The sequence below is a fragment of the Lathamus discolor genome, chromosome 6 (genome assembly GCF_037157495.1).
Source record: "Lathamus discolor isolate bLatDis1 chromosome 6, bLatDis1.hap1, whole genome shotgun sequence".
NCBI classification, from domain to species: domain Eukaryota; kingdom Metazoa; phylum Chordata; class Aves; order Psittaciformes; family Psittacidae; genus Lathamus; species Lathamus discolor.
The window spans coordinates 77,656,952-77,778,847 of record NC_088889.1 but is presented as its reverse complement, the minus strand read 5'-3'; the positions used below and the strand labels follow the sequence as shown (position 1 = coordinate 77,778,847).

Genomic DNA, 121,896 nt, shown 5'->3' with positions numbered 1-121,896 from the left:
TACCACAAAAACTCTACTACAAGCTTTACAAACTAACTAGTAAAATAAGTTCTTCCATTTGTCTTATTTGTACATGGCTCCTCCCTGGAAAACCTCTTATTGATTAAGCTCAAATTTGACTAGTTAGGAGGTACAAAACAAAAGCAAAATAAAAAAACCCCTCCAAACCCAAACCAATGAAACAAAATCCCACAAATCTTCCCCAAAACAAACAACACAAGGGTTACACCATTCTTAACATTTAAGAAAACAAAACACCACACCTTTAGCAAAACCTCACAAATGAAAAAGTTCCCAAAACTCTATTTCCAAGGAGAGGAAAAATCTTCTTCAACATCCATGTCATCACTCACCGAAAAAAATTTTATAGAAAATTTTATTCAACATACAACATTTTCCAGCAAAAAAAGGCAATATACAGGAAGAGTTGTTGTACACTGCGGCTACAGAAACAAAATAAAATACTGGAAAAGAATGTAAAATTAAGTGTGAATTGCTGATTCTATCTTTACTGCACTCAAAACTAGACACGCGGCTGGCATTAGCTCCAAAGGAAAAGGAAGCAGTCTGGGGACTGAAATAAAACTACACACAATGAATATCAACATCAGTGAAATTCACTTGCAGACTCACCCAATAAAATTAACCTCCAAGTGTTAAATTGTACATGTTCAGTCATTAAATATACAATTTCATCTTTTTTTTTTTCTTTATTCCTCCTTTTTTATACAAAGTCAACAGCTTACTAAACACTAGTGAGCATGCCCTCTGTGCTAAAAGGCTAGTTCCTGTGTTTTCCCCATCTCTTCCCATGGTAACTAAATTAATGGTATTTATAGTCTTTTCACTTGCTTTTGCCAACTTTTGAGTGTCATTCTATTTGCCAGAAGATGGCATGACAAATCGCAACAGTGTTTATCAATGGCTGAAAATTTAATAAAAAGACCCAAATATCTTTCTTTTTATGACTCAGGGCATCCACTTGGCAAAACGGGACGCAAAGTAGTGACTAAATTAAACGAAAACTAGTTTATTAAAAAAGATTCTATGCAGCTGGAGGAGACAAAAATCCCGAATAAGTGCCAACAATGTACACAATGAAGTAGAGATTGCTATTTATTGATGATGTGAGTTTTTTTGCATTTACAAATGCACAAAAATGTCATTTAAAGTATAACTGAAGGAAATAAATCTGATGTGAGTCTAAACATAAGACTTACTAGCTGCAGTGATGGTGAACACCATACTGGGATGGGCAGCCAGCCAGCTTATGCCATCTATAAACGTACTACAGACAAATATTTTGCCAATGTCAACTGTTCTACTAAACTCTTCCCTCATTATGCTGACAATTGCCTTGCATTATGTTTACCATAAAATAACTCTCATTGGCATCCAAGCTTTATAAAAACACCTTCATTTTGCTCAAAAAGGGCAGTCAATAGATACAGAGAAGCCAAACTGAACAGCCTCAACAAAATAAAATTAACATCAGCAGCAAATCCTCTTGCTGAAGACTTCAGATATAGTGCACGTGTACCAAAGTTCTACAGTTGTTAAAAAGGTGCACACACACACTTATTTTTGTCCCTTGCCTTGACAATCTGGTTAAGTAAGTCAGTTATGGATTTTAATAGCTTTTTCAAGGTAAGTGTAGCGACTTCTCTTTGGAGCTTTATTGAAATGGTCAAGCCCTAGCCATGGCCTTGGATGAGACATGTTGCCTAGAAAAGAAAAGAGAGAGAAAAAAAAAGTAAGCTTTAAGACTGAATTGGAAAGTTTCCTTTACACAAGCTACTGCTGTGTGCCCTGTTCACAGTTTGCAAGGAATCCCAATGTATATAGAAGAAGACGAGAATAACCCTATAGTCCACAGCCAACAGGGCGGCATTCCTGATCACTGCTTTTCTTCTGGTAACACATTTGACAGCCGCTTCTGGATCAGGTAGCTGACTTCTCTCCTCTTCAATCAGTTACAGGAGCTTACAGCAGTGAAGTGGGCACTAAGGAGAACTACTGTTATAATTTATGGCCACAGGCACATCAAAGTACCAGCTTCCACTGAAGTGCTGAGCCTCTGAAACAGGAAGGCATCCAGCATCCAAATATGACAACATACAATCTTTGCCATACTAGAAGTTCTATCCGCTATATTAATCACCTAGTTTAAATGGGAATATTTGCTAAATTCATGTAAAATGCAAATAATCCATTAAAAAGTCATGTAACTGACCTCCTCTTTATCTTCTGAGGAAAAAAAAATAGTCATATTTAGGCTGTACAGAAAGCATACAGATATTTTTCTCTTATTCAACCCAATAGGGTTTTATCTACAACCATTTTTCATGAAAATCCACAGTCCACATACTTCTTGCAAATGGGAAAAATTCTCTTTTAAGATGTCTTCAACACAGAGCATCAAATGTGCTTTGAAGTGAAATGATAAAGGCAGAAACTAAATAGCCCCCCAGCAAGAAAAGCACACTCCTACATTCAAAGCCATCAACTGCAACCACTAAAGCATAAAACACTTGACCTTTCTGGTTGCCTGCATCTGTATTTTTGGGTATGTTTTCTTCAGTCAAAAGTATTTGTCATTTTGTTTGACATAACAGTCAATGCCAAACATAAACTAGAACTGCCAATCTTGCTGAGATCACCTGAATGTCTTTTAAAGAAAGAAATTAAGTCCTACACTTAGTGCCAGCACAATTGTTGCTAGAGTGCATCTTTGTAAAAGCAGATGGAAACTATTGACATCAGCTACATCAATCAAATTAAAGAATGCCAAAGCTTTGGTTTAATCAGTCCAGCATGTGTTCAAATATGGTATCTGAAGAAACATGTGAGCCCCACTCCTTGAAATACTACTTAGATTAAAAGGCATTAGAGCATCATATCACCCCATACAGTAATTCCAGGGGTGGCGGGATGCATTCTATCAAAGGGGCAACTTCCCATGAGCTCTTAAATTAAAGCCCTTTAATATCTCCTTCCCTACAACTCCTACAAACAGTTAAAGCTTTCCCTTTTCCAATTTCTGCCATGTTCTGTATGCTTGACCTAGTTACCTGGTTAGTCTTTCATACTGTTTTGGCAATACTGGCTCTACATTGTTCAGAATGTCCAACAGCTTCAGACTATTGCCTTGCCCTATGGAAGATGACTCACAGAATAAAATCAAGACTCTGCCTGCTCTGAGCACACAAGAGAGAGTTTACGTGCCCATGGAGAACTGTCCGCCCCTGAGTTCATAATCCAGAGACTGCTCATAGCTAGTGCAGAAAAAGAGATCTCTCTAGTGACACATGCCTCTGCTCACAGATGACTTGTGCAGACAGATGCAAGCATTCAAAGCTTTGGCAAGTCCTCTTGTATTCACAGCCATAAACCTGGCTGTGTAACATACCACAACCAGAGAATGTTTTGCTAGGTTCCTGCAAAGTATAATAGTATAGGTCTCGCTCTCTGTGGGTTTTGAAATAAAGGGACAGTTACATGATTTCTTTACAACTGTTACATAAATCCAGAACACATCTTGAAAAAAAACCGAGTGAAAGTTTGGTCCTAGCATAACCTGCCAACAAAAATCAGAGCTCGTAACTGTCAGGAAAAAACAGAACTGCAGAGCAAGTGTCCTCAATCTCATTTCTACCAGACAGAGCAGCTCACAAAAAGGAACACTCGGCTAAACTAGGTGGGGAAATAACCCAATGAATTCATGGCTTTCAACAGAGCCCTGACTGCAGATTCAATGGTGCCATTCCCAATTGAAACTCTCAAAGTCCACTGTGGTGGAATTTTTGAATTATTAACCTAGTTTGTCCCATGTGTAAATCCCTCCAAGAATACAGCTTTAAACATCGGCCAAGTAAGCAAGATGGGAGACCATCCACAGACAAATTCAGAACATACCTGCATTTGTAGCTTGGTAGATCAGCTCTTAGGAAAATAATCTAAACAGCACCCTATTCACATTCACAATATTCTTGTTAGATTCTCCAGATTCACTGAAGATATCAAGAACAAAGAAGTATCTTCAGTGAATATGAGAGTTCAAATACCTCTTTGCAGCACATTCAAAATAAGGATCTTATGATAAGGCACCTTAATGCAATAAAATGAGTGTATACTTCAGTAATAATGTGAGAATCAAACATACAAGGGAGCAGATGGACAGTACAGATAAGATACAACTGATGTTACTCTCTTCTGTAAAGTATGTTGATACTGACCCATTTAGTCACTCAAATGCAAACTTTCAATTATGAAGGAAACAGACTTAGTTATTTGTATGCCCATAAAATACAAATTCTCGGACTAACATATACACTTAAGTGTGTGCACAAGTGTATATAAATACTTGCTTATTCACTACATATATTTTATATACAAAGAACAAACTATTTCTGCATCCTGAGTTAAGGATAATCACATTATAACAACTGGCAGAGCAACTTCAGCAGGTCAAAAGAATAGTGAGGTTATCTAACAACTTACCAGGTTGGGGCTCAAAGTCTTTCAAGTTCACTTCATACTCATCTTCATTGAGATACTGGTGTCGGCCCATCATTACAATTGCAAATTTAAACTATGAAAAGGGAAAAAAAAAAGCCAGCTGGTAAGATACCACATTAAAACAAAGCCTTCAGGGAAAAAGAGATGGCAACAAACTGCAGAAAGTCCAGCAAGCAGCTAGGGGCTGGAACATACAAGAAGTTAAGGGAAAATGGATCTGTTCAGCCCAGGGAAAGGGCTAACATGAGCATCCAGTCTTCCACCAACTGTGGGATGTTACACAGAAACAGACTTTTCTTAAAGAGCTCTACAGCAAAAAGACAACAGGCAACCATCACAAGAAGTTGCAAAATGAAAAATTCTGATTACATATAAGGAAAACCAAAGTCTTCACAATGACTTTGGTAATGCTGTAACATACAGTGTCCAGAACATGACACAATTCCCATCCCTGGCAGTTTTCAAATTGCAATGAGCTAAGACCCTGAGTAACCTCAGTTAACTTTAAGCTAGTTCTGCTTCAAGCAGGAGCCTGAAGTAAGTGGCTTCTAGGGGTCCTGCACCATCTAAACTTTCGTAGGTTACTTTAATGTTTTGCTAGGTACTTCTTTTGATGCAGGACAGAAATACTTCTATACATCCTACCTAATAATTCTCAGAAAAAAGCACTAAGTCAAACAACTGTTCAATTGATCAAAATTTACACTTATCCCAATTCTGTGGTGTTTCAACTTCTTAAACTCTTTTAGGGTCTATAATCAGCCATTAAACTCTCACAACTTGCCATTACCTTTTCAAATTCTTTTTCTTGTATGTCCAGCATTGTCTGAATCCGCTTCATAACCTCTCTGAAGTGTTCACCCTAAAAACACCAACAAAATTTTCAGTATCAGAAAAATACAGGGATATTGTTAGTATTTCCTGCTTCAACCTTCATTGAAATATACTGCCTTAATCTCAGTTATTTACAAAACCACACAAGTGTCAACATCATCCTCTAAAATATGGAATAACAACATAAAACTTGCTGTAAACTCATCCGCTTTACGTCTTTGCATAATCATGAATCAGTAACTGCCCCATAGATCAACCAAGCACTGCTAATGACATGTGCAAGTCAGGTTAAAGTTAAGAAACAAAGTTAGAACATTAGCAGCAAAATCAGAATTTGGAAAAATAAAATTTACATATCCTTTCTAACCACATCACTTTTTTAGAAACCTCTACACCTGTGATGCTCCCACTCAATCAATAACCTTTTGTTGCGCGTTTCTGCATGCTGTGTATGTAAGCTGCCAAAAAAAGTGATGGATACCATCAACTTAAAGATCACATATTATATACGTAATACATATATATACACATACTGTTGTAGAAGCACTGCAAATGGTTTCCACCAAAAATCAACATGCAGGTTTTACTTCATATAGATAAAAAAAATAGAAATACAGTAAAATTCTATAAGATGGAGAGATGTGAACATACTTCTCATTCCCAAACTTTTAGGAAAAGTAGGTAATTTTCATACGAACTAATTAAAGTTAGATTAGAAGCAAATTGCTAACTTCCCCAGAAATACACACTCTTGATATTCAAAGAATCTCTGTGACATTAAGCTGGAGCAGCACCACATAAAAAACCTTAAGAATTTAAATAAAGCTTTCAAAATGAGCTTTCACGCTTGTATTCGCTTCTACCCTAGAAGATAAAGCATATCAAATCATAGAAGCTAGGAAATGCAAAGTCATCTTAGAAAATGTTGAAGGAAGCAAACTCATTTTTCATCATCACGTGTCTCAGTAAGAAACCAAGCAACCACTGCCTAGCTACTTTTCCCAACAAGTTTGCACCACGGTTATTAAAGTGCTACTAGAAACATAGGATTCTGTTTTGTTGGAGAGGGGAAGGAAGGTTCCGAGGGGCATCAAGGGTAGTATTGTTTTAATAGCAATTCAAGTCCTTGGCCAATGCAATGAATAGTTTCTAGATATTGCACATGCTCACTGAAACACGAAATAGTCTGTATATGTAAAAGAGAACTGAGATGGTAAACGATTTAAGTGTAAAAAGGCATATATGGAGCAGAACCTTTTATACTAGAGCAATATTTTTCTATACACTTGTTATACAGTCCTTTAAGAAAACATCATCAGTATAGTCCCATGGGAGGAAAAAGGAAGGCATACTGTACCTGGTGTATCCTCAACAAGAATGGAATTCCAAATGTCCCAAAAACCTCTTTGTGGAAATGTGCCACTGTGATTAGCATCTCATTTTCTTTATCTATATCTACCTGGTCCAGAGGAATTTCCTAGATCCAGACATAAAGTTATAACTGCAATCAGCTAAAGCTTCCCTATAAAGTAACTTATCAAATAACTAACAGCATAACTCACACACTGTTACTGATATAAACAAGTCTATTTGAAAGCAATCAAAAGAATCATAGAATCATAGAACAGTTAGGGTTGGAAAGGACCTCAAGATCATCTAGTTCAAACCCCCCTGCCATGGACAGGGAACCATGCTGTCTGACAGAGTCTTTTTACAGGAGTCGCTCACCCCTGGCAGGACAGCATTTCAGCTTCCCTTACTCAGTAAATATTCTCCTGGCATTCCCAATTGGCATTTTGGACATACCATCATCTGTCAGCTGTAGTAGTAGCTGATAGCAGTATCTCAAGCCCTCTTGTCATCTCCTCATTAAGTTTACATTGGAAACTTTTTTGGTTTTTTAAAGTTTCTAATCTTTGAGGCAAGTTAACAGATTTGAATGAATGATGAAATGTTTAAAAGAAAAAAAGTAAATCACATTGTAAGGCTCAAATTTGGCTCCAAAAGCTCAAACTTCACAGAAAAGGAAACGAAGTATTCTTAAACACTTAACTTCAGAGTATGAAAGCAGGTTCTAAGCATAAACATTTATATTGTAAGTCCTCAAACTGGAATTACTGGTAAGGCAGCAAATGTCCTATGAACAGGCCCTTGCTAAGTCTTCATACAATAATAAACATACATAAAAAAATTCAAGAATGAAATCATTATAGGGAAGCAGATGGAACAAAGGAAAATTTTTAGAAATTGTTATCTTTAAAAACACATCCATATTATAACATAATCTAGCTTGCTGCATGTATCACACTATTTGAAAATCAGAATCCAGCAAAGGAGAATTACCACTTCAGAGAGTTTCTTCTCTCAGAGTGAAGTTTTCAAGTTTCTGTAAGAAAGTAGTATTTACCTCTATTCGAAACGTTCGACTTGTTGCAGGTGACAAACACTCTAACAGCTCATCTTCCTGATGGACACCAATTATTTTGTAACTTACAATTTCTAGCAGCCTTAAAAATGAACAAAGAGAAAACGCATTAAAGCAGAAGAAAAAATCAAATTAAAATAAAACCCCCAATCAATGCAACATTTCTTTCTCAGACATCGAGGATTACAGAAGTCAGAATGTAAAAAGATGCTACAACCATATTTGTAAAACTTTAAATTCAGTCTTTTGTAAAAATTAAGCTGTAAAGTTAAAGGAAGTTAAAGGAATTACTGGCTCATGATGAGACAAAGACCCAGTGTGCGCAACTACAAAACAAAGGGTTTTTTAAATTTAGATTATTTTTAAAACTCTCTTTAAATGACCCCACTTTTAACATCTGAAAAGTGAACAACAGCATAAAATGCTGGAATTGGAAACAACTATTACATTGCAAGGTAACAAATGCAACTGACCAAATTATGCATCTCAAGGATGTAACTTTATGAAATACAAAACAATGATATAAAATTTATATTCTTAGTTAATAAGAACTCCCTTAACAAGGTGAACCCGGAAGCTTTTTAACACAGTATCAGACTACTATTTGCTAATAATGTTCTCTACAATATTTTAAATTCTATGGATACTTTTCTGTGTAAAATCCACATGATCACATAAAACAAATCACAATCTTCCATCTTTACCTTAATTTCCCTGAACCTTTTTCAGAGAGTTCTACAACTTTTTTACATTCTTCTAACAGGTCCCGCACACACCCATGCTTATCTGGATATACTGTTATTTCCTAGAGAATTTGAAACAGGAAAGTCGTTAGTAAATCTGGAAACACAAACAGCCATGTTAAGGCATAGAATACAGAAGATTCTTCATCAAAAATTCATCTTCAAAATATAATAATTATTAAAGTGAACACCTGTGTTATCTTAATTTTTAGGAACTGACCTGACTTTTAAACAGTTATTTGTTATTGGGTTTTGGTTGTGGGAGATTTTTTTGTTGTTGGGCTTTTTTTCCCCCTTACATAAGCTACAACTTTGTTCTAATTTTGGGTTGTTGAGGGACAACAGTGTGTAAACCATAATCACAGCCATACCAGCTTTGACACAGAAACGACAGCACATGTATAACAACCAGCCTCACTCACCTCTTCCCTAAACTGGCTATTTAGCCATATGCATTTAAAACTTCTTCTGTTTTCAAAATCTGTTATTTTCATTTTGAGCTTAAGGAAGAAAAGAAACACACTTTAGGCATACTTTATACAGGGTAGAATTATCTTTTTTTTTAATTCACACCAATAAAAACAGAAGACTCTTACCTGCTGATAGTAAAGTTTCTTAGGTTGCCTAGGCTTGAAGAACTGCAGAAGATCTCTTAAAGTACCTTCATAATTATGTCTAAGAGGATTACCAGGGCCATCCCTATAACTACAGAAGGAAAAAGAAAAACACTAGTATCTCTTTACAGTCCATCAGTGCTCAGCAAATCAAGCACATTTTTTTTTCCTGGCTTCCAGTTTCACATAATTGCAAGCACAGCCTAAGCAGCATTCTATTCAGTGCTTTAGTAATTTCTAAACAGGTGAGCATATGGGAACAGAAATACAACTTACTGTGCATGTTAACCCTCTTGGGCATTTACAAGCTCACTTTTAATGCTGCAGGGTGGCAGACCTGCATTTCTCCGAAACTACTAGTACAGCAGCACATGCTTTAGCCTGTGAAAGGTTAATTTGTAGAGCCATATGACCCAGCAAATTCCAGAGTGACCACAGCACTGTCAACTATAAAGAGCTATTCAAATGATGACAGACTCACTGGTGATAAAAATACCTACAGCTTAATAGAGAGCAATCTACACGAATACAAAAAGATTATGTCATTTTTGTGTGTGCATTATTCCTGCAGCATATACATGTAACAATAAATAAGACTGTTTTCTGCAATAATTTTATGCAGACTCAAATCCAATTTTACACAACTGTGCCTGACACTTTAACCAGAAATGTGCCTTTAAGCAGCTGTGAACTCTTTAGATTATCGTTGTTTTCATAAAACCTCATCTGCAGACATTGGGGGAGGAGGGTAAATAATCAGTAACTTCTGTATTTAAACCTGTAAAATCAGCAAAAAACCTGCTTTTATGTGCACTGCTCTCCCCCACTCTGGAAATCTGCATTCACTGAAACAGCAAGTACATTAATTTAATAACTGGTCTCATACAGTAGGGTTTTGAAGCAATTAATGATTTCATAAATTTAAACAATTAGTCCAGCTTTTTTCAGTTACACTTAGATCTCTTCTAAAACATGCAATTCTTTGAGGGTCTAAAGCCATTCACTACAGCACTTAAAATTGTGCAACTTGCTGTGTATGCATGCCAGAACACTAACACTTCACTGGTCAAGAGTTAGTTAACTACCTGGAAAAGCTACAAAGTAACTGCCACCTATCTATAAAATACTATAATAAGCATTTTAAAAGAATAGTTTAGACACAGAAAATTCATCTTACCCTTGGGACTTGAAAAACTGTAATAGCATGGGATCCGTATTAAGCCTTTGTGCAACTGTCTTTGCAACCTGCAAATAAAGTTTTTGGTACATTCTGAATTACTACAGGCAGTTGTGATATTGCTCTACAAACACAGAGTCATTCATTACACACCAATATATTATGCTGCTGAAATAACCTGACAAGAGCAGACTGGCCTATCAAGAAATAATACTATCATCAAATAAGTAATTATTAATAAAACTAGGAGGTTCTGGAGCATTTTCTTCTCACAAGCATTAGTGGCTTCCTTCAATTTTTCATTACCACAATCCAAAAAAACTAGTGTACAAGAACAGATCTATTCTTTTCTAAAGTATACATAATGCAATGCACTTGTGAACTAGTGCAAAAGTTACTTTCAGAACACAGAAACAAAAGCAGAGAAACAAGCAGGACACATGCCTGAAAGTAATTCATCCTATTGGATAAAGTAACAACAAAGCCTGGGTCATTTGGGATGGTTTTATCACAGAAAATGACATCCACACGATGATAGAGGTCTCGGAAGTATTCTTTAGCTGTTGGTAGTTCACTGTTATCATTTTCTGGGTCATCCCTACAAGAGCAAACAAACAATAATACCATTACGTATCACACTGTTACATATAGAAGCAGTTAGGGCTTTTTAAAACATGTCCTATGGTAAGTCAGCAACAGTTGAGATACACAGAAATAAAGTTCAGAAACCTCTGTAAAGAGCCACCACTTGTACACAGTAGGACTAATACAGAATCACAGAATCCCAAGGGTTGGAAGGGACCTAAAAAGATCATCTAGTCCAACCCCCCCACAAGAGCAGGGTAACCTACAGTACATCACACAGGAACTTGTCCAGGCGGGCCTTGAATATCTCCAGTGTAGGAGACTCCACAACCCCCCTGGGCAACCTGTTCCAGTGCTCTGTCACTCTTACAGTAAAGAAGTTCTCCCTGATGTTAACGTGGAACTTCCTATGCTCCAGTTTACACCCATTGCCCCTTGTCCTATCACTGGATATCACTGAAAAAAGCCTAGCTCCATCATCCTGACACCCACCCTTTACATATTTGTAAACATTGATGAGGTCACCCCTCAGTCTCCTCTTCTCCAAGCTAAAGAGACCCAGCTCCCTCAGCCTCTCCTCATAAGGGAGATGTTCCACTCCCTTAATCATCTTTGTGGCTCTGCGCTGGACTCCTTCAAGCAATTCCCTGTCCTTCTTGAACAGAGGGGCCCAGAACTGGACGCAATATTCCAGATGCGGCCTCACCAAGGCTGAGTAGAGGGGGAGGAGAACCTCTCTTGACCTACTAACCACTCCCTTTCTAATGCACCCTAAGATGCCATTTGCCTTCTTGGCCACAAGAGCACATTGCTGGCTCATGGTCATCCTCCTATCCACCAGGACCCCCAGGTCCCTTTCCCCTTCACTACTTTCCAGCAGGTCAACCCCCAACCTGTACTGGTACATGGGGTTGTTCTTCCCCAGATGCAAGACTCTACACTTGCCCTTGTTAAATTTCATCAAGTTTCTCCCCGCCCAACTCTCCAGCCTGTCCAGGTCTCGTTGAATGGCAGCACAGTCCTCTGGTGTGTCAGCCACTCCTCCCAGTTTTGTGTCATCAGCAAACTTGCTGAGGGTGCACTCAGTTCCCTCATCCAGGTCATTGATGAAAATATTAAACAGCACCGGTCCCAGCACCGACCCCTGAGGGACTCCACTAGTCACAGACCTCCAGCTAGATTCTGCGCCATTGACCACAACTCTCTGCCTTCTTCCTTTCAACCAGTTCTCGATCCACCTCACTACTTGATCGTCAAGCCCACACTTCCTTAGCTTATCTATGAGGATGCTGTGGGAGACAGTATCAAATGCCTTACTGAAATCAAGAAAAACTACATCTACCGCTCTACCATCATCCCTCCACCTAGTCACTTCCTCATAGAAGGCTATAAGGTTGGTCATACATGACTTCCCCCTCATAAAACCATGTTGGCTGTTCTTAATGACCCCCTCATCCTTGATATGCCTAGAGATGGAGTCAAGAATAAGTTGTTCCATCACCTTTCCAGGGATGGAGGCAAGGCTGACCGGTCTATAATTACCCGGGTCCTCCTTCTTGCCCTTCTTATAGATTGGTGTGACCTTTGCCATCCGCCAATCCTCAGGCACCTCGCCCGTTTCCCACGACTTACCAAAGATGATGGAGAGTGGCCTAGCAATGACCTCCGCCAGCTCCCTCAGCACCCGTGGGTGCATTCCATCCGGACCCATCGATTTACAGATGTCCAGATTGCATAGCTGATCCCTAACCCAATCCTCATCTACCAAAGCAAACTCCTCCTTTGTCCTGACTCCTTCTGGGGCTATAGAAATCCGGGGCCCTCGGGGAGAGTCTGCAGGAGTAAAGACAGAGGCAAAGAAGGCATTCAGCACCTCTGCCTTCTTTATATCCTCTGTCTCCAGGGCACCCACTTCGTTCAGCAGTGGGCCTATATTACCTCTTGTGTTAGTTTTATTTGCTATGTATTTGAAGAAGCCCTTTCTATTACAGTCAGTAGTGACCCACACCCCTGAGTAGTTCTGTGCGGTGCAAGGCCAAACACACTTGCACACTGTGCTCACTTGTTGGGCAATCTGGCAACACCCTGGATGCAGTCATTTTGCAGCAGCATTCTAGCAGCTATAGTCCCTCCCTCCCACCCTGGCACATCACTGCGAATCTGTACTAACGCTGCCACAGATTTCCAGGTACTCCTGTATTAAGGTACTACTGCATTAATTGCTTTGCACAGAGGCCAGATGTACAATAGCACTCCTTGAACCACAGAAGCAAGAAGTTGACACAGACACTGGTTTGGGTCACTACTGACTGGTACCCCTATCTTCTCAGCAGAGAAATAGCACCAGGGTACAAGCTGTGCACTTACCCAGGAGTCAGCAGCCAGCCAAAGGTGCATAACACCAACTGGGTCAACAGGGAATGCGAGTTCCAAGGCATGACATGAGAAATACATTCATCTCACATAATCTGGGGTAAGAGTGCTGAAGATAGACTAGCTGGCTTCCACCCACTGTCAGCCCATGGAGAGAAACAGAGCAACACAGTTGGGTGTGACCATCAGGAGTGAGAGCATAGAAATGCTGATTTATAGCCCTGACAAGCTTATGAAAGATCCCTTTAACGGATACAAGACGTAGGAGTTCTCCTTTTGCCTTGGAGGAAGCTCCAGTTGAAGCACCAGTACAACTGTGCATATGCTCAGGCAAACTGGGAGCATTTCATCACCGCAGACTAAGGACCTTACTGTGAGCATGAGTAAAAGGAAAAAAAGGGAAAGCAGTTTAGTTTAGTTCTAGGCTGAAATGAGCTCCAAGCCAAGAGCCTTGTATAATGGCAGTGGTAGTGAGCCTGAGAGCTGAAATGCTGGTAGGCTCTTCATTCAGGGTCTGAATTACAGTGGCTCCCAGTAAAAAGCTGCTGAACTCAGACACACTGCTGAACCACACTCTTTGGTAATATTAAGACCTATTTATACAGTTGCTAGTTTTCTGAACTGGGACAAAACCTTACTTTGCTTAAATAATGTGGCATGTGATAAAAAATTTTACCAATATTTTAATTATTTTTGTTTCCCCTTTGAATAAACAAACAAGAACTGCTGAGAACATGTCTACTGTTGGAAAACTACTTTGCTATTGTAAAGAAAGCTAAGTTAAAGAAGTTCTGCTTTCAAAGTGAACCAGGTGATTCAACTGCAACGATAAGCCAGCCCCTTAAAATACATACTTCTGAAACACTATGATGTCACCATCCATGAGTTCATCAAGAGCTTTATCAAGAGATACATCATAGTCTTGAATCCTTTCTGTTAAATTGGGTTTAACTTCCTGCAATAAAGAGCAAAAAATTGTTGATCCCAGAATAAAAATAAAGCACACAAGTAAAGGTCACAATAGTGAAGAAATCATTAAAGTAACTGTATCTTCTTTCAATTGAAACAAACACACACACATAAAATCAAATGTAATCTTAGCTAAGGTCCAGATACATCTAATTGTTACTGATAAAGCTGGCTGCTCATTTTTACTTTCAGAGTCTCCCTCAATTTACTGCAATTTTCAGAAGTATTTTATCATCCAGCATTATCTTGTTAGCACTAAAAACTTTCCAAAATTCAGAGATTCATTTCTACTGATGCAGCTTCCAGGAAGCTAGAGAACACTGATTATGCTCACTTATTTTAATAGTGCAGTACTTCTATATAGAAAATAACTTGCCTTTTTTAATAAAAAAAAAAAAAAAAAAAAAAGACAAGAAATCAAAACAAAGCCACATTAAAAATGTGTATACTATAAAAAAACCTATATTCGTATTACATACTTATACTTGTAAGTTGACCTCCTGGGATAAAAACACCTGTCTAAACAAACCGGAGTCAGTCTACAGCCCTGACTGGCACACAGTAGAGTACTTGACAGTTCTGCTTTTTAGGATGGAAGCGTATGTGCTGCGCTGGAACCAGAGAGGGTAGTGTAACTACTAACAAAACTCACAGTTAAAACCACACAACAATTGCTTGTTTTTACTATAACAAGGACTTTGCCTTAGCAAGATCTGCATTTTCAGCATTCATTAAATACATCAGTTATAAAGTTATTTCTGTAGTTGGGCAGAAACACACTAGCAGACTAAGTACTTTGTTTGCCAACTTCTGACTTGGGGAAGGAAAGAGAGAATGCAACATCTTCTCATGCCCACTGCCTAAGAGGGGCACTGAAAATACGATGGCCACCAATGTTAGCAGTATCAGTTTGTCTAACTCTGCGACTCAGATTCAGCGCAAAGCTGCTCATGCAAGACTTCATGTAGAAGTCACAGCTACATGTTACAGAGAGTGCTTATGATTTATAAATTACCACTGTTATGAGCAATCTTTTTTTTTAACAGATAAAGCTTTTACCCCCTCTAGTTATACCATGTAAAAGACAAAAATGTTACAAAAAAAAAAAAAAAATCTATCAGTCCAAACCTCATAGAGGATAAGGTTAGTTTCTTGTGGAAATCCTGCCCTCTCACACATAACTGGAAGCAAGTCACCTATAGGAAAAGAAAAGGAACATGAAATGTGTTGCACTTTAACTGCTACTGAGACCTCCAGTAAAAAGGAGAGAACCTATTTTTCTACCCTGGATAAATAGTTTAAAAATGCCTGAGAGTCTTCTAGGTTAAAGCTTCCCTTATTGACATTCAACCTAAAGACAGACTTTAAGTTTTCCTTCCACTTAATCCAAACAACAACAACAACAGCAACAACAAAAAATACATGCAAGGCCATCCAAGATCAAAGAGATGAAAACAGTGCTGCGCCTTCTCCAGAGAAAATATTTAATCTCTTATGAGCACGTTAAAATACAAAATTCAGAAAGCATGTACAACTCAGCAAAATGAGACATTCAAAATGACAAATAGAAGTATTTTTACTCTGTGGACATTTGCTGAATTCTTTACATGGACCCATATAAAAATCAAGGCTCACACCAATTCAGCCTGAGCAGCTGCTCTCAGGAGACCATAGTGAAAAGTTGTGGAAGAGTTATTTTAAAAGCTATGGCAGGAAGAAATTCCACAACCAAAACCACTTGAAATAGAAAAAAACCTGGACAGAGATATTAAAACTAATAAAATTCAAACAAATGTGAAAAAAATCCTAAAAAAGATATGCAATCCATTGTCTTTAAAAAGTTTCAATTGTAGCCATGAAATTGAATTTTAGCACTCACGTATTTTACAGGATATAGGTGTGTAGATATGTCCACAATAATTCAAACTCCGAGTCTTCGGATCATACATCTTCAGAAACAACATTACATCATCTACAAATTAAGAAACAAGACTTAAAATTAAGTAAGGCTTATTTGGAGAGTGAAGGTGGGGATATGACCTCAGTATTTTTCTTTGAACAGTAAGAAAGATATGCCTGATTTATTAATTTTATCAGCATCCTTAAGAATACTCTTAAATGCTGATTTTTTTTTATAAGCCAACTTTAGTTTTTTTAGTGATTCTAAAAACATGCGAATTTTCTGAGATATTAACAACATGAAAGTATTTTGTATTTACTCAAGTGTCAGCATATATGCTTACGATCTTTATCAAACTTGGGTAATGTTGCTCCAGTAGCAGCCATCTCTGGATCTACTGTTTCCAAAAATATTGTCCATGGATTTTCATTGTCACTGAGCTCAATCATCTATACAGAAAGATATAGAAGAAGAAGAAAAAAGTCTCTGGAGAATATACTACATAACCGGATATCTGCATTTTCAGATACTTTCTGACATTCTATGAGTGGGAGATTTATTTTTTTTAGTTGCATTAATGACAGGAGTTCTATGAAGTTTATTAAGAGAAATGATGACAGAGATACAAACACCAAAAAAGTTTCAATGAAGCACAAATTATAGGTTTTATTTAAAACTGACCTATTTCTTTTGTCATTTAAATAATACACCTACAGTTGTTTTTATTATGGCAAGAAAATTACTTCTGAGAAGTAACACGACAGTGAAACCAATCAGTTTGCTGTGATACTTTGACACAGTGTTTTACAATTTAAGCAACACATTTCATTAATCCAGAGGTCATTGCCCAAATAATGGAGGACTCAAAAAGACACTTTTGTTTGAAATCGGATGGAAACATTCATGATCTTTTTTTTTTTTTTCTTCATGGAAGATTAATCACAGACCACATTCCTGCCTTCCATCCAAGTCAATCCACTAAATCTCAGGTCATCTTAAATATAAAGCTTTACCAGATACAGGTTAAATTAAATCCCTGAAAATGCTGATGCCCCAAATGTACACATTCTTAGGGGACTAAAAATCATGGGTCATTTACAGAAATAATGTCCTCAATCAGTGAATATTTACCGTTTTACTGCCATCTGCTTCATTATCTAACATCGCAGGTCTTTTTGTTCCATTACTTCTAGCTTGCATTGGCCATAATCTGATTTGATCCTGGGGAAATCCCTAAAATAAATAGAAATTGTGACAGGAAACAAACAAACAGACAGACAATGATACTTTTATTAAACCCAAACAGTTCTATGTTAAAAGGTCTGTATTATTATTGCTGCCAATACTTAGAGAAGATAAAGACCATGAAGCAATCCTAAGGTAATAAAACAGACATAGATATTCAGCTACAGAAAACTTACCATTGTTTGAGAGAGATTTTGAACAAATTCTGTGAGTGTGGAGTTTTTTAGTACTTTGAAAACAGTGTATTTTACTTTTTCTTCATCATACATGTCATTGCCTTGGTGACCACAGAACTGATCCTCTGCCACTATCTGGAAAATTACATTTAAAGGTTACTATTCACATTAACTGCACAATGTAGTAGCTTATGATGCTTTACTATGCAACACCATTGGCTCTCTGTGTAGTGGCACAGTGCTAACAATATTTATACTCTCATTAAGAAAATCTGCAAGTATACATACTCTAATGAATTATTTTAAATTGTGATTGATAGTCAAATCAGTGTAAGTAATTAAAATACAGTAAATCTTACAAATCCCACACAATTAAAACCAGTTGTGCTTAGATCTCAATCTTGAAAACATGTGCTCTAACAGTCCTGGCACTTAAAAAAGGCTACATAATTATTCCACTCTTGTTAGGCAAGGAGGCTGGCCTAAAACGTCTCCTAGATACTCTACAGCTCCCATGCATTCTTGGTCAACAGAAAGACAAACTGTGAAACTCTGCCAGTCTCTCCACTGAAAACAGCTCTAGTGTAACTGCAGTGTAGAACAAGTAAAGCTTCACTGATATGTGTACTTATGAGCACCAGAAAGAAGATGGAAGGAAACATGGAGGCAAATGGAAAAGGGGTTCTATTTTCTTGTGCCAGGTGGGCTCTGGAAAGAGCCATAAACAGGATTCCTTAAGGCAATTCATAACAATCTAGTCCATCTGGCTTTTCCAAAAAGGTAATTGCAAATATAAGCACTCTCTCCTTCTGCTTCTACTTGATGAGCTCAGGTTGGCAGTAGTCCAGGCCTGCAGCCTATGGGCAGATACATTCTAATTTTAGAAAATAACTCCTGAAGGAGATAAAACTGCAGTGGCAGGGAGCCATTTAAAATAACCTGGTCCTCCTCCTCTCACCTGAACTTACCACTTCTACTTGCAACCACTTAACTTCTAGAGGAATCAGACATGTCTATAACATAGAGTACTGTTTGTTTCATTAGGATTAATTGCATATGTAAATATACTTACAAGCACTAAAATCATAATTTCATTTCAAACACTACTTCCAAACACAAATGAAAAAAATTAAAATCAAGGTTTGTCTCTGGTGGCTCAACACTCTGAATTTTAATAGTAAGATAGTTGCAACTTGATCTGTTTCAAAAGCTGACCTGCACTTGCATGTAGAGGTGAGCTTCCTGCCTCTCCTTCCTCTTCTGTGCTTCTATTCTTTTCTCTTCTTGTAGCCTTTCTACAAGTTGTTGAGGAATATCATGGTCCGTGACAGGCTGCAAAACTTCACCTACAAAGCAGATTTTAAGATGTCATCTCAAGATTTATATCAAACAGGGTTTTCTTCAGACACACTTGACTTTCCTCTGATTTGAAGTCAAAACCAGCTTTTTTCATCTTTTATTTAAAAACATGGTTTGATATCACCATGTTTTGGCAAAAGAAGCCTTTTCTATTCCAAGCCAAAATGTTGTACTTCCATGAAGTATCTTTCACAGACTTCTGAATTAAATATTCATTTTGGGGTTTAAAAAAATACTTACTGACACTCAATTTCTTTTTTTGTTTTTTGTTTTACATATTTGTAATTAATTTGATCCAGTTTCCATCACTGAAGGTAGCTCACTAATTTTTCCATCCTATAAAACAAACAAGGCTGGGCACTCTGCAGATACACAATCTTGCCTTACTGTGCTAAGACAAGACGTCTAGATTAGCACATACTTGTCAAAAGCCAGAAAGGCCAGTTGATCCCATGGAATATAAAAATTCTAACTGCAACTAATGAAGACTTTTTGTATAGGAAGAATGTTAAGATTTCATATCTAAAATATAGCCCTACATCCCGGTATGTAAAAGCTAACTTGGAACACATGCAGAATATACATACTTAATTTGGATTCCCTGATGTAAACCAACATGTAGGCATTCGTACAGTGCCGTACAGATAAGTCATCGTCATGACCTCCATAGTTGTGTTCAGTCGCTTCTTCCTTTGTACATCGTGATACAACATCATCGTCAAATTTACACCACTAGAGAAAAAAATTTATATAAATATAATTTTACACACCACACAAACCCATGTTCTTGAATGGTAAATTATTCCTACTTCTGACATGTCTCCTTGGAGTAACTAAAACAGCTCTTCAAGCAGCATGAGTTTAAAAAAAAACCTAGTTCAGTATAATTTGTGCTACCTGCTACTGGTGCTCAGCATAAGGCAGGCTGTAAATACCAAATCTTTACTGAAATAGTTGAACATCTGACACTGAATATCAAAACCTCCATCATTATTCAACGAATTTTATCTTAAAACAGCTATTCAGATACCAAACATTTCCATATGAATTAGAAAATTGATCTTATTTGTTGTAAAATAATATATAAAGCAGTGATGCACATGATAATCTAGTAATTATTTGTACACTGAAAGTAATTTACAGCAAATTTTTGATTAAAACAGTAAAGCCAATTAAGAAACAGACAAACAGTAAGAAATTCACAGCAAAATCTGACTTTTAGTGTGGACAGTCACATACACACAAACACAGTCAACTTAAGGGAAGAGGCATCTGAGCTATAAACAGATACAATTAATTCACCTAAACTTGTTAACAGTGGGGCATGCAAAGATACTGAACTTCTGAGTCATGGCAACATCTGAAATATTCATATTTGCTTCAGCATGAAGTCAGCCTAAGAAAGAAAGCTGGATAAAATGTAATTGCAGCACAACTTCAATGCATATACGCACACAACTGAAGGGATTCTCTTACTTAAAAGTTTTGCCAAAAACCTGTAAGAGTAAAGATGAAGCTGCTCCTCTTAAGAAGGCAACTGACTGTTTTACTGCCTTCAAATGCAGGCTCCTCCCTGAAGAGCAAAAACTAGACAAGTCGGCTGTTGTTGGCTTTTCTTTTTTGTAAATAAGAAGGAAGTTTTCCAAATACATTTGAACAGGCACCAAATGAAAGAGTACCAAGCTAAAAACTAAACGAAGTCAACCCCTTGTGTCATGAGGTGAGTGTGTCAGCACACTCTCCTTTTAGGGAACAAATATTCAAAGAACAAAGATTTGCCCATTACAAAACCTGCAAGTATTCACAAAGCACAAATATGTTCAGGCACTTCTCAATACTCACTTTGCCATCCCCCTTTGGATTTAAGTAAACAACATAATGTCCACCATGGTTATCTCCACTGTGTACCAGAACTGCATGGAGAATGTAATTTGCAGGATCCTTGGGATCTGTTTTTTGCAAAAATTCATCTAGTGGCAACTGTTCAGGAAACTCAAACCTAGTTTTAAAAAGAATTAAGATGGTTATATTCATAGTTAAGACAGATACATGTTATTATGTAGGACATTAGTAGTTACTCCTAAAGCATGCTACAAGACCTGAACAAGTTACTGGTACAATACCATTTCTATCCAGGATATACTGCTTACAGTGGCAGATTTTATACTGGTTTAATATGGAAAAAGAATAACCTTCATAAGCACCTCTGAAAAGTATGCCCTCAGTTACAAGGGTAAGAGCACTTGAACTGAAATAGCACTAGTTTAGACTCACTGTGTCAAAGGAACAAGCTCAGAACCTGTTATTTTCTAGTACATAAATACAGCTTTTCTAGCACAGGTAACACTGGACTGGAACCTGATTTTGAGATGTCTTTCAGCTGCTGCAGTCAACCTTTCTTGCTGAGACTGAAACTGTTGCAATACAGATTTAGTTTACAACCAACAACGCACCTCCTTGAGAAATTATCAGCCTCTACTTACAGTGAGCAGGCATGGAAATAAGATAGGAAAAGCAGAGGACTACCTATTCATCCTATTTACCCTTGTGACAGCCAATGGGAATGTAGCAACTTCCCACACGTGCCACAAACAACGTTCCACGAAGTGTCAAAAGATGCATTCACTTGTTTCATATTCAAAACAACAGCTACAAATAACTGTTTAAGTACCGAATTTGTTATTCAGAACCTGAACATACAATCAGTGCAGTTTCTGGGGATCTCTACCATATGTGACTACATGCACCTTCCTCACAGTTGAATCCAAACCAGGATTTTGGCAGAGTGTTTTTTGGTAAAACATATTCACAGGCCCAAATGCTACAGTGAACACACCCACCACCCCAAAGCACAACAAACACCACCAAAAGTTACCTGTCATTTATCTTGATGTTTTGGTCAGTCTGAGGATCATACATAAATCTCATAAGCTGTAGGTGCAATACTGGTGGCAATGTTAGGAATTTCACACCTTTCTCTGCCTCCTAGACATTTTAAAGGAAACAGATGTTTGAAACTGCAACATTTTTAGCAACTCTCAATACTTGTTTGCTACAGACACTTTCCTTACGGGCTTTTATTTTATAGGCTTGACAACACCATGTGCAAAGAATGGTTCAAACCCTGGGGGGAAGTTAACTATCATAACATGGCACCAACCTTCCCAAGAGCTATTCCAATAACACCTAGAACTCATTTAAATTTAGGCCATTCATACAAGGATATGTGAACACCCCACTGCAATAAGGGTGAGTTATCTGTACAAATAAAAGAGAATACAAAGGTAAAAACTCTGTTTTGATCAATTCAAATTTTCATATTCATTGTATCCTGCAAACAAGTATCTGGCTACCATGATGCACCTTCCTAAGAACAGCTGAAGAATACATACTGTATTACTGACAAAGCCTCGTATATGGAAGCTGGAGAAATAAGCCTTAGTAAAACATATTTTTACAAGGGACTTCAGCTTCCTGCAGTGGGTGCAGCAAAGTGCAGCTGAAAAGCTCAGAAACATGTACACATAAATGTGTGACATTCCAGGGGTTCATTCGGTGTTCTTGTTGAGGATACAGAAATGACCTCCCTAACATTACTTCAAGAGATTTGCCACTCTTTTACAAGATACACAGAAGAACAGACTTCTCTTAGAGGAAGAACTTCTCAGGCCTGACATCAGCAGAGAAGTTCAGCATTCTAGTCACTACAACACATGCATAAGAATAAAACTCACTGCTAATCAGATTGTTTTAAAATCCAAGCTCCATTTTAAGAAATCTAACAGATATTGAGAGGAGCTATATAGAAGGTTGTCTAAGGAGAAGCATCACCAAAATCAGTTGGTACAGCCTAGAATGAGTTTTGCAACATTTTTTGGCTACCATAGCTTTCTTATTTTATCAAGGACGGAGAAATAAAATTTTAAAAACACTTCAAAAAATACCTGCAAGCCATGTTCTCCTGCATCATACTTGTTATCACCATCCAACTGCTCCACTGCAACGTAGTCAATGAAGGACTCAAAAACTGAAAGAACATAAGATGAGGGAATTGTAGGGAATCAGGAAGAAAAATGTAAGTGTACTCTAAGCCTGTGGGCTCCACAATGTATTAATCAAATAACATTAAAACATGAGTTCATGTTTGAGTATTTGTCCTTACTTAAAGAATTTATATTGCTTAATAATGTCACAAAATGCATCAAACTGTAGGAACTCTCACTGCAAATGAGAATACCAACAGATTTTAAAATCACACAGTTACATCTGTCTGCCAAATCTCCTGTTCTCACTTTGCAACTGTTAAGTACCAAGGCTAGATGATTCCATTTGCTAGACTCTTACTTAGCCTTTTTCATGTCTTGTTTGCCAAGTACTTGGTAAAGTGATGATAGGGATCACTGTTATGCTGCTCCAATTAGTTCATTCTTTTTATTTGCTCATTGGTCAGGTCTAAAGGAGAATCTATTACCTCCAAGTTCAACTTCATATATAAATGATAACCTATTGTGACACTGCAGTTACCACTATGGCACAGTAAGCACCAGGAAAACTCCTAGAATTCATAGTTTTATGAAAACAGGTGAGAGAATTAGAGAGGAAGGGAAATGGGAGAAGGGAAAAAAAGGTAATGTAAGCAAACACCACTTTCTGCAGAAAATGTTTCCAATGAAGTGTCTTAAAACAATGATATTTCAAAGTGCTGAGCACCAGGAAAGCCATTTGAAATCAACAGCTGCTAAAGATGTCCAAGACATTGAAATATTCGACTGATGCATATCACTTACTATTTTTCTTTCCCTTTATACTTAGCTGGATGTCATAATAATCTTCTATTCGTTCAGATCGATAGTCTACATGTTTGCATTGGATGTAAGACTGTAAATAAAAAGAGAAACATATAGTTTACATAGTATAGTATAGTATACAAGTAACCGCTAATTTAAATTATTTAAATAAAAAAACCCTAAATGGTTAAATACATACCACCATCTTCCCTCTGAACAATTTAGGAATAGTGCCTTCTACACATGTGCCTTTCATTTTATTTTCCACGTTGTCAAGCAGCTGAAAGAAAAATTAGCTTTTACATACGATAAACTTGCAGGTTTTGGTGACTACTTCACTGATTACGTCATCTGCATAAAAATGAAACATTAGTCTACTCTTACTGGCATCTCCTTTATAATCCTTCAAATCCCTGTCTTCCCCCTAAAAACTACATTGCTACATTCCTTTGAGTCTGGAAAAACTCACAAATGTAACGATGTATTTGTGTCTTCAAAACTGCATTTCGCTCCATGGCTATACAAGGATCACAAGCACACAATCCTTTTATTTTCAGCCTTCTCTATCCTTTATGAATTCCTCACCCACAAAAAGCCACAATCAATCCAATTCTTAAAAAAGAGAAATAAACCAAAGCAAAACCTCTGTGTCTTGGAGACTTAGCTTAAATTAATCAGTACATGACAGTACTACTAGGACTTTTACTACATTATATTATGTATACACAATATCAAGAGACAAATTTATGCATCACAGTTTAGTAAGAAATAGTAAAAACATACCACTCGACATAATTCCTGGACATCGTGTTGCATGAAGCTGTCTAAAGTTTCCCACCTTTGTAAGGCAAATTAATACAAAATTAGTATATTATGCAGAAAACTTAAAGCTCAAAAGACCTTTTCATGATTTCTTGGCAGATCAAGAATTTAATACTCAGCAAGATGTAAAGACTCTGAGATTTAGTAACGACTGACACACAGTTTTTTTAGTCGTGTAGCATTTACTCAGCAGGAAGAAGGGCAGTGAACTTGTAGGACATTCTGGCAGCAAGTCATGCCCTCTTTGCCTTCCCTCTCTGTGGATCTGGGGCCAGCCACTGGGAAGGCAGCCGAAGCCACCAGAGGCAGGCTGCTGCTAGCAGAATTCTTCTTCCCGTCCACAACCTAGTCTCAGTTCATGTCAGAAACCTCTGAAGAAAAGGTCTGGGACCAATTCAAGGCTGTCAGAACAGATTCCACAGCAGTTTGCTTCTAGCTGCCTCTCTTCTGAGGGCCCTTCAGGTGCAGTCAAGTAGTGTTCAGGGATTATCGCAGCACATGAAAAGTAGTAAACGGATTTATAGGAAATACTAGCTCCTTTGTGCCCATCTAAACAGTTAATCCTGAACTCATAGCACCTCAAGGATCCAAGGAGACATCTGGCTTCCCAAACTGTCCGTATGCAAAAACAGTCAGGTCAAAGGAGGGGTGAGAGCAACAGCCTGGCACACTGCATCAAGGGGATTCAGCACTATTGCCTTGAATGAAAAAGGCAGCATAAAGTGGTTTTAGTTTCCACATGAAATACTTTACCCTATGAACTCTGTAACCTAAACTCAAGAATACTTTTTAAGTCTCTGACAATTAATTTTCAAGTCATCATTCCTAGCCATAAGAGATAACCTATGTTTACTGTAGGTTCTAGCTTAAGCATGAGGTTCAACCCCAGCCTTTGAAGCCACAATCACAGGGGTGATCAGGAGCAACACCAAATTTACCTTCCCCTCCCACTTTCTTCTCCCTGATTCACAGGGCAGTGTACTACTCCCAAAAGTGTGCCAGAACAACTGTGTAGTGGCCCACACTTAAACAAGCTGAAGGAAGGGACCTGTTGGATAATTAAGAATGAAGAATGGAAAATAATCCTCTGACTCCCTAGGCTTTAAATACTAGCCAGCTTAAAGGTTGCATCCTGTTAGGATAAAATGGGGTTCCTTCAGACAATGGGTTTGCTTTCTACTCAAAGCAGCCAAACTTACTTAAAAACTCTCAATGCCCAGCATGTAGATAGATCTCGCAAGGCCAGAAACCCCCCTCTGATTTAATATGGTGAGAAAGACCAAATCTTCAAGCATAATCTAAACGTCCTTCCCAAGAATGAAGGCAGCCAGGAACACACCTTTAAAACCTTGCCCTCGGATACAAAATTGAGCATCTGCAACACCCCTGGAAAAAGCCTTTTCATGCTACTAAAGATGGCACAGTTGGGATCTTAACTCAAGATGAAATACTTACAGCATCAACAAGTCCTTCTAGTGTAACAGGACAGCAAAAATAAACTAAATAAACTAAATATACAGTGTGCTAGTAGGAAGAGGGTATGACCAGATAAACATACAACAACGAGGTGGCTGAGGTGGCCTCATTTTAAAATTCTCCAAAAGGTGAAAAGTAAAGGTTATAAAGATGCAAGGTTATAAAGAGTCTTATCAGAACAGAGCACTACTACAAGCTTTAGCAAAAGATGCAGGATGGACACTATGTGAAAAAGACAATACAAACCTCCTACCTTGTTTTTAAATGAAAAATGCTTGTCAATATTAACACAAAAGTCTACAAATACTGGGCAAAGTAATGAAAATATTATCTTTTAGAACAGTTTTTGACAAAATCCTACTCCTTGTTACACAACATGCAAAAAGAAGGCTTGCAGAGGTTATGCTAATCTTAATCTTCTGTTCTAACTTGCGCTCAGCTTAAACATCAAGCTAGTAAAGAAAAAAAAGTCAACATACTCAATGCAGCTATATTGTGCAATTCTAGAATTCTATGTCTAGATGTTCGAGATGTAAAATTACACCCTGTAATTTTAAAATTACACCATCTCACAATGAGTATCACAAGAAGTGCCACCAGACTGGAAAATATACCAGCCAGTGAACTGGATACTAGGCAAAAATTAAAATATAATGCAAGCCTTTTTGTATTGTTTTAGGAAGGAAAAGAGGGTGTTAGAATGAGGAAAATGTGAAGAATTACTTCTGTGTGTGTGCTCAAACACCTTTACTTCATGCAACAGATACTCCTCTTAAGCTTTAAATCACAAAGCAGAATACAGCACTAAACGCAGAAATTGCGCACAGGCAAAAATACATGCATCTTGGATGTGCTATAAGAAAATGTTACAACTGTCATCAATGCAGAACAATAGAGGAATGCAAATTCCTGCCATTTCTCTGATTGATTTAAATTATAAAACCCCAAACAATGGTTCAACAACGTATTTTGTCCTGAATTTTACATAAGTCAAATGTCTAATGCAATTTTCAGGTAGCAGGTAAGTTATAACCCTACTACTACCACCTATGCTCATGTACCTTTCCCTTTCCCCCCAAAAAAATTCTGACTTTTAGATCAGCTGTCTTTGCTACTAACTATAAATACAAAGCTATTTAAGCAAACTAAGGAAAGTAAGCCATTAACATATTAACACTTCTCTGCACCTCTCTAAAACCAGCCTGTTTTAAATAAAACCCTTTAAACAAAAAGCTTCATGAAGTCTGTAACAGCCCAATAAATAGTCCAAATTTCTGCAACTTACCCAAAAGATTTTGTTAACTTTTTCGTTCCAACTGGTTTGTCACTATGTTGCAGCTCATAAAACACTCTTTGCAATGCTAAAGGAACACTTTTGGATGAATCATCTCCTTCTGTGGGCATCATGTACACAGCCTGAAAAAGTATTTAGTTCCATTAGTATCTAAGGAAAAGTTTAATGCTCATACTGTTTAATATATTCTTTCCTCTTCAGTGACTTCCTTCATATCACTCCATTTAATCATCGCTCCAAGAGACTACAAAAAATCTCATCCTGTAGTGTAAAAATATTAATTGTCTGGAATGACTTTTCTTAGCACACAGTGGTTAGACAGATGCAAAGAACAGATTCCATCCATGGTTATTTTATCTAAACAGTTCTCTTATTCCATCCTAGAAAAGTAAATGCACAAAAGCACTAACACCTTCAAACAACGTATCACTCTTGGCATGCCTACACAATCATCACAGTAGAAACCAGATATACGGATCAATACTATAGGCTTTTGAAAACAGCCAAGCTACAGCACAAAGCTGAGGCTATCTGTGAATACTGTTGCCTATAGGACACATGGGGGAAAAAAACCAGAAAAACACCTGAAACAATAAAGGGCAGCAAGCAACTGAAAACAGAAGTGATCCAGACAGAGGAGAAGGATGTCAGAGGAAGCTTCTGAGATTCCCCGATACATTCATTTCTACTTAATGTCATCACTGTCCAGCAAATAAACAGCTTAACAATTCACTTCTCTGATTATTCTGATCTGGGAGGGATTGAGAACAAAGAAATTACACAAACAGACCCAACGGGGATTAGGAAAGTTCAACAGGCACTGAAATGAGATTTACTTTTAAGTGTACACCAATATATCTAGGGAAAAGTAGCAGCAAAGAAAAGGTATTTACAGGGAAATGCTCATTTTAAAAGCTTAAGTGTAAAAAGGAAACTGACAACTCTGGAAGGAGATTAGGTAACAACACATGAAAAAATAAGGACTCAGATATTAAGTAGCATATGAGAAAATAAAGTGTTACGCAACAGAAAAACTGCCACCTGAGTTTTTGTCTGTGAAGTAACAGGGAATGATACATTTCTACAAGTGAAGAGCTTAACTGGATCTCAGTAGTTCTCACTCTGTTTCTGCACCAGCATAGATTTCAAGAGGTGTCCAGCACCTCTAACTTATCCTGCACTTCAGCTCGCTATATACAGAGCAAGGGTAATACTTCCAGTACATAGCTGAATTGTTGGGGAAGCATATGAAAGCTCCTTACAGAAGTGGTGCTAACCAGATGAGACAGCCGCAAGATAAAAGACAGAGCTGATGCAAAAAGAACACAAGGGAGTGACAAAAAAGGAAAGAAGAAAGAGAAAAGGCAAAGAAAGTTGTTGAGAAGTTGGCAGGCCAGTTTCCTATTCCAGTTCTGAATAACCACAAAAATTTTCAACAATACAGCAACATAAATACTTGGAATAATATAAAATATCAGGAGAATAGCTACAGTAATAAGTAAAACAATTTTACTATAATATCAAAAGGTTTCATAAAGAAATAAAATCCCTTATATTCAGACAGAAACCCACTGTTTAATTATGTAACTGTTAAGCAATATGGTAGTTCACAAGACTCATCTTTCAAGTTTTACATGCAACTCTCAAAATTTAACAGAGATGATCTAAAGCAGAATCGTGACCGAACACTAGTAACTTCCACATATTTTATTTCTACTTATTTGCAAGTACTTATGTACATAAGAGGGAAAACATAAATAGAAATTAGCTGAAAGTTATCATCAACTTTTCTTGAAGGATAGCCAACCTTACCTCCTTAAGATAATTTTAAGAACAGCATAGACCCATCTTTATGGCAACAAAAAAGGCTTCTTTTGCTCTGCTTTAATTTTGAGATTTGCTTAAACTGCTTTTTGAAATCTCATAAACTGAAGTAAATAGCATCTTGAATTTTACTACCAGCAACAAGTTGAACCGTTGAACTTCATGGCATTATTTTTGCCAACCTATCTGTCTAACTATCTGCCTAGTCTGGAAAAATTAAGAGAAAAAACAAATAGTATTTTTTTATGTAGCTGCATCAGCAATTTTTTGATGAGCCACGAACTGCTTTAAGAGTTTGTAGTTTGTAGTAGTTCAGTCTGGAAGAGAACTCTGTAGGTTTTGAACTCTGTTCTTGTGCACAGAGGTGCCAAGTTCAAAGCTGGGTCCAGTTGCTCAGGGTCATACCCAGTTCAGCTCTGAACACCTCCCAGAATGGAGATCCCACAAGCTCTCCACACAGCCTATTGTAAATTTTGGCCACCCATGTTACAAAAATTCCTTTCCTAAGATCAGAACATAAAACTAATAAAGAAAAATTCTTTTCAATTGCTTCTCTGTTTTTATCATCCAAATGCAGTTACAGTTAACCGTGCTGATCTGGGCAAACTCCAAATATGAATAGCTAAAATGATACCTTTGACTTTACAACCAAAAGTTATTTTTTGCTTTAAAATATGAACATCAAGTTGGCACCTTGCAGAGTGAATTTAACCTCTTGCTGTCCCTGGTTTATGAACCCTTTTATGAGCTGGTCTTTATTGGCTAAAGGTAGATACAGGAACTAGTTGAATGACCAAGCCTCAAATCTTCTGAATCTTTGTAATCAGCCTCTATTAATTGTTTTTGACATCTTACCAATGCTTTTTAAACCCCAAATATATAGTAAGTTACCTCCTATGTTTAAATGAAGAGAAGATACAAAAATCACATAATGAAAAAATACAAATACAGCCAGTACTGATGCGTTCTCATAACATAAATATTAAAATGCTAAATATTCTTCAAAACAAACCAAGATGATACTACAGCAAGCTCAAAGTCAACCTACTTGTTGACTCTTTTATCACAAAGATCTAAATGCAAGTTCAGACTACCTTGATAGTTACTCAAAATTAGATCTTTTGCATTTAGTTCCTATTTGCATTCTTCATATAATACCTGGACAATTAATTCCTTTCCTGTATCTCTCAAGAAATATTAAAAGTAATAATTTACAATTTACTTATAATAACTGCATTCCAGCTACCACTGAATAAAAACACCAGTTTTGTTTCTTCTGAAATCCTAAACATGTTACTACAAAATAAACATTTAAAACACAGCCCTTCTTTGGTACTTCATTCTATTTGTGTAGATAAACAGTATCAAAGCCCATTTCTCAAAGCTCAAGTGTTTCTCCAATCTAAACACTTTTCAAACACAACGCTCTACAAGCTTTTATTTTTATGCCTTACCATCCCAAACTCTGAACGCCTGACCTCAAGAACAAGGAGAGAGGATTGTGATCCATTTGAAAAAAGCAGAATGTCTAATTTAACACCTGAGAAGTTCCCTCAGGAAACAAACACAGAAGAGTGACAAGAACATGTAGAGGCAATGGCTATAAGCAAAAGGCACAGAGATATGAGAAAAATTCTAGATATTGATATGATAAAATACTGCTACTGATAAGCGTGAACATACTACTTAAAGTCAGGATGACTACTTGAAGAAGGGAAGAAAATACTATGCGTAAAATTCCAATATAAGTTAAAATACACTGGACAATTTGAGGAGAGCCACATCAGGGAGAAATGTACTAGACCAGTATTCATGATTTTAGTATAGCTATGCAAACATTCTGCAATGTTCTCATGAAATGTAAGGAATTTTTCAAAGAAACAGCAGAGAGTTTTAAGATGGACTGGAAGCAGCCACATGTACTGACTGGAGGCATCACTGACAGACATAGAAAGGCTTGTGTAAACATGGCCCATTATCAAACCAGGACCAATTTGGGAAGTTACGACTGTCCCTACCCTAGGGGACATTAAATTTAAGCATGCATTTATCAGTTACAGGCAGAAAAAGATACTCTCTGAAGAGAAATTTCTTTTGCTTTGCTCCCTACCACTGAAGCCATTTCAGCTGATGTCCAGTAACTTTTTCATAAAGGAAACTGCAGTTACCAGCTAGTAAAATCAAGCTTTCTCATATGTTCACTGTTCAGATATTAACACTCCCTAGAAGCTGATATTTATCTGGGGGCTGGAGGAGAAGTGCAGGGAAATGTCTGAAAAGATTAGTTCAGTTGAAACAAATCTGTATCACAAAAAGAATTTCTTCTTCACAGAACAAGATTATTTCATGGTTCATATTGATTTACTGACTACAAGACAGTCTTGAAAGGAACTACTCAATTGGATTAGATGTAGCTATTATAAGAACACATTTTTCTTTCAAGAGCCAAGTGAAGTTGTCCAAAAACATAAAATGCACAAACATTATGAGTGCTGAACAAAAGGAACAGGCATTATAATGAATGATAAGCTGAATGAGTATGTTACAGATCTTGCAAGGAAGAAACAGGTGCATCATGTGAAACAAGTGTTTATTCCTTGTGCACGGCATTGGTAAGATCTCAGTTACAGTCTACTGGAGCTTGATGTACTATTTTTTGCAATGCTTCAGAGTAAGCAGCACCTTGCAAAAGAGAAAAAAGAAATCCGAACTGGGACACTTACAGGCCACAGTGATCTAAATAATGATGATTCAAAATCCAAGACAGTGGAAAGTAGGCACATTTAAAAGGGAAATTTTGGAGAAAAAAGTGAAATGGAAATCTAATAATTAGTATACACAAGAAAAAAAAGTGTAAGTCAGAACAGCTCATTTTCACGGAAATACAATAAGCAAAGGAATGTGCAGAAGGTTGAATCAGGATAAATAGGACACTGATATGAACTATATGGTGCAATTAACATTTCTTCCCAAGCATATCCCCTCTTCCAGATAGTCACCTCCAGTATCAAGTCATCGTTTATGTTTTTATCCTATTAAGGCTACTGCACTACTCTAAAATGATACATTAGCTAGCATATTTCATCCTGGGTTTGAATGAGATACTCATTAGGCTGATATTTAAAGTTATTCCAGCAAAGAAATAACAGTAGGCAAAATACACATGAATGAAGCAAATACAAAATTATGTTTACTAAAATTATATGCCTTTCCATAACTAGAGATGCTAACCATAACAGCAGGAAATGCAACTGCATAATACAAATTAAAATGCAGAAAAAACACTTGCAAAGGTTGTACATGTTTATCTTTTCTATACACTCACTGGTCGCAGGCTAAGAAGTCATAATTGATTTCTCTATTTTAACTGTTTCAAGAGAAATTACTTGCATCTCTGACCTACATGATGTAGTCATCCTTCTCCATCCCCCAGCAATTTGTAGCAACATTAACTCATAATACAGTTTAAGAAACACTCCTGAAAGTCAGATCTTCACCAGGTACTCTGTTTGCTTTCACAAAACCCAAAAGTTTACATCCAACAAACTGCAGAAATTAAAAAAGGAGCTTCCTGTACTCAGGCTTAAGTAAAACATGTATCACCATTTAAGTCACTTCTCCAAAAGGATGAAGGAGGGAAAAGGAACTACAGTTCTGTTTTGAAGCATTTATACTGTATATTTCAATTAGCAACCTAATTTTCTTTCACATATTAATTACCTTTCGTAGCTGATTTGTGAAAAATAAAGTCTGTAACAAACTGTTCATGTAACAAGTTGCTCCCTGGTTCTTCAGGCCAACATATCCTGTGTGCTTCTTTGAATCCCACCTAGGAAATAGTTAGTTGTTAAAACAAGATAGTTCTTTATTAACTATAACAAAGAGTACTTGTTCTAAGGTAGTACTGCTGGTAGTTATCAGCTACTCTTCACTACTACTTCAGATTCCAATTAACTACACTTCACTCCTGCCTGCTGGTAACAACAGTCTTTGCAATCAAATGTTTTGCGATTTTGTTAGGTTTTCTTTTTAAAGATGTGCTATATAGAAAAAAAAAAAAAAAAAAGTCTAGTGAAAGTGCACTGGAACCCAGAGCTGTACTTTCAATGGCAAGTCTGCATTTCAGTACAACTACTGTTTACAAGTGACATTAAGTAGAACGACTCAGATGAGGCAGTTCTAAAGCAACTGTAAAGCAAGACAAGTTGGACAGAAGAGCCACACGTGTCTAAAACCCTTAACTGCTCTAACATCAGAAATGTTGAGGCTAGATTGACAGGTGTTACACTACAAATAAATTCATAGAGAAGTTAAAAGTTCCACAACGTTATGCTGACTAATGCAAGCTGAAGTTTAACCTATGCAAAAATCTGTGTGACTAATGAAAAATACTGACGTGAGAATTCAACAATTAAAGGAGATAAAGTGAAAATGCCTAATGAGAGCTACAAATGTTGATAACACAAAATACTTGAACAATTTTGAGCAACATAAAAATATTAGATTTAAGAATTTTATTTTTAAACAAAGATACTTACGCCACTCCATGTGGAGCATCTGCTTGAACATAGACTTCAAAAGTAACTTTGTCTTCTTCTATAAAGCCTTTTTCAGGATCAGTGACTTCCTGTAAAACCGGAAAAACACACAAACATGAAAACTGGAACTTGCAACTTGACTGTAGGGAAGCACCCAGTTAGACATCACTTTCTAATGTGCAGGCCTGAGCTATCAGAAATAGTAAAATGAAGAAGAAAAACTGAAGGGCAACAATAAAACTATTCTTCAGCTCAATATACTTTAATTCTTTTTTTTCGTGTCTCCAGTCAGGAATCTTGTTCCTGGCTTTTAATATTCTGTAGTACTATTTCAATTTTCTGTGGACAGTAAGAGTCAGTAATCAAAGGCTCTGCTGCTTCTCACTAGTATCTCAGACAGATGAAAATGCTTAATAAGCTGTCTCAATTAGAGATAAGCCTTGGTAGCATTTATTACTAGGGCATTAAATATCTGTACACATACACAAAAATACATGGAAATGCAAGAAAATCTATGTTGTTCCAGAATGACATTGACTATCACAGTGAAAACAAAAAAAAAAAAAAAGCACTGAGGCATGCAGGAAATAGTAATGAGGGAATATTTAAATCACAACATAAGTAAAAGACATCTACAACAATGAAGTACAGGAACTTATGAGAAACTGAAAAAGAATCTACAGCAATGACAGAAAAAAACACAGCTTGGAGAAAATCCTCTTCTCTAGGTATCTCAGTACCGACAAATGCAAATTCAAAACTGCTCCTATCTAGTAATAGGTTAATACATGTCCAATTACTTACACTCCAGGCCATGAAGTTGGAAAAGCCCCAGTCATTTTCCTTATGAAAAAACAAGTGACTAATACGACGACTGAATGATTTTTCATCATCCTTGTAGTTTATTATCTTGAGAACTGCTTGTGCATGACAAGACCATGACCTATAAATACAGAAGAAACATCTGAAACTCAGAAACAAGCTTTGCATAGTCATTGATTTTCTTTTTTTTTTTTTTTTTGTTAGGGATTATGGGACATTACTTTCACATACAGGATTTTTCTTTCCCCCTCCCTTATTAGTAGTTAAGATTTGGTTAATTGTTATCGAGGACATGAATCTCTGAGGCTTTCTGAAGGCACACTATGAATATGAATCCAGAATGGAGATTTTCTGAGGGCAACAATGTTGTGAAAATACTGTCAGGCAACTGCAGGTAACAGTGACTTAACCTAAATGCTGTCTGAGGTGAGCTAGTTCTGATCGACTGCAATACAGATGGATAGGCCTTCTCAGTAGTGTCACCAAGTAGTCTTGGTTTCTGTTTACAGAGTGTGGTTAACTCAGCCTCTCAATAAGGAAAGAAGGACGCGATTCTACCCTCCTTTCAAGATAAACTCACGAAACTGATTTTCTCAGAAGCACTCCTTTATGAGCATTCTTGTTCAAATTCATCCCACTTGTGCAAGACAGTCAGACTGAGTATCAGATCACACGTGGTCTTGTCACTGCCTGATGCAGGGGCATTACTGCTTGCTTAGCTCCTCCAGCTGCACCTTAGTTAATACATCTGAAGACCACATTAGCCTTGTGCTGTGACTACCTGCATGTGAACCACTTCTGTGACTAGTGGTTCACTAGTTGTGACACAACTTTCCTACCGCCTGCACCAAGCACTCACCTTTTAGATTACAAAACTGATGGAAAAGAGCAACTTACTATTCAGTGTGAACTACAAGTTGTGTGAAATTTGGCAATAGAAGGGAGCTACCCTATTGGAAAGGATACCTATGAGGGTTTTGCACTCTAGCTGGATAAGCTGCAGTAATGTCCCAGAAGTTTGCATTTATCTTTTAAATTTCTATATTATTTACACAGATAGCATGGAGGACTCCAAGAACATGAAAATACTCCGAGGGCTGGAGCACCTCTACTCTGGAGACAGGCTGAGAGAGCTGGGCTTGTTCAGCCTGGGAAAGAGAAGGTTCCAGGAAGAATTTAGAGCAGCTTCCAGTGCCTAAAGGGCTGACAAAAAAGCTGGAGAGGTGCTTTTGACAAGGGCCTGTAGTAACAGGAGAAGGGCGAATGGCTTTAAACTGACAGGGAAGATTAAGGTTAGATCTCAGGCAGAAGTTCTTCCCTGTGAGGGTGGTGAGGCCCTGGCACAGGTTGCCCAGAAACGCTGTGGCTTACCAATCCCTAGCAGTGTTCAAGGCCAGGTTGGACAGGGCTTGGAGCAACCTGTTCTAGGGGAAGGTGTCCCTGCCCATGCCAGGGGGGGTTGGAACTGCATGAGCTTTAAGTTCCCTTCCAACCCAAAACATTTTATTTACAATTCTAACATGCATACATTCACATCTTGCTTAATGGGCAATGGACTCCTTTAACAACAGATGACTACCTCATACACTGCTCTGCTTCAGTTGTAAGTAGTTACTTGCTCACACACTTTACAGGGCAGGATTTTAGCTCTGCGGGGTTAGAGAAGCTCCAGTACCACTTCCATTCTAAATAAACTCAGAACTTTTGCCATTCCAAGAAAAGTGTCAAAGACTTCTCCATGCTTCCAAAATATATCGAAATTCTACCACAAACTTAAGGCTACACAAGCTACTTTTAGCACCTAAAGAGAGGATTACTCTTATGCTTTGGGATTTAAAAAGGTCAGGGGGAAAAGGGGGAATCAAATCCCTGTGAGAATTCTTTTCCTCTTGCAGAGGTAAAATATTCTTTTTAGATGTCTGTATTTCTTGCAATGCAGATTAGCTAGTAGCACATGAGGACCCATACAGTAATTAAAAAGGGTCTTACGTGGAATCAGATTCAGCATTGCACTGAAGGAAGAATCCTACGCTTTTTTGGTGTGGTCTGTCCGGGTAGAGTCGCGGCATAACCATGATCTTCCATGGCAAATTCCGTACAAAGCAGGGAGGACTGAGAACTGACTCGCTCAATCTGTTGAAGCGTTCCACTGTAAACTGAAATGTTGCTTCTGATCGCCAACTTGTGTCTGGAACAAACACATGCATAATTATTTGAAAAGAAAAAACCACACCAAAAACCCAACACCAAAACCGAGGTGGCTCTTCACTCCAAAATGTCATTTTCAACAATCATGCAACACAAACATGTTTTATGTAGTGGGATACTGGAAGCAACCAAATAAAACCCCAAACCCTGACAGGCACAGAGCAACTGAAGTTTTGATTTTTTAATTCTGAAAAACACTGCAACATCCTTCAGGAAAACAGAGCACTGGAAGAACATTCCTTTTGTACACTATTTTCTTAAGTAATTCTTTAGCACTTAATACCACTCTAGTTTCTTCTAAAGCAGTGGGTACAGCCAAACACTTTATAATTCAAATCATAGCCCACTCTAACTCTTCTTGTTGTGTAGTATCTTCCCAGCCAAATTTAAGTTAGCTCTTTGCATGAACCAAGATGTGCAAAGGATTTTCACAATCTCTCCAACTGCCCTATTGATACCAAGGCATCATTTAGTTATTTCTTGCAATAGTATCTTTTCAAGTAGATGAACCCCAACTGTTGAGGGAGTTTTGTTTTTCTTTTTTCTTTTTAAATCTCATACCAGCCTGTTGCAGAATAGCTCAAGAGTAAGGTCTTCACTGTGGTAGGTGAGCATTTTAAAGATTTTTAGTGGTCTAAAACAAAGTTAAATGAGACACTTCTTTTTAAAATGGCTTAATTTGACACACACAAACTAATTTCGCCTTCTTTCCACATCCCCAGTTCTTCATATACTACAATCTGTTCTACTTCTGTTGTACACAGCTATAACAGGGTGCTGGAGACTGTGACAGCTTCAGGAAGGCACAAAGCTGGTCTCTATTTATTGTGACATGCCTTACTGACATACAGGGAAGAACCCCCCGCAACTTATCCCAAGAATTTTACAGGGCAGGGATAAACCAGAGTACACACAAGACACTTCCCCCTCTTCCATGGTTCCAGCTGCACACCCATGTAACACGGAAAGATTTGATACTGTGTGTACAGAGGTTCGAGTATCATATAGGGCAGCAAATAAGCACCGCTTACAAATAAGCACACGTCAGACCGCTATCCTTGTACTGCCCATGGGAGATGCAGAGCTCAAGCAGATAGATCACAGTGACATCTGAAATCAAAAGCACTGATGTATACCACCACCAAGATCCCAAAAATCAGATCACAAAAAGATGTGACAAGGCGCTCAGAGTCCAAACGTGCATTATTTCCCTACACTCAGAGCAGTCCCTCACTTGAAGCTTTGCATGGCACCAGACACTGTTGAGTGATTTTTATTAAAAAACAGGCAAGCCCTTACTTAAAAAAGTAAACTCTCTTGATTACCACATGCAACAGTGTAAAGACCATGCACTTCAATACAGAAAATTAACAAGTTTTGCCCACCGCTGCTGGGGAGCTTTGGCAGATTCTTCTCCCTTGCAAGCCAGAGCTGTTGTCCTACTTCTTATCTTGATCTTGGCAACACAGTTGACCTTATTTGTGTATGGCCTTGCAGCACTAAGCATTCCCACTTATCTCTTGAAAGTAATAGTACTACAGCAGAAACCAGCTTCCTCTCCTCTCTACACCTGCAATGACCTTTACATTACTGTGCATTACCAGCTTCCTCAGTAACAGAAGAGTTCAAAGGATTATTTTCTCCTCTTTTCCCCTGCATGTAAATGTAGCTAACCAGTAATTTATCATCTACTCAAAAACTGCTCCCTGCCCATTTTACCGACTCTGCCTGTTGACAGAGCAGACAGCTGGTATCCTACATCCAAGAGACAGACAGGTTGCACCCAAAGGAGCTGTACACTCTCATACTTGATTGGCAATAGTTAGAGATCAATCCTACATCTCTCGTATCCCAAACCAGCTCAAGAATGCCTCCCTGCTCACGATCAAGATCAGTACTTCTGGGCATAGTATAAGCTTCCGAAAAATGAGCCAACCAAGTTTGCTTTCTGCCTCCTTTGATGCAGCTTTCAGAGCACTTCAGTACAAGGATGCAGCAGCACTGCCATGGTGTCAGCTAAAAACAGCAGCCCACGCAGCATCTGCAGAGGCTTCAGAGAAAGTTTGCCTTATTTCTTTTCAGGAAAGCCTATGCATGAGAGCTCACCAGGAAAGGGTACTCTTCCCTGTAAAATATTTGAGCAGTGACTAGTAACCACGCCACAGAAATGCAGCCTCATAATGTAAGCCAACCCTAAAACTCAAGTTTCTTTAAAAATACAAAACACAATCCCCCAAAATAACAACCTCCCTTTCCTTCCAGAAAGCCCATATTTCAGCAAGTGTAATTGATTAAAACATTTGATGAGCACACTGAGCACATAAATAAAACGTTTTTCACTATTTTCACAAACATGTCCACCAGTTTTCATAAAAGACTGCAACTGGCAGCAGGATGATATAGTAGCAGTTGATAAATAAGGCTTCTATAAATCCCTGAACTACAAACATATTACATATGACATGTGGTCCTGAACACAAGGTAAAAAGAACAGACCCAAGTGATCACGACTGGGGAAGTTACATGCAATGGATTATATCTGCTATATGGGAAAGATTTTTTCACTGATGAGGTGAATGTCATGTTTAGCACTTTGATGTGACAAAGTTCCTTCAAATCAGAGATCCATCTACAGAACGTTATCCATTTTAAGACTGAAGTACACTACTTAAGCAGATTTCTTTATTCTCTTAGTAAATGTGGCTACCTTTAAAGTACACTGAAGTTATTAAAATATTCTGAACCTGAATTATTAATGGAGAAACTGGCTGAATATTCTATGAATATTTTAATAACGATCCACATACAGCATGCAATACTAGCAAATGGCTAAGACAGATGCTTCTGAAAGCCTCCTAGCCCCTGCAATCCTTCACAGAAATGAGACTTCAGTAGGTAATTGCAAAGCTGTGAGTTTATGTTTAGCTAGGGACCTTCTGTTTGAACTTTAACTTTTACGATAATTTATTCTATGTGCTGTTTTGAATACTGATGCACTTGCAAACAGAATTTTATTAGAACCTTGTTTTTATTATTTTTTACTTTACTTGCAGAAGCTGCTATTCCAGATCACAAAGCCTGGATCACTAAGTCATTCTTTGTACAAAGCATAACGCATTCCTTCAGCTGGTTTTTTTTAACTGGCAAGACATCATATGTAGCAACAACAGGTTCTAGTCAAACCCCTTGAGAGAACACAGCCTTATCTGAAGGTCCTGTTGGGTGGTCCACTGCTGCTCCCTTTACATGTTCTTCACAATGCCTGTTGTTAATGCCTAGCAAAGGGGGCGAGAGCTGCACTTCCCCCTTTCCCTGCATCTTACCAGTAATTTCTTTCCATGGTGAACAGAAAGAACAAAATAACCTCAGAAGTCTCTTGAACTCAGAAATTCACTAGAAAGCTGGTTTCTATGATCTAGTTGGAAGCTTCAACCTTTTATCTTACTCTTCACTTCTTTCACAGGAACCATTAAACTCATTAAGACTTTCACTGAAGAGGGACCTAAGTTCTCTTCATGCATTCTTTATCAGCTCAGATTGATCCCACTTGCTATGAATAACAGCAGTGGAAAACACAACATGTTTATCAAACGTCTCCCTCCATTTTTTCCTATCTTGAGAACCTTCAACCTGTCCACTACTTGTGTACACCATGCAGCAAACCAGGACAGCAAGAGAACAAATAGCAAGAGAGCAATTGCACTCGTGCAAATAATGCAACAGCAGGCAACTGATCTGATTTATAAGATTTGGAAAAGAGGCATCATCCACTCTCATGATGCAAGTCTTCAGGAATGTTTTTGCATTTATAACATTTTGCAATAACACTATTTTCCATGTGTCAATGCAAACTTTTAACAGAACCAAGATGTAGCCAGACACTCCTTATGCAAATATGATGAGGAACTACAAGGATTGCCTAATAAACACATTTTAACCGCAAAAGATATTCCACAGCAGAGTGCATCAAAGCACCTGACCCTACAGAAAGTCCACAAATATATGAGTACCAACACAGAATCTTCCACAAGCTTTTTGCTGACTACCTTCAGATACCCCCTTCTACCTACTGAGACTCCTTCATATCCAGTTCTCTGAGCTGAGTCAAGTATTTGATACATGACAGAAAACTGGCTGACAGTAGCTCTTTTGTTAAAAAGTCACTGTTACTCTGAATGAAGAGGGTACGTATGATTACATGCCACCCTGGACATGGCCTGGGTTTCATGGGCTGTTTCTGCAGCTTAAGTCCCTTTTGCTTCATTTATGCAAGTACATACAGACCAACGTCTGGACAAAATTTTTGTGCTAATTGGCAGGTGTATTATCTAGCTGTATTGCTAGCAAACACTTATCAGGCTTTCTACCTATAAGCATTACTGAGAATAGAGCTTCAACAGAAGTGTCCTTGCCAGTCACTGTCCACCCATGTGATCTTAGCTCCAAACACCATGGCCTGACAATGACATTTTGCTTCTTTTGTAACAGGTAATTTGATTCTGATAAAAACAGAATTCCCTATTTCAGCCTCAGCTAGTTACTCTGAGCAAGAAACCAAAGCCCTCTGAATGAGATCAGGCAATCAGACATGAAAAAATTCATAAATTCAGCAGACCTCATTTTTACTTTATTGTGAGAATATGATCATAGGAAACTTTCTCTTTGACAATGATATGGAGGAGATTCAACTACAAGATGCTTTTGTCCTGAATTTAAACCATATTCTCTTCATGGAACATTACTATTTTCTGTCAGTATTCTATTCTATGTTTCTTGAATACATGAAAGTAAGCACATTTTTTACCTTTAACCACAAACTCTGATTTTCCCTATCCAAAACTGATCAACATTTTGCACAAATCTAACTAAAAGTTTAAGCCTAGTCCTGAATCCTCTCACAAGACAGCAGAAATAAAGAATCAAAGGGGAAGAAATCCAACTCATACTATGTGTCTCCTTTCTCCAACTCAAATTTCATGTAATTCTTCAAAAAAAGCAGTCCCCCCATATCCTCTCCTATAAAAAGAAATATCATTGTACATTTTCCTCACTAAACAACACTTAAGTGAATTAAACTTATCATCCCTCTTTAAATAAGCCCAGACACATCCACTTCAAAATTATTTGATCTTCTGCAAAAGAAAAAAAACCCATACACCCCTGTTTTCATTGAACAGACCAACAAAAAAGTTTCACAAACACATCCCCATTTGTCAACTGGATATTAGTACATGCTTCTTCATTTGCATTTGCAAATAAAAGGACATCAGACCTGGGGCAGGGTTTGGTGGGTGGGGGGAATGTTCCTCAACAGAACAGTTATCACTGACTTACTATACCAAGACAAACATTGATCACAGCTGCCACCTGACAAGAAAGTGGGACAGATAAGGATTCTAAAATGTCCTGAAGGAACTGCATAACTGACACAATTACCATTCAGCCAAGCACCAGCTGCAGGCTGTTTAAAGGGACATTTATCACAAAATGTAACAATGGACAGTATCACTTTCAGCAATTCTAAAATTGCCTAGAAGAAGTAAGAGGAAAAATAATCCCAAGCCCTCAGATGCTTAATCCTATTGTATAGCTATGCTAAACGGATGCCTACACAGAAAACCAGCAGCCATAACTACAGAGGGTTTCATTTTTTTAATGACCTGCAGCTCAGACGACACATGTAACACTGGGACCATTTTATCCCCAAAAATCATAGAAATAAGCCAACAAACGGTAAGTTTTTAGCAAATATTTACTTACCATCTTCCATGTCTTCTTCAGTGTTGTTATGCCCATCAGCCATTGCTACATTCCCGTTAATGACAGGATTTTGAGTAATTCTTGGAGGATCATCTGTATCTCCAGCTAAAACAGAAGAAAACCCCAAAAAGTAACAATTAATCAGCTACACTAACATTTCTGTTTCAGGCAGTGCTTATCAGACATGCAAATGGCATATTTTAGTGCAAAACAGCACACACAAAACAGTGGTACTAATATCCATCTAACCATAAAATTCCTCGAATAGGTAAGTAATTACGGATGAAGCAAAAAGTCCACATTAATGTGGAATACACATACAAAGAACAGAAATCTATTCTGAAGTCTCCAAATTGTCTTACAGTCAGCATCTTATCATCAAGTCTCATTAAATAAAAACAAACTCTTAAATTACTTTTTCTGGAGTTCCACATTTTTATAGAGGTACAAATTTCAAATAGGAGACTTTCTAAATTGACTATTTATTTTAAGACATCTTTGGTGTTACTTTAAAAACAAACAAGCAACCTAAACATTTAATCAAATGTAACAATAAGATTTAAATTTTACTTGCGCAAAACTGTAAAGGAAATCCTTTACTATCAGGAACATTTCAGAGGTAACATTTTCCAGTTTCTAGCCATCACTACTATGAAGTTTTGCTCCAATAACTGTTTAAAATATATGTAAACACCACTGAAGAGATGGAAACAACTCCATGAAATAAGCCCCCATGATTTTAACGATACATTGCTTCAACTGAACAAGCATCTTCCTGATTTATCCAACAACGAAGAACACCACCTCCTATTGCTGTGCACCAAAAGCTGATGGCTCATTTCAGCATAACTGCGGGGAAATGGATATATTCTTGAATAAACTGTTTTTCATAATCAAATTGTAAAACCTATAATCTCTTGCAATCACCCAAAGGACAAGCACACGCTAAAATACATTCTCTGATAAGTTTCTCTTAAGTATACCAGTCCTGCTATTAACTTGCATATTCCGCTACACCACACCACACCAACCCCACCCCATGCCCAGCCACCGGTGTCTGTAACTAAGAACGATTTTATACACAAAAGCTACACACGAGTTACTGGCTGTGTGGGTCATCAGGGCCGCAGGTAACCTTCTCCTTCAGAAGTTAACTGTTCCAGAGGAAACACCAAGAGTTCTGCCAACAGAAGCCTGGTCACGATGCTGCCCCTGCCTGTCAGCACCCTGGACAGGGCCACCCCCCCACCCGTATCCATGCTCCTGCCTGCAGGCCATCGGTGACGGCAGCGATCCCTTTCCAAAGCTAAGGAACTAAGGCCAAAGCCATTGTAAGCCACACAAGAACCAAAGCAGGATCAGTTGCATTTGCTTCACAGACCACCCTCTCCTCACAGCCATGATGAGGTGTGTGCAACAAGCTCTTGCAGCCTCATTCCAATTCACAGCACACAAGATACTTTCACAACCAGCATTCCTATTCTAATTATTTACTTTTCGAGTAAAACCACAGAACTAATAACCACTGCCCTGAGCGTGAACAGAAACAGATCAGGTTAGAGATTTACTTCTGGATTAGAGCTACAAGAGATCACGCACTTAATGCTCAAACACAGCTTTTCAAAAGCTTCCCAGGATGCAGCAGATCCCACTAAGGCACCAGTGAAATGTCAATGCTGAAACACATTATGCAGCACCCGCAACAAATTGTGCGCCCTTCTTATTATGCGCACAAAAGTAAAACGAAGAATGCTTTGAAGTTTTGATTTTCTAATAAAAAGTTTTCCAGAAGATGAGCTCCTGAGCGATGCAGCTGCAGAAGCCACCCCCCCCCCCAGCAGCTCTCACAGCACCTGTAGAACAGCAACTTTAATAAACTTAAACCAAACATAACCGAATTACAACAAAATTAAGGGTGGGTGGAGGAACAGGTTTGAACTCCTGCAACTAAAGAACAGGAAAAGTGACAAGAGTATGAAGGAAAGATCCTTGTGGATCTCCACAGCTTGCCTTTTCCCTTGTTATCTTTGAACAGCAAGTTGACAGTCTAACAAGGAAGCTGTCCCCTGCGTCACTCCTGTCTGGGAGCATACAGCATGCCTACAGCAACCCAACAATTGCTTAGGCAAAACTAATACTAGGATTTTTTTTTTTTTTAATTAATTGCAAAGTTATCATCAATGCAACTCAGTATCTAGAAACAAAATGAAGCAAACACCTGAGGAATAGTCAGTTCTTCACTAAGACCTCATCCAAAATACTCCTTTTAACAGAGGATTTAAACACTGATACCATATTTTATGGGGAAAGCACTGTCCTTAACTAAGAAAATGAAGAGCTTTCTATGAGACACTGCTCTACATTCCCCAAAAGTACATGAATGGTGTTAGAAAGAGGAGGGGGAAAATGCCAAAGAGATCACAGCAGAAGCAATCAACTTACAAAACAAACAGAGGCAGCTTCTGAGAGATACTATTTAATGATAAGATAATCTTAATCATGATGTCAGAAAAATCAGCAGTGGCATACATGTGCTGACACATTTTGTAACAGCTTTCAGATACGGAACTCAGGCAACATTAGTGAGTACGGTGGCTTCTGTGAATAAGGAACATTTTTAACTTCTAATAGAATTCAACTATTACAGCAAATAATTTGCACGAGCAAAACAGTTCTTGTTTAACATTTTTTAGCAAGCAGGATGGCAAAGTTTATTTTCGACTTTAGCACTGACAACCAGCAATTTATGTTTTCTTCTCTGGTCCTTCACAGCTCATATGAAAGAACTGTCAAATCCTACCAAGAGTTAATTAAGAAACCTGTTTTCCTCTGCCTCAAGCAGAATGACGCCAAAGATTTATTCAAATTATACAATATAGGATTAAGAAAAACAAAACAAAACCCGTCCACATTGGCCAGAAAAACCTTCCTACCAAGCACAGCACTTCATACAGCACTGTCCTTAATGCAGCTTAAACCACCATGTGTCAACATCACCCCAGTCATGTCAGCCGTCAGTTCCAAGACCAGAATACCCAGTTTTAACCGTATCCCTGGTATAAAGATGCAGTGCATTAATCAAACAAAAGTTCACACAAATCACATAAATTAAGAAAGTATTACAACAAAGCATGAAGTGACCTTATGAATAAGGAATATTTTTAACTCTTTAAATACAGTACTGCAAAATATTAACTAAAAAATAGCTTTCAAATGCAGAATTTTAGACACTTGTCAGTGTTTGGTGAAGAGCACTGAAGTTGTTTTCTACCTCCCCAAAACGCAACACATACAACTTTGTAGATACTCTTCCATTACAAAAAGGAATCCAAGGCAACATGAAGTGATGACAATTTCCTCCAAAACGTTTAAGATTTATTGTTATATATAGTTTTCCATCCACCCCTTCCACTGAATTAAAAAACAAGCAATACAGCTTGAAGTGTTTAAAGGGGGTCTCTGCCATTTGGAGGTTAAGCCTTCCAAGAAGAGGCTTTAAGATATTAATGGTTTGAGCAAAGTGAGAGCATTCAGTTATTTACTGAAAGATCATGAATACTGAGATGAAATCTAGTCTAAAACTTAGCATGTATAATGGGAAAGAAAATAAGGCATGGCAATAGATTTGGGAAAGTTAGTAAGAAGTGTCAGTCACCTTACACAAAAGAAGCACTGGCTCACATATAAATAACTCTGCTAGTGCACACTTCACATCACTCATCAACTAAGTCTGTTGCCGAGGTGTTGAGATGAAAGCTTGAAAGCAAAATGGTTATTGCAACTGAAGCAAAGGGAGAAAGAAAAAAAAGACACGACAAAATTCTCTTGAACTACAATCTTGCCATGACCTTACAGAAAATACTAAAATAAAAATCTTGTTATGGACTATGACCTCAACATTATCATACTCAAATACACTGCTAAGTAATCAGAGCAAAACCAGCACCAATAATTGAAAGAGACTGTACTCAAAAAAAATCTGTTCAGATGGTTTAATAAGCTGGTTTAATAAGATGAACTCAATGTCACTGAAAGACCTACTGCTTTACTGTTCTACTGTTTACAGTAAGTTAAATGTACAGGGAAGGAATCTCAAAAAGTTAGCTATTTTTATTTTTCCTGTTAATGAGAAAGCAGAACAGATTTTTGTCAAGATCATGCGGCTTTTGACACAATGTGAGTGCTGTTACAAGAGAGGAGTACCACAGAATTTCATCTCTCCCCAAGTTACAGGCTACGCTGCTCAGCAGTACACACGCGCTTGCAGTCACATATGGACAAAAGCAACAGAATGACTTCACTATTGCAGCACTTAAATTACAGAACACTGCTACTACTTTAGCAATGATAACAGCAGCTCCTGACTTCACAGGTTTCAGTCATGCCTCATATCACACCAAGTATTCAAATTCTGAAACATAATGTTTGTCATTAGCTTTCGGATCTGGCAGCCACAGCGGAGAAACTGAAGCAGTCTCTCTAGTTGGTTATGAAACATCTCTCTTTCATTTTGAGGTTAAGGAGACCACAATGGAGGAGCAACAGTGATACCAAAACCCTGCTTACAATTATCATGTACAACTGCCTCACAATGGAAATCACTAGTCCTGAGGACTTTTTACATGTCACTACAGAGGGTTTGCACAGGCCTCTGTGCAGAGCTGCCACAGCAACCCCAGAAACAGTGAGGGAGTTGCACTAAAGATTAGCAGGCATTGTAAGGCTGAAGAGAAGTCAGTCATTCACTGCTGCCTGCAGCGTGAAGACTTTGATGAACCAAAGTTCATATCCAGGACTCTGCGTTTAGGGGAGGAAAGCTGAAAGCACACAAGTTTCTCCTCTGCTGCTGGGCTAAATGCACGTTCAAAATCAAAGCCTTTATAAAAGATAAAAAGGGCATTTTAATACTTTTTGTTTAAAAATAAATAGAACAGTATGTACAGATATGATAAATTGGAAGGTGTGAATTATGGTGGATAAGTGAAGCTACAGTGAACACTAAGAAAAGGGACCCACTGAGCAAAAATGTAAGATGGTACGAGATAAGAATGAAGTCTGGCAATGTAAATCTCACTGAAAAATGAGTAGTCAGTCTTGTAGCAGTCAAATTACATCAGCATCAAAGGATATCTATTGCACGCTTAACATATAGTCCAGGTCCAGCTTTGCACCTCAGTGTCAGAACCCACTGGACCACTTGAGAGCGGAGGAACCTGTAAGGATACACAGGCAGCCCCACTGAGCCGCTCATCTGCAGCTCTTTAACTGCCTAATTCCTCTTCAGCTATGAAACATACGATCACATCTTAAAGAGTTTAAAACTTAGGTATTTTTAAAAGCATCGGTATCTTAAATACATCAAACAAGCCTCTAAAAGTTTACAGTTTCTTAAAAAGAGTTTTCAACCTAGACATTTTTAAGTACATCAATATTTTAAATACATCAAATAAACATCTAGAAGTTTTACTACTTCAGTGCTGCACGTTTCAGAATATCAGTCTTGCATGGATAACACCACACAAGTGGAAAAAAAAAATAAACTCCAAAATTGCTGGAAATTATAATGAAAAATCATTCAGTAATTTCAAGCATTATATTAAATATAACCTCTTTTTCCACCAAATTGATCTTTGCTATTTCAACTACTGGGCAGCATATAAAAATATGTACTTGAAAAATTCCTGAAGTAGTAAATTCAGTGCTTTCTGAAGCAGCTACTGAACTGTGGTGGTGCAGATAGGACACTGATGAGACTTGTTCAGAATGCCTTAAAGCAATAATATTACTTCTTGAAAGCAAACAGAAAACTTAGAATAACATGAAGAAGGTGAAGAATAAATATCTGCGTTTAACCGGGAAAGGCAATGAGAACCGGTAACTTCACAACTCCCTGTAGCAGACTCCCCAGACCATGCCTGTAAGTGATCTACAGTTACTCTATTGAACCAGCAGCAGTGGTTTTTAGCAGCTCACAGGAAAACCTGTGGCCTCCAGGAACTTGCTTCTGCAGAAGTCTGGAAACCATTGCTAGAAAAGCCAGATAATAAGCATTACTCTCAGGAGACAGGTCTCCTGATAAAATAAATTAAATTTTAAAAAATAAAATAAAATAAATATTAATAATAATAAACCCCAATACAAAAACCCAAAAGAACCCAAAACCAAACAAAAAACACCCAACCCCAAACCAAAGCACTTCCACTTGCTCTGGAAGAACTTGGCCTTTCACAAGTAAGAGGAACTACTTGGCCTGTGATCCCTACCTGCAGTTACAGTACAAACACCACTTACGCACAAAGGGACTCAGGAGAAAAGGAATCAAATTAGAAGTGTTCTACACAGTTTCATTTTGCCAAGACAGTCCTAGGTTGCTGTAATGAAATTCTGAACTGATTTCTGTAGTGTGGCTGCCTTTCAAAAGGCATCCAAAAGTAAAGCAATCCATCTCAAAGATTTTTAAAGGATGAAACAGTAACAGAAACAGGGATTCATTTGGCCAGTAGGATGGGGGAAGGGGAAATGGAAGTACTGATGTCAAGGTGTAGGTAACCTCTGCCACACGTGTTTCCACGGCTTATAAAAAAATCATGTAATATACCTTTACAGCTAGAACTTAATCCTCAGATCAGCAAAAGGGTGGGTAATTCGCTTTTGTTTCATTTATTATTTTTCTTCCTTCACAGTTTATTATGCTTTCATTACTTGATCTGGTGTCAAAAGGTGTATCTCGCAATGTAAACCTCTAGACAAGAAAGCTACGAAGGACAATGACAAAGGCTTAAGGGGAAAAGGCTTCTACAGAAGTATCAGGAGGCAAAAGGCAAGTTTACAGATTAAGGGAGAAAGGTGTTATGAGCAGAAGAAGTGAGATGATTTGTAGCTAAGGAGACAAGATTTAAAAGTTTTCAATGCTTTCAAAGTTTTCCTTAGCAAATTTAGGAAGGAAGAAAAAAAAATATTGCAGAAATGACATTTATTTACTAGAGAGCAAGTATCCAATATCAGGTCTTAAAAAAAAAAGGAAAAAAAAAAGCAAAAGCCAGAAAAGAAATAGCATTATACAGAAGTCTTTTGCCCTCTAATTGCCACCTGAAAGAATTACTGCGTTCTTGACTGTGAACTGCAAATCCCCCCCAGGAGGAGATGATGCTACGCAAGACAGTAAATAAAGAAGGAAACATTGCTGGGATTGGACGGCTTCCTGCGAGCAGACTCATCATCTCTGCCATGTCTACAAAACATGTAGCAATGACTGGACACAGTAATGCTGCAGCCACCACTTATTATAGAGATCAATCATTATATTGCTGTTGCCTTGTGTTCCTATCATTATGTCTGCCTGTCCAAAGGCAACATGTCGACAAAACACAGGCTGGCCTCACTGGTTTCAAATTGTGCCTGCTTACCTAATGAGTAATTGAAAATAAAGTTATTAATAGGTTACATGACTGTTCTTGGATAAAACAAAGTTATTACTCTAATAAGCTCCTGAACACTGAACACCATGCACGAAAGATACCAGTCTGTAAGGCAAATCGTATCTGAAACATCATCCTACTGAGTTAATCTTTATGTGAAAAGGGAGGTACAATGTAACCTTGTTGATAGAAAACCAGCTGAGAACAAATAACCCACACAGAAGTAGATATTGCTCTACAAACTAGGTAATTTGCTGCAACAACTTATGTATCTGCTTATCTGTGTCTGATGGCACTTTACAAAACAAAATTTTAAGTCTTAAAAAAAGCAATTAACGTCTTATAGACATGCATAAAGCATTTAAAGTATTATCAGTGCGACTACTCAGTGGACCAAAAACTGCTATTTAAGAAGTCACCCTGAAGAATTTACTAAAACAAACAGTGACTACATTAATGCCTCCTTTCAGCAGTTTAACTCATTGCTTTATGAATAATTCAGTGTCAAATGAAAGACTGCATGAACCAGAGTTCAGTTTGGACACTAACAACACACCTACCATTATCCAGCGTATTTACAACTTCATGCTCTTGCTGAAGGAGTTTGTACAGCCTTTAAGAACTTTTTCATATACTTTTTAAGCTTCAGGTGTTTAATAACTTGGGCTAGACAGCAGCACCAGCATGAGCTTTTCTTCAGTACAGTGATGTTATTTACTAGAAAGACACCAACCTGCCTGCATCAGACACAAACCTGGCTTTACCCATTCTTCAGTGCCACAACCCCTCCTTTGCAGTCATCACGGTAAGAGGTCTGCTGAAAAACGTTTCATAGGTCCTTTTCTTAGACTGATGAGCTGTCTTAGCTTAGGTTGCAGTTCTAGAAAACTATAAGACCAGGAGGAAAGGAAGAAAGACTGCTTCTAGTTCCCATGTAATACCCAAAACCCAGTAACTAGAACAGCTGACAAGACAAATTATTTCCTTCCACAATAAGGAAAAGCTGAAACATCAGAAGTGTCAGGACCCATTATGGCAACAGCTACGGGACTTGCATTACCTTCTCTTTGCTGTATCTAGAGCAGCAAGGCTACAAAAGCAACTACCCAAACTCGTCACATCTTGTCTCCGTGCATTCCAGAGATGGTAGTTTGATTACATTTTTGCTGAAGAGAAGGCACTCGGTCCCAGCCTACTGAACACACCCTAAACAATGTGCTTTTCCAGTATCACACCCCTCTTTATATTTTACTGCTTTACTGAGTAATGGATTTATCTCTTGCAACAACAAACGCTAAGATCTTCGGCAATCATCACTAGAAAGGATGAAAAACTACTCAAATTAAAATGAACTTCTGACACAGGGAAGAAAAGGATATACTTGCAACGGGAGCCAGGGCATTCCAAGCATCACAGTGCATTTCCGTTTGTACATGATACTATACTCAGCATGCTATAGCACTTGGCATTTTTTTAAAAAGACAACTACATAGCAATTAAAATGAGTTTATTTGGATAGTAATATGAGCACCTTATGGCATCGATGATTATGCTCCTTTCCTTGTTAAAGTACAGAAAAGCAAACACCTTTCACCACCTGGACCAGCATAACTTTTAGGGGTCTGTCAGCTACATACACTTTCAGAACTACTTTCTGTATCACTGTGGATGAGTAAGTTAGACCATTGTGTCAGAAAGTTTTGGGGTATATCTCTTAAAGCAAATACAGTAACTGAATGCTTGTTACATACTTTGGCAGCACAAGGTTTTTCACCTTTGACAGCAATATAAAATGTTGCCTTACATGGTTTTGTATGATTACATATACCACTTGCCCAAACTAGCTATGAATGCAGACTGATTCTAAGTACTTTGTCATAAAGTTAAAATCTTATTTGCCTTTATTTCAGATTCTGAAATTCTGTTTGAGAATGGATTGATGCTAATGGCTCACTCCTAAACTCAGTCTAAACTCATGCTGAGCTCTGCTCACACTAGCAGCAGCACAGAAAGCTAGCAGGAACGCATTAAAATATTTTTTCCTAATTCTGATAGGATTTTTTTTTTACTGATGAAACACTGTTGATCTGTCCAAGTCAGAGTTTGAATGCAAAAATAATTTCCTAACAGAGAACAACAATGGATAATGATACGGATTTTGCACTGCAATAGATTTTAGACATGAGCAGGAAAAAAAACAAGCCAAAACATCTTTTAGCCTCATGCCTTAAATAGGACAGCTGGCATATGTAATTATACACACCTACATAAGGCAACATTTTATATTGCTGTCAAAGGTGTAAAATGTAACAAGCATTCAGTTACTGAGCTACAGAAACTGCAATGGGAACATCAGAGACCTCATACCTAACCTCTAACATCTTCAACATTTCTTCCTGTTATCTTCAATGTCCTCCTTTATCACTGGAGATTTGCTAACACTGATCTTGTTTTCCTTATGCTTTCTGCTGTGCAGAGAAATGGACAGATCCATAAAGCAGGTTCATAGGAATCTGACTTGGTGGTTACAGGTAGCTAGTAGTTCTAAGGCTAGGCTTTTGTGAGAAGAAAAAGCTATCACATCAGATTCAGGGCAGTAACTTCAAAAACTGTTACACCATTGTGATAAATCAAACAAGCAGAGTTAATGATATTTCCTTCTCATTTGACAATACAAACAAGCTTAAATCCAGGCTTCTCTGCTGAATAGTAAGAGTCCAAATATACTCACAAGAAATTATTCCTTTTAGGATAACTATGCAACTACAAAACCTGTTTTAAAGATGACTGTTATAGCAAAGCAGCATCAAAACACAAGCCAAATCATCAGCAAACTGGATCTGGTAGACCTAAGGCAAATCCACAGCAATGTAAAACTGGCTGTGGGTACACAGACAGTGGTGAACCGTGCCGTGCCATGCCATGCCACATGATGCACACACTGCTCAGCTGGGATGCACAGCTGGAAGACTGTGGCACTTCCAAAGCAGTGTCTGACCAAATTGTTCTTGAAGGAGTGCTTCTATAAAGAACTACTATGGGCTCTAACTAGCACAGCATGCTGGATAATTAACATGGAAGCAGAAACATACTATTTATAAAGGAGAACTGTCAATAAAGCCTGCCACATATGCTGGTTTGGCTTCATATAACACAGAAACAGGTTAAGAATGAGGACAGAGAAAACAGACCAGATATATTCACTTCTGAGAAAAGGTAACTAAAAGGGGTGGGGGTTACAGGATACACCAGACAAATATCCTGAATAACACGGAGGTGGGAGATGGGGAAAACAACCAATCAATAAAAACCACACCAGAGAACAACATTACTACTTCAAATACACAAGGCATTACATGAAATTGCCAGAATGTGAATTTAAAGGACACAAACTGCTTTTTCATGCTGCACCTGAAACTTCTGAAAGCTATGAAAACATTGTGTCTAAAGATGCTGTGCAGGCCAAGACACCTCCCCAGCTCCCTCTGGCTCAAAGGCAGCATCACTGGTGCTAAACAGGAGGTCCATCCACAAAGCACAGTATGCAGATCTGACACCAGCCAACAAAGGAAGAGCTGGCAGGCTGAAGTGAACAGGCACGGGGAGGGACACTGCTGCAGGGCACCCTCCCAGGTCCCCACCTCATGGCTTTAGGATTGCCTGATTCACGGATGGTGTCTCTGCATTTCAAAATGCCCCCACTTTTCAAACCACAAGACACCACTAGTATTTACAACATCCCAGCCAAGAGTGTCACAATAACTATGTTATACAAAATAACTCTTTGTTTTCAACCTGCCCTCTGATGTCACACTCCATATTCTCCACATTTTACATTGCTTCTGTTTCACTTTCTTCTGCCACTTGTGCTTTCCAGACTTCAGCACACCTTCCCTCCCTTATCCAGACGGACACCTCCTAGCCTATGTAGTCGTTACTCCTACAGTGCCTGTTTGATAACTTTTACAATCTTTATTTTCCTTGTTGTAACTTCTTCTCCTATACCTTTTTTTTTTTTAAATGGAGGAGGAAAGCAAGGCTGTTAGCCAGGCTGCACTCAGTGCTCAAGATGCAGAAGCACAGTCACACAATGAACTTACACAAAGCATGCATTATTCCCCATTTGCTTCTGAAGGCAAAGCAATGAATGAAAGAAGAATCCATCAGGAGCAGTGAAAAGGCAAGGAGGAAGCCTGGCCAGGCCCAGACACCCTTAGGGGGAGCAGAGCAGGGAGGGGAACTCACCATACCCCCCCTGCCCTAACATTTAACATAAGCATGTGCTATAGACAGACCTCAAGAGGCAACACACCAGGTTAAATGATTTTTGCTCAATCCAGGACGGCTAACCTCATGCAAATATACAGGGTTTTTCCATAAGCAGCTTTTTAACATTCACACTGGAAAACCTGTTACCAGCTAACTTTAAAAAGAAATTTAAAAAAATAAATAAAAATCCAAGATTCCTGATAACACAGTTTTGTGCTATAAACTTCACTGCAGAAACACTACACACTTACACAAAAACGTTTAGCACTTTGTATTTAAACCAAGAGTGCACCCAAGCCATGCTTCCCTTCGAGTTGAAGACAGACCCAGTTGGTGAAAAGCATGCAGGTGATGTGGGGCAGGGAGTGGGACCAGCCCCAGGCTCCCCTCCACCCCTACACCCACAGCACTAGCTCCAGCTTCACCTCCCAGCCCAGCAGCTGGTGCTCCTGACACTCTCCTCCATGCACGAGGAACGGCCACTGCATGGCACATCAGTGGCCGCAGTACTGCGGCGCAGAGCTGAACTAATCAGCATGGGTCTGCCCAGTACCGGCAAGTCCTAACCTCATTTCGGGGTAACTTCTACACGTTTAGATTAGCTCTGGGGAGAACTACAGCAACAATTAAACCAGAGACTGGTGGTTTGGGTTTTTTTTGTCAAGTCTAATGTGTACTAATGCACACATGCAGATCCTGGTAACATAGAACATTCACTGTTTCCTCCCAGCGATACCAGGAGCACTGTTGGCAAAATCATTCTTTTCTCCTGAAACTGAGTTTTCACTATGCTTATTAACACATACATTTCAAGTGCCATGGTAAACTATGATTTTAAGAGATTCCTAGTACAAAAAAAAACCCACCCAAAATTATACACTTTGGGTTAATTTTACTATTTGTTTTCACTGTAATTAACAAGAAGTAATACAGCTTTCATCTAAAATTAACAACTGTGGAATGAGCAAACCAAAACCATTCCTTTTTCAAATGGGATGTTTTACAATGAGCTGGACAAAAAAACCCTCCTTTTTCATTCTCTAAGACAGAGCTTTCCATTCTTCACAAGTTTCCCAAATTCCTGAAAAAACCTGTCCCTGGAGTTTTTGAGGTTGTTACTTCATAAGCTCAATTCTCCAGCCTCATCTGTTAGCATTGTTCCATGCTGCACGAAAACCTCACTGAGCTAAAGAGGACAAGCAGAGAAGGACTGTATCTGGGAGCAGTGCCTGGGCAAGACAGTGGGCTCTGTGATGATGCCCCAGGGAGCTGGGGCTGTGGGGTGATTTACCCCATCCTGCTCCCATTTGGCACAGGAAGCCCCTTCCCTACATCACAAGTGTCCCCATTTTGACCAGTCTCCACAGAGATTTTGGGGCTTGGACAATCCTGAGAAACCACAGCCATTACTGGCCAGCCTTAATCCCCTGAATCATCTGCCAGGTGGCTACTCTGCCTTCTACTTTGCAGCATAAGCACTACCAATCACTGACATTATTTACAAAGTCTTAACAGAGGAATGAACCAAGAGACTTCCTCAGCCTTTACAACAGAAACACTAGGTCCCAAAGCAGTTCGGGCTTTTTTCAGCCTTCACCTTCAGATCAGATTTAACTTTTATTTTCCCTTCCCATTCTGACAGCAACCTTTCTACCCCCAGATGCTAATGCAAGAAAGTAACAACTTGGGCTCTGAGGAAGAGCTTACTATTGTTGTAAAATGTTCTGAAGGTCAGCTTCTCTACTGCTTTGAAGACATAAGTTACTGTACTGCACTAAACTGTGCTAATTATTTAATACTGTCTACATGGAGAACAACTTTTTTCAAACATATAGCACAGCTGAAAAACGGTTTTATATAGAAAACACAGAATCTCAGGCTTTAGCTTCCATCATTTACTGAGGAAGTACTAAAACAATAGGGAATGGGAATTTTGTAATCCTCAGTTAAGCTCCACTGACAATTTTATCACTTTTTGGTCAGCAATTTTAAGTCACTTTTTTTTTTTCTTGAATGAAAACTTCTAAGAAGTGACAAAAAAAAAATAAAAACCCCACCAACCTCTTTCTGTTTAAGTATTATTCACTGTTAAATAGCCAGCCAGTCGTTCTGGTGCCAAAAAGGCTGCCATGGAACCATGAAGCCATCGAACCATACAGCCAAGTCCACATATTGGCTAAGAAAATGCAATCAGAAATGAATCACAGAATCAACCAGGTTGGAAAAGACCTTTAAAACCATCAAGTCCAACCATTACTCCAGCACTGCCAACTCCACCACTAAACCTCTTCTCCAGTCTAAACAACCCCAGTTCCCTCAGCCATTCTTCATCAGACTTGTGCTCCAGACCCTTCACCAAAGAAAACAATATACATCCAAAAAAGGGGCACAACCATACCCACACTTTGAGCTTAAATCCGAATACAAACGCACTGAAATCAATGAGGCAAAGCAATTACTGCATCCTCTTTCACATCAGTTGAGTACAGCTAAATTCAGATCTCCAAAATAAAGCTACTTGGAATACAAACAAGAATAATAAGAAAAAATACAACCTACTGATAAATACTGGAACACCTGTAAAGCAGCAATCATTTTTACAGCTGTTCTTTATCAGACAGAGCTTGAGCCACATACATCATATGGCAAGACGTGCAGCTGCAGACTTCAAAACTATGTGGTTTTATGCAAATCACACAAACAACTATTTTAGAAACATGAATTGAGACACATACTCAAGAAATAAGACCCTGCACGTATATAATTTAGATTTTGTCTTGCAGTGCAACCAGGTGGCTGAAGGGTGGAGCAATGATGCTCCCAATGAAGTTTATTTTAGATGCTGGGGCTCTCACATATTTCAGTACTTCTCATTAATGCCCTGATGTGTCACCACCCCAAGTAACCACCCAAATTACTTCTTCCATGAAAAGGGAGACCAAAGTTGTCCAAAATTCTTTCTTCTTCAGAAAGGCAGTCACCTCACACGTGGCAGCAGTTATAACTAGTATATTTCTGTGCAAACATACATTCTTAAGAGGAAAGTTGTACTTCACTACTCACATGTTTGTTGTGTATGGACTTGTACTTTCTTATTATGTATCACATTTTATTTTTGTGTTTCATAAGCCAAATCCTCAGACAGTATTTCAATAGCTTTTTGGTAGACTATCCTTAGAGGATAAAAGCAACAAACCAGACCTGAAAATGTGTTTTACAACAGCTGACTACTGTGTATCACTCAGTGAATTCCATCTTATGCTCTGCAGCAGACCCTCATTCTACAAATACATACCCAATCTTAATACCCTATTCTTTCTGGCAAATCTTCCCAGCTACTTCTATTTTCACTCCATTGCTAGCACCACTCATCTGAAGCAAATTTTGAGGACTTCCAAAATTAATACTGCCTTCCTGCTTTGCCTCTGGCTGGAAGCTGGTATAAACATAACCACCGAATTAAGCTGTATCTCTGATTCCTTACTCTATTGATGATGAATGATTCTTCCTTTGTCTCAGGAAAACTTTAAATCCATTAAGTTTTCTCCCCACCCTTTATTCTTCTCTTCAATAATGCAGCATTTGTTGACTGTGTCATCATCAGCCACTACACACACACACACACACAGCTGGGACAGAAACCCTTACTACTCAATACTTCTTTTGCTCTACTTAGCCCATTTACATGCTCTCAGTGTTTTGAGTATACCCCTGGAGCACATAAAAGCAGATTTTTTTTTTGTCAGTCCTCCCCACTACTGGATCCTCATCTCATTTCCTGTCTTTCTTCAACTACTTTTCCATGCTAACAGTTCTTGGAGGGGATGAGCATGAGACAGTGCACAGCAGTGGATCACAGAGAAGAGAGAAACATCCAAACATAGAGGTACACCACAAGCTGTCTTACTAGTATGCAATTCCTTTGTGCTTCCTCAGCTCCAGACCTATTCCACCAAAAATCTCACTAAGAAATAGAAGTATAAACAAAACAACCAAAAAAATAACTATAAGTATCTGCAACCAGAGTGCACTATTTGAAGGTTTCTCATCTAAAAGTCCCTGTTTTTTTAATACCTAAAACTGACAGAACTGAAGCAGAGCTCCAATTTAATTGTGATTACAGTCAGGTCTGACCCAATCCTGAAATGAACTCCAGATGTTAACTGGTCAAAGTCAGAATAAGACCAGAATTTAAGAATTACTACAGACAGTAATAACTTAACTGCAACTGTTACTTATGCAGGAATACCTTTCCCCTTCTGAAAGGGGAAAACTTTCTTTCAGAAAAGAAGGAAGAGACATGCCATACCTTTATAATAAAGAATAATAAGAGATACAAAAGCCAACAAACCCAAAGACAAAACAGATTGGGACTGAATAGCTATTTTGCTGATGGTTAGCAGATAGGAGAAGCTGCAGTCTGGGACACAGCACTCAGACTAGAAAAAGAACCGAACCAACCCTTTGATACAATATTCAGTTATTTCACCTACAAAACCCAGGTGCCTACAAGTAAATGGCAATGCGTTATGTTTATTGGGGTGGTAACACAACACTGGCATACTTTTAACAGCTAAGCTATACAAAAGGTAATTTATCTGTGCACATGTAACAAGAGAGCCTTTACCTGTTTAAGCTTGTTCACAGGCCCCATCAGACACAATACACTGTCTAGAGTTTTACCTAGCAGATATTCTATGTCTCCATTACATCCTTTGACCATAAAAATGTTAAAAGAAAGAAATAAACATACACACGGTTTGATTTGCTCTAATTCATATGGCCAAATCCAGGTATTTTAATGTCCCTGTGGATGTTTTACTCTTGATGCATTTTCAGCACACTTTTTAGGATCAAAGAAACCCCACAAGACCAAAGAGACCCAGAGAGAGAAGCAGTAGGGTGAGCAGATGTCTGTCTCACTTTGGCTTGGACAGTATGGGTAAACAAGAGACTCCACTAAACATCCAGATGATAATCTGTGGGATGCTAGAGATCTCTGGGATTTTATTTGAGAACTTCTATAAGGCTGTAGGATCTCCCCATACTCCCTTTCTCAAGGCAATGCCCTGGGATTTAACCCATGTGCATGACAAGAGAGAGGAAGCCCATCGCAGGGACCGAACTGCACACACAGCACAAGTATCACACCCTCTGCTACTGGGTTGCACAAACCAAGCCAAAACCCAAGTTCCTTCACTATACAAACCACTGCAAATGCTACCCTCTCTTCTTTGAAAATTAAAATATTTGCTTCAAAGTGTTGAGACAGAATAAATGATCCCAGAACAAAGAGAAACACCTCCAAATGTATCTTACAGGCACCCAGTTCTGACTTTTACTATGATTCTGCAATCATACTTGCCTAATTGATGCAGTGTTCACAAAGTTGGGGCGGGGGAGAGGAATTATTTCCATTATTTTCTGCAAATGCTATTAGCAACCAACTCCATCAATTCCACAAGCTAACAGAAAGGCTATAAATGTAAGAATTAATGCCAAGAGTGCTTATTCTTATCACTTAATATAATCCAGCATTCTTGATGTCTGAGCATGCTTCAAGTCTCTGCAACCTTCACTCTCTGGCACAGCAATTCTGAACTGTACAGGGAACATCCACTTGAATGCCAAGCTCCAGCTAGTGGGAAAAAGGAAGGGTTATTCCAGATCCACCAGTAAATGGACCCCCTTATCCATCTGCACACATGTAAACTAAAACTCAAGATACTGGTGCCCACAGTGCTCCATCAGGATTATGGCATCCCTCCACAGTCGAAGTTAAGAACCTGCACTAAATTACAAACTCCTGTTACATGATGGCATTGCCTGTGCTGCACTAATTACATGTTACAACTACTGCTCCTGAGACAGTTTTATAGTTTTGTATTTTATTTTGTTTATATTTTTAATATTTTTATTTATTTATATTTTCCCTATTTTTTAATGGACAAATATTAAATATTTTTTAGAAGAATGGCATTTTGAGCATTAAAAAGCCTGCTTGGCTGCACAGTGCACTGCTGCTCTAAACTTTTCACAGTGATAACATGCATTCCAATACAGCTCCAACAATTTAACTCTGATCCTTATATTTAATTATTGTTTCTTGAAAAACACATCTGAAAGAACTGGTGGAGCTCTGTGGAAAGGAGAAGGTATTTCTCACCACTATAGTTGGCACATCTAGAGATATTTGTATTTTCTCCTAAATCGTACAACACAGCAAGTAGTAAAACAGTCTGGGTAGGCCAAACCCCACATTATTCAGGCATGCTCAGGTATGGAACTACCATTAAAATATCATTATAAAATTGCTTTTGCTACTGATGAATATCACAAGGACAGTCCAAATTTCTCTGCAGACCCAGGAGGCAGCTGCATACATTCAATCATGACACAAGTTACAGAGTCCAGTGAGTGACTTTACATGGGAGAGAAATATGGTAGGGGGGTGAGGAAAGCATTCCAACTCTCAGAAAATTCATGCCGATCTCAATCAGCTATACAGCTATCTCTTGAATGTAAGCTGAACTTCTGAAGTTAACAGACACCAGTAGAAACCCTGTGTTATCCACCCGAGCGCTTGCCACCACTCCTTGCCTGGCAGGCAGTTAACATACCATCTTCTCCCTGGCTGCAAGGGAAAAGCAACAGATACCCCTCTCCAGCCGCTTCTTTGCTCAAGTCCAAAGGCAACCAAAGCCTTCTCAGCTGCCCACTTCTCCAGGTGCCCTACTGAACCAGACCAGTAGGTAGGGCAAAATTATTATTTTGGAAGCAGCAACCTATTTTCAAAGCTTATTCTCCCAAGGTGCTTCTCCCCCTACCTCTGGTGCACCCTCACCTAGAAAACACAGGGCCATACCAGCTAGCTTCTGCCATCTCCCCAAGTCACCCACTAGGAGGTTGCTCCCTAAGAAAGAGCGCTGCCAGCAACAAGACGAACCCCCACTGGAGAAGCAGGTTTCCATCTTGCTAAATTAATTAATAACCCCTCCCCAAATTTGAGAGCATGATGTAGAAATCAAAAATGCAACACTACCACTGAGAATGGGTTTATAATACTGAGAGTTTAATGAGCTTCTCATAGCATGCAGCTGTCCGTATTTAGGGTAGAAATGACCTATAAATCAGTCAAGAACTCCACTTACTTAAAAAGGAATTCTTCAGAAAACACAAATATCTCTATTTACAAAGTTGCGTCCTGCCAAAATTTCAAATACTTTTACTGTACACCTTTCCTTTGATTTAACAAAGCATGCATCTGAGGTGGTTTACTGTGCATGTCAAGGTATATTAAAAATGAAAGATCAAAAATTAACATTAGCCCAGTTAATCTCTGCCAGTATTCTCCTCCAGCTACAGTAACTAGATCCTGTCTAGCATTAAGCCAGTCAGTACTGAGCCAGTTTTATATTCTTCAGTCTCATCTGTGAACATGATGCTAACAGCAATACCCATACTTTACGTTGAATTTAAAATTACCAAAATTTCATGCATCATCTTCGGCAAATTTCCCAGATTAGGAGGCAGATTAACTCTGAAAATTCTTTTAACAGACCTGCTAAAACCTTGTATGATCCAACCACATTCCAGAAACCAGCAGCTCCTGTTAAATTAGGACCATGACACTGGCAAGAGAGCTTGGCTGACAGAACAGCTGCAGTAAGCACCAACTCCAGGTCTGAATGTGACCTGGAAATTTTTATCACTGTGCTGAAAATATCAGAAGAAAAGCTAGTTTGGACAGGAAGCTAAACCCCCCACAAACACATTTAATTATGATTTGAGGTAACAGAGATTTTAATAGGTACATAAATCAGAAAACAGTAACCCACTTATTGCAGGTGAGAAAGCAGGAAAGCTTCAGATATATCTCCAAGTTGGAAAATGCAAGAGACTACATTTTCAGCTATAAGGAATACCCTTGTGGTTAAAAAAAAAAAAAGCAACAGAAGTGAAGACATTCAGAAGCAGACCTGCAATGGGAACAAGTTCATCCCCAGAAGTGGTCTGCAGCTGAACAGCATTCAGTTTTTACAACAGTAAAACCTAGAGCTCTGTAAGCTTGGATAGCATCCTTGGAACTCTGCTATAGCCCTGTCCCCTAATGCAGCTCTTGGGGGAGACAGACCCAAGTGTCAAATAAAGGGTCTTGGGAAAGTTTAAAAAACATTAAGAAGTTAGAGAAGTTATTAATGGCTTCAGAGTTTCTTCTCCCTCCTGCCTCCTCAGCTAAGCTGACCCACTTGTTCGCAGGGCCAAACAATAAAGCAGACCAGTGAACTGAGCTGGGTTAAAAATAAACCCAAAATAAGGAAGTTACTTTAAATTCAGATATCTTCATTCATCTTGTTTACCATGTGCTCCCACACAACGGTGTCAGTGCAAGTGAGGAGGCAATTGGGAGGTGCAGAGGTCAAAAAACCCTGTTCTAGAAGATACCTCTTCTGGGTAGCAGCGTTAAGAGTCAGACACAAACTCTACTCCCCGCTCCCAGGAGCATATAAGAGTCATATGATATAATTAAGTCTGGTGTCCAGACCAAAATCCAGGACCTTCCCTGCAGCTCTGGCTCAACTTTGGGTTAGACTCCCTTCTCTGCAGGCACTATTCTCAGCTGATTGCTGCACAGCACAGCCACCTGGCACCACACCAGTCCAGAGACACTCCTTGGATGTGGGAGGCATTTGATGCCCCTTACTCCAGAGCTCTAGGATGCACCTTGCTAAATGCAAGTGGGCTTCCACTATACAAATTTAAGCAAAAAACGGGTAATAATAATATTATTCAATAAAATAGTCTGTGAAGATGTGCTCTGTGTTGTATTCAGTGCTACTAGTATAACTTCACTAGCAAAAGCATGTGTTCACACATTTGGACACATGAGGCATTAGGAAGGCTCTTACGCTCATGTTTCAGGCTTATAAAAGGTGGAAGCAAGGACAGGAGGCCTGGGAAGAATACAGGGATGCTGTCTGGGAAGCTAGGGACCAGATTAGGAAAACTAAGGCCCAGTTAGAATTAAACTTGGCTAGGGATGTGAAAGATAACAGGAAGGGATTCTATAGGTACACTGCAAACAAAAGACAGACTAGGGACAAGGTGGGCCCTCTCCAGAAGCCATCAGGAGAATTGGCTACCCTGGATTTGGAGAAGGCTGAGGTTCTTAATGACTTCTTTGCCTTGGTGTTCACTGGCAAAAGTTCCAACCACGACACCCGAGTCTTGGAATGCAGACACAGGGACTGTGAGGATGAAAACCTTAGGCCCACTGTAGGAGAGGACCTAGCTCAAGACCATGTTAAGAATCTGAGTGTGCACAAGTCCATGGGACCTGATGAAATCCATCCGTAGGTCCTGAAGGAGCTGGCAAATGAAGTTGCTAAGCCACTGGCCATCATATTTGAAAAATCATGGCAGTCAGGTGAAGTTCCCGACAACGGGGAAAAGGGAAATATAACCCCCATTTTCAAGAAGGGAAAACTGGAAGATCCAAGGAACTACAGACCAGTCAGTCTCACCTCTGTGCCTGGTAAAATCTTGGAGCAGATTCTTCTGAAAGGCAAGCTAAGGCACATGAAAAACAACAAGGTGCTTGGTGACAGCCAGCATGGCTTCACTAAGGGGAAATCCTGCCTGACCAAATTGGTAACTTTCTCTGATGGGGCTACGGAACTGATGGATAAGGGGCAAAGCAGCTGACATCATCTACCTGGACTTGTGCAAAGCGTTCAACACTGTCCCACACAATATCCTTGTCTCTAAATTGGAGAGACATCAATTTGATGGATGGACCACTCGGTGGGTAAAGAACTGGCTGGATGGCCACACACAGAGTTGTGGTCAATGGCTCAATGTCTGGCTGGAGACCAGTAACAAGTGGTGCCCCTCAAGGATCGGTCTGGGGACCGGTCTTGTTTAACATCTTCATCGCTGACATGGACAGTGGGATTGAGTGCGCCCTCAGCAAGTTTGCCGATGACACCAAGCTGTGTGGTTCGGTTGATATGCTGGAGGGAAGGGATGCCATCCAGAGGGACCTTGACATGCTTGTGAGGTGGGCTGATACCAACCTTATGAAGTTTAACCATGCCAAGTGCAAGGTCCTACACCTGGGTTGGAGCAATCCCAGCCACAGCTACAGGTTGGGCAGGGAAGAGATTCAGAGCAGCCCTGTGGAGAAGGACTTGGGGGTGTTGGTCAATGAGAAAATGAACATGAGCCGGCAGTGTGCACTCACAGCCCAGAAAGCCAACCGTATCCTGGGCTGCATCAGGAGCGTGACCAGCAGGTCGAAGGAGGTGATCCTGCCCCTCTACTCTGCTCTCATGAGACCTCTCTTGGAGTACTGTGTACAGTTCTGGTGCCCTCAACATAAAAAGGATATGGAGCTGCTGGAACAAGTCCAGAGGAGGGCAATGAGGATGATCAGGGGACTGGAGCACCTCCCGTATTAAGACAGGCTGAGGAAGTTGGGGCTGTTCAGCCTGGAGAAGGGAAGGCTGCATGGAGACCTCATAGCAGCCTTCCAGTATCTGAAGGGGACCTAAAAGGATGCTGGGGAGGGACTCCTCCTTAGGGACTGTAGTGTCAGGAAAGGGGTAACAGGTTAACACTTAAAGAGGGGAAGTTTAGATTTGATATAAGGAGGAAGTTCTTTACTGTAAGGGTGGTGAGGCACTGGAATGGGTTGCCCAAGAAGCTGTGAATGCTCCATCCCTGGTGGTGTTCAAGGCCAGGTTGGACAGAGACCTGGGTGACACGGTTTAGTGTCAGACATTACTGCCCATGGCAGGAAGGGGTGGAACTGGAGGATCTTAAGGTCCTTTCCAACCCTAACTATTCTATGATTCAGACCCTGACTATGCCGTATTTCAAGCAACCAAGAACTTTTCTTGGATTTGACTTCAGTTTTGTTCTTCTAAGGTGCCACAAAGTATCTAGATTTTGATTCATCCTTTATTATTAGTCTGCAGTATGAATTTATAAAAACACTTCTGCAGCATGCATAATTTTTAAGGCAGCTAACATAAACGTACTGAAGTGAGCCACCTGAGGCACTGGTCTCTCGCTGCATTAATGTTAACACCTCTCAGTTCATTATATTGAAGGCTGCTAAAAGGTCTTAAAGAATTAGTTGGAATGTTTTCTTAATCCAGCAAGGGAGGTCACCAGCCAATAAAGCTCAAGTGTTTTTATCCCAAGTTTAAAAGTCTGGAGACTGATACTGCAATTCCACACACATTTCTTCACGGCAATGCCAACACACCCAGTCCCCAGGCTCATTCACACCTCTAAAAACCTCCTCTTTGATAGAGCCAGCTCAGCTCTTTGTTCAGCTGCAGGGACTGGAGAACCCACTGGTTACACTACACAACTCCAGCAAAGCTGAGGAGACAGAACAAAGTCATGGCTGACCAGGCTGCTTATGAATGGGCAACTGGCACAGGTGAAATGAGATCCATTTTGTGCAACTTTCTGATTAGTCTTCCACTTAATCTGTGCTATTATCAAGAGCAAGAGAGTGCTTCCCCCACAGAGCTCCACTGGTAAGCAAAGCAGCTGCACAGCTTTCCCTCCTTTAGAGGGAAGCATCAAGGATCTTTTCCAGTAAGGTCCCTATCCCTTTCACACCAACCCTCTCTTAGTTTGGACCATACACTTCAGTTCACAGGCTTCAAGCCAAAGCATGAGCCTAAGGAACAAAATGGGTTAAAAAAAACCAAAACAAATCTGCTGAGAATATCTTAAAATCAGTATGGAACAGAGGTAATACACCTGAAGAAGCAATTATCAAATCGTGTGGTTAAACTTTTGGAGTAAACTACTTTAAAAATTATTAGCAAGTTTTGGTTTCTGGCACATTTTAGTTTGATTTTGCTGCTGCTTATTTTTAATTCCTCATCTGTAAGGACACTTTAAGAAGGAAAAACAAACCAACCCTGAACAACAGAACTGATGCTTATGGTTACTGGCTTCATGGCATGATGGAGATATTGCAAAGCATTACACTAGTTTTTAAGAAGACTGTTTTTCTGACACATGGCTGAAGTCCAAGAAGTATCTGAAACAGACTGAAACAGAGGAGATAAAAACCACAGAGGAAGAATACGAGAAGGGAAAGGAAAGCAGAACAAAATTGTGAAACATCACTACTGTTGTTGCTACTAACAAGGAGGGGTTTGCATGTGGTTTGTGACCCATTGTTTAATTCATACAATTTACAGACACACTTGTGTCCAAACTCCTGATAGTACCTACTGCTCTCCAGAAATCAGGTTCACCTCTCAATATTATTAAGCAACCAATGCATAACCAGGTGAAAAATTCTTTAGGTCAGTTCCCTGCTATTCCCAACGAAGACAATCTAACTATCCTTAACTTCACTTAATGAACAATAAAAGAGGGTTCACACAGCCTCTGCTTAAGCAGATTTCCTTTTTTAAACAAAAGTACACCTCACTGCCTTAGGACTTGAAGTCTGTAAACCCATGCAACAGCATCTGAGTGTCCAGTCAGCAGTAACATCTGTAACAGAAGCAAACCAACCATTTATCTAAATGGAATAGTTAAAACATACTGTGAAGGTAAACTTGCATCTAAAACTTGTACATCATTATGTTTACCAGAAATATTCTGGTGACACACAAGTTTGAAGTATTTCACAACTACTATAAAGCAACAGCAATGGGTTGGCCGCATCAGGAGAGCTGCCTGGCTTTACAAGCAGGAAGGGAGAATGGAAGTTCTTCCCCACCTTCAAATGAAGTGATCTCTGTTACTGAAAAAAAACCACCAAATATGATGCAGAAACCACCATGCTCCAGTACTAGGATTGGCAACTCCACTTTGATTGCCTAAAACAAAATGTATGGGGTGGGAGTGGGAAGGGGGAAGGCAAAACCTGAAACTGATTGCTCCCCAAACACCTTTTAATGTCTTCATTCTTTTCCAGTAGCCAGAGATTATCAAGATACAAAACAAAACAAAACAAACAAACAAAAAAAAAAGGCATATACAGTGCTAAATAAACACAATTCAACACAGACACTCCTCTAGTCATACAGGGGCTGGGGCAGCCTGGCAGGACCAGATCAGTAATAGTCCCATCACAGCTGATGGATAAAATGATGATGAATGAAAATACAGATCCCAGACACAGAGTGGCCATCCTTTCTGATCTTAAGACCCACAAACCAGAACGTTCGTATCGCCACAAGCCACAATCCCACTGCTGCTGCCACCACCATGTCTAGCACAGCAGAACCACAGAATATGTGGAAGTTTAAAACATCTACCCAAAAGTCCTCATCTACTGAGAGATAAGGGCTGATCTGCACAGTGAAACGACAGGAGGGGATGACATACCTGCCCCAACACATGCAGGGTGGCTTCTTCCTCAGCTGAGGGTTCCTAGCCTGCAGAGCATCCCCAAGCTGCTGCTGGGTCCCACTGCAGGCATGGGCAACCACACATGAGATGCTCCAGAGTGCATACCAGCACCACATGGCCCAGGCTTGAAACTGACATCCACAATTTATCCTGTATCTTCATGGCTCAGAAGCAAGTTATACACCAAACATTTCCTACCTAGTCACAGAATGTGTTCATCTTATACTGGGAAAATTTCTTAAAAATTCAATTTCACTTTCCTTAAATACTGTTTATATGAACTTATTTATTAACTTATTTACTGCAGATATAGTCTGTACATTCATAATTCACAGATTAGACATTTTATGAAAAAAGTTTACACCCTGATCTGTTTAACAGTAAGCATATTAACCCAAATGGATTTGGAATTTAAAACCTTTGCCAAGTTTTAATAGGTGTTTGCACCCTCATACTTTTATCAAAATCTCCATAAAAGTTCTGCCAAACAGTATCAGTGATGTTAGAAAATAACTCGCCAAAACATACAAAACATATGGGAGGGAAAAATCTCTATTGTGGAAACACACAATCATTCCCTTTTTTAAACACAGCTCAACAGAAATTCATCCAATGGTTGTACACCATCACATTTAGAGCCCTAAACCAGAATCTTCCTTAGATCTTAACAAAAAAAAAAAAAAAAAAAAAAACACATGCACAGCTGGAGATGCGGTAGCTTTTAAGAACATCCTTACAGTTGCACTATGTGAAAGCACCAAATGATCAAACTTAGAACTATGGTGAACACCAATGATACTCCTACACATCCTTTCCTACTCACACTAGGAAAAGAGAAATTATGAAAACCACTGTAAGAATTTTCACAGATTTCTGCTTTTAAACATAAAATTCTACTGGAGTGCATTCAATCCCTTGATACACAAAATATAAAGCTCCAAGTTCTGTTTTCCAGTACTTTTATGATGTTTCATATCAAAGAGGTGTGACTACTAAAAAACCATCACATACGCAAGAATAAGCAGAGGTACCCGTGTTTTCTCTTCTCCAATTTAAATAGGATGCTCCTGATACATCTTCTGAGTAGCATCACCCCAGAGGTTGCTTTACAGCTACAGCCAGGATGAACTCCAGGTTTGCAGGTACTGAACATCCTGTTCTCCCAAGATGTTTGATGCTACAAAGCACGATGGTTTTGTTTAAATCTTCGCTATTAAATGGGTCAGGAATTACTTATTTCGGTAATGTCTAAAACTGCAAATTAAAATACAAACCAAGATCTGCTATCTTGATTACATAATAGAAATTCAGTTATAGCAAAATTTACTATTTCGTTTTAATCTCCGTATTTTAAGATCTTTTGTTAAACAAATCTGCAAATGCTGCTACCCTGAATAATCAAGCTGTGGTATTCCAGATGCATAAATCCAACATAAAACAGTCTGCAAATATGGCTTTATATTCTGAAAGAGTCTCAAAGATTCCTAGGCACTACAGCGAAAAACTAACAGTGTCTTCCCTAAACTGCAAATACTCAGTACAGCTTCAGTATTTTCAAAAATCCATCTACTAATTTCCAGAAGCTTAATTACTTCTCATTGACAAAATAACAGCTTTCTAGGGAAACTACACAAATACAAGTCAGAATAAACCACTACTTCCAAGCTGACCATTCTTCATTTTGCTGGCAAGTCATTCAAACTCCATTCAGTTTCTAAATTTACAGAGCTTGTTTTACTACAAGCAGTAAGCCAGGCTGAAGAGAAAAAACTGTTTAGCAGAGATACTAAGATGTGTCAAGTCTAAGCCTGCAACAACATACACAGATACACTATGCTAGGTGCACTCTTTTTGCTAGTGTATCAAATGAAAACACTTGAACTATTGGAGCAAAATACATTCTATTTTAAGTGACCAACAAAAAAAGTTTCAGAAAACAGCGCTGCATATTTGATGACTTGACAGATAAGACAGCCAGTCTCCAGCCCCCACTCTACTTGCCAAGACACTTTGTAATAATTGCTAATATATGTATTTATATACATATGATTTGAGAGGGAAAAGCACACTTGCTATTACTAACGCTTTGTGTTGCAAACTACTCAATATTTTACTCCTTCACAGTCAACATTCTCCAGCTACAAAATACAAAGTTAAATTAAAGCAACTAATCTGAACACCTGAAAGCACAAACTAAATCAAACAATGCTCTATTTAAAATTTATTATCATCTAAGAAAAACTGGATGCTTCGCAAGCTTTATACCAGTTCATTTTCACCCTTACCCCAAATATCAAATGATGTCATGCAAGATGTACTGGTTAAACTGGTTTAACTGCTACAGACTGGATGCAGTGTTGAGATTTTCTTGTGATAAATTAATTCTGCAGCAATGAAACTGATTCAGCTAGTCTCAAACAACTATCTCCATCTGCTTTTTGAAAGTTTGGGCTTATATTTCTTTTACACACACACCCCTCGCTACTTACATAGTACAGCTACCCAGTAATGACAGGGAACAGTTTTAACTTCTCTTCTGAATACTGGAGTGGAGCAAGGAAATCCGTTTTGTATAGTTCATCCTCAATAGTGTGCCATCTAAATTTCCCTCTGAATTTTCCATTTCTCCTTCATAGAACATTTACTAAATCTGATAACCTATTGCACCCAGTTTATAAAGAACTCGCAGAAGAAACTCTGGACACCATTAGCACTCTTTAAAAGTCACCAATGCTGCTTTCTCAATTGGTGTGAAGCAGCTACATCAGAGTAATGCAATACAGATCTTTTCCCATGGCAAAACATGCTGTTTCCAGAAGTAGTAAACATGATCATTACCCAGGAATAAGAGGCCAGGCCTGGTCCTTCTCTTTAGGTATAAAATGAGAATTAACTTAATTTTGCTTGCTGTCTGCTGCCTCAGCATTTTTATCTCCCCTCACTTGAGCATCATCTATTTCATGGAAAAATGTCAAGGATGGAGAGGGGAAGGGGCAGGAAGAACATACAAACAAGCAGATACCCACAGTTGTGTAATGAATTTGTCTGCATATTCTCCTCTCAAACATATAGCCTCACTTTACCACTGCTTAGCTAGCAGCAACACAGAAGACAGCAAAGGAGCTCAGGGAAAAAAAGAGATACAGACCTTCAGAAAAGGCATGGAAGCAGGCAAAAAAAGAAATTAACACTGTTATATATGCAAATGATATTAAATTGCCAGGAATTGAGAATACTAATGAGGATGAAACATGAGAGGGAAGTAACCATTCAGAAGAGAGGCAAAAAAAAATAAAATAAATACTTCTGTACTTGAGACCAGCATCACACAGCGGGTCAGAAATCTAGTAAAATCTAGTAGTAAGCAAAACAGGAATGAAAAGCAAGCAACACAGACTTCCAATTACATGGGAACTGCAGAGAAGCGCAATTTTACACTCTTCACATACATGCACGCAAAGAGCCATGTCAATTACTTTTTTTTTTTTTTAATCGTTCTTTGTAAATACCTTGCATAATTTCACCTGACATTCAAACCTGAACCTTAAATAGCCCTAACTAGGATAAAACTTGGAAGACAGCATTGCCTGAGAGGCTCCAGAGGTAACACAAGGAGAACACAAGTGTGCAACCTGAACTACCAGTCACCACATATTCACGGACTGTGACAGTGTCTCAGTAAGCTTGCGCTGGCTACTTTGGAAAATAAACTTCCATAATGGGAAACACATGTACATACATAACTATGGGCAGAGGCTGGACCTACCAAAAAAGCAGATTCAAACCATAAACAAGGGAAACTTAAAGTTAGGAAGCACAAACGAGAGTTTCCATGAAAAATCTTTATGAAATATGTAACTGTAGGTTTGTAATAAACCAAGTTGTTTGAAGTTCACACACATTTGTGAAAACACGCTACAGAAGTGGCATATAAAAATATTGGGATTTGGATTAAATTACACTTTATAGAGCAACTCACTAGCAATTAAACAGACAAATTCTTTGTCTGATAAAGCAACCTATATACCTTACTTACAGTAGAGAAAAACTATTACCTCTTGTACTAAATTTATTTAGCATAAACTCCTCAAAATTTCTAGAGGATAATTTACTAATCACCACCACAAACTGTTAATTTATCTAAAACTCAGGCACCAGCGGCTCACCTGCACACTCCCACTCAGTGGTTTCAGTCCAAAGGCAGCAACAGCAGCCAAAATCACAAGTTTTTATATGACAGTGGATCAGGGCTGCACACAAAATCCATAACCAGTGACAGAATTTGGCCAAATAACTGCCAGCATCTGCACTGCCTCAAGCAGCCCTTCTTATTCCTTCCCACCCCAATGCCAAACCTTCACCACAACCGTACAACATTAAATGGGGCTGCAGGGTGAACCAAATTAAAACCCTAAACCCCACTTCTTGTTTTTAATCTTGAGGACTTCACCTTCACAGGGAGGTGCACCAACCCAGCAGCTGGCATGGCACATAAGATGAAAGTAAGCAGCAGCAAATGCTGTTTGCCCAACTGTATTAGGAAACACAACCTCCTTCGACACATCCCTTAGTTTCTCTGTCTACGTATCGCTGCTGCTTAGCCTCAGTAAGGCTACAGCTGATTACAAACAACATCCACAGGTAACAGAAGACTAAACACACACAGAGGTGATTTGCAACACCACTGCATTCTGAGCATTGTAAGGAGGTGAGCCTGCATCACACCTAGTCCCGCTGAGCGGGGACCTGCCCTTACCAAGGCTGTCATTGCTTCTTTCCTTCATGATGCAGAGATTAATTTTTCCTTCCAAAGGGAATCTCTTCCTCCCTTTTTAAGTCTTATGGCCCTGTCTGGTACTATTATTTATACACAGTGTCCATAATGTCATTAAGGAAGAGTGAATTAGTCATAAGGGAAAGCGAAGAGAGAAAAACAGGGACGTGAGAGCAGACACTCAAAATACCACATCTGATTTAATCCTACAGAGTTTAATTCCACACTTCTTTTACTACATCTGAAATGGTTATTTTGCTTATCAAAAATCGATCATCTGCTATAGCTGTACATAGAATAAGTGAACCTGCACCTAACACAAAATCAAGATGTGCAATTTTCCACTGCGCATTCTTCACATACCTCCTAAATCTAACGTGATTACTCACTGAAGAATGGCATCCAACACTGTTCTGTGCATGTTAAAATTAAGTTAACTACATGTTATTAAGGATTTTCCTCACTGCTTGAAAGCATCTCTCTCAAGAAAGCACACCCATAAATTAAAATTAACATTGTTTTACACACTAAATGAACATACACCCATGATGTCAACTTTTGTTAAAACTCGGCAATAATCTGATCTCAGTTATCGTGTAAATTTAACACATTTCTCAAGAAAAATCAAGAATTGCAGGAAAAAATCTCCAAAGACTAAACTTTCTTAGTTTTATTTTTGCATAAATGAAATTGACAGTTCTGTAAACTTTCACCAATTAGCCAGTTTGTAATATCACTGAGACTCAGCTGTGTGTGGCCTAATAGATCTCAACTAGATTTCCAAGATAATGCTGTATTTATTCTCGGTGTTGCTATGTTGATATATGCAGAGACTCTTTCCTCACCCCTCCAATGGAGGTGGTGACCTGTGTAAGACTTCCACAACCAAAGGGACTTCTGCCTGTATTTTGGACTCCTGTATCCCTAGTCACAGAGAAGATGCAATCCAGAAACATTCAGAAAACCTTTAAAAAGCATAAAAAAGTTTAGCATTTCACAGTGTGCCCAGCATCGTAGGGCATCAAGCCCACAAAAATCAAACTAAAAACAGTCAATATTCTAAAGGACTTGAAAAGGGTATTCAGAAAAAGCAGTTTGCTAAGGGCTATCAAACAATCTGCTGGAAAATATAACCCACGAGATGTTAATATTTGTATGCATACAAAGAAATATTAGGTATACTTAAAATCACCTCCTTTAACGCATTTGTCACACAGAATATAAATCCCAGTTTGGAGATTTCTTCCAAAACAAAAACAGAAACAGTCACTCTGACAGTAGATAAGTTTTAGCTATTATTTCATGAAATAGCAATTTATGCTCAAGAAAGCAAAGCTTTATGTAATGACCTTCTAATCTTGAAATGTAATCTCACAGTCACAGCGACAAACTTCCACTGAAACACCTTTGCTCCTCCTGACTTCAATGGCAATTATTTAGCAGAAAGATACATTTACTAAGTTGACTGCCATTGTTTCCAAGTAAAATATCTTGTGTTAGCAAATACTTATGTCACTGTTGATTAGAATGGTCGTAACAGAACTGGCATCTTCGCAGCCAGGCATTCTAAATGATATTTAGGTAGTTGGGCGTTTTTGACCTCCAAGTCAAATTCCACCGGTATGAGCAGCATGCTGTGGCTGCCCTTCCTTAGGGAACAAAATCCTGCCATACATTTGCCCAAAATAATTTTCACATCGCTGAATCCAGGCGGAAGGTATTGTTCAAAGGGGGGAGGGAGGGTACGTAAAAATAACAACACAATGCAAAATAAAATGCAAAAGGCACCAGCGGAGACCACACCGGACGGGAGAGGGAACAAGCCTGAAAATGTAGTGCCTCCTTTATGAAACCAACGCAACTGCATGACGGTGCAGGATCCGGGCCGAGGGCTATGCAGGCGCTACACATGGCCAGCGCTGCCCGCCGACCCCGCGCTAGGCCCGCCCGCAGCCGTTCCTGTAAATAACCCTCAGAGGAGGGTTAATTAAAAATGGCGAGCAGCGTGGCTGCCTGCATACAATGAGCGATCGGGCCGCGGCGCCCCGCACGGCCCCGGGCAGGGCAGGACTCAAGCCCACCGCCGGCAGGAGCGGGGACACCGGGCCGCGTCGGGCTAGGCCCCGCTGCCCACCGTTCCCCGCCCGGCAGCCCTCGGGACAGCCGCGCCCCCTTCCCCCGCAGAAGGCAAAACCCTCCCCAGAAATCACAACTACTTTGAGACGAGCCCCAAAACCCCCTCATCCCAGCCGTCGGGACCCCTCGGGGCGCGGCTGCCTGGCCCCACCATCCCCCTCCCGGGCTCACCTCCCGACGGGGAGGCTCGCAGCCCCGCCAGGCCGAAGGTCCGGGCTCGCGGCCGCACGCCTCGCCCCGGGGGCGCGGGGCTCCTTTTGTGGCAGCGCTTCCCCCGCATCCTCCCCCTCCCGCGATGCAAATTCCTGCGGAGCCCCCCCACCCCGCGCCGCGGCCCCCCACTGCTCCTCACCGCCGCAACTTTCCCCGGCCGAAGTGCCGCCGGGCAGAGCTCCCCGCGCCCCGGGAGGGGGGATCCCCGGCCAGCCGCGGGACGGTGAGGGGCGGCCAGTCCGCTCGCAAAGGAGGGAAGGGCTGGGCGCGTGTTTACCGCGGAGGGAAGACGGGAGCTCCCCGCGGGGGACGCGGCGCCGGGCGGGGGAGCCCCGGGAACCAGCAAGAGATGGGCGAGAGGGGGGAAACTCTCCTCAGAGTTGAGGGCGCGGGCCCTGCCCGGGCCGGGCTTTACCTTCCATCTCCATGTCCTCGGGCTCGCTCAGCTGCTGCTCCCCGGGCTTCTGGTGCTGCTGCTGCTGCTGCTGATGGTGGTTCATGTCGGGATGGGGCTCGGGATCAGCGGTGGCAGCGGCGGCCTGGGCCTTTCCCGCTGGGGGCTGCAGGCCTGTGTCGGGAAGGGAAGGGGCGGAGGAGCGGCGGGGCCTCGGCAGCGGCCGGTACTGAGCACCCACCTCAGGGGGCTGCGGCTGGGCTCCGGCGGACAGGGAGCGGGTAGCCGGCGGAGGCAGCGAGACGCGCACGTATTTGCTCGCTATTCGCCCAATCTCGGCGGCGGCACCCGGTCGGGGGAAAGGGGTGGGGAGGAGGGACCGGCCGGGGGTGGCGGCTTCCCCGGGGGGCCGGAGGGGAGGGGACCGGGAGGAGGGGAGGGGGGGACGGGAGACCAGGAGTCAGGGCCCGGCGGCGGCGCCCGCCGCTTCCCCCTCCCCCGGCGAGGTGTCCCCGGCGCTGCGAAGTCGGGGAGGCGCCGCGGGGACCCTCCTCTGCCCTCCCGCCCCCCCCAGCGCCCCGGCACAGCCGCTGGCCAACGCCTGGCTCACTGCTAACGGCCCGCGAGCCGCCCCCGTTGCCTGTGTCCCGGCTCGCTGGTGCCGCTCCGCCGCCGCCAGCGCTCTCTTGTCTCAAAATGGCGGCTGCGGTAAACGCCGTGAAATGTCACATCCGCATGAGGGGCAGCCCAGCGAGCCGGGGAGGGGGAGGCAGCGCCGCGGCCGCCCCGGGAACAGCAGCCGCCGCCGCCACAGGAGGCCGGAGGGGCGGGGCTACAGCGGCCGGGCCCGGCTCCTGGCGTCGCCGCGGCCCCCGAAGGCCGTTGGCGCTACCTGCGCGTATCCCGGGGAGGACGGCCGCCGCTGCCCGCCGCTGCCCGCCGGTCGAGGCGCCGGGACCCTCCCGCCCTCTGCAGCCGAGGCTCGTTTCTGCTGCCGGCCAGGAGCGGGGGCTTCGGCCCCACCTGAGAGAGGCCCGAGCCCCCGCCTCCGCCTCCACCGCGAGCCCTCTCACTGCGGAGGCGGCGGCCCCCGCCGGGGCTTGCCAGGGGCCGCGGGGCTTCTGTGACTTCTGTGGGCACGTTTCCGCCGTGTGCCCGGGCCCGCGTGTGTGCGGCTGGGTGCGCGGCTCACGGCGGGCCCTTCCCAGCCCACTGCCCCAGCCCTGAAGCCGGGGCACAGGCTCCAGCTGTGTCTGAAGTAAACCTGGCAGGGCACTTCACTGCCTCGCGGCCCTAGGCCACACGTGTAGAGCATGGGCAGGCGGAAAGGATGAGTTTGTGTGATGCGTGGGGAGAGGAAAAAGGAACGTGCTGTAAACAAGACTGGTTGTCACCTGGGTGTCTTGTGTGGAGGGCATAGTCCCTGAATTATAAACTTACCAACTGGTTTGGATTGGGAGGGACCTTAAAGATCATCTAGTTCCAACCCCCCGCTATGGGCAGGGACCTGTCTGTGCTGGAAGGAGAAAGGAGGGGTGCAGGTAAATAAATAACATCTGACTTGGTCCAGTTTTGGGTTAGAGTAACGCATGAAGCAGCTTCACTTAGGGAAGAAAGAGTATGTGGAAGGCAATGGAGAGCTCTGTGTAACAGTCCAGTATTTACTTCACAGGCCGGGGAAAAACGCAGCCTAATAGTTTGTGAAGGGAAGGGTTCAGGACATGCAAAATTTGGCCTCTTGAAGGGACTGAAAGGGTACCCAAAGCAGACAGTGCTGCTCTGACTGCAAGTGGGTAAGTGAACTGAAAGTTTATTTTTGTTTCTAGTTTATAAAATGAGCAAGTCAAAAGCAATCTGGGGGACAAGTCCAGCCTGTCTGGGCTCCAGCTGGCCCCTTCATGGAGTCTGCAGGGGTGGGCAGGAGAGGAAAAGAATTTCCAAATCTGAAGCTCTGCCTTAAGTGGTAAAACTCTAGAAAGAGGAAAAGTAAAGGAAGTTGAAGATATTAGTGGGAAGATAAGGTTTTAAAACCAGCAAATTTTGTATGTTGCCTTCCAAAAAGTACATTCTGACTTTTGTGTTTTGTGTTCCCCTGAATTTTCAAAAGCTGTTTAAAGAAAAATTATTTATAATCTGGAAATGGTTTGTTACTATTGATTGACCCAAGCAAAAACATAACAAATCTGCTAGACTTGTGTTTAAAATATCTTGACAAAAGAGGAGGATTAGGACAGAGGTTCAGACAGATATTGATGCACGTATCTTTAGTTTCTTGATGTCCTAAACTCTGAATTCCCTACTGCCAGTCTTCCCCTATAATTACCTTCCAGAACAATTGCTCTTTCCTAATGACTTCCATTCCAGCCTCCTAAATCATACACAGGTTTAAACTCATCCCTCTGTCCTCCCTCCACAAGCCATCCCCAATACAGGATGAACCGGTATGTCACAACAACAAGGTGGATACAGCTTATTACCCGATTCTTCAGCCATGGACACTGAGGCTGTGGGCAGAGAACAACTGAGGAAAACAATTTCACTGCTGCACAGAGTGAGTCCCTAATGTCAACTGTAAGCTGATGTTATTGTAAGCATTAAACACATTCCATTATATACAAAAACTTCTTTGAGCTTCAGTTCATTTTAAGGTAACTGATTTTCCAAAATTGATGACTTCCCATGCTGGTTTAGAGGAGTAGAAGTCATTCAAAATGTAACTGTACAAACCTTTTGCTGTGGGAAGACCAGTAAGGAAGAGAGGCAGGAATTTTCTTGTCAGTAACTGGATGCAGGAGCGATGCATCATCACTTTGTGAAGACGGCATATCACAGTCTAGCACTTGATTGTATATTCCTAATTTAACTGAACTTTTATCTTCTCAGAGTCCAGGTATAATCCAGACTAAATTACCTTATAATGTTTTGAAAAGACATGAAAATGTATCATTTATATTGTGTGAAAATAGCCATGAGTAAAAAGGAAAAAGTCTATAGAGAATTGATTCAGGTACTTATTTTAAGGGAATAAAGTTTAAGTATGTGTATATAATAATCTCAGATGCATCTATGAAAGAATGAATTAGTAGGCATTTTACACCATCAGCAATTGTAGCACTGTGATTGGATTGTTTCTAGACAGGAAATAGAAATCTTATTAATTGCCAAGCCTAAGGTGAAGTGCAGGTCTCAACATATTCTAATGTTTTACCCAAACTACATGAAAAATACTTATGCTGATTTTTTTTCTGGTCCACTGCCACTCCATCCTGAAACTATGTTGTTCACCTTTCTTCAGTACAAGACACACAAACTCTGTTCTTTGAAGGAAAGGACAGTCACCTTTTGTATAACAACCTGGACACACCGTTGCTGCCTGCATTTCACCCAGCCTCTACTCCAGCATTGATACCCAGTCACTTATTTCTCCAGCTGTTCCATAAATGCCTTTTATTTCCTTAATAAACGGGTTTCTGCACTGCACCCCCCCATCCTCAACAGCCACATCCCTCTGCAAATGATTCCTGTCTGCTGTAGTTCTGATGGCAAATTCCTTGTGCAGAGGAGTTGGGCAAATCTCTGGCAAGGGTTATTGATACTCAAAAAATAAAGATCATAAGTGGGAACATGATGAATACAACCTATGTATCCATTCCTATTGCTGTTATTCTTGTCCTTCCTTTTCCACTCTTTCCTTTTATTTCCTACACCCACTTACTGAATCTGGTCTAAATTTAGGCCTGTATCCTGTCAACTAATCCAGTCCCTCTTGGCCCCTGTGCCCACATGAAATGTTGGTGAAAGGTGCGCCTGAGCAGAGGATTTCATCCTCCAGGTGAGGTAGTAGATTAGTAGGCAAAGGAGATCCCTTAATGTGTGCTCTGGGGGTCAACAGGGCTGTGAGACTGGTTGCAGCCTCCCGGCATTCTCTCCACATTAGTCATTGTAATGAGAGATGAAGTTAAAGAGGTGCTATCATCTTTAAAATGCCATTGAAGAAATGAGCTTCATTTTGTGAGGCTGGCCTGCTCCCGAACCTCCCTGAAATATAAAAATAAATCTAGCTCAGGCTGTTTATTTTTAAAACACTCTCAAGCCTGTGTTCCTCTGTGTGTGTGGCAGCCTGAGCCTTCAGGAACCAGAGCGAGTCCTGGGTCTGTGCTGTGTTTCTGCCCTCAAGGTGAGAGATCCTGTCCATGTTGAAGCCGCGGAGGCTCACCCTGCCCTGTTGGTGGGATTCCCCTGTGTTCAGCAGGGCCTTATGGCTGCTGCAGGGAAAACTATAGGAGGGAACTACAGGAAACTGGGCTGAAGGAAAGGAGGAGGGTGTTTGTCCCACCCTCTGCCCCATGGCAGAGTCAGCTAGACCAGGAGTATTTCTGCCAGTCTGCTGCTCTCCTCCCTGCAACTCAGCTGCCTCAGAAAATCTTGCTTCTCTCTTGCCTCCATTTACTGCCCTGGCTTCAGCTTCAGAGATGTCCTCTCCTGGCCAGTCTCTACACTTACTTCCAGCACCACTTATGGTGCTCCATAATGTGTGCAGGTGGCTGTGTCTATAATTAAGAAAATTTATAGCCATTTAATGACAGAAGAGCAATTAAACCAGCACACGTAATATAGATACACTAAACCAGCAAAACTGGGGTTGCTGTTTGTGCAGCTTACTCTGCTGTGTTTCTGGAGGAATATACATTAATGCAAATGTGCCTCTGTGCCAGCACCGTCCTTCCTCAAGACATTGAGTTTGTACTCCTGGGACCATACCCACAGTTATACCAGGCTGCTTTCCCCACTCAGGCAGCCTCTTCTCATTTGTCACAGTTCTTCTCCTTCATTCCATATCCATGATCAGAGATGGTAGGTACTACAGGGATAAAAGTAGATAAAATATCCTCATTGTTGCCAGAAGCATTCTTTTCTCTTGTTTGTGGTCCTTCCAATGTTTTGCCCTATTACTAATGCTGCCTGGCTTGCTTTGTACCTGAAGAGTGAAAGGTGGATCCCAGGAGACCTTATTTAGGGAACCAAAGAATCAAATCCATTGTCCTGGACACTCTAGATGAATGCAATGGCAAATCAGAGACCTTCCAATTCAACCAAGTGATCAGTGGCTCTTGCAAACACCTTCAAGCTGAGTGTTGGCAAGAAAATAATCACAAGCTCCTGCAGCACATGAGGTAAAAGGCAGAGAATGTTGTTCAAGGTGTGAAATTGGATGGAAAAACTAGATTAATTTGTTTGGCTGCAATGTATGTAGCTGTAACAACTTGTTGCGCAGTTAGTGAGATGGATGAAGTTTCATGTCCTGTAAATGTATTTTCAGCATTTTCTGACCCTCAGCATCTGCAACAAACCCAGACCTTCATGGCTTTTCTTTCCACAAAGTGACAAATAACTCCAGATAACCCCAGTCTTTCTCTGAGCAGGGGCTGGACCCAATGACCTGTGAAAGTCACACCCAACTGAAATAATTCTCTGGTTCTTTAATGAGGCAGCAATTTCCACAAAGTTTACAGGCATATTAGTTCAGTCTTCTTTCAGTCTTCTCCCTTTACCATCTTATGTTGAGGGTGACAGGCAGGCAGACAGTGCAATACCTAAGCTCTGTTTCCTCAAGAAACTATGGTAAAATACATAATTACAAAATTTTCAGGTATGTTTTCAATTCAGAGATCTTTGGTTTGATGATTTCTCTTTAACTGAACAAACGTCTTTGAAGGAGAGACATAAATCATTATTCCTTAATAATCAAAGGTGGTAAATCCATTAGAACTTAATGCATTTGGTGATGCATTTACAGGTTTTAAAGTATATTTTTGAGCAGTTGTTCTATGCCACATCTTTCATACAACTTTCACAGAGTCAAGACATATGATTTCATTGCTGTTTAAGAGAAGAATTGTTGAACTTTCATTTTCTAATGAACTAAGCCCATTTTGCTAAAAAGTTGTATGTCTACATCTAAGCTGATAGGTGGTAACTCAGTCTCTGTTTACTACCTTTGAAAAGTCCAGTGATTCCTATTTCTCATAAAATTTTGTTGGATACAATAAACTATGAAGCCACATGTTACAGTGATATACATTCAAAGAAAAAAGGGAATGGAAGGTACTTTACTGGTCTATCTTTTTCTGTACAACTAAAGGTAGCTGTAAAAGTGGTGTCTCTAAGTAGAAGGCAGAAGGTGAAGCTGGAAAGTACCTATGCAATTAAGTACACTTGCAACAGCCCTTTTTAAAATACATGTGTTATTAATGGAAAATAGGTATTGACAATAAGAATGCCTCTCATGCTGCATGCATTGTTCTGCTGAAGCACTTGACCAGCAGAGGTTCTCAAAATGCTTGTCATGTGGTGAATTTGAATAATCTGTGCATCTCCACTGTAAGCGAGGGGAGGTGTTTAACATCAGTGTATTTACAACCGGGCAGCAAAAGATGAAGTAGCTTGTTGTACACTACAGGTCGTACAGTAGCTAACTCACTGTCAGTGCCAGAATGTGAGCTGTGTATGTGCTAGAGAAGTGAGTTGTGTGGTCTTTTTTAGAAAAAAATGGTGGTTTGTATGTTCTGGCCATCCCTCTATCACACATACAAGAAAAGGTGGCACAGAGTAGTGGAATGAAAATAAGGTGAATTCCTCAGACACAGCATAGCAATTGATCACCTTGTTGCAAAGGTGCTGTTGTTTAAGTCTCTTGACTTTTGACACCAAAAGCAACTATCATGTGTAATGGTATTTGGCCACTTGTCTATCCAGCTGTGAAGGATACCAAAGAATTTCTATTCCCTTTGCCAAGAGAGTTCTTGAAGACAAGAAGAAACTTTCCAGTTAAGCTACCAGGCTGAGATTTAGGAAATGGGACTTCAGTTCTTGGCTTTGTCACAGACCTTTTCTGTGACATCTCCTCTACAAAGCACCTGATTACTGATCTAGAAGAACACAACACATATTTGAATTGGGTCTTGCTAACTAGAGGAGGTAGTTGTGTATCCACAAATGTAGTTCTCTGCTTGTCTGGTCACAGGAAAGGGTCACAAAGATGGGCAGGTACTGTGTCTGCTAAATAAAGTGTTTCCTGATGTTGAGTAGGTCTGCCAACTGTTAGTGCTGCTAAGCAAACAAACCAGTATGCAAAATATTATGTTCTAGTGAAAATAAATATAGAATATAACATAGGAAATCTGAGTACTTCAAAATCTGAGCTGTTTCTCCTCCATGAAAGCACCTCCATTTGCCTGACCATGCATCACAACCCCACCTGAATGCTGAGTTTAGCTTTTGTGTACCAAGAAGCTAATGGCAGCACAGGCATCAGCCTGAGACCTACAGTGCCATCTACCCACTGCGGTTTCCTTATCACCTTCCTCTACCTTCTTCAGAAGCAAATCCTGCCTCCACAAATCCTTTGCTTCTTTAAAGGGTCCACACTGATGATTACCTCCTCTCTGCCACAGATTCCTCTTCACCCTGGTCTTCACTTTATCCTGACAGTTTAACAAACAAGGCAGACACAGCATAAGCATAGGTGATGCTATGGCTACATTGAATCTCTCTCTACCATATAAGGATAATCTGTGGTATATTAAGGGGTAGATTTGATTTCTTTTCCATGTGTTACTTACATCTGGCAGAGTTCAGTATAAATGTAGGAACTGATCCTACAATTTGATCAGCAAAGGTAAACCCAATGAAGTCAGTTGGTCAGATTCCAGTACTCAGGTTATTCTTTTAAGCTGTTTTACATGCGAACCTCACAAAACTTGTAGTCACAAAATGACCAAATAAAACAAGGGAACTGAGATCTGAAGTTAGCATTTTTACTTCAAATGAATGTTATGACATTGGCTGAATTAATCCATTTGGTTCAAGTGGCAAAGAAAAGATCTTAGGGAATAAATTAAACGAAGCTAAACTAATAACGGAAACTTTTTAAAGATAAACTTGGGAAGATACACCTTTTGCTTTGAAGTGAATAAACTAGGTCCTAGAAGACACAATTCTCTTTATATCGCTTTCAAATGAGAGCCCTGATCATGCAGGGAGCTATGTGCAGGCAGATCCAGGAACCAATGCAGTGTCCTTCAGTGCCTTGAGTTTTGATTTCTGAAGGTCCCAGTAAAATGCACAAAAATATTTTGCCCTCTGTGTGTGTATGAAAGGAGTATCAGACTTACGAAGCTTCATTTTTCCTACAAGAAACTGCTGAAGTGAAAGCCCTTTGACTTTTGATAAAGATGGAACTACTGATTTTTTCCCAGAGTAAGTTGTCTCCTAAGTATTATTAGGAATTTGAGTTCAGTAGGAGAAAGAAGTATTTTGATTAGAAACCCTTGCTCTATGATTGTTCAGATGTCGGCCCCATTGTCATTGTCATCCTCCTGGTTTTCCTATGCTATCTGCCAGCTAGTAAAGCTGGAGAGGTCAAAGTGCAAGGAGGCCAAAAACCCAGGACAGAATTAAGAAAGATACCTTCAGCCTCTTGTCATAAAAGCCTTAAGAAACAAATGAGATGGGGTTTTGTTTATTTTCCCCCTCCTCTTTAAGATATTTTTCAAAGGCATATATGAACAGGAATGATTGCTACAGACATTTAAGCAGAGACTGAGAATTAAATGCTAGAAAACTGCTCCTATATGTGGGGTTTGAGGAGGTGGAGTTTCTCACCACAGCAATGTGAGAATTGTGCAGAATGTTGCAGAGAGGAGGAAAATACCAATTAGAGTAATAGAAAGAGCAGGGCTGGGAGCACAGAGATAAACATCTGGCAGGCTCCCTGGGGCAATTGCATTTGAAGACTTAAAAATAGGAAGGGTGAATTTAACCAGGATCCTGAAATGGAACTGAAACTGGTAAAGTTGTTTGGTGGAATCACATAATTGCACTTTTTCCTATTATTAGTTTACATTCAGAGGTAGTTTACATTCAGAGGAGTTCAGGAAGCTGGACTTTTAAGGAGCATAGAAGAACTAACAATAGAGTGTGGGAGGCAAGATGAGAGCATGAATTAACATTTCTGCAATGGTGAAGTCAAAGCAAAATGTGGCATCTCTCTACCTTTATTTGTTATCGATATTTAGTAATGAATATTAATTATACTTAGTACAAGCTGTCTTGTTATTTGAATAGAAAACTTACTTAAACATTCAGTTGGTGCTAACATCACAGCTCAAAGCAGGCTGTCATTATTTCAGCATGCCTTGCTTTCTAGGCAACCCCTCCTATGTCCACTGTAGTGGAAGTGAAGTGGCCTTTCATTCAGGGTACATTTTGGCTGAGCTTGGTTTTTAGTAAAAATAAACCATTTAATTCTTGTGAGAAAATTGGAGTGGGGGGAGGATCTTTTTGGCAGTTTTAGATGTATTGTATTTGAAATATTTGTGATGCATGGTGTGGTTGGTAGCAGTAGGGCATGGGGAAGAAAGAGAATTATCAGTTCAGTTTTTCAGATACACTATGCATTGAAAACCCTTGAATTGACCTTTTTCAAAGATCGCCTCTGGTCAGAATTCACTTCTTGATCTGGGATCCTTAGGATAATTTTCAATAACTTTTTTGTTTGATCCTTGATGTCTACAGTTGCTGCATTAAGCAAAAAGCAGGATTTCTATGGTCATCATTTGCCCTTTCCACCAAGTATGTGCATATTTAATATCCCCCATCATTTCTTTCTGACTGTACCTGGCAAAGGAAGTCCTTGCAGAATCATCACTGCTTTGCCAATGCTGAAGGCTGTTGCCTGGAGTAATATGATGCATGTAAGAACCTGCTTTGACACTTGATTTCTTTGACTTCTCTGCAGGCTACTACAGTGTTTTGGCAGACTGTTGGTATTCATTGTACTCCTTGCACTGATACTTTTTCTTGTTTTTTCTTTTTTCTTGTTTTTCTTTAACAGTGTACCACACTGTATCTTCTACAAAAGGGTTAATTTGGTGTTTCTACATGCTCAGTGGGATGTCTTTTTCATATTCCTATGTATAGGCCCTGTACACTGTCACCATCAAACTGGAGGATTCTACCAATGGTTACCTCATGGTGTCAGCTGAATGCATCAGTCACGGCAGGGGAGAGGGATTGTTCTTTATGGATAGGATTTTGTGGTTCTGAGTAGCTTCAAGGGGATCAGTCCCAGAAGTCCTCTACAGCAGAAGCTGAAGGAGCATCTTTCAACACAAACCAAACCCCAGGAGGATCGAATATTTAAAGATCTTGCCAGGAGCTTTCTAACAAAGGCAAATCTTTTACCTCTGGCCTCAGATCAGAACAAGCAGAAGATTTTGAGTGATGTTCAGCTGGGTTTCATATCTGGGAAAACCTACATCTGAAAGTAAAGAAGAACTGACACTTTTCTTTGATGATTCTTTGATGATTAAGTCCATGAGAACCTAAAGCTTAAAGCATTGACCTTCCTCAGCTCACATGGGAAGCAGCACATCCCAGTAGTGAGGCTCCTTGATATAAAAATGTCAACAAGTTTTACCTAAACTGAATTTCTCCAAGGTAGATGCTCAACACCTTGTTGTGAGTTCATATGGCAATGGGTATTTTTGAAAACTCCTACAAAAAGTTCTGTTCTAGGGTCTTTTTGGAGTCTGGCCTTCTCATTTCCTTTGAATCAGTCATTGTCTGGTTTCTTAGATACTTTCTTGGTGACATCAAGTGAATTTCATGCATCAGTGACTTATTTTCTCTTAGATTTTACATGGTAGAGAACTCAGATGAAAACCACTGCAAGGAGGAGACTTGAGTTATTTTACCCTGCATCTTATAATGAAGCCCTGTTCTAAATATTGTATACAAAGCAGTTGTAAAGTGCTGCTTGAGCAAATTAATTCCCTTGAAAGGTCTATCTAACTTACTGTCTCACTTTGTATCAACACAACAGGAAACTCTGTTACCAATACCTTGTCTAAAGGCTAAACTACTCCAATACCTTTTGGTTTTATCACCTGTCTGGCCTGGAGTTTAAGTTATGTCAAACTTCATTTGATCTGACCAAAGCAGCCTCTATCCCTTATGCTGTTTGTCTCAGGGATATTTCGATCAAAGGTAACTAGCTATGTGGACTTTCTCCATGCATTTACAAACCCACTATGCTTTAGATTTAGTCTACAGCAAGAAATCCTATTTTAGCCATCCTGTGCTGTGAAAATAGTTTCCAGTGTTATAGGAATCAAGCTCTTCAACCGAGCAGAAACTTCATCTGGTGCAGGATAGCATTAGGTAGCTCTGAGTTTCTTTTGCTGGAGTCTCACATGTACCTTTCAGAGAGTTGCCTTATTTTTTGTTTTAAATATGTCTTGGCTTCTGTATCCATCAATTTCTCCTACCAAGTCCATCATTACGTGTCTTTTCTCATTGTGATAGCTTCTTTTTGTCACCTCCTGTTACTCCAGGGGTAAGAATCTAGACAGACCTGCGTAGACAGCCAGCCACTCATGGGAACTGACTTCCATAAAGAGACTGTTCACCTCTGTCCTATTGTTGGAGAGTCTCTAATAAGATACTGATTTTGTAACTTCTGTATTGTTCTGTCAGACCCTCTTCTCCTTCCTATCCTCTTTTATTTTTTTCCCTCCTTGGCTAGTTTATTTCTTTGGTAAAACATTAGCTCCTGCTCAAACTGGGAGCAGCTGATCCAGCTGTGGAGATCACCAGCTTGTGCTTGGCACTAGTACCAAGCAGCCGCTGTGTGAACCCAGACCTCTCAGAGTTATTAAGGCTTGTATTTATCTAATTCTGAGTAGTCAAGATGTAGGACTGAGAATCTTCACTGAAATGGGAACCTGAATGTTCTTTTAAAATGCAAAAATTATAGGTCAGTAACTTTCTTTGGTTTAGGCTGTTGGTATTTTGCAATCAATACTGTTTGGGTGTTGCTAGTATAGCATGTCATTAGGCATTCACAGCATTAAAGCTTAACCGAAACTAGAGAGAACAAAGCATCAACTAGGCAGAACAAAGCACACATTAATGCAGAAATAGATTATTCTAAGAGATAGTTCAGATTTACACAGGTACAAAAACAAACAAACAAACAAACAAACAAAAAAACAAAAACAAAAACAAAACAAAAAAAAACATTATTTGTTCTGGGAATTTGAGTGAGAAGACAGAATATTTTTCCAAAACTTCGGGCTGAGTATGTGAAAACTGCCTTATTAGTTCTACTTACTAAATCATGGACATATCTTTCTAGGAAAAAGGTCAAAGCATGTCCCTTAAAGGGTCTGAAATAGTAGGAAGCAATCCTGTATTAACAGATAGGACAAGCTGAAGTACTGGTTACACAGACTTTTGGGACTTGAGGAAGGCAGTAATTGCCCTGGCCAGCATGGCTACGGCTGGAAGAGGATGAGCCATGACACCTTTAGGCACAGGCACAGCTTTTCAGTGGGGATACTCCTGTGCATAACTTTACACATACACTTTTGCAGACCTGCAAATCTAATGCAATAGTTTTCTTCCTCTTTATATCCTATAATTTGAGGGCTGAAAATTATTTATAGTAGACGGAGTGTTGTTTAAACATGAGGGTAATTTGATGTTTAAATAGGTTGTTCTTTAAGGATACTTCCAACTTGTTACTGATCATCTCTCAATACAACAGCTAGGCTCTACTTTCAAAGAAGCAAGAAACTTTTTCCAGTCCAATGTCCTCATATCTTATGTTCCTGAACAATAATTAATAGCAATGTCAGACAGTTCTGGAATACTACATTGCAAAGATCAGGGTGCTTAAAGATGTCACTACTGTCAGTCACCTTTCCTATTTTTTTGTCAGGTGTCGCTGCCCCCAAAAGCAAGGACAACTTTTCATGATTTAGAGCTGGGACTGCTGCAGTTCTATTAAGGCCAACACAAGCTAGAGTTACTTTCCTTTAGTATACTGGGCTGACAGTAGCAATCTAGGACCTGATTCCCCAGAGGATCAGGTGTCTCTGCCTTGGAGAGGAATAAGGCTGAAGGCAGTATAACCTCAGACTGCTGATTTTAATCTGCTGTCCCAAATGAGGTGGTACTTGGTTAAGCATCAGATAGTGGCTGTGAGGGGAGGTTCTGGGCTATGTGACAGGTACTAGAGGCCAGGTAGATTGTTGTCTGATTCTGCTGGCTGTGGAGAGTTTGGACATACTGACAAGCTATTTTTGAATCATGCCAGGCAAAAGCTTGAGGACTGGCTGTCTAGAAATTCGTGGGACATCCTCAGTCCTCTTCTGCCCCAGCAAAGAAAGCAGAAAAGTAAAATAGTTATCTCACACACACAGAGGCAGGACAGCAGGGAAATATGTCAAGGATCCACAGTTGGAAGGGCTCTACCTGGTGTTTAAGGGGTTGTAAGAATGGACACTGATTTTGGGAATCAGTGGCTGAGCAGAGGGTATGTTGTTGGAGGGAGGCAGGAGTGGAAGCTCAGGCTTACCCACTACCTGAAGGGAAGGAAATTTCCAAGGGTAGGTAGAAGTCCTGGTGGGGAGGGGTGAAATAATGCAGGTGAATGCTCCTGTGTGCAGGGAAGCCAGCATGTACCCACAACCTGTGGCAGGGTTTAGCTCTGGAGAGCGATACAGTCACTCGACGTGTACAGCATATTGCGGTGCAAATGTACATACCTGCTTGTGGGTTTCTGCCTGATAGTGGGGTATGGAGCAGTGCAGGAAAACTGCTGTTTCACAGGCAGATGTACAAACTCATGCTCCTTGTGCAATGCTCACTCACCCTCTTGTCTTTCTCTGCTACATCCAACTCAGGTTCAATACTTTTCCTTCCCCATTATTTTGAAATAAAATGACTGGGGATGGGGGGGGGGGGGGATTAAATATGTAAAAGTGCGCACCATTTTATAGTTGTCAGGGAAGCCAGAACTTTTCAAAGCTTAATTCTTCAGAGCACTTTGAAAATTCCTGTCAGAAAATGTCATACAAAGGAACTGGAGGAAGCCAAGGCTGGTTCAGGAGTAATTTCTGGGGATATGAGACTTCGAAGAAGGCAAAATAGCAATAACCTGTATGAAGGAGAGAGGCCTATTGGCCCTCATGTTGTTGCCTTTCCTGTTCTTCTGGCTTCATCAGCTCTCTGCTGATTCCTGCCCAGAGGAGCTTCCTCATTCTTTCCCTGTTATTTTTGAATCCACCTTTCCATTTCCAAAAGACAAAATGTGAAGTAGATTGATCAATGAAATAACAAATCTCATATTTCCTAATGCCTAGCAAATACTCCCTGAGCCTGCCTGATGATCCCCAGGAAAGAGGATCCTTCTGGGAACACTGGCCGTCACCCAAGGAGAGTAGGAGACAGCCAGGCCCAGCAGCAGCATCGCTGGCAAAGCACGTTCTCTCTTTTCTTGAGACTAAGGGAATGAAGTGTTTTTACAAATCTTTATGTAGAAAATCTTCTTTTCATTTGCTTTCCTAGATTGATGTGGTGTGATTCTTCCTGCTTTATTTATGGAGAGATTATTTGGCTATATGATTAACTAACACAACAACCAATTACACGCATATTGTAGTAATTGGGAGTTTGTGTACAGAAAAATTACCATAGAAATTACATGAAAGAGGCTCATCTCAGTGAAACAGAGGAAGACTGGCTATTGGAGCAGGAACAGTGTAGATCATCTTCCCATATAGATCTGTCATCTTGCTTTGCAGTTGCAGACAGAGGTTCTTTTTCAAACCACACATTTGGTGACATTTAAAAACATATCTGCAGTTTACTAGATGCTCACGTATAGCAGTATAGCATTTCTTGTATCAGACAATGACACAAGTAGACTCCTTGTGGCCTGTTTTTATTGTTGAATGCTTTTACTATGCATAAGACACTTGAATAGGGATGTTACAAATGGAAGGTTTGTGTGGTGATTTGCAGCTAGCTGCCTGGTGTTGCCTCTGCTTCTTGGGGCAGTTCCTTAACCCTTACACTGAAAATAACCAACGTATGTTTAGCTATTGCAGAGGTCCCAAAGGAGCTGCTCTCAAGAAATAGGAGGCTTCAAATATCAATGGCATCTCTGTTAGGAAATTTGAATCTTTCCTTGAAGGACTGGATAACCTTAATGATTGAATCCAGGAAGCAGAAAAATAGGTTAAGTAGGTGAAAGAAGCACAAAAGGATAAAAGTAACCTGTAGGCAATCTCAGTTTGTCCCAGAGGAATTTTGTAACAGAGAGGTAAAATGATTCTGCAATATATCTGGAATTCAGAGTTCCCAAATTCAGACTGCCTACTCCCACTCCCAAAATAATTTGCTGTGAAGTTTATCGCAATCTTAGCATGTTGGTGATAAGCTGGAAAAAATGACAGCTAATTCAAGAAGAGAGGGGACTGGGCAGCAAAGTAAAGAAAATTAAGAGTTCTGTATTTGTATGCCACTCTAATAAAAGAGCTCATCACCAAAATAACACTTCTAATTTTTCTTTATGGGTTTAAAATCTTTGTTGTATACCAGCCAGGACAATGCATCTGTATAGCTACACTATTACTGTCAGCAATGTTCAGAGTGAGAAGGAAAGGCATTATGTACCAAAAAGTATAAACATAAAATTAAGGTTAAAGGAAGATACAAAAAAAAAAAAAAAAAAAAAAAAAGGGGAACAAAAAAACCTTACCTGGGTGTATGCTCTGAATATCCTGGTCTTTCGCAGCAAGCACAGCCTGGAACAGCTCCCCAAAGAGGAGCTCATTCACCACCAACAACTCATCCTGCGGGGAGAGCATAGGACAGCACTGGATGAACACAGTACCTTTCCCAGGGAGCTGCAGGATCATCTGACAACAAGGTTACAAGGATAACATAGTTAACATGCTATGGGCTTTGCAACCTAAATCCTCAGCTGCTGTAAAATTGAACAGTTCCGTCGGGTCAATACGTGTGTCAGTTCAGCCCACTGCAGGGCTGTTGGGCACCGCAGAACATGCATCTTGCAAATCTCAGGTGGCCCCACGTTTCTGGAGAAGCACAATAAAAGGAAAAACAATGTGCCATAAACCACAGTTGTCTTAAGCCACCAGCATCAGGTGACTTTCCACGTAGGCTTTACAATGGCCATAGGTCATCACGGCAAAGCAAGTCCTGGCCACTCGTGTTTCCATTGTATTTTACGTAAAGTCAAATGATCTGTTGTCTGAGAGCTTTAGAAGGGCAAGTTATGCTAGGGCTGATGGAGACCCAGCTCCAGCTTTGGGTGATTTGAGGACAGGGGCTCCCTGTGTGTGCAGTGCTTGGGGTGAATCAGGAGTGCTGGGAAGGGCTGTCTGCCCTCTGTGGCCAACCACACATGGTCTTTACAGCTGCATGAGGGCAGTGGGAAGTCCATTAGGAAAAAGATTGCCATTTAGCTTACAAAAGCGAAGACAATTGCCTGGTCAGAAAAATGGCATTACTTTTGATTGCCGGGGACAAAGCCCAGGCGTGCCAACCTGTTTTTAATGGTGAGGAAGTGCTCCCTGCATTGGCCCTGTGTGGCTGTGTTGGGGTCAGACTGTGCCCTTCACTTTTTTTTTTTTTTTTTTTTCACAAAAGAAGCAAGGAGATAAGTTCCTAAATTAATAAAGCCAGAGTGCTCTATGTGTCACTCTGTTAGAGTGCTTCACAGGGGAGAAACGCACCATGTCTCCCCAACTATAAAAGCTGCAAGAAGAGCACAACTGTGCTATCAGACATCAAAGAATCTGCAGGGGATAACATGCTGAAAGCAAGTCTCATCATTTCTTCCGTTCATAGAGCATTGTTTATAAGCAACATTACTTCCTTTTGTATGGCCCTGTATAGCCCTAATTGACTATATTTTAACAACATTTTTGTCTGTCTTCCCTTATTCTTGATGAGTTGCCACTCTGAGAGACCAAAGGAAGCAGCCTCCTCCATTCCCTTCCCTCATTCTCCCCTGGGGATCCCTCCCTCCCTAAATTACAGGCAGATTGAGACATCTGGCATCCAGAGAAGTGGGAAAACAAACAACTCTCTCCCAGTCCCAATGCCACTTTTTGCCTTCTCTTTGGGACCAGCTTGGCTGAGCGTGCTGGCTGCCAGCATGCAGGCAACATGCTCTGCTGGGCGCCAGGCACATGGCTGTCGCTGCAGCATGAGGTCAATTTTGTCCCTGTGCTGGTATGGAGCGACACGCATGTTTACACTCTCATCCTGCCCCATGTGAGGATGGTTAGAGTTCAGAAAAAACATCTGACTTAACTTCACTACATTTGTTTTTTCTGTTCTACAGGCTGCTACATAGTGAATTAAATCTAGGAAAAAAGGCTGCCAACGTTTTTTTGCAGCTTTTAATGCTTCAGATTAGGTGAGAAATCAAAGGGCAAGGCAGAGGTATGCCTTTCATTGCCTGCTATAAACAATCAAACTCAGACTTTGCACCGTGTAGAAGGCTGCATTATAAATCAGCACGGCTGCTATCATATTACTGTCCTGAGGCTGATTTATATAAACTGCCTTCTAAGCTCTGATTAGGCTCAAAAAACCCCACATGCTGTATAGGCAAACCAGATTGCTGGGATACAACTTTGAATAACACCTCTAATTATTCAGGTGCCTGCTGGTGGGAAATTTCTGGTTCAGGGAAGTTGCATGCAGTTTCTCAAGTGTTTTAGGAGGAAGGTAGTTATGCAAATGAAGGTGGAACACTTTCTGTCTTTGAAGAGGTTGTATCTCTATTCTATATGTGCTGTATATTCAGGAGCAGTAACTTCAGTTTGGTGAATTGCTGGAGGGACGAATAACTGTGTTGTAATGCTAAGGTTTCAGGTAAGGAACTGCTTCAGATTTTTTAATTTATTTTCTGGAAGGAATATTTACAGCTAGCGAAATCCAAAGCGTTTTCAGGAATATGTTCAGAGGTCGTGATCAGGGCTGCTTTAAGTGAACCTGCACGGCTTATACTTAACTATAAAAAAACTTTCTATCAAAGCATATCATAAAAAGAGCACTATTTCTTCCACTCAACAATTCCAAAATCACACAAGCCCTTGATTATAGATCTGTGTTCTGCTCCCATGATACAAACCCCTCCTCCCTTGAAGATTTTTAAGATAGAGATTCTTCTGTATTTAGGTGAAGAGCCAGACATACCTATGGTTGAGAATATATTTACATGCCTGTTCAAATAGCAGTGAAGCAAGGCTGGGGACACAAGAATTAAACATTGTTTTGGAGCCTTAGCTGCTTAGAAAAATACTGCAAGGAATTAGGAAACAGCTGCCCAAAAACAAACTCCAAAAGGTGCAATTCAGCGCTGCTGTTGAAGCCCTGTGTTACTAGAAAAGTAGTACAAATGTGCTAACCTTTATCAGTCAGAAGTCTCTGCTGTCCTGGATTCCCATGCGATTGAAAGCAGAGTCATCTGCAACAATGGGAGCTTTATTTATCCTGCACAATTGCTGCCAAAGCAGTCCTGGGACTTCCATGAGACTGCTATGAATATGTTTGGAGCGGGATAAATCTGGCAGAGCGCTGCAAAACTGCTGTATCACCAGTCTCAGGGCTGCCAGCTGGCTGCACTGACTGGCGATTTTTGTGCAGGGTTGCCAAGGAAATTGTGAAGCTTTTAGGAGCCTGAAATGGCCCTGTTCAACCTGCCCCCTGTTAGACATTCGTGATTGCTCTACCCTCTAGAGGCAGTGGAGAGGATATAATTGCTGCTGTTATGACAGTGGATGGAGATTTAGAGTAGGGACTTCGGTCTGCGCCCAGCCTTGCATCCTGCACATACTCACAGCTCCCACTCTGATGGTGGGAATTTTGAGGAGATGAATCAAGAGTAAAATGGGAATCATTTTGCATCGTCTTCCCAATGGCTCCCTGGACCCTATTATGAGGCTGCCTGTTCTTATCTTTATTCAGGGTAAAAATAGGTGCGTACTTGAAGAAAAAGAATTTAAGTCTTTCCTTTGTCAGGGACATTCAGCACTTTCAGATGTGCTGCATAGTGCTTATCAGCTGCAGCAGGGGAGAGATCTGTGGCCTCTGAGTGTCCTACTGAACTGCTCATAATCCTGTTAGTCTCCCTAATATGACCTACTTCTTCCCAGGGCTAAGAGTCATCCTGCTGTCATAGGAGATTATAATGCAACTATCTCTGCTTTCCAGCATGTAGGACTCCTGAAAGAAGAGTCATTTGCTCACAAGTTTGGACTTGGTACTAGAGAAGCAGCAGGACTAGTAAATTCCAACTGGAGAGCAGGCTGAGCAGGTTCGAAGACTTCAATGGACATTATTACCAAGTTTATAGGGCTTAGGGAGAAGTGAAAATTTTGGGCATCAAACTGATAATGTACTTAGAAAGCTCCCTGATTGCATCCCAGAAGATGGAGCCATTACAGAAGAAGGATTTAAGCACTTTATATCCTGTGAAAGCTTGGCTTTCTTATAAGACGTGAGAATACTTCACTGCCTCACAGCCAGGAAGAGCTCTGGGTCTTTCTTGTAGGGAGAAATTTCAAATCTTTTGAGGGATTCTCATGTCAGATTTTGAAGATTTTGAACTAATCTTTGAAGATAAAAGCTTGTCTTGATGGTTGGCTGCAGTAAGTTTCCCAAGATAAGGAGTGATAGGGTAAGGGGTTTAAACTTCAACAGGGGGAGTTCAAATTAGGTATAAGGAAGAAGTTCTTTACTGTGAGGTTGCTGAGGCAATGGAACAGGTTGCCCAAAGAAGTGGTAAATGCTCTATCCCTGGCAGTGTTCAAGGCCAGGTTGGACAGCGTCTTGGGTGACATGGTCTAGGGTGAGGTGTCCCTCCCATGGCAGGGGGGTTGGAACTGGATGATCTTAAGGTCCTTTCCAACCCTCACTATTCTATGATTCTGTAAGGTCTCTCATGTGGTCTGCACTGTTAAGAGCTGCACTGCACTCCAAGTCACGAGTAAGGTGGGGGATATAAAGGCAAACTTTGAGACATACTGCCCAGGCAAAAGGAACTTGTCACAGATCCAGAATTAGAGCCCAGTGTAAAGCCCAGAGTATGGCAGTGGCAAGCCCCTAACATGCTAAGTGTCACAAATTTCTAAGCAATGCATGTAGATGTTACCAAAGTTTCTGTACAACATTCAGTTGTTATTTCACTCTTGAGATATATTGCAGGAAGGACATTATCACAGCTTGCAAGGCCACCAATGTGAGGTATGCAGTGCATGCGAGACTACAGAAGAGAAGGATTCTCCCTGGTTACCAGCTGCCTGGGAGAATCTGTCATTCTGAAACTAAGCAAGAGCTGAGAGAGCAATAAAGTGATAAGTCAATGGAAAGTGAAGCCTGTAGGTTGACAGTGGATCAAAAAATATTTGGCAGTTCCCAAAATGTTCATTTCCCTCTCCCATCATCACCTTCAGTTAATGTAATTTGCTTTTCATTTTTGTTTAAACCTCCATAAGGTCTGGCATAGTGTCAGACTGTAAGGCCCTTCGAAAACAACTTGCTTACCTCTTGCCTCACATCCCAAAGCATAAGACATCTTCAAGGGTGGAGAACAAAATGTGCTGCCCTGCTTTACTGAGGGACTGTAAGGATCTACAGTGCTCTAGTGAAAAAGTAAGAAGCAAAGCTCAGCAGCAGAGGAGGTTTGAAGGGCATGCAGGAGGTCACGAGAAGGCTCTATAGCAAGACCGACTTTCATCTTCTCTCCATTGTTTCGTGTTCTCTCTAAAAGTGTGTTACACTCTCTGTCCCAAGAAGCTTGCATTTCATGATACAGGCAACTATGATACAATACTCAAACATTAAGGTGCTTGGTCGACAGTGATGACATCGCTCAGTGTTAGAAGGCTCTCAGTGGAGAAATGGGTATTTGGAGCACAGTGGCAGGAAAGATAAAAGATCGCAAATGTTGAAGTAGAAATGTCACTATTAGTACACAAAAGGATATAAAAAAAGTGATAAAATAATGCAACTGTTGTAACACAAGGACCTATTTGATATCTCTTCAGTCCTCCTAAATTCAGAGGTATTAGATGAATAACTATTTCACTGTCACAGCTCATTATGAAAGGACGTAGCATGCTCTGCATCCTCTCTAAGATTCGTGTTTGTCTCATAAAGTTCTGTATTTTAAAGTACCCTGTTCTTTGATTGACATGAGACTTCCCCAGATAAAGTTACAGTAATTTCACTGGGTATTATCTCCAGAGAAGGTAGGGTTAGGAACAAAAGGTCAATTTAAGGTGACAGAGTAGGGTTCTGAGTTGTGTCTGAGTACACCAGACTAGAGCAATGCAGTTTCAGTGCTGTATTTCATCTCATTCTGCTCTGTCTGGTGACTAATATTACATTGATCCAGTGGAATAACATAAAGCATCAGATGAAAATTGTCTTTCAAGTACAATTTGGCACCAACCAGGTTACAAGTGGGGTGAAAACCTTGAAAGAAACACTGCCTCACCAAGTTTAAGTTGTTTGGGTTTTGCCTGCGCCCAGAGTTCTCAGCTCTTTTAATAATATGCCTCAATTTAAGTATAATGAGTATAACCTCAGCTATGGCAGGATTTCTTGTGTGTGTATCATCACTACTCAGCCACCAGATGTGGATCTGGTCCCCAGTGCCAGCCCTTGTGCTGACTCTCCCAGTCCTACCCTGAATAATGTGATGCTGCTCAGTGCCTCAGGTGATGCTGTCAGGAACCACAGTGTGAGATAAGTGAGGTGACTCACCCCCTTGGTCTGTTAAAGAAGGATGTGAATATTATACAGCTTCTCTTGATTCCAGAAGGAAAAAAAAAAGCAGGGTTTTTGCAGTTTCTGAACTTAGTACACGGCAGAGCCACAGGCAGACTGCGTAACATTCCAGTGAACTGGCAGTTTCTCTTTTTTTATGTGAGATATTTTTCACTCCATTCACCAAGACAGGGGACAGCCATCTTCCTGTCCACCTCCCATTCTGCCTCTCCCAAAAAGGTTTCACTAGAACTTTTTCTGATGGTGTCAAAGCCCGACATGCAGCACATCAAATGCAGCACTATCAAAGTATGAATCGGTCACAAAGCACTTCTCCCCTGGTGAGGTGACACAGGTTACAAACTATCCCCACCGATGGCTACATTGTTAAGGTGAGACTGGCCTGGTGAATGCGTCTGAGCAGCAGCTAGACACCGCTGCTGTCGGTGGCAGATCTGCAGCTGAACCTGCCACATGGTTTGCGGCCTGGTCTTGACTAGAGCCAAGAAAGTACTAAACAAACTTCTCTAACTGGGCTGTTGCATGACCTTGAGGAGACAGATTAACTTTTCTTTGGTGCAAATTAAAGCTGGATTGTTCAGATGAATGTCACCTCTCTGCAGAGGACTCATGAAAAATTCAGGCAATATTTAGAATCATAGACTCATAGAATCACAGAATAGTTAGGATTGGAAAGGACCTTAAGATCATCCAGATCCAACCCCCTGCCATGGGCAGGGACACCTCACGCTAAACCATCCCACTCAAGGCTCTGTTGAGCCTGCTCTTGAATACTGCCAGGGATTTGAATCATTTACAAGTTCTTTCCAAAATGCACCATAGAAAAGTTTACAGAGCAGCCCAAAGGATGGAAGACGGGTTTAAAGGAAATATTTATGAATTAGCTAAGCATTGATTAACGGGCAGTGTACAGAGGCAGCCAGGAGGCATGTCTGCAGTTTTATACTGTAAAAGTGCAGAAACATTGTGAACGATAATCGAGATAATAAAAAGAAAAGAACTATCAGGAGGCCATTCGGCAGCTCTACCAGCCATCCAGAGTGCTTGCTGCTTCCCTGCATCAGCCTTCAACATGACATTTTGGAGATATACTCGTCAGAAGCTGCTAAACTGAGAGCAGTGCAACTTGGGAGTCTCTGTGGGACAGGGAACTCAATCTCCATCTCCTAATCCATCACTTTGAATTCCCTTTTAACACACAGTCAGCAGTGGATTTGTAGTCACAGGTGTGAACAGGGGATCTAACATAGACCATAATAAGCCATAACCAGGACTGTAATCACAAGTTAGCTAAAACCTTTGAGCTTAATCATTAGTCATCATTAACAAACAATCAATCAAACAAACAAACCCAAAGAAGTCACCACTCACTATTTCTGACATGGATTTTATTCTTATTATAAGAATATTCAGAAAGATGTCAGTCACCCTGTCTGCTCAGAACAGGACTTGGGAAACCTGAGACCTCCTCAGGAGAGCATTCCAGATGAAAATGGCCTCAGCAACTGCTTCAAGACCAGGTTTCTATCAAGACAGTCCACACTAACCTGTGCAAACCCTGTCCTTCTCCCTCCTTGGGTCAGCCTCAGAACAGATCTTCTTTTCCTGAGATGCAGAGCCAACATCTTTCCTGCTCAGTAGCTGATGGGTGAAGAAGAGGATGAAATCGGCAATGGTGAAGGCATCAACTATACTTTTGTACATCCAGTTGTTGACACAATGATTGGAATGAGTCCAAGATGTGATGTAAATTGTGGTACTGAACATGAGATCTTATTTTAGAGGCACAGTGGAAGAAGGGGTTAAGGTGGGGAGAGAGATATGGGAAGAAAAGCAGTTTGCAGAAGAGGGTGAGGTGGTGAAAGGGGGATTGTGGAAGGGGAAAGGAGCCAGGAAGGGTCAGAAAGCAGAGGCAGAGTTGGAAGAGGCTCTACCTACACATCAAGGACAGTAGAAACCTGTTCAACCACGTCTAGGAGGTGGTGGGACCTCAGCAGTAAGACTTGAGCATGGAAGGGATGCTTCCTCCATGACTGAAATGAGTGTTCAACATTTGATACCTGGAAAAGTGGGCCTGGATCTAAACCCCCACACACTGTGGGAAACATGATCATTAGTCCTAAAGCCCCAGAGGAAGCGCCATTTTTAAAGTGCAAGAGGTCTCATGGTTCATGACATCAAGAGGAGGGGACCAAGGAAGAAGCTTACCAAACCATGAAGCGAGCAGAATTACATTGACCTGTGAAGGATCGTGCACAGCCAAGCAGCCAGACATGAAGAAAACAGGGCTTTGTCAAAACCCATTCCTCTGTGGGACATTCCTTTGTGTTTAGTTCTCCACAACACTTTTAAAGGCCACTCATATAATGCTGGAACAAGAATGGGAAATGCCTTGTCTCAGACTTCCTGTTTCAAAGCAAAAAATAATCCAGTACTCTCCTGCCCGGGCCCCAAATACACTTTATTGCGGCATGGGGGCCTTCGGCTGGCTCATGCCAGAGTTGGGCTGGCGCAGAATGGCACGGCAGGGCAAAGCAGGGCAGGGCAGGGCGGGGAGTGCTCTCTCTGCTGATGGGCACCATGCCTGGTCTTCCGGGTCATGTTTTAGTTCTAATGCAGCTAGTCATTGGGAGGGAGAGAGAAAGAGATGGATGCTGCCCTGGCTTGAGGTCCAAGGAGCATTGTTTTCTCATTGTGAGCACTGTGTTGCCATGATGGGTAATTATAATCTCACATCTCAATTCCTTTTTCTTTTAAAAACCACACAAAGGCACTGAAGCCAGAGACTACTTGGTGACAACCCAAGAGATGTCTATTGTTCTTCCTGACTGTGTATTTTATCTTATGGGGATTCTAGGGTATTGCTGTGGAAATGCCAGATATTAAAACCTCATTATACTTCTGTTTGCAAGCAGATCTTAATCACTCACCATCCCAATTACCCTGGCAAGCAAATTCTGGAAGAATTAACAGCCAAAAGGATGAAAAATCTTTTCTTTTGCTTTGTTGAGGCAGAAAAATCTGCAGGCAGATTCTCTCAGTTGGCCAAAATGCCCTGCTAACACAGGCCTATTCCCAAGGAGGCACTTCTTCAATTTTCTAAAGTCAAGCTACTTGTGCCTCTAAGCCTTGTTCTAACTGTAGCTATGGCTTAATGTTTTTCTGCAACCTGTACCAGCACATAGAGCTTTGATAAGAAGCAGCAAAATGCACTCCATCCTCACCCTCAGTCACCTTTCCTGTATAACTCACACGTGAAGTGAGAAGCACAAAGCCCCGCTGGCCCCATGTGGTCAACACTCCAGATTCAGTGCAAAACCATCCTGACATTGAGAATTCACAAGGCAGCACTGGTGATTTCTGACATCTTCTTGTCCAACAGAAAAAAAATCTTCATGCGCTTTGGCTGGAGCTATTGAGTGATTCTCACTTCTGAAACGGATAGTGTTAGTGTGGGTGGACTGACGTAGATTTACTGGAGACGAGCAGTGATGTCTAACAGAATTGTTTCCTTTCATGGGGATCCTGGTCCTGGTATTTCTGTCCTTGTGTGGGTCTGAATCCTTCAAGGTCTCCATCACCCCTTGGGGTCTCCTAATTGTCAGGTCTGTGCTTAAAGCAAAACATCTCTCAAGAGGTTCAGGAAATATTGCTTTTATGCCAATTATTTGACCAAATGAATAATATTATTGGAACATCTACTTGCCTTGGAGAAGATTAATTTCTTTTGCTGTTTTCCTCTCTGTAGAGTTTAGTCATTCCGTGACTCTGGAGAACTGACTTCTGAAAAGCTGGAAATAAATGGTCTGCTCCCAGCCAGTGCTTGGCCATCAGATAATTCCTGAGGTTAGCAGCAGAGTCCCCTCCAGGTCTCCTCAATCCAGCACCTCTGAATGGGCCGTGTGCAAGCTGATACGCAGGCTACACAGACGTGCTTAAAGGTGGTCCAAATGAGTGCAGAGCTGGCCAGCTGGGCCCATATGTCTCCCTGCTCACAGCCCACTCCCCAAGGACGCAGGCAGAGTCTGCTGCCTCTCCCAGCAGCACCCCTTTATGGGGTGTGTGGCATAGCTCCCTGTGGACTCCCCTCTGCCTTCACCAGACACTCATCCCAGGTGGAAGCTTACAGAGGGGTTGCTTGCATCCCCGTGGCCACTCATCCCTGAGCCCCCCATCCAGGCAGCAGGTCCTGCAGTAAGTTAGATGTACCTAATACAGCATCTGAAATACATGAAAACGAAGAACATAGAACCGCCCATAGGTCCATTGATGCACGAAATTACTTGGGTTAGTTTTGGTTCAGTGGCATTTGTGCGTTGTACTTTAAGACTAACGATGGGATGATGTGAGGGACAGTGATGTCATTCTTCTGTGTAAGCTGGCTTCTCACCTTGCCAGCCCCACAGTTCAGCATGTCACAGACTTCAGCGCATTAGGAAATTGATGAGAGATCACTGCACTCTTTTAGCGGATGTAATCTAAAAATGCCAAAAGATAAACGTACGTTACCAACTGCTTCATTTCGTGTTTCATGTCTCAGCTCTCAGTACCCAATGGATGTTTATTTACTTATTTCGTGCAGGTTAGTACTTGAATAGCAAGTTGAGGACACGTTTGAGTGCTCCAAGCAGGGAGCTGACACCTCTGTGATTGCTAAAGCCCTTCAGTAGGAATAACCTAGCAGCACCAGGGATGACACCAGGGCTGAGCCGAGCCGAGCTGCGCTGAGCCCCAGGGCTCTGCTCAAAGCTGTGATTTAATGATAATCAGACCTAATGGCCGTGATTTCCAAAGCACTTAGCTTTATTGTGTGTACCTTTTCAATCTTCTTTCTCTCTTAAATACACATTTACAAATTTACATTTTTCCCCCGGCTAATCACAGTCCCTGAAGCGGTCCAGGAAACCAGCCCGGGTTAAAAAGGAGCCTTACCCAAGTCTTTGTAAGAAGACAAACCGGGGAGGGCCAGGCTCAGCCCCGCCAGTCTCCCATCTTGCTCTTATCATCCCGTCCCTCCCTGCCTCGGTTTTTCAGTCGGTGAAATGAAGCTGGCAGTAGCATCTGTCTTACATGAGTCTGTGAAGCACCGTTAGCAAGGAAACTAGATGGTATGATGAATGTTTTCAGATGAAATGTGAAGTCCTAATATGTGTCGGGATTTTGTAATTTGTCTGAACCTAAAGGTATTGGAAGTCAAAAGGTTAAGTGTAACTGAAATTGGTGTAATGATTCTGCTCCCTCTAACAGGTTTGATGTGAAAGATCAGCATTAAGGTCTGTGGAAATTATTTCTTCCCAGAAAGCAAAACTTATTCACTGGTTATCCCAGGAACATCTGCTCTAAAGCATTCTGGATCATAGTTCGGTTTTCTTATTTCTTTCGAAAGACATAGTTGTACAGGTGCACAGTGAAAAAAAACAAAACAAAGCAAAAACCAAACACAGTTTAAGAACATAAGTTCTTAATCCACTTGGATTGTAAATATTGCTCTAGAAAAATTACATAGGGACCAAGGCACCAAGAACCTGAGCCAAGGATTATGCAGCAAAAGACAAATGCATTGGAGATAAATGTTTCTGGTGAGGAAGAGCCCATTGTTGAGACCTTTCACACTCCTCTATAAGAAAAGGGATCTTGTCTGTTGTAACCAAACAGCCCTGTGCTCCTGCAGCTCCCAGCTGGAGAGTGGAGCAGCCTGCAGCTGGCTCTGAAACAGAGCCGGTGCTCCACTACCTGTCGCGGTCTGCGGTGCACTTACTTTACTCCCTGACAGGGAGCAACATGGGTGTACAGGGATTTCCTGGGATGCTGAGACCATACGGAAGTGCCTTTCACCAAAACATTGTAATAACTCTGTTACCTTAAACCTGCTCTGAATTACTGCTGAGCAACAGTACCAGGGGATAATGATGGATAGCCTCCATGTTCCTCCACTCGCACAAAGCACCCAGCATGTGGGATACAGCCCCTCTGACACAGTCTGGTCCTCACTGCCAGTCTGCTGCTCTCTTCCCCTTCATTTGACATGTTTGGGGGAGGACCAGCACACTCCTTCCCCCAAAGCAAAGGGTGCTAGTGCTGAGCTGCCAAGCACCAGGCACAGCCTCTCCCCAGAGTCGTGGCTGCCAGGCCAAGATCCCTGAGTCCGCCCTACCTGAATCCCTGTCTGAAAGGCTTCATCTCCACATAACGGTGAGGCCAGGAAGGGGGACCTCCTCTGAGCTGCTGAATTCATCTTCGATTTGTGAAACCCACTTTGATGTTAGACAGAGCCAGGCTTTGCAAGGGCCATCTCTGCTCCGATTCTGGAAAGAAGTTTCATTGTTTTGGCCACGGGCAATGGCACTGGTTCAAACATTTAGAGTGCACAATGACAAATACTCTGTATCTTAGCACATTCATACTTCAGGAATCACCAAGAGGGATTTAAACACATCTGAGTGCTCAGCGGGAACAGGAGGTTGTGTTTAAACCTTTGCTGCCTTAACAAGAGTTGCTAACAGAGAGTGAGCCTGCAAGGAGCCCATACCACATAGTGTATGCAAGTCCCCTTTGCTACATAAGGATTCTAGCCAAAACCACGAGACTTTATGCCAAGTGAGTGAATGCTGCCAGTCAGAGCAGAAGGCAGGAGGATGCTGCACAAGGGCATCAATCTCAAGAACAAAGTAAACCATGGTCCATCTTTGCAGAAGCTAAAAATAGTGCATGTTGGGATTTGCAGAGCGAAGGCAGTAAAGAAAAGCTTGGAAGTGGGAAGGGGAGCTCTTGTGCTGACAAGGTGACGACCAGCCGGGGGGAGGGCAGCTGCCACCCAGACCCTGTGCCAGAGGGTGGGAGATGCCTCTTTAACATCCCGCATTCCTGGGCTCTGCCCTTATCTTGAGATCTTAATGGTAACAACAGCCAACCATTTGTACCTGAAGGAGGCTGCCAGGCCAGAAAGACCTTTCAGGTGTACAAGCTCCTGCAGCGCCGCCAATTCCTACTTACTATAGGAAGCATTTCACAGTATTTGGTGTGTTTGGGGGATCTGATTTTTTTATAGCTCCACATGCCCTGAACTCCATTCTCAATATGTGAGAATTTCAGCCCAGATTTCACATGATTTTATTTTTTTCTACCCCACAACTTGCTCTTTCAGAGGAGGGGAAAGTGAGGCTCTGTGATTTTAGAGGCAGTGCTTGGGCAAAAGCACTCCTCATCTCGGGCTGAGCTGGGGAATTGCTCTCAGGATGAGGTCCACCAGCAAAACGAGCAGCTTCCCCAGAAACTGCTTCCCTCCCTGGGAGGCTGAGGGATGAAGTGGACACACACAGCGCCATACAGTGTTTGAAAGCACGAAGAGGAAAATGAATACACTGCTCCCCTTGCAGAGGTGATGTGGTGGAGAGGCTGAGCCCGTAAGGACCACTCCGGCTGCAGGGATGCAGCATCCCAGGGGAGCCTCAGGGATAGACCTGCTCGTCCAGCGGTTCTCATACACTGCATGTCTCTCTTTCCAAGCGCAGCATTCACTTTGCACAGGGGCAGCCAACCAGAAGGTTCAGCCCAGTAACAAACCTCTCCCTAGTTCTCTGGATCTTTGCGTTCCCCTCACCAGCCTCTCCCCAGAGGTGTGTTTGGGCAGACGTGTGCCCTCCTCACCCGCTGCACCGGACGTGAGCTGACTGCAGGTGCTTGGCCCCTGAGGAGGTGGGGAACTGAGCTGTGCGCCAGTGGCCAGGCAGCTTTCTGGAGGGGCCAGGAGCAGCCCTGCAGACACTCATCCGTAATTCAGGCTTTCTCTCTGTAGTATGGCTAAGTCACTCGTTACATAACTCATGCTATTTTCGTTTCCCAAAGGCTTTTCTTTCATGGAAACAAACACTTTTGAACAGATTCCCGAAGTCAGGGTTACGTTAGTGTTTAGCAATCTCTTAGGGTAAATTGAAATTTCCCGCTTAAAACAGCAGGTAGAATTTAAACTGGTGATTTCTACTGCGGAAAGATGCTCCCTCTGAAGTTTTGCTGTGTGTGCAGTGCAATCCCACTTAGGGTTAATTATTCATTTTCTTACTTTGAAGTGCCTGGTGTGACGTGTGATGGCCCACGCAGCACGGGGCAGGATTTATTTGGGAGGAAAAGTTGTTCCTTGGAATTCCTAAATACATTATTGTGTCGATATTAAAATAACCATAAAAATCCCTGGAAGGTCAGTGCATGGAAGCCCGCGGGGAAGGGTGACCACACTTCTCCTTCCCTAGACTTCCCTTCTCCTTCTAATGCCTAGAGGCGGGCATTAAACTAATGAGAAAATCTCTCTTAGCCTCAAGTTACACGAAATCGTTTCAAGATCACCAGAGGGATACTCGTCACACGCAGCGCTTGACTCAAGGGATACACACCATCTGCAAACGCTTGTGTAAACTGGGGAAGCCCAGGATTCCCGGCGCTGATGCCTGATTTAGACACTGAAGCGGGGGCAGCAGCGAGCAGCAGGGTGCGGGAGCAGGCAGCAGAGAGAGTGAGCAGGCAGCAAGGAGAGGGAGCAGGCAGCAGGGAGAGGGAGCAGGCAGCAGAGAGGGAGCAGGCAGCAGTGGACAGGAGCAGGCAGCAGTGGACAGCAGGCAGCAGTGGGCAGTAGTGGGCAGCAGCAGGGAGCAGCAGGCAGTAGTAGGCAGAAGCCGGCAGCAGTGGGCCGCAGTGGACAGAAGCAAACAGCAGGAGGCAGAAGCAGGCAGCAGGGGGCAGCAGGCAGCAGTGGCCAGTAGTGGGCAGCAGCAGGGAGCAGCAGGCAGTAGCGGGCAGAAGCCGGCAGCAGCGGGCAGCAATGGGCAGCAGCAGTGGGCAGTCGTGGGCAGCAGTGGGCAGCAGAAGGCAGCAGCGGGCAGTAGGGGGCAGCAGTGGGCAGCAACAAGGAGCAGTGGGCAGCAGTGGGCAGCAGTGGGGAGAAGGTGGCAGTAGTGGGCAGAAGCTGGCAGCAGTGTGCAGAAGCAGGGAGCAGTGGGCAGCAGTGGGCAGAAGCTGGCAGCAGTGTGCAGAAGCAGGGAGCAGTGGGCAGCAGTGGGCAGAAGCTGGCAGCAGTGTGCAGAAGCAGGGAACAGTGGGCAGCAGTGGGCAGCAGTAGGCAGCAGTGCGCAGTAGTGGGCAGCAGTGGGCAGTAGTGGGCAGCAGTGGGCAGCAGTGGGCAGCAGCGGGCAGCAGTGGGCAGCAGCGGGCAGAAGCAGGCAGCAGTGGGCAGTAGTGGGGGCAGCAGTGAGCAGTGGGCAGCAGCAAGGAGCAGTGGGCAGCAGTGGGCAGAAGCAGGCAGCAGGGGGCAGAAGCAGGCAGCAGTGGGCAGTAGTGGGCAGCAGCACGGAGCAGTGGGCAGCAGTGGGCAGTAGTGGGCAGACGCAGGCAGCAGTGGGCAGAAGCAGGCAGCAGCGGGCAGCAGTGGACAGAAGCAAACAGCAGGAGGCAGAAGCAGGCAGCAGGGGGCAGCAGTATGCAGCAGTGGGCCGCAGCAGTGAGCAGTGGGCAGTAGCGCGGAGCAGTGGGCAGCAGTGGGCAGTAGCGGGCAGCAGCACGGAGCAGTGGGGAGCAGTGGGCAGTAGTGGGCAGCAGTGGGCAGTAGTGAGCAGCAGTGGGCAGTAGTGGGCAGAAGCAGTGGACAGCAGCAGATGGAAGCAGCCAGCAACACACCATAGCTATTTTGTCACTACTGGAATCAGGCATGCTCAGGTGGTGCCAATACACTGCAGTGAGCAGCCACATGTACTTCTTGGTAAACATCGATATGTATAGTACATAAGCAAGTATAACGTTTACAATTTACAAGGGCCTTACTCTGCTTTGGCTTCACAATAATGTCCCTTAGAGCAGAAGGCATCTTCATGTCAAGGTTTTCCATAAAAGCCAGTGATACTGGATGGGCCACAGGACCTATCTTCAAGAAGCATGAGCATCCAGGTGTGCCAGATGTGCTTTGGAAACATGGATGGCGGGTTTCTGTCCATGCAAGGCTGGCTGGCAGAAATCTGAGAGGCAGAGTTCTGGTCAGTGCCAGTGCTGCAAGCAGAGCCTAGGTCTGTGGGCAAGCAGCAGCAGAGTGAGCCTCTACCCATCACCCTGCCCTGGGGGCTCAGTCACTTTGATATATATTTAGGTCAATAATCTTTGAACATCATGTCTCGTATCAGACCTTCCAGCGCAGGAGATTTTATTTATAGATATAGACACAGATACAGAGATACAAACTTCGCTGGCTGTTCCTCATTAGACCCTTGGACCCAGTTTCCTTTGGGATGTGTCATCTTAAAGCATTGCCAGAGACTGCTGTATCTTATGCGGAGAGAAAGTGACAAGCACTATATAAGCAAATTATAAAATGAATCAAGTCATTTGATATTTGCAAGAAAAAATGCTTCTCCCAGAGCTCATCATTTATTAAAACCTGGAGTCAAGAGCTGAATATTTATAGTTTTGTTCTTCTTTCTGGAGCTCTCCAGACAGACATTTTGTTCAGTTGGCCTAAAAAATGAGATGTGCATTCAAAAGGAAGAAATCTGAAATGCTTTCCCAGATAGCCTTCCTCTTGGAAGATATCAAAAATTTTGCCCATTTAAGTGGATGATTTTCCCCAGCTAAATAGCTTTCTGGCCTTTAGTAACTTTGGGTTTGTCTCACAGAGCACAATGTGGTGATACTGGAGCCCATGCCAATGGGGATACTCACACTTTAGGGCTTTCCCATCTTGGTCCAGGGCTTCTTGGTCACAAGTGCTTGTGCACAAACAGCACAGGAGCTCTTGTCCTGCAGAGCCCGTACACATGCCTTACAGCACACAAAGCAGTTTTTGGCGGGTCATTCCAGGGCATCTGTTGGAACCCCACTGCTGGATCACAAGCAGGGAACTGCTGCCCTTGTGTCTGGAAGAGCCACGGCTCAGGTTAGTCCTTGTTCTCAGGTTAGTTCTTGTGTAGTCCCGAGTCTTCTCATGTTTGCCAAGTTTTCCTCCAAGTCTCAGCTCCATCACCTGCAAAGCACATCAAATTGTGTGGCACTTCCCTGGGACCTGCTTCTGAGCCCACAAAGTGGATTGCAAACTGCCCAAGACACCCATTTACTCACACAAAAAGTCAAAGACTTGATTTTTGACCGCATATTCGCTAACACACAGCTCAAAACGGCCATGCTGGAGTCACGGTTGATTTAAACTGCAGTGGTACAAATAATAAGTATTTATAGATTATCACAGAATCCCAGACAGGTCTGGACTGGAACGGACCTTAAAGCTCACCCAGTTCCAATCCCCTGCCATGGGCAGGGACACCTTCCACTAGACCAGGTTGCTCCAAGCCCCGTCCAACCTGGCCTTGAACCCTGCCAGGGATGGGGCAGCCACAGCTTCTCTGGGCACCCTGTGCCGGTGCCTCAGCACCCACACAGGGAAGAGCTTCTGCCTAACAGCTCATCTCAGTCTCCTCTCTGGCAGGTTCAAGCCATTCCCCTTGTTCTGTCCCTACAGGCCCTTCTCAAAAGCCCCTCTCCAGGTTTCCTGTCACCTAAATTGGCATGTGCCTAAGAAACCGGTTGATTTGTTTAAAAACAATGCTAATGCCAATCCTCTCCAAAATTAGTTTGTGTCCAGGGGTGGGCAGCAGCTTTATTCCTTCCATCCCAGTGAAATCCACACTAAGGAATGAAGCAGCTTACATTGAATCTGTGGACTTCATATTCACATACAGAATGAATGGGCACAGACCTCCACATGGAACAAAATGAACTGCATGCTAATCTTCAAATAGTGTTTTTAAACCCTAAGCTGAGGGGTGTTTGGGTAGTGTTCACTGCCCTGAAGAGGCAGAACTGAGCTCTGTGGTATTTCTCATCTACTACAGTGAGAAAGGAAGGTGAAATTCAAGAAACTAAACAAATATGCACCCAACACTCCGGTGCGTCAATGTCTCTGTGAACACAAAGCAATGCTTGTGAAGAAGCCTTGGGGTTCAGCTCCTGGAATCTCTATTTTCCCATGTTGAGCCTGCCCAGGTGAGAGTGAATATTCCAGCACCAACAAGTCACTTCCTGCTCACCTTCTGTTCCAGTGGGGCACTACTGGAAAGTTTTCCTGTTATTTTTTAAAGGGAAGAAGAGCTGAAATACGTAGGTGCTATGCCCAGCTGCTTGTCCTCCTCTGCCACCCAGTCCTGCCACCATGAATGACTGCTGCACTGCGCCCAGGGAGCCTCTCCGGGACCCAAGGGCTGTTGATTAAGTATTTTTTCCTTGTGATCAAAAGTGAGTTCAAAATGCCTTTTTCGAGCAGATTAGCTTGGATATCCATAGCAACTGTAATCATGTTCTACGGGTTTTGAATGTTTGCCCAAATCTAGAGGAGGACTTTTGACAAGGGCATGTAGTAACAGGGCAAAGGAAGCTGTGGCTGCCCCATCCCTGGCAGTGTTCAAGGCCAGGTTGGATGGGGCTTGGAGCGACCTGGTCTAGTGGAAGGTGTCCCTGCCTGTGGCAGGGGGTTAGTACTGGATGAGCCTTAAGGTCCCTTCCAATCCAAACCAGCCTGTGATTCTATGATTCCCCTATTCATACAGCATGCACCCATGAATGTAGCCTTTGCAGGACCCCATCAACGCAGGAGCAGCCATACCTATTCTGCACAGGCTCCAGCTCTTTTCTGTCCCTGCCAGACTCAACCCCTTCTTCAAGCCTGATTGACACACATGTGAAATGACCACTGTAGTCATCCAATATAAACAGGTTACACACATGCACAGATCCCACAGTGCTTTCCAAAGGAAAACAGCTACATAAAAACCCCATAGAGGATTTCGCATTCACTGGGAGAATAAAGCTCAGCACTGAACCTGCTGTTGGCTCCCAGTGCTGCCGCTGTGGGGGACAGCACCGTGACCAGCACTCCTGTGCCTGCTGAGCATGCATGGGGTGAGATGCACACAGCCTCTCCTCTGCAGGTGGACAAGCAAGATTCAAAACAGGAGTAGAAAGTTGCAATAAAACCAGTATGCTGCTGGAGGAAAAGGCCAAATCAGTAAGAATTCATCTCCTTAATATGGGCCACTCTTTGGACCAGGTCCTGCAGACTTCCTTTAACAGTAAATACTTTCGTGCTTTTAGTTGAATGTCGAAGCCACCTGACACATGCAGTAAAGTTTTAAAACAGAAGGACTCTGCAAAAAGGCATCTGTGTGGGAGAAACACTGGTGGCAAAAGTGACTGCTGAACTGGTTCCTCTGCACTGCTGCAGTTGGCGAATTCTAGTGCAAACATCAAAAAAGAGTTTTCTTTACAGAGGCAGGACAAAGAGCTGGCTGGAGCTGTGTGCGGTGTACGTCAGGGGTCAGGAAATCAGGGAGGGCATCAGCCCTGAAGTCAGAGGTGGCAGAGAGAGGCAAGTGATATGGGATGAGTGAGATCCAGCAACCAGTCTCATCACTGTCATACACATTCATTCAGAAGGGCTCAGTACTGTGCGATAAGAGACATCCACGGGTCTGACCTCCCAGCTGTATGTGTGAGCAGTATAGGGGACTGACCATATACAAGCAAGGATTGCAGTCCTATGGGACAAAGATACCCTTAGTGGCAAGGTCTCAATCCTGATGGAAACATGCTTGAAATGTGGTATTTTCTCCCTGCTGTTGAGATGGAAGTTACTGACTTTGACAGATTTTTCTCTGCTTCTAAACAGTAATCCCAAGTCAGAAGACACCACTATGAAAATCTGCTTAGCACACAGTAGCAGGCTTCTACCACCAGGTTTTGCACAAGGAAGTCCAGAAAAGCGAGGATCCACACTTAGGCTTCAGTGTAACAGGCTAAAAAGATCATTTGTTCACAGGCTATTCAGCAAGTGGCTTGGCATACGCTTCCCGCAACATATACAGTTATACAATGCAGCAGCGCTTGGCAGTTACACAGCCTCTTTCATTCAAGTGCCACAAATAATTTTGCAAGCAGTCATTAAATAACTTGCACAACATCCTTGCTGATAAAGTCCACATGCTAATTGTGTCTCAGCATCACAGGCTGAGGCGCAGAAAGGTTAGGGACTCACTCAGGGTCACACTTTGAGGATATCAATAGGGATCACTGGAATCTTCCCTCTCATCACCTAATGTCAGTTGCTATATGCAACTTCCTCTGTTCGGATTTTAAATACAGATGACTGATGGCATCTCTCTATTCCTGTTGGAAGGAATCCATATGTCAAATCTGAGTGTGAGAATACCATATTTTGATACAAATGTATGCCATAAAAGGAGATCATGCTAGTAGAGCTTGCAAATTCATAGCCCTTTAAGTCTTGAAGCATCCCAAGGAGCTCTTCCCTGAGTATTTATATGATTTTCATTTTACCACCTCTCAAGTGGAACATAACATTCCTTTAATAGCACACAGAATACACAGCATAGAAAGTGAGGAACCGTATCCAAGGACGGGGCCGAGAATGAGAAATGGTTTAAACCCAGGAATAGGGTAGTGCTTCAACAAAAGCCTTTATCTAGAATTCCAATTTATTTTCCCCTGCTTACTTGAAATGCTATTATGAAAATCTGCCTTATTTTCTACTTATCACAGAGCAGAGAATTTCAGCTGCAATTTTATACTGGGGGGTGTTGAGTGTCCTGCAACTTACGTGTCAATACAACAGCAACGTTCTGGATAGCCAGAGCCACTCATTCCTGGGCCAGACAGAAGTCAAAAAGCTGCTTACAGTCTGGTTTGCTGAAAATGATCCCACAGTATGTAATTTCCCAAGAGCTTTGGTTTTATTTATAAAGGGACAGTATTAATTAACAGACAGTTATTACTGGAAATGGATGAAACCTTGGACTCAAAAAGTCCATAAGTGATGCTCTGTGTGCATCAGGGAGGATGTACTCGGTACTCGCTTCGCTGCTTGAGAGAGCTGTCATCCTCCTTTGCCCTACTCATGCAGGCTTTGTAGTGGGAACTTAGAGAATTCCTCAGTCAAAAGCATTCAGACCACTGCAGTGCTGGCAGTGAATCTCCTAGTTATTTTAACCCTTTTATTTCGGTTCTCTTGCATTCACAAGAGTGAGATTCTTCGCTGTTTCAGCCTCCTTTGAGTGCTCAGGTGTGTTTTTTCTCACGTGCAAACATTCCCTGCCAGAATGGCTGCATCAGGCTCTGGGCAGAGAATGGCAGCCCTGCACCAGCATTGCAGAATGGATGGAGAAGATGCTCCTGGGTCATGTCCCGGGTCATGTCCCCTGTGGATGCCACACTTTGCCTCTTTATGGTGTGTATGGATGAAGGATACACTGAGAGAAGGGGGGCGGGGACTGGGTAAGGTGAGACACAACATCTCAGGCTGCCTCAGCAGTTTCTGATGGGAGCACCTAAAGAGATTCAGCTGCTCTGCATCTAGTTTATAGAATAACAAAGTGGTTTGGGTTGGAAGGCACCTTAAAGCTCATCCAGTTCTAACCCCCTGCCATGGGCAGGGACACCTGCCACTAGAGCAGGTTCCCATTATACCATTGCTCTCAGATCTATTTGAGAAATATGAGTTTAAAGCTGGTTGAAATACAGTGCAGCACAAATCCCCACTGTCAGTGGCTACACATTAAGGAGTCATTTACTGTAAACTACATGATTTACACCATGGGACGCAAAGACACTGAATCTTAAAGAACAAAGGTCATCATGAGGGGTAACCATCATCAAGTCCAGACTTGAGCCTTCTGTCTTTGTCTGAGACACTGGAGGGGAACTCTAGCAGGCACTCGGGCGTCCATTTGTTTCTTTCCCTTTGTTGTTCTTTCCCAACACTTTTGACACCCTGTCTTCCTGACCCTTCTCATGAGCCACCTCTTTCACAAACAAGCTTTAAGGGTGAAGAGGAACTGCTTACAGAGCCCTTGCTCCTTTTACAGCCATGCCTGCCATCCAAATGTCTGACACAGATAACTAACTGCTCAGCATGTTCCCTGCTCCAGGAGTGCAGCCAGAGGAGGTGGCATCACTGCTCCCATCTCCCCCCCTACACATGGTTTGTGTAAATGTGGGGTTTCTGATCTATTTTTAATGAGATGTCCTCTTGTGAATGCCATTGGGGGTAGAAATCTAGGAAAATGAGTTCTAAATGTTTGGATTTTCAGATCCTGTTAATCAAGGCCACAGTTTCTTAATGAAGGAAGTTTTGAGTAGCACTTCGATTTATTTTCGTTTCTGTGTGGAAGACTCCAGAACTTAACCGCTAATTTTATAAATTTATTATCTATTGAAATACACAGAGATTGGTGCAATAACTCAGCTAATGGCATCTGTAATTATTTGATTACAGTTGCTGAACTATGGTTCTCTGAATATTAAAAGTATTATGCACTGCAATAAAGCTGAGGGATAATCTAACTGTCATGAATTCAGATAAAACAGCTATAAAAAATCCTACGTGCAGTATTAAGCCCTCAAAATGAACACTGGAGTACATGTTTTCCCTTCTCAACTCTATGTGATGCTTCTAGGCTATATTTAGAGGAATATACTACCATTTAGAACATGTTAACTAGCTTTCTCCCCCCAATATTTCAGTACCTGTGTATTGAGACATGTACATGTGTATCTTCTCCTCCATCATCCTCATTCCCAAAGTCCCTAGGGCTGCTAGCTGTGACACATTGTGAACCAAGACATTCAGCCTGCTCCAGTCAAGGAAGTTTAGACATTTCTCACCCCGTATGTATTTTTACAATCTGTTTCCACTGATTCGCAGGTAAGGACGTGGTACAGCGATCTTTAAATGGCAGAAATAAATAGAAACACACCTTTTTAAAGAGATACATCCTGATGGTTTTCCCCCAAATGAAGAAAACATTATGTAGGAAACATGACATGCCATGTGGACGAGAACTGTTCAGTTTTGGGAAAAAAAGAGAAAACAAAAATGGTGACAGCAGCAAAGCATGACTTTAGAAAAGGAATAGTGTGAATTCATGAGAAGCAGAGGAATGTATCAACTAGCTGATCACACTGCTGCCTCATTATGGAGATTATAGGGGCAGAGGGTTTAGGAAAACCACAAATCTAAAAGTAGTTTATTTAACAAGACCAAACTGGTGCCCCTGAGAACACGTCACAAGTACCTTCAAGCCAGGTTTTACTCGTCATAAACGCTAAGCTACCAAACTCGTCCTGTGAGGAGTGGTCAAGGACAAACCTCTTCAAACCTCTGACAGAGCTAAGCCAGCCAAGAAAACCAAACCAGCCCTCCAGACCATGATAAAGCCCAGAAATTCCCTCCAGGTTCCGCAGGCTGTTGGGCACTAAGCCTCCGGCACCTCCCCGCTGAGCAGATACCTCCGCTTCTGTTTTGCACAAGGGTAGTTAATAAAGACAAGGAACTACCTTGATGGCAGTGGCAATAATCCATGGGGCTGGAAGACCATGTACTGACCCAGGCTACTAAAGCTGTGCACTACCTGGGTGGTAATTTTAATTGTAATTCCCTGTTCCTGAGGGAACGGAGTTTTTAGCATGCCTCATTTGTTCTGCAGGTTGTACTGGAGTTATTTATGACTTTTCTTCAGCATCTCCTTAGGGAAGGCCAATGTCTAAAAAGCCCCTCGTTCCCTGTCTTCTTCCCTTCTGTTTCTTCTCCAAAAGACAATTTAAAGGTGAAGGACTTAGCTAATACTTTTCTTACAGAAGAGAAGAATGACTTAAACCACTTAATTTAGCTCTTGTTGCTTGATGACTTCATATTGACTGAAGTCTGTTCTGTCACCAGACTATGTCTCACCATCTCCACATCACATGAGGCTAATAAGCCAGATGAAGGGACTAATTTGGCTGAAAACCAGTATTTTTTTCAAACACAGTAAGATAAAAAGAATGTTTTCAGTGTGGTCTGGTCTGGTATGTGATACACAACTGTGACTGCTGACATAAAAAAATGGAAGCAAAAATCTGGCTGGGGAGGAACTTTATGTGAGAACCTGTACTTCGCCTAAACCTTGCTCTGTTTGACACTGCCACCATCTCCCAGCAAATGAAATAAAGGTGAGCTGGAGTGGTAAAACAGGCATAGAAGACCCAAACTGTCTCAAGCTACAAGGCTAGAACTGGAACTTTAGATCTGGAGTGAAAGGCAAAGAAAATACAGAGAAAAAAAAAACCAACCAAAACCCAACAAAACCCCCTTTTTTAAAGAAATTAAGCTTATCCCATTTCCATGTTTATTGCATTTAAAGGTCTGTTTTTGGTTTATTCCCAGGAGTAAAATACAGGAAGAGTTACAGAACATTTATTGACAACAACTGACTATAGTGTTGGGAGGAGAAGAACAGCTTTAGTAAGTGATCCAGCATCCTCATAAATCTGCATTGGAATAGACTTTAGCCATTGTATTTCTAAGGCTGTTACAACAGAGCACAGCAGGACATACTCTCACCATAGCAACCCAGAAAACTGCCCCATCAGAGTACATTTCCACTCTCTGCAACACCAATCTTCCCCTGTCTTTGTTTCTCAGAGGAAATTGATATATTCAGATCATGAAGTAGCACTCAAAGCTCGAGTCCCATCCAGTGCCACTTAAAGTCTCCTGTACTCCATCGAACAGCAGCAACAGGAAACAGCAGTGTCTCTCTAAGGTGCAGTGATTCCTTCAATACACATCAACCTTCAGGAACCCAGTGCTTGCTCTTTATGGTGTGTATTGGAGAGATTTAATCTGAGATGAAGTTCCAGTTGTGTTTTCCACATTACCGTCCCTCATGGTACCGCTAGCCCCCACCATGAGGATGGGGGCTCAGTTCATATCCTGAGATCTGCTGGATGTTATGTGAGACCAAGTCACTGGGCTGCACTGTGGGAGCTGATGCTGGGGCTCCCATTCAGCCCTGCTATCCCTGTTGCTGTGTCTGTGGCTGCTGGCACATGTCAGCCAGGCAGCTAGAGCTGATAATGTCAAATTACATCTAGTAACTAGAACTTGTCTGTTAAACCTTGTATTCTTTAGTATTTGCATCATGTTTAATTTTAAATATTTTATTAACACTTCATGACAAAAATCTGTTTTTATGCAATCTTCCTGGTGAAAGAAGGTATTTCATTAAGCACTTACAAAGTCAATAGGACATCAACCTTTTCCTTCAACTAGAAAAGAGGCATTACAGAAGAGAAACCTCATGCATTATCCACTGAGGCTGAATGACTCTATTACCATCCCCAGTTTACTGCATGTCCTGTTTGCCGAGGACAAATTGTAAAGAAGATTTTAAAGAACTGACACTACGGAGATCCCTGAAGGGCAGGTATTAATTCCATACTTCTTATGGAATAGAAGTGTATTATTTCCATTTTACAGGAGGAGAATTAAGCAGAGAAGCTCCAGGACCCATTCTGTGGAGTGCTGTGCATCCTACTCCCACACAAGCTAGATGAAGTCTTCCCCGGCCTGGGTCCCAAGAGATTACTGGTATTCGAACAGCTACTGAATCCTCCAATAGCTGAGCTGCAGAACTCCAAATATTGTATTTAGTATTTGAAATGCTTTAAACTCAAACAGTCAGTCATTACAACATGGGAGTAGGTGGATTGATTCCTTTTTTCCTACTCAACTGGTTAGAAGAGTGTAGGGAGAGACGTACTTTGTGAATTAAATAATTTGGTAAGAACTGAAAGGACATTGCTATTGAAGCTGCAATCCAAGATCTGACGTCTAACCTCTGTTCATATTACTGCTTAACTCCATGCACAGCTGTGCACAACATTCCCACTTGCTCCTCTCAAGAAAAAGTTCAAATTCAGTTGTCCTTGAGGAAATAAAATATTCAGTAGCTTCAGTGGAGGTTCTGCTGAGCCTCTAAGGTAGTGTGATCAGGGAGCTTGCTTTTCATGGCTTATTCAGCCATCTAATCCTGCTAAAAACGTTTCCTACAGAACTCTGTAGGCACAACTGAAGCAGACCCTCCCACACTCCTGTTCGTGTGCATCTCACCCACTTGTGAGTACTGTCACTGAGGCTGAGAGAGGCTCATCTGTAGGACTGGTATGTGCTACTAGATAAAAGGAGGACATTTATTCTCATTCACAACAATATCAGGTCTAAAAAGATTATGGGATCTCTGCTCTTCAAAGCTTACTCCAGCAGTGTAAAATGAGTGTTCTCATGACAGTACCCAACAAGGCTATGTAGTAAACTAATGTACTAAACCTATGACCCTGTTTCTGGATTTCAAAAGCAGTGGCTTACGTGACATTACCATCTGTATGGAGGGAAGCTGACAACTCAGAAATAAAGCTACTGGAATGGGACTTTCTGCCTAGAAACAACAAAAAACCCAAGCCACCTCTGAGCACATAGCTAACTTAAGAAAGTCTCGCAATCTGTGATCCCAAAACACTCTGCAAAGAGTGACACAGCAAGCTATTTTATCTTTCGTAGTGTGTGATGCTCTAAATGAAGGAGGGGAGCTAAATGCTGAAGTGATTCTTAGCTGCCTTTGGGAGCACATAGGCAACCCACCTCTGGCACCTTGCTGCTCCTTCAAGTAATAAATGACAGTAAGTGGTGAAGCACCTGGCAGCTGCAGCAATGTCTAACATCCCAACACCACAAGACCGCATAGAGAACTTCTACTTTCATTTATATGTCTTCAAGGAATTTTAAAAGCCTTGGCTTCTCTTGAAGGTGCTGGAGCAAGCAAAGGAAACTCCACTTAGATGACCCTCACAATGTTCCCCCCCAGTCTTTCATTTACTCTGCAGTCTCTTTTTTTTATAGACCAGGCATATATCTGCAGTACGTGATTAAGATGCTTACAGTTAGACTTTTACCTGCAGTAGACATTACTGAATATTGTTTGTCCTGCAGCTTTGGACACCACTTTGGGATTGAATTTTGGATAAAAACTTACTTATTGGGACTACCATAGCACAACCTCCCAAACTGACTTCAGCTTTGAGATCTTTCTGACTTACTACTGACAACAGAAACACCAGCATATGCACATACTAATAAGGTTGTGTTATCAGAAGCAATAGTCATCTGTTCATTCATTGTATATCATGAAAATATGATGCACACTTTTTTCTTCCTTTGTGTTTTAATTGCTAGTCCTCCACAGCAAAACCCATCTCTTTAATTTGTATACAGTCCATGGCAATAGGACCTTTTTTTGTGAATCAACGTGCTATGTAGAGACGGGTTTTAATTTGATAATGCACTAGAGATTTTAATCTGGGGGAAGGGAAGCTGTTTAGAGAAATATTACAAACAAGCAGAGCTCTTCTTTCACTTCATGGCAATATTCATTTTGTGTTTAAGGTGACAACATTTTAAAATTCAAAACACCATTCAGGTAGCCTTTTTGCAGTGCTTATCTAGTTTTGGTTTTCAGAACATGCCATCACCTAGGAGCACGTACTGGAAAAAAACCCTTTAAACCTATTTCCTTTCTTTTCTACTTCAGGTGACTCCAAACCAGGAGAAACTGACACTCCTGCAACCACAATGAACCCTCATATATTGATGGTATTGACCTTTGTCAATCAGTTTCTGTTTCAGACTGACCAAATGTTTCCACTAAGGGTGCTCTATCTTGAGGTTTTTCAGAAGGAAATAGCAGTAACAAGCCAGTGTACATAAAAGCCCAGCTGACCACATCAACAACAGCTTAAACTGTCTATGTGTCATGCAACAGTCAGTGCACTGCCATTCTCTGTAAACCAGACTTTTTATCGGCATCTGCTGCTTGCTTGCTCAGGCGTACTCCTTCAGATTTATTTGGGCTGAAAACTTTTGCCTGAGAAACATTACAATTTCCAGCTGAGTAATTTCCTTCCCTGCTGACCTTTGTTTTTTGGAGGACAGCATACCTGGTCCCAAAGGAGAAAATGGTGAAGAGGAATAAATACACTGTCACTCAGACCTGGTTTTTGCCCTTTGGTGAAATGAATACCTGCTCTGTTCAGTTCCTCCAATATCTTAAATTATCATGAAAGTTCTCTTGCACAAATATCCACGCATTCGGCCTCAGCACTGTGAAAACATTTCCGTATCTATATTCAACCATCTACACATTCAGGTGTTTTAAAATGTTAGTGTTCACTTTGAATGTATTGCATTATCAGTCAATCCTTCTCTTCCCTCGAGTTCATATTTTCATATTTAAAGAATGCTTTCCTTTATTTATCAATAATTCAGCTCTTAGTCAGAGTCTGCAAAAAGGAATAAAACAAGTCTTCAGAGCCTTCTACAATTAGCATACCCTCATCATGCTCCAGTAATTATCTCCCCTGAGATTTCAGTTGGGATGCCATACTGCTCTCATCACTACTGCATTCCCATGGGGGAAATTAAGAGGCAAAACACCAAAATTACTCAGACTCAACATTCGCCATGCATACGCCATTGAGCTCCCAGTCTTTCCATATTTGACTGTAGCCAACAAATTATTTACCAGCAACCAAAACCAGCACAGCTATGTTTGTTCTATGCTGCCAATGTCAGTTCAAAATGGGTTAGCATGAAACTTGTTCTTTATTTATAGGGAGGAAAAATTATTTACTGAATCAGTATTGTTCAGAGGATGCAGGTACCAAGCTTCTTAGGAGGCATCAGGGAGAATAGTGTTTGGTGTATTAAAGGGGTTTTGCTCATGGGGCTTTTGTTCCTTTTAATTATCTCCTTTGTTGCCTCTTCCCCACTTTACCCAAGAAAAGTCAATCAATATTGTCTTCATTCTCCATTTAATGCCACTTCTCTGCCTGCAGGACTCCTTTGGTACATTATCCTTCTCATCCCAGGAAATGATTGACTCCTTTTCCAAGACCCTAAACACCCTTTTTATCTTTGGGTGGCATAAACAGGACTGTAGACCAAGGTAAAGTTCTTCCAACCATTCTATCAAAAATGATATAAGTTTTCTAATTTTAAAATTCAGGAGTACTAGAAAGAAAATTAACTCTACCCCAGCCGAAACCCAGGCAGCATCCCAGTTCTCAGCTGTGCTAAGTCTCCCCACAGTGCTATCTCAGAAACTTTGAATGGCCACTTCAAAACAATTGATACAGTTCCAATGCTACCCACCCAACATGGTGTAATGTGTCTAGGAAACAGCCCTCTTAAAATCTCTGCAGTTTTTATCAGCTGTAGGTGTTTCTGAGAACTGTGTGTAGCTGGGTTTCTCCAAGTAAAAACAGGAAGTTGGGTGCTACACTTCCCCCGGGATTACCTAGTGATGTATTACAATTCCCTGCTTGATTTATACTGAATGGGCAGCAGTCACAGCCAAGTTTCAGGACTGCATGCTCGATAAATCACAACTAACACCACATTGTATTGCAGTAACCCACTGTTTATTTCACAGTTGCCAACATTATGCAACTCTTCAGAAATATTCAGAAAAACAGATGTGTGGTACACAAAATCCATGATAGCCGTGTCCCCTCCTACATCAAGCTCCATGCAGTAACTGCTGATCTTAGATCTTAGAGAGCATCTGTAAAGTCCACTGAAGTTGACTTTTTTGCTCATCTTTTAATGGGGGAGATTGATTAAGCATCCTATTTATGGAGAAGTACTTGAATGCAATCCCATCATACATTCCCATTCGATGCCTTTCAATATTTAAACAATTTAAGAGTTTAAGGAATGAACGTTTCCAAGTTGCAGGTTTATAAAAAATCCTATTCAATACAGAAGATAGTTTCCTCTTCCGTCATTTTCCTTGAAACAGTTGCACAGAGAAAAATCCATGTTCCACCACAATTACTGGCCTACTGATCAATATATTATACACAAACCCAGTTTTCATTTACTGTCAACTTTCTGAATTATGTATTCTCTTCTTTTCTGTGTTATCTTTGTACATTCATAAAAGCCCAATAGCTTATACCTAGGAGCACTCCTAAGCCTGTTGAAGTTCGTAATCCTAAACAAGGACTGAACAGATTTTTACCTAAAAAGGAACAGAATATCCATGCCTCTGTGTATGCGCATTACTGTTATGAAATACATATCAAAAGCCAGTGCCACAACTTCAGTTTAAGAATGTGTGCACAGAAGTACAGATAGTCTCATCCTTTCTACTCACCTGGAGTACCACTGCATAACCCACAAGCAGGAGGTCCCTAGTAGTTAGTCTTAGTGGTCTACAAAACACCTATGAAATACTTTTCTGCCGTGCTTAAACACTCCCCCAATGGTTCTAATTATTTCCTCATACCACCTCCTCCCCATACATGAGACTTAGACTGGGATCCCTGTACGTTTTAGGAAGTTGTATGAAGATCCAAAATACGAACAAGTATGGACTGAATAAAATAAAAGAGATTGTCAAAGGAGGAAACAGTCCATAAAGCTTGTGTTTCTAACATCCAGTGGCTTTGTGAGGGATGCGTACACCAGGCTATCAGTTTATGTGTAATACCAACTTAATAATACAGAAGAGCTGATCTGAAACCCAGCTCTGCACACGCAACCATGGCATTGCAGTCAGGACAGCAGATGCACAGCCAGCTGCAGGTATGTCCAGCCTTTTGCACTACAGCAACAAAACCCAACAGACTAATGTATTTTATAGAGCGAAAGGCATTGAGGTATTTTATAGAGGGACAGGGGAATGCTAGGTGCCTGCCTGCTGGACTGGTACTTCTACAGCAGTTAACGGCTTGGCTCACATGCCGGCTTGGCTTTGATTGACAGGAGCAGTGTGGCTGGGGGAGCTCGGGAGACGATTTTTACAGGAGCGTTTCTAGGAGATGGTGAGGCAAACGAGTGCCTTGCCCATGTGCAAAAAGCCGGTATTTCCATCTGTTTGTTGAGATTTTTCCCGGTACGATGCAAACACACCGCAAGAAATCGTAGCTAATGTCAGAACGGCAGCGACCGGATCGCAAGGGCTCGGGTCCCCAGGGCAGAGCTCGCGGCCGCCGCCATTTTCCCTCGGGCCTGGTCTGACCCCCGCCGTGGCCGCAGGAAACACCTCCCGGGGAAGCTCCGCCGCTCAGCGGTAGCGCGGCGGCCGCCGTCACCTCCCGGGTTCCGGCCCCGACGGCTGCGGCTCGGGGGCCGCCCGAAGCGAGGCAACGCCTCACCCCACTTGGGAAGGCCTCAAAGCCAAGATGGCAACACCGCCCTGCCCTGCCCCCGCGGCCCGCCCAGCCCCGCGGCGGCCATCAGGGGCAACGGGC

General features: G+C 41.4%; 1 protein-coding gene across 2 annotated transcripts; it reads right to left on the bottom strand.

The window, feature by feature from the left end:
• Window positions 1-358: 358 nt before the first annotated feature.
• USP7 (ubiquitin specific peptidase 7) lies at window positions 359-75,756 on the bottom strand. 2 transcript variants are annotated; one of them, XR_010613648.1, is made up of 32 exons: window positions 75,070-75,756; window positions 42,450-42,554; window positions 36,471-36,669; window positions 34,464-34,602; window positions 33,660-33,748; window positions 32,842-32,950; window positions 27,289-27,419; window positions 24,489-24,543; window positions 23,905-23,985; window positions 23,706-23,796; window positions 22,863-22,945; window positions 21,794-21,903; window positions 20,761-20,917; window positions 19,506-19,650; window positions 18,775-18,905; window positions 17,560-17,694; window positions 17,270-17,371; window positions 16,482-16,587; window positions 16,118-16,210; window positions 15,367-15,434; window positions 14,124-14,224; window positions 10,756-10,909; window positions 10,312-10,379; window positions 9,117-9,225; window positions 8,943-9,020; window positions 8,482-8,582; window positions 7,760-7,859; window positions 6,710-6,829; window positions 5,309-5,380; window positions 4,501-4,591; window positions 3,916-4,010; window positions 1,637-1,724 (listed from the first exon to the last, which is right to left on the bottom strand). XR_010613648.1 is itself a non-coding variant. In XM_065683917.1 (31 exons), exons 1-31 carry the CDS (start codon window positions 75,152-75,154, stop codon window positions 1,618-1,620), a joined length of 3,315 nt encoding a protein of 1,104 aa, XP_065539989.1. In that variant the 5' UTR covers window positions 75,155-75,755; the 3' UTR covers window positions 359-1,617. The 2 variants fall into 2 exon arrangements, 1 of the variants encoding a protein (XP_065539989.1); XM_065683917.1 differs by lacking the exon at window positions 3,916-4,010 and having other exon boundaries at window positions 359-1,724; window positions 75,070-75,755.
• Window positions 75,757-121,896: the final 46,140 nt, after the last annotated feature.

Excerpts from the sequence above, each read along its gene's own strand:
- USP7 (XM_065683917.1), bottom strand. The coding sequence starts at position 75,154 with ATGAACCACCATCAGCAGCAGCAGCAGCAGCACCAGAAGCCCGGGGAG. Across the intron at positions 34,603-36,470 it reads AATGCTGAATCTGATTCCAC|GTCATGGTCTTGTCATGCAC; the intron begins GTAAGACCCTTT and ends CTGTATTTATAG. Across the intron at positions 1,725-4,500 it reads AGACTTTGAGCCCCAACCTG|GCAACATGTCTCATCCAAGG; the intron begins GTAAGTTGTTAG and ends TTTCTTTTCTAG.